General features: G+C 50.0%; 2 protein-coding genes across 3 annotated transcripts; one reads left to right on the top strand and one right to left on the bottom strand.

Moving 5' to 3' along the window:
• Window positions 1-9,094: 9,094 nt before the first annotated feature.
• MAP6 (microtubule associated protein 6) lies at window positions 9,095-37,124 on the bottom strand. 2 transcript variants are annotated; one of them, XM_083170330.1, is made up of 3 exons: window positions 35,749-37,124; window positions 19,524-19,737; window positions 9,095-9,400 (listed from the first exon to the last, which is right to left on the bottom strand). In XM_083170330.1, the coding sequence occupies exons 1-3, from the start codon at window positions 36,510-36,512 to the stop codon at window positions 9,200-9,202; spliced, it is 1,179 nt and encodes a 392-aa protein (XP_083026456.1). In that variant the 5' UTR covers window positions 36,513-37,124; the 3' UTR covers window positions 9,095-9,199. The 2 variants fall into 2 exon arrangements, with proteins under 2 accessions (XP_083026456.1, XP_083026457.1); XM_083170331.1 differs by lacking the exon at window positions 35,749-37,124 and adding an exon at window positions 30,810-31,892.
• A 21,840-nt stretch (window positions 37,125-58,964) lies between these two features.
• MOGAT2 (monoacylglycerol O-acyltransferase 2) lies at window positions 58,965-120,606 on the top strand. The gene is made up of 6 exons (XM_083170332.1): window positions 58,965-59,121; window positions 75,179-75,357; window positions 110,035-110,239; window positions 111,744-111,918; window positions 112,787-112,986; window positions 120,295-120,606. Exons 1-6 carry the CDS (start codon window positions 59,028-59,030, stop codon window positions 120,447-120,449), a joined length of 1,008 nt encoding a protein of 335 aa, XP_083026458.1. The 5' UTR covers window positions 58,965-59,027; the 3' UTR covers window positions 120,450-120,606.
• Window positions 120,607-142,149: the final 21,543 nt, after the last annotated feature.

Raw genomic sequence — 142,149 nt, forward strand, 5'->3', positions numbered from 1 at the left:
AGTGTGCCGAGCGTAGCGAGGCACCGTGCCCGACGCATAGCGAGCGCAGCGAGCGATGCGAGGGGATGCAGTGCACTTTAAACTGTGTCCATGTCGACTGTGTTGACATTCAGGTAAAAAAACAGTGAAAAACCCCATGTCGACCTTGTGAATGTCGACATACACAATGTCGAACTAATGACCTTGTCGAACTAATGACCTTTCGACCTAGAATCATGTCGACCTTTTCCCATGTCGACCTAGAATCATGTCGACCTTTTAGCATGTCGACCTAATGGATTCGACCTAATGACTTTCTACCATAATGCAATAGACCAAATGATCCCAACCCGGCCAAAAGGGGAAACAATGTACAGTAAAATAATCATTTTCTGCCACCCCCTGAATATAATATAAGTGCCTAAGGTAAGTGCTTAGTATGCACCCCTGGTAACTAATTGCACCCCTGGTGCCATTAGTCTAATCTGGACTAAATTAATACATGCTCAAATCTGATTGGCTAATTGCTACTGGTGTTCTGTCTCATTAAAAAAACAATCTACTCTATTTTGGAATTTTCTAAATGACCAAATTGCATCCATTGATTTACCCTAGAAACTGTGTGTTAATAGGGCTCTGGCATGTATACCTGTGTGCAGGTGGCCGGTAACCAATCTCAGTTCTAGACTGTTATACAGAGATTATATCGCATGTATACAGTGTGTTCTGCAGACCTTTCTATGTAATGCATGTAGGGTACTGTGTATACCAGGGGAGGCCCCAGAGGTGAGGTTCAAAATTCAAATAGGGGAGCCACACCCACTGCCAGTTTGTCCGTTTGGATTGCAAACCTCCCAACATGACCCTCTCTAGGAGGGACACAATGCTCTGTTTCTGGACTTTCCTCTGAATGTATGATTGCCATCACCTGTGCCGGACAAAGTAATTGATAAGAAAGGTGTTTTTCAACACAGGTGATGGCAGTTATTCATTCAGAAGGACTTCCAGAAATAGAGCATTATGTCCCTCCTGGAGAGGGTCATGTTGGGAGGTATGGGATTGACAGTTGGGGGCAGTGGGTGTGGCTCTCCGATATAAATTTTGAACTGTGCGTCTGTCCACCCCCACCCCCCCTTCCCCTGGATCCACCACTGCTTTACATGTATATTCCAGCTGTCATTGGGGGTGCCCAAAGTGGAAGATATACATAGCATACCTCCCAACATGACCCTCTCCAGGAGGGACACATTGCTCTGTTTCTGGACTTTCTTCTTAATTTATGGATTACCATCACCTGTGCTTAAACACCTTTCTTATCAATTACCCTGTTTAAAACAGGTGATGGCAATCATAAATTAAGATGGAAGTCCACAAACAGAGCATTCTGTCCCTCCTGGAGAGGGTCATGTTGGGAGGTATGACATAGTCCATATGAGAGTGGTCCTGGCTGATTTACCAGAACACTCAGGGCCCACCCAAGTGGTATCTGCCCAACAGTACTGCAACATACCTATCTGGCAGTAGTTTATATAGGAACATGCAAGATGGATGTTAGTAAACCCTTAATTGTGATTACTGGGCAGTACGGACGGTGTAGTGGTTAGCATTACTGCCTCACAGCACTGAGGTCATGGGTTCCATTCCCACTATAGCCCTAACTGTGTGGAGTTTGTATGTTCTCCCCACACTTGAGTGGGTTTACTCCGGGTACTCCAATTTCCTCCAACAATCCAAAAATATACTGATAGGTTAATTGGCTCCTGACAACATAAACGCTAGGGTGAATGTGGGTGCGAGTACATGTGGTAGGGAATATAGAGTGTAAGCTCCACTGGGGCAGGGACTGATGGTCAAATATACTATGAAATGGTCAGTTTTTGAGAAAAATTCATGAAAAACTCTATTTGGTATTATTTTTGTAAACATTTTGCCTGTCCGCGGTGTGGTTGATTCCTGTTGGTGTTTTAATTGTCAGTATTTTAATTTCCGTTTGTGAGTTTTTCACATTTTCCAAACCAGGTGGTATTTCATACCCCACCATCCACTAGGTCATGGAGGATGAAGCATGGCAAGCGCAGCGTTACACTGATACGGTTTCCATGTCGACTTACGTTGAAATTCGGGATGATAAATGCGAAAAACTCATGTTGACATTTTACTGTCAACCTTCCCATTGTCGACCTAATGCTTGTGTCGACTCTCCGAGCCTGTCGACATTAGCCATATCGACCTATTTCATGTGCCTGTCGACCTTTAGTGATCGACCTTTGTAGTGTCAACCCTGTGACATACCCATATTGTGGGGATTCTGTCAATGATTATTCCGTCCGTCGTCAACTTAACTACATTCCTTCCGAAGAGGTGTGGTATATTAGAGACAATGTCTAGGTCAATCCCAAAAGGTCAATACTGGAAAAAGGTCAACACAGAAAATGTTGACATCAGTTTTTCACATTTTTCTGCGTCAATGTCGCCACCTGAATACGTTGTCCCCCAATTAGTCTACTGCGCCCGTTTCACATGCAAAAAAAAAATCCCCCAAAACCCGTTCATATTTTAGAACTCTTTATTGTATGAATAATTACAGATAAATACTTTTCATAAGCTCGATACTGTACTCTGTGATGTGTGAAACGCGTGGTGTCAGATCTATGCGATGCAAATTATAATGATATAGCTATAATCTAGTTATTAATAAAGCATTTGTACGAATAGTGATTACTTACACTCATAGCACATTAATCTACTCGCTAATAAGGACCCATTAGGAACACTTTTAACTTGTGACAAATAAGAAATAAATAAAATAGATTATTTTATTTGAATGTATAATTCTGTGTTAATTGATCACTGCCGACTTTATACACTGACGTAATCTTGTGTTATAAACACTGACCTGCCTATAAGGAGTTACAGTAATCCACCTATTCTAGTAAATTAATATTCTGATTCTGCCTCGGATTCTTCTTTGAAAGTATTCAGGGAAGAACAGACTCATTAGTTACACACGGTAACCACGGATGCGGAAATGGCGAAACGCATCAATGCGAAATGCATCAGGGGAATATTCTGCACTGAAGGGTGTCAGTCCTGTTTGCACTGCTGTCGGCAGAACTGGAGCTGTGAGTGGGAACATTATACGCTGTATCGGCCAGACCTAGTTAGGTGCAGAGAGATGTGATCTGGGCACAGAGAGTGCAGAGAGGCGTGAGCTGGGCACAGAGAGTGCAGAGAGGCGTGAGCTGGGCACAGAGAGTGCGGAGAGATGTGATCTGGGCACAGAGAGCGCGAAGAGATGTGAGCTGGGTACAGAGAGTGCAGAGAGACGTGAGCTGGGCACAGAGAGTGCGGAGAGATGTGATCTGGGCACAGAGAGTGCAGAGAGGCGTGAGCTGGGTACAGAGAGTGCAGAGAGACGTGAGCTGGGCACAGAGAGTGCGGAGAGATGTGATCTGGGCACAGAGAGTGCAGAGAGGCGTGAGCTGGGCACAGAGGGTGCAGAGAGATGTGATTGGGGCACAGCGGGTGCAGAGAGATGTGAGCTGGGCACAGAGAGTGCAGAGATACTTGAGCTGGGCAGAAGAGAGTGCAGAGATATGTGAACTGGGCACAGAGAGTGCAGAGAGATGTGAGCTGGGCACAGAGGGTGCAAAGAGACATGAGCTGGGTACAGAGAGTGCAGAGAGGCGTGAGCTGGGCACAGAGAGTGCGGAGAGATGTGAGCTGGGCACAGAGAGTGCGGAGAGATGTGAGCTGGGCACAGAGAGTGCAGAGATACTTGAGCTGGGCAGAAGAGAGTGCAGAGATATGTGAACTGGGCACAGAGAGTGCAGAGAGACGTGAGCTGGGCACAGAGAGTGCAAAGAGACATGAGCTGAGCACAGAGGGTGCAGAGAGACGTGAGCTGGGCACAGAGAGTGCAAAGAGACGTGAGCTGAGCACAGAGGGTGCAGAGAGACGTGAGCTGGGCACAGAGAGTGCAGAGAGGCGTGAGCTGGGCACAGAGAGTGCAGAGAGACGTGATCTGGGCACAGAGGGTGCAGAGAGACGTGAGCTGAGCACAGAGGTTGCAGAGAGACGTGAGCTGGGCACAGAGGGTGCAGAGAGACGTGAGCTGGGCACAGAGAGTGCAGAGAGGCGTGAGCTGGGCACAGAGAGTGCAGAGAGGCGTGAGCTGGGCAAAGAGAGTGCAGAGAGACGCGAGCTGGGCACAGAGGGTGTAGAGAGACGTGAGCTGAGCACAGAGGGTGCAGAGAGACGTGAGCTGGGCACAGAGGGTGCAGAGAGACGTGAGCTGGGCACAGAGAGTGCAGAGAGACGTGAGCTGGGCACAGAGAGTGCAGAGAGGCGTGAGCTGGGCACAGAGAGTGCAGAGAGACGTGAGCTGGGCACAGAGAATGCAGAGAGGCGTGAGCTGGGCACAGAGAGTGCAGAGAGATGCGAGCTGGGCACAGAGAGTGCAGAGAGACGTGAGCTGGGCACAAAGGGTGCAGAGAGACGCGAACTGGGCACAGAGAGTGCAGAGAGATGTGAGCTGGGCACAGAGGGTGCAGAGGAACACCAGCAGAGCAGAGAGAGTGCAAAGGGACACCACCAGAGCAAAGAGAGTGCAGTGGGACACCAGCTGAGCAGAGAGAGTGCAGTGGGACACCAGCTGAGCAGAGAGAGTGCAGCGGGACAGCAGCTGAGCAGAGATAGTGCCGAGGGACAGCAGCTGAGCAGAGATAGTGCCGAGGGACAGCAGCTGAGCAGAGAGAGTGCAGAGGGACAGCAGCTGAGCAGAGAGAGTGCAGCGGGACAGCAGCTGAGCAGAGATAGTGCCGAGGGACAGCAGCTGAGCAGAGAGAGTGCAGAGGGACAGCAGCTGAGCAGAGAGAGTGCAGAAGGCACCAGCTAAGCAGAGAGTGCAGAGGGATACCAGCTGAGCAGAGAGAGAGTGCAGAGGGACAGCAGCTGAGCAGAGAGTGTAGAGGAATACCAGTTGAACAGAGAGAGTGCAGAGGAATACCAGTTGATCAGAGAGAGTGCAGATGAACACCAGCTGAGCAGAGAGTGCAGAGGGACAGCAGCAGAGCAGAGAGTGCAGAGGGACAGAAGCTGAGCAGAGAGAGTGCAGAGGGACAGCAGCAGAGCACAGTGCAGAGGGACAGCAGCTAAGCAGAGAGAGTGCAAAGGAACAGCAGCTTAGCAGAAATAGTGTGCAGAAGGACAGAAGCTGAGCAGAGAGAGTGCAGAGGGACAGTAGCAGAGCAGAGTGCAGAGGGACAGCAGCTTAGCAGATAGAGTGCAGATGGACAGAGGCTGAGCAGAGAGAGTGCAGATGAACAGCAGCTGAGCAGAGAGAGCAGAGGGACAGCAGCTGAGCAGAAAGAGTGGAGAGAGACAGGTGCTGTGCAGAGAGAGCAGAGAGAGACAGGTGCAGTACAGAGAGAGAGGTGAAGTGCAGAGAGAGCAGTGCAGAGAGAGCAGAGGGACAGCAGCTGAGCAGAGAGTGCAGAGAGAGTGGAGAGTGACAGGTGCAGTGTAGAGAGAGCGGAGAGAGGCAAGTTTCAGTGCAAAGAGACAGGTGCTGTGCATGGGAAATATAGAGAGAAAGGTAGAGATAAGGGTGGGGTTGGAGCAGCAGAAGGGAGTTCTTGTGCATGTGGAATATGTAGAGACAGGCAGAGAGATAAGGGTGGGGCTGGTAGCAGTTCAAAGAGAGCAGGGAGAGATGCTGTGCATGGGGATTTTAAAGAGACAGAGAGCGTGGAGAGAGACAGGTGCAGTGCAGAGGGAGAGATCCTGTGCATGGGGAATATAGAGAGTCAGGCAGAGATAAGGGTGGGGCTGGAGCAGTGCAACAAGAGCAGAGAGAGATGCTGTTCATGGGGAATTTAGAAAGACAGATGCAGCGCAGAGAGACAGGTGCAGTGTAGAGAGAGCGGAGAGAGAAAGGTGCAGTGCAGAGAGAGCAGAGAGACAGGTTCAGTGCAGAGAAAGACAGGTGCTGTGCATGGGGAATATAGAGAGACAGGCAGAGAGATGAGGGAGGGGCTGGAGCAGTGCAGAGAGACAATAAGATCTGTACAAACAGGAGACAGAATTAGACAGGCTTTATCTTCACACTGTATAATGTGAAGACTGACAGAGACCTTTATCATTGTGTCATAGTCACAGCATTCCTGCACTAGTACAATCGCTGCTGTTTGCTGTGTTTCACATCACTCATTTCATCTGTAAAAACGCTCATCAAAAACTGCATAGAGGTTGTGTAAAGTACAAAATGCAAATACCCCACACAAAATACAATGTCATAACAATTCTGTGTGCAGCATGCATTACACAGGGCTAAGAAAACACTGCCTACCGCTATTCTCTTCTACACAATACAGTATATTCACACACTGTTACATTCCATTTTCATGCAAACAAGCCTGGAAATGCCCCGTCACCCTCTCATCATTACACTGAAAGCAGCTTTTGGCAGCCGGCACATGCGGAACAATAGACAGAACTCCCCGCTGATGTCTGTTCCCAGTACACCCATTGCTATGACAGCCACATACAGTATAATAATTGGCGTAACGGACAGGATTTCCAGGATCTTCCAGTTGGATGATTATTGTATTCCACTGAAATACTGAAAACCAATTATTGTTGTTTCTTTTGTGCTTGCTAAACTTTCCTAAATCCAAGTCCCATATTCCTCTTTCTCTCTCTCTCTCTTGTTATATTTTTTTTTGTTAACAATTTATTTTGTTATACAGCATGGTTAGGCAACCTGTCTCTAGCTTTTGTGGAACTACAAGTCACAGTTGGACACAGTCATGAGGTCCACAGACCTTAGGTCAACAACTGAAATAGGCTAAGGTCAACAGGGTTGGAAGGTCGACAAAAGCATTAGGTCGACAATGGCAAAGTCGAAAGTCAAAAGGTCGACATGAGTTTAAAAAAAAATTGAGCCAGCATGTGCTAAAATAGTGTGCTGAGCGCTGAGAGGCACCATGCCCGAAGCATGGCGAATGCAGACGCACACTTTGAAAAACGCATGTCCACCTTTTGACTGTTAACCTAGTCATTGTCGTCCTAATGCTTAAATCGACCTTCCTATCCTGTTGATCTTAGCCATGTTGACTTATATCCTGTCGACGTTCAGTGGTGGACCCAATGCATGTGGATCTAAATTGGGTCAACCCAATGATCCATACCCATCACAGTACACCTTCACAGCATTTGATATAGTATTTTAAGGAAAAAAGTATTTTGATTTAACCTAAAAAGAGACTAATTAAGACTTGATTTATTTTTATTGTTTTGCAGTTATTTATCAGTAGGCATTACATGTTACAGAGAGAAAGCCATAGAAATGGGAAGGATTTAGAGGTATAACAAGATTTAAAACAAAAATCAATTTTGTTCCCTGTTAAACTTTGCAGACATACAGAATGTGGCCAAAATGAAGTTCTTTAGATTGTGTTGCAAAATGCCACAATGCCGTTGCTGTGCCAGTTTAATTAGCATTTGGACAGCATCAATTACCAATAGCTCCAATATAACAATTGTATATATTCTTATGCTTTATTTTTCATTCTGACTTTGTTCTGTACATTTTTTTCCTATACATCATCCTGGCAGAGCTACTTAGTTCGAACCTCCAATGGAATTCGTAACAGATTTGATCTTTTTGGCCATATGAAATAAGCCAACAATGAGTTGGGTTTCTCGTCTTACATGTCTTTTAAGTATTTTGGCTGGTGTGTGCCACCCTGTGACTTCTATCTAAATCCTTTGCGTTATTTTTTCTGACATTGTGCTGTGCTTTTCAGCAGGTTTTCCGTATCACAACTGAAAGAAATGGCTGATTTTTTGGCCTCACTAGCACAGGGGAATGTCATCGAGAGTCAGGCGGCTCATACCCAAGGGCAATAAACCAAAACATCTCTACCCATAGGATTGATAAATCAACCCTTTAGAAAACATTTCTGGTAATCTGATGTGAACTGTATATTTTATTATTATGTGCCAATATAAAGCATTAGGACAGATGTATTAAGCCTAGTGCAGTGATAAAGTGAAGTGATAAAGTTGTGATAAAGGGGGAAGGTGATAATGCAGCAGTCAATCAGCTCCTACAGATGGAGCGCCTCTCAGCCAGCTCAAGGTATCGCCCAGATCCCCTCAGGCGTTCCATCTGGCGTGTGAGATGTTTGTGCCACACAGCGGTGGGGAGCGGATTCCCTGCCCGTCTCTGCTTCAGGGAGAAGGGCAGGGTTAGTGGGGGCTGCGGTCGGCAACGGGGGAGCCGGCGGAGGGCGGTGGCAGGCTCCAACAGAACGGGGTGTCTCGTGTGTTCTCCCTTCTGTGGAATAGTGAACGGCGGCAGATGGCGATTCTATCGCCAGGAGCAGTTCAAATAAGAGCTGCTCCATTTGTAACTAATTTTTCAAACCAGCATGTAACTTGACCAATAGGATCTGATTGTCTGCTGCGTTATCACCTTCCCCTTTTATCACAACTTTATCACTTCACCAGGCTTAATACATCTGCCCCATTTGTCTCAGTTGGGTTTATGGACATGGGAATTAGACATTTCAGTTTTCGCAATGACCAGATCATTTTCAGTTTAATACACTCAACAACCTCTAATAAATTGCTATATATATATATATATATATATATATATATATATATATATATATATATATATATATATATACAGTATATATATATATAGGCAAAATTCAGGTTCCGGTATTAAATGTACATATTGATATGCTTTAATGGACTTGTGTCAGTTATGTTGACATCACCTATGTTGCCTCCACTGTTATTACCCCTAGCCCCGTTCTCCCATCCCCAAGACTTTAATATGTGAGTTCTTGTACACCCCTGGTCCTACTACATTGACTCTAACTAGCAACTCTCAACCACTAAGTACATGTTACACCAAGTCACCACACACGTTAGTATAGGGACATTACGGGCGGCCAGGCGGGGGGGACAAAGGAGCGATACATTCTGATTCGTAGCACCATGAGCACGTATATATTTGGGTCAATCCCACATAGAAATTTTTGACCGAACACAAATAAAACTTTCAAGACGTTCCGTGTGAGAAAAGTGTGTTGGGGGGGTGGGAGGGTACGGGGGTCGAGAACTCTAAAATACAATCAAAGCATAAGCAAACATATTCTGTGGCCTTGGTCATAAAAATAAGACAATAGTAAGTGCTAATAAATTACTCTTTCGCTTCAGCCAGTTTATTATTGATCTCTTGACTCTTCTCTTTTTCCTCTGGTTTTGTCGTGGAGGTCACCACGGGCTCCTTCTTTTTAGACGCGCGGCTGGGGATGATCAGCTTCTCTTTGGCCTTTTTCACAGGTTTGTGGCTGGGGGTGATCTTTTTTGGTTTGGAAGTCTGAACACTAGCCTTCTCCACCTGGACAGACAGACGTACACACAAACCACAAACACACACAGAGAGGGGGGAAACAGCATTTAGAATAACACAATAAGCAGTTCGGTACATTGTGCTGTACAATACACTGTTCAGTTACTTTCTCTTCCCGCACACACATCTGTCTAGTTCCCAGTTCACACAACGTGTTTTACAGGTCTCAGAACCCTACAACCGCAAGTTGGCCAAGATATCTGACTGTAGCCGTTGTCACCCACGTTCAGACATCTTGGCCACCCCAATCGTTAGACCTCACCCATGTGACTTTAAAAAAATAAAAATTCAAAGGTATCAGATCTGGAAGACAACATTCCTCGTCATGCCCCGGCTATTCCACCTAACGTGCTATGTTCTGCTACAGACAATGCAAACTTCTAATGGAAACTGTTGTTGACCACAGTGGAGGACACACGGAACAGATGCAATGCCACCTGGCAACAAGATGTGTAACTTATGGATAATAAAACATTTTGTATCATTTTTGGAACCCTTCCCCCAGGGCTGGGCAACACCGGCCCTCCAGATGTTGATGAACTACACATTCCAGCATGCCTTGCATCAGTTTCAGCATGGCCACATAGCAAAACTAATGCAAAGCATCCTGGGATGTGTAGTTCATTAACATCTGGAGGGCCGGTGTTGCCCAGCCCTGCCTTAGACTCAATATTACAAGAAAAGAAATGGGCACAAATTCTGTTGCAAGGTGCGTTATTAAAACCAAAGAACACATGGATGCTTTCATCAAAGGATAACAGAATCCTGTTTTGTTGGTCCTTGGCAAAGCTCTGTAGCAGGACAAGGATAATATACACATCTCCCTGATGATAGGACTGCATGGCTGAAACAACAGGAAGAGGCCAGACACCGAAAGCCGTTAATGAACCAAAGTTACAGGAGAACATTCAGATAAATGAAAGTGACATCAAGGTGGAAAGATAGTTTAGGAAAATGGGTATTCAACATGCGTCCCTGCACCTGCTGTGGAACTACACATCCCAGCAAAAATGTGTCCGAGCATTCTGGGATTTGTAGTTCCACAGCAGCTGAAGGGCTGCATTTCAGATGCCCCAATGATAACGAGTAGAGCACAATACATTTATCATATACTGTAGCATCTCAATTACTGATATTTTACCATAAGCGCTACAGTAGGTGTCGCTAGCTGGACCCCTCTTCAAGGCAACACCAAGGAATATAGGTATTATTCAGACCTGGCCACAGGGCAAATTTGTTCTCAAAAAGGGCAAAGCCATGCTGCACTGCAGATGGGGCAGATGTAACAGGTGCAGAGAGAGTTAGGTGTACTCAAACTAAAGTCTAAATAGCAGTGTAAGAATAAAGCCCGTCAAAATTTACAGTGCACAGAAACAAAATAACTCACACAAATGTAACTCTCTCTGCACCTGTTACATCTGCCCCACCTGCAGTGCAGCATGGTTTTGCCCATTTTGAGAACAAATTGCACTGCGATCAGGTCTGAATTAGGCCCATAATGCACATCCGTAGTTCAGAATACGGGGGCAATTCAATTCAGCGTCAAGTGCCACCAGACATTACCTTGATGCACTGTTGCGTACATTACTTTTTCGTGCGTCTACCCTTTTCATGTCAACGTTTTGCTTGTGTCAACCTTATTACATTTCGACCTTTTGGTGTTGACCGATTGTCTATCTAGACCAGGGGTGGCCAAACCGGTCCTCGAGATCTACCAACGGTCCACGTTTTCCAGGTTACCTACCTGGTGCACAGCCAGTGCCGAATTTCCCATTAGGCACGTGAGGCATGTGCCTAGGGGCGGCACATGTTTGGGGGCGGCACTTGGATGCTTCTGTTGGTGCTGTCAGCCTGAAATGTACCAATAGCTGCACAATATCCACTGTACTGTACCATATTCCATCTTGGATAGAGTGTACATGGATAGGGCATGCAGATACTGTCCCTGTAATCTCTCCTACTTAGTAAATATGGATACATAATAACAAATAAAAAATGCTAGTTGGTGGCTTTTTTATTATTCTATTCTAGCAAATGAGGGCTTAAAAATAATCAATAAAAATAATACAATTAGGCAGGGGGCGGCCATTATTGTTGTGCCTACGGGCGCCCTCACCCCTAAATCCGCCCCTGTGCACAGCTGTAGTCATTACTTACTGTCACATTTTAAAACATGCTGCATTTATTCCTACTATAGATCCACAGGTTGCCTGGAAAACATGCACCGTTGGTAGATCTTGAGGACAGGTTTGGCCATCCCTGATCTAGACGCTGCAGACCTTTTTATCCGAACCCAACAGCACACTGGCGCACTATATGGAAATGGAGAGACCGTCATGCGAGCTAGATGGATGAACTATGAGGACTCCGGTTCTGTACGAGTCACGTGGGACTGCAGAGTGCATGCTGGGAAGGGGATGGCGCTGTGTGTGCGTCTCATTATGTAATACTTAGTTATTGATTTGTTTCCTTACAGATTGATTTATGCTGCTCTACAGTACCAAAGCCCTTAATTAATATAACATGAGCCAAGAAGGTGCAACGTGGACAGCGCGGTTGGTGTAGTGGTTAGCATGACTACCTAACTGCGCCGAGGGGCCTGATTCAGCTTATTTTACAAATCAGAAAAAGCATGGAAATGGGCAAAACCATGCTGCACTGCAGGGGGCAGATGTAAAGGGGCATACACACAGGGCGATTTTTGGCTCTCATTAGCAATCTGTATAGATATGCTGGGCGGGCCCCAATATCGCGTCCATAGGAGCAGCTGGGTCACGTGGTGACTGCAAGGGCCGGGCAGAGGAGGAGAAATCCTTCGATAAGTAACCATCGGATGATTTCTCCTCTACGCAGCCTAGTGAGCCGTTCTGAATCAGGCCGAATGTGTAGTAATATCGCTGTGAAACTGGCGCACACCCATCTACCAGAGTACTAACCAGACAGGATACAGCTGTGGAATGTTACACAATACACCGTATACCATGCTACAGTCTATATCTGGGTTGTTGTGTTACGTACATTGTTATCTCAGGATTTTGGTTGATCTGTTTTATCTAACTGGCAAATGTTCAGGTGTGTACTCACTGGCCGATATATCGATGCACCATCGGCCTTGGTGTAAGAGCGATATATCTGTGAATGCCGTCGTTCACAGATATGTTGCGTCTGCTATATATATATATATATATATTATATAATATATCTAAAGGTATATCGGTGCATCGTGCTGTGTCTACAGGTGTCTATAGCCGAGGCGGGAGCCGTCGGTGATTGACAGCGCGGGGGGGGGGCGCATGCCTGCCCATTTGTGATGTCAGTCCTGACGGATTGGGCAGCGTGTGTGGAGAACGCGCTGCCGGATCCGTCTGTAGATATATCGATCAGTGTGTACCCAGCTTTAGTGTTGCATTTAATTATACCACTTTTACACCAAAATCACGGATCCGACCTGGTATTTGTAACACGGTTCCAATCCGAAGCGGATCCGGGATTTGCACCGTTTCCACTGCAGTGCTGACCCAGAATATTCCCGGGCCGGTACCGTTTACACTGCACACGAGTGCAGGGGACAGTGCTGGGATCACAGATCGTCCTGCCAGGACTGCCGATCGCCACACTGGAGGCAAGCCCAGCACCAAGGTAAGCCCCCAGGCTCCGTGCGCCCCCAGCCTCTGTGCGCTGCTGGTATCAGTATAGCATGTAATTGAATAATGTCCTATGGGGCTGATGTATTAAGCCTGGAGAGGAGATAAAATCAAAAGTGATAAAGTACCAGCCAACCAGCTCCTAACTGACAAGTTACAGACTGGGTTTTCGAAAAGACAGTTAGGAGCTGGTTGGTTGGTGTGTAATCACCTTCCATTTTACCTGTTCTCCTTGCTTAGGGATATGGTTGCTAGGTCGACACTATGAAGGTTGGCATGGCTAAGGTTGACCACTAAAGGTTGACAGGGCTTCAGTCGACACGTGAAAAAATGTCGACAGGGTCAGAAGTTCGACGCAAGCATCAGGTCGACAATGGGAAGTTCACCAATCAAAAGGTCATAATGAGTTTTTTCACAATTTTTTTTGTGCCGACGCAGTATTTCATGCCCTGCCATACACTAGGGCGCGGCGGGAGAATATACTAGTGTGCCGAGCGCAGCGACTGTACACGGATACTTCGTTCATGTCGACTTAAGTCAAAATCTGGGGTTTTTATTTTTAAAACTCATGTCGACCTTCCCATTGTTGACCTAATGATTGCGTCAACCTTCCAACAATGTCGACCTTAGCCATGTAACAATGGGGAGATGAGAAGGGGCTGCAGAGACCACCCCCAGACCTAGTCTATCATACTTGCCTACTGCAAAACAACCGAGGAGGGGGAGGGGCTAAATTGTAACTATTTGCCTATTTAGCCCCGCCCCATACCTGTGAAAAGTGGTAATTTAATGAGGAGGCCGGGGAGATGCGGTGGTCCGGTGGAATCCGGGAGAATTGTCCACCTTTCCAGGGGGCTGGGAGTGGCCCCCAATTTCCGGGAGCCTCCAGTCCCGGCCAATCCGGGACGCTAGGCAACCCTGTACAGAAGCATAGCATGAATTAGCAAACCAATATACTGTATGGTGACAATGCTGCATCTATACCCGTCAGTCTATATAGGAAGGATGATCCTATAGCTGGCTCAATGATTCCTCTCTAACTATAGGAGACAATGGCCCTTATTCTGATCGGTGCGGCCGGAGCCGATTATGCGGCCAGGACCGTGCGTGCGAAACCCCGCCTTCCATACGGATCGCCAACTCCGTCCGTACGCGGTAAGAAGCTGGCCGAACGGACCGCACGTGTATTTTTCACGGAATACGCCTCCTCCATCTAAGGGAACCTCCCCCATCATTCGATGGTCGCAGACCATCGAATGCAGGACCGAGTGCTCCACCAGCTCCCGCAACCTCAGACCACACGGACATTTTTCCATGCAAAAGCAGGGATCTGGGCGGGCAGCTGACATCCGGCGATGTCATATGTCCGCCCCCTACACGTGCGTCACGGCCGCATTACCATACGTACGCCCCGCGTTTTCATGGGAACTCCCATGAAACGCGGGGCGTATACATATGGTAATGAGCCCAAATAGCCCTTCACGCCCCTCTCCACCCCCTGTTCGGAGTGTTCACATATCATGCAGAATTTGTCCGTACGCCCCGCTCGCACATGCGCAGAGACGCCTCTGCACATGCGCAGACACAAAACATCGGCGGGCCGAACGCACGCGGATATATCCGCACCGATCAGAATAAGGGCCAATGTCACTGTATACAGAGGGGACAACAGAGACAAGGTCTCCAGCGCCATTATCAGCCGGTAGTGGCTGCAGTGTGACCCCTCCCTGTCCTACCCTGGGAGGATTCCACGTTCTGCCTGTGCCAGAGACAATTACACAGATAATAACAGTGGCGCGGTTACTTCTGCTGACACGTCCCATTTATCCATTTTACATCTAATTACACCTCCCCGTGCCATTTGTGGGAGACTCGTTTTATGTATTCACAGTTGTGTCTTATACATCTCCAGGGAAGCCTTTGCTGCATTAATCATAAGCTCTGACGAGCAGGGCCCCCTCTACACTATAGGGGTGATTCTGCGTTGAACGCAGCTGCCTCTGTTTTCCGGTCGCACGTCTGAAACTTTATAAAAATGCCGCTACAAGGCCCTTCCCTGGGTTATAACCATTGTGCAAGGTCGGAGACGCCCACTTTCAGCTTGCAATGTGCAAGGACGGAGACGCCCACTTTGACATTGACACTGGCATTTTGCGGGAACCAGCCAGTTGAGGACGTGTGAGGCGTTTATTTCTCAAACTAGAGACTCTAATGTGCTTGTCTTCTAGCTCGGTTGTGTGTGATGCTCCAGATACTCAATTAGCTCAAAGGAAGGCCAGTTTTATAGCTTCTCGAATGAGCAAACCCATTTTCAGCTGTGCTAACATAATTGCACAAAGGTTTTCAAGGGCTTTTGTAATCATCCATTAGACTTCTAACGCAATTAACAAACACAATGTACCATTAGAACACTGGAGTGATGGTTGCTGGAAATGGGTCATTTACCATATGAACAATGTATAGAGTGTATTTCTGATTAATTTAATGTTTTTTTATGTTATGCTTTTCTTTAAAAAATAAGGACATTTCTGGTAGTGTACATACTTAATGATGCTGGTTCCTGTCATTGGTACTTTTCTGGTTGTACTAAATGCAGATGTATGACTATTGTAGTCCATTACACCTAACTCTCCAAATCCAGGAGAACTGAAACATAGCAAAAGCAATCAATACAAGTAAAGCTTTTCAGTGGCCGCACATGCTCAGTAGCAGCCCTGTGGCCATCTTGGTACAGGGAATGAAGCTTCCCTGGGGCAGTAGCAACATGGAGTCTGTAAAGTAGCAAACTCCACTTAAGTGAAAATGTCAGTACAGTGAATAATTCTGACATTATTTCCATTACAAGTGTGGCTATTAAATAATGGGGCCCAAGCTGTTTACAGGGCCCATAACTTCCCCTGCACCCACTCAAGTCTGTCAAAACTCACCGCTCGCCACTGGTAACTTGGCAAGCTCCGATCACTGATGCGATTCGCCGGTATTTATGGGGTGGGGCTTGATGACCCAAAATGACTATGCCCCATCAACAGACCTGTGGCTGTGCTCAGAGTCCTGTAATGAGGTAGTGTGCTCTCTCTCTCTCTGTCTCTTGCTTTCGCTCAGCATCTCTCTCCCGCCTATCTACCCCCCCCCCTCCCCCCTCACTCTCTCCATCTCTAATGGAAGTGCCATCATCACCAGACATGACGTGAGCATGGTACATTAAATTGTACATCAATTACACTAATTGACGGTCCATGTCGGCCAATGTTGACATAGCCACAAAAAAAGTGAAAAACCTTTTCACGTGTCAACCATTTCCATGTCGATCTTTTGCTTGTGTCGACCTACTGCCTGTCAACCAAAGGACTTAGGAGGCGATGCAGACCCACTTGGTGCGGGCCAAATTCGCTTTGCCGTCCAATGTTTGTGCATGTGCTAAGCTCCGGAAAAAAAATACCTCTGGGGAGTTTCACACTCACTGGGGCCTTCGCTCCAGGATGGACGGGCAGGAGACGGAGGTAGGGGCCCGTCCATCGTTCCATGGGCGTGCCCACAAAAAAGGTGGGTGCGCCCATATAAATGCTGGGCGTAGCCCTGTGAAAGCGGGAGTGTTGATGCCTGCTTGGGGTGGGTGTCTGAGGTCACATGACGTCAGTGCCCATCCTGTATTCGCCCATCTACGGACAGAATACTAGTCAGTTTAAACTGATTTTTATAAGCGTTGGGGAAACAAAAAAACAATCAAATGATTTTCTTCCGTGTGGCCGCATGCTAGTGAGCAGTCACTGGCCCCAGACCGCCGCACTGGGGGCAAGCCCAGCACCAAAGTAAGCTGCTGGACTGCCCCCAGCCCCCGTCAGTGAGGGGAATGGATGCCGCACACAGGCATCTATTCACCTCCTCCCTGTATCCGCTGCTGTCTGCAGAGTACAGCAGACAGCAGCGGAGGCTGTGTGTCCCCCCACCCAACCTGCGGACGCTGTGGTCTGGAGGTTGGGCTTCCCACATTGATGTAAATGGGAGCCGGGTCGGATGACCCTGCGTACCCGTTTACACTGCCCTCTACCCAGGTCCTGCCTGTGTTCTACCCTGGTCAGGACCTGGGTAGAAGTCCCGTGTAAAGGGACACGGGTTAACCCCTTTTACACCACCGCTGACCCGGGTCCACAAGGGAAGAACCCGGGTTGGTTTTTGCGGCGGTGTAAAAGGGGTTGTAGAGCTGTAATGTGAAAGGGGAGACAATTATTCCACACCCATTTGACCAATGGAAAATATAAAATACAGCGATGGGAAGATGCAGATGGGAAGTGCTGTACATAGAAGGGGAACAAAGTTACAATGTACTTAATGTAATGAAACATAAATTATAGCATCAGTCTCGTTATGTAATAACCACAGTACTGTGTTATGCTGTCAGTGCGATGACCATGATTTCTGTATTACACATTTCATAATGCAAATGTTTCTGCAATGTGACAGATGGGTGCACCAATACCTCGCTCCACCAACTCAAGTTCACAATATGCGACACAAAAGTGGGTGACAGGGAGAGGCAGAGTGTGACAGGGAGAGGCAGAGAGTGATAGAGGGAGGCAGAGCGTGACAGAGAGAGGCATGGGAGGGTGAAAGGGTAAGGCAGAGTTTGACAGGGAGAGGCTGAGGAAGCCAGGGAGAGGCAGAGTGTGACAGGGAGAGGCAGAGGGTGACAGGGAGAGTCAGCGGGAGGCAGAGCATGACATGGAGAGGCATGGGAGGCAGTGGGTGACAGGGGGAGATAGAGCATGACAGGGAGAGGCAGAGGGTGACAGGGAGAGGATGAGGGTGATAGAGGGAAGCAGAAGGTGATAGGGAGAGGCAGAGTGTGACAGGGAGAGTCATGTAAAGCAGAGGGTGACAGGGAGAGGCAGAGGGTGATAAGGAGAGACAGAGCGTGACAGGAGAGGCAGAGTGTGACAGGGAGGGGCAGAGGGTGATAGGGGGAGGCAGAGTGTGACAGGGAGAGGCAGAGGGTGACAGGGAGAGGCATGGGAGGCACATTCTGACAGGGAGAGGCAGAGGGTGACAGGCAGAGTGCGACAGGGAGAGGCAGAGGGTGAAAGGGGGAGGCAGAGTTTGACAGGGAGAGGCAGAGGAGGCAGAGCTTGACAGGGAGAGGAAGAGGGTGACAGGGTGAGGCAGAGTTTGACAGGGAGAGGCAGGGGGAGGCAGAGCATGACAGGGAGAGGCAGAAGGTGACAGGGAGAGGCATGGAAGGCAGAGTGTGACAGGGAGAGGCAAGGTGTGGCAGGGTGAGGCAGAGTTTGACAGGGAGAGGCAAGGGGAGACAGAGTGTGACAGGGAGAGGCAGAGGGTGACAAGGAGAGGCATGGAAGGCAGGGTTTGACAGGGAGAGGCAGAGGGTAAAAAGGAGAGGCATGGAAGGCAGAATGTGACGGAGCGGCAGAGGGTGACAGGAAGGGGCAGGTGGAGGCAGAGTGTGACAGGAAAAAAAAACAATGGGTGACGCATGTCAAATGCATCCAGAACAACCGCAAGTATACTGCATATAGACCACATGTAAAATGCACAAGGGAATGCATTGTGTTTCTATGCTCTTTGAAATGCCATATATACATTATTGATACCAGTTCAACACAGGGGGGTAACAAGCCTCAGGGTGACATATATCAAGCCATGGAGAGATTTCAAAATGGAAAAACTCACAGCCAATCACCTTATAGCTTATCTAGCATAGTCTAAGAAATGACAGTTATGAGCTGATTGCTTTGAGCAACATCTCAACTTAATCTCTCTCCAATGGCCAGATACACTAAGCTTCAAAAGTGATAAAATGGAGAGTGATAAACAACCAACCAATCAGCTCCTGCCTGACATTTTTCAAACACAGTCTGTGACATAGAAGGTAGGAGCTGATTGGCTGGCTGTTTATCACTCTCCATTTTATCACTTTTGATGCTTACTGCATCTGGCCCCAAGTCAATATATCTCACCCTTCGCTTTGCTTAAAAATAAATAAAAAGCCTACGTACCGACCCAGTCATGACACAGAAGGTTTCACCATTGTGATGAGCAACAACTGTATGTACTAACGCACTATTATATAGATAATATACAAAACATACACAGAGCGTTAAACCTTCCACCCTGAGCACATTCTACATACATGTGTGAAATATAAGATACATGAATGTGAAATCACTACTACTCCAACTATGTGGTGAATTCTACTGGCTATCTTATATAAACCCCGCCTACATTTGCACAAGTGGATTTTCCCCAGAAAAACCCCACCTACTTTTGCACAAGTGGATTTTTTCCAGATAAACCCTGCCTACTTTTGCACAGGTGGATTTTTCCCAGGTCTGCCACGCCTACTTTTGCACAAGGGGATTTTTTTCCAGATAAACCCCGCCTACTTTGCACAAGTGGAATTTTCTGGATAAACCCCGCCTACTTTTGCACAAGCGATTATAGACATCTCTCACCTTGGTGGTATCCTTGTGGGGCTCGCTGTAGAGACTCCGTATCCTACGACGCTCTGTCAGTTTGTTGTCGCCGGCGACGGGCTGGTTGCACTCCCCCTTGAACGTGGCATTGTAGCTGGTTTCCTGGACCATCTTCTGATCTGGGGGCTTATACAGGAACTTGGTCCTTAAAGATTTCACAGGTTTCACGTCAGTCCAAGGTTTGAATTCATTTCTGTAAGCAGAGGGCACAAAATGTATCATCAGTTATTATACGTATGTACGTAACACAGAGTCAGTCCTGTATGCACTGGGGGGGGGGCAAGAGAATGGGGGTCTTTTCCTGCACAGAACACAGCAAAGAGGGATATAGCGTTCCGTGAAGTTACAGTATGGGAACAATTACATATATGGCAGAATTATACATATTACCGGTATCAGTAGTACTTTTATACGAGGGACGTTGCACTTTAGCGTTAAAGGTCCTTTAAATCTAACTGGCTTTATATAAAAGTAATTATTCACTGTTTTAAAGTTCCAAAAAAATCCTGCACCCCAGCGGGCACATGGGGTCCCCCTCTCTCTCCCCCATTCTCTCCTTGAGTAATTGCTGTTTAATAATAATGAGAATCGTTATTGTACCAGATAATAAAGCGTCTACACCGGGGATAATACTGCAGTACTCCTGACGGAGAGACTCCCGGGATTAATCCTCTATAATGTGCTAATCCTGACATTTCTCCTGTCTGACATTAGCTCCGCGGGTGGGCATTGAACAGATTACATAGTAATCCCATGAATAATTCCACAATTCTGTTCTCAGTATTATGCTAATGCCCTAGGATTCCCCAGCGACGTTCCTCCCTCCCCTGTGTCACAGTCAGATGCCCATATATATAGGTATAATATATTACTATCGTTACTGGTGATATTTTAGGACATTGATATACCCAGTGTCAGACTGGGGGTTCAGGATTAAAAGGTCTAGATTGGTCAAATCTGTCCTCAAGATCTACCAACAGTTCATGTGTTCAGGCAACCTGTGGATCTGCAGCAGGTTTCAAAATGTGACAGTTAGTAATGACTACACCTGTGCAGCAGCTAGGTGGTCTGGGAAATGTGACGGTTAGTAATGACTGCACCTGTGCACCAGCTAGGTGGTCTGGGAAATGTGACAGTTAGTAATGACTGCACCTGTGCACCAGCTAGGTGGTGTGGGAATTGTGTCAGTTAGTAATGACTGCACCTGTGCACCAGCTAGGTGGTCTGGGAAATGTGACAGTTAGTAATGACTGCATCTGTGTACCAGCAAGGTGGTCTGGGAATTGTGTCAGTTAGTAATGACTGCACCTGTGTACCAGCTAGGTGGTCTGGGAATTGTGTCAGTTAGTAATGACTGCACCTGTGCACCAGCTAGCTGGTCTGGAAAATGTGACAGTTAGTAATGACTGCACCTGTGTACCAGCTAGGTGGTCTGGGAATTGTGTCAGTTAGTAATGACTGCACCTGTGCACCAGCTAGCTGGTCTGGAAAATGTGACAGTTAGTAATGACTGCACCTGTGCACCAGCTAGGTGGTCTGGGAATTGTGTCAGTTAGTAATGACTGCACCTGTGCACCAGCTAGGTGGTCTGGGAATTGTGTCGGTTAGTAATGACTGCACCTGTGCACCAACTAGGTCAGGGGTGTCCAAACTTTTTGCGACGGGGGCCAGATTTGGTGAAGGGTAAATGTGTGGGGGCCGACCATTCAGCCTGACATTCTTTGAATCATTAATCACATCAGAATGGTCCCACACTCTGCCCCCATTCACTGTATGTCCCCCAGCCTGCCCCTCCTTCACTGTATGTTCCCCCCACTCTGCACTCTGTCCCCCAGCCTGCCCCCCTTCTCTTAATGTCCATCAGTGCCTCCATTCATTGTATGTCCCCAAGCCTGACCCTCCTTCACTGTATGACCCCCATTCACTGTATGGCCCCCATTCACTATGTACCCCACTCTGCCCTCATTCACTGTATGTCCCCCAGCCTGCCCCTGCTCCCCATTCTCTGAATGGCCATCACTGCCTCCATTCACTGTATGTCCCCCAGCCTGACCCTCCATCACTGTATGTCCCCCACACTGCCCCCTCCCTTCTCTGTATGTTTGCCAGCCCCTTGTGTGAGCCAGAGGACGGAGAGGCAAAGCAGGCACTGCAAGGACAGGAGATGCTTGGGCTCCCGCTGCCACCCTCCTCCGCTCTGCATGTTACGGGAGCAAGCTTCCCCTTGCTGCCCCCTCCCCAAACACTGCTGTCACTGTGATTGTGGAGTAGGGTGATATATACGATTGCAGCAGCAGGGGTAGGGCGCCAAACACATCTGACTGTGGCGGCCGGCACCTCCTCACTGCAGCAGACAGCAAGGTAAAGGCGTGCTCGCCGGGGCCCCACCTTTAGTGTCCTGTGCTGTGCTTCCCACATCTGATGCTCTGCCCGCTTCCAGCTGGAGGCTGCGGGCCGCTTGAAATGACAGCACGGGCCGCAATTGGCCCCCGGGCCTGACTTTGGACATGCCTGAGCTAGGTGATCTGGGAAATGTGACAGTTAGTAATGACTACACCTGTGCACCAGTTAGGGGATTTAGAAACTTGGACTGTTGGTCGATCTCGGGGACTGGTTTGTTTTGGCCACCCCTGATCTACATAGAAAGACAGTCTATAGGTCGACAGCAAAAGGTCGACACCAAAAATGTGACATGCACAAGGTTGACCGTGGCAAAAAGTTGAAATAAACACATTTAATTTTGAAAAAATGTCCACACAAACTAAAATGTTGACATGGAAAAGGTTGACATATAAAAATGCCGACATGAGTTTATCAGGGTTTTTTTGTGCAAAGGTTGTATACTTAAAATTAAAAAAAATAATGAAAACTGTTGACCATTTGCAAGTCAACCTTTGGCAATGTCGACCTAGTGCATGTCGACAGCAGGGTGGCAGGCAGCAATGGCCTGTTCGCTAGGCGACGAGTGTATGCAGCCTTGTGCACAGGTCTGAATTAGGCCCTTAGGAGCTGATTGGCTGGTACTTCACTCATAAATCTACCCATAGACGTATTTGTGTGCTGTAATATGTGTTTCCTGTTTTATGGTTTTGTGCTGTTGCGGTTCTGTGTATATGGAGGCGAAACGCGTTAGTCCCCTTTTTTTGTCCCCACCTGACAATATCTTTTTTCTATACCCTTTTAGGATAAGAAATAAAAGAAAACATAAAAAATGATGCTACATTATGTAAAACCAGATATCATGCTACAAAGGCAAAATAATGTGCGATATTGGCTTATTTCATTTATGATTTTGGAACATCATAGAGAACAAACATCATTTTCCCGCATCTTTCTTGTACCAAACCCCAAACGGGGCCACCTTGGCGTGAGCAGAGATCATCCGGTGACTTTTAGGCAGTCTGGATATAATGGCATACCAACTACAGCCTGACTCGGCCTTCCAAAGACAAATTAGCGAAACGCGTTGTATGGTGTATATTCCCATCCACAAATCTAACGGGACCTTCGGGCTATGACAATACCCTGCTAAATATATCTTATCTTTTCAGTCACCCCAGTCTTCCCTTAGGCTGCATAGTGGGACGGCCATTGCAGGTAGCTCAGGCTCTGGGAATAGACCGCTACTTTGTTTTCCTCTCATGGTGCGAGCAGTGGCGTCACCCATGGCGCAGTTCCTTGGGAATGGCACCGTCGCTGCCCCGTATCCCCTGCATATGGTCAGCAAGGTGCTGGTATGCTCCGGGCCAGGGCCGCAGACAGGGGGGGTGCTGTGGATACAGCTGTCCTGGGCCCCGGCCTCTGGAAGGGCCCAGGGAAGCTCATTTTGCCCACCGCAACCCTCTGCTGCGCTCGGTCCTCGGGACACAGCAGGTCCCCGAAGCACAGGCTTCTTCCATGCAGGACGCCGGCGGCCAATTAAAATGCTGCAGCGGCTTTTGAGTCAATAAGAGCTTGTGTACTGTTAGCCAATCAGAGCGGCTGCCGGTACACAAGCTATGATTGGCTCACCAGCCGGTGCTGCGTTTTAATTTGAGGCCGGCGTCCTGCATGGAAGAAGCCAGGCTGTGCTTCGTGACCTGCTGAGTCAGGTGGTAAGTGAAGGGAGGGGGGGAGATGTAGGGGGAGAGTGGGGTCCGCACGCACCACTGGACCAGCATTACATACTGCGACATATGTACAAATTAATCTACCTCCCGCACTGACCACGCATCCGCCGTGGGCAACTCCACGGTGCCCAGCGTCCCGGACTGGTAATCAGTCTCGGGCCCCAAAATTCCTGATGGAAGCCCTGCAGCCTGAGGATATCACCGGCAGTGAATAACGTGCCAGTGCTGCCTTGCCCCACCCCTTTTAAGGGTTATTATGACATCATAGGCACAGGGGGCGGTGCAGGCACAGGGCGCACTGCTGCTTTGGTACTATGCACAATTCTATTGCCTAAGTGGAACCTGAATCCTAATTATTTCCCTGTTAATAACGTCACAAGGTCTCTGCTCATAAACCTGGTGGTACAGTGGTAGGAAGGAGCAGGGAAGCCGCAGCTGGTCCATTGTCTGTAATATCCCTTGTAAAGAAATGACTTAACTTTGGTAATAATGACTCACGATGGAGATATTACTGAGTTACTGACATTGTGACCTGAAACTGTCCGGTTCCTTCAAATATCGAGTATGAACCCATTCGGAATGATGAGTTTAATGATCTTTGACATCATGGGATGGAGGATACTATTAAACCTTAATAACCATTGGCCGTGATAGTTTACCTGAGGCCTGAAAGTCTCATCACTGCGCATGGTGGATACAGACAATCTGACACCCAATGTGCAATCATCTCCTGTGTGTTATGTGCATTCACTGTGATGGTGACACACGTATTATCCGTGCCAGGTACTGTTAGTGACGCGCTGCCCATCACTGTTTGGGTCACTGCATTGGGGAAATAATGCTAGGCAATATCGTATTTTGGGCTAATGTAGAGATGGCATTACACAGTATAAGCCTATTCACATCGCCCCAGACTTCTATGCGCACTGCAGTACACGGGCGCTGCTCCTTCAGACTGTGAATCGGGCCCTAACACACTCCTGTCACCTGATTTGTAGATTTTCTGGGGCCTATTTAATATAGGATCCCATAGGCAATGCAATCTAGGCAGGATTTATCACCCAGGATCACATGCAATATGCACATGCACGATCAGCGCTGACCCCCGACTGACCCCGCTAACCGCGCCACCGGCAGGGCGGTCTGTAGCCCAGAGGCTACAATAGGCTGCCGCCATCTCAGAATGGCGGTAGCCCCAGGACCCACTGCTATGCTGACCGATATTGATACATCAGGCAACATCGTATCTCCCATAGTAACCTATGGGGGATGCGGCTGGCAGCGGCGCAGAAGGGATCAGAGATTGCTGCATGCCGAGAAAACATGGCATGTTGAGCTGCAGGGTGTAGGGTTACAGCTGCGGTAATGGGCAGCTATCAAGCCCAGTTTTCTTAAATATTTATTGAGTGCTACCCGCACAGTGGGGGAGGGGGATCTAGGCTCACGCTGCATTAACCATTGCATTGGTTGATAATATCTACTTCAGAACAAGAAAAATACTTATAGTCTTGCAATGCACACGCTCTATATTGAGGACATACACAAGGTTTGCGAGAAAGCTCTGTCCCTAGAAATCCCATCCCCGTATTGGCCGGTGATAGAGTACCAGGCACATTATCACTTCTCCTCCCTTATCACTGCTTCATACATCTACCCCCTGTATGTGCACTGGCTACACTCCACTGTATTCCTGTCCCTAGAGTTACCACCCATCCCAGATTATTCCAGACATTCCAGTAATTAAGACCGGCGTCCGGAGTCTGGAAGGATGGTGTTCCTGGACCATACAATTACCGGACTGTCCGGAGTAATCCCAGTTGGGTGGTGGTAACTCTACCTGCCCCCGATGCCCCCTTTCTCAGTGCCCCCCTCTCCCTCCTCTCCTTTCTGGTGTCCCGTCTCCTCTATGGCTCCTTTTACTAGTTATAATAGAAAAGGATTAACCGAAACGTACCTGCACCAGGATCAGTGATTAGCGGGCTCCTTCTCTGTGACCGTCAGCTTAAGTGCAGTGAAAGTCGCGGCTGGCACCTCAACTGACCACATAACTCTTTCCATAGCCTAACTCAAAACCTAACCACAGCCTAACCCCAACTGTAGCCTCAGCCTAACTCAAACTGCAGCCTAGTCCTTACCCTAACCACAGCCTAACCCCAACTGCAGCCTCAACCTAACTCAAACTGCAGCCTAGTCCTTACCCTAACCACAGCCTCAATGGCATATCTTTAAGAAATGCAGGGTGTACAGTGCATACGGGCCCCTGGTTCCAGCGGGAGATGGGGGCACACCACACACCCACATATAGTTATACTCAGTGCTATTTTTCAGCACGCTCCAGCAGGAACTGAGGCCCTTATTCTAGTTCACTCTTTCTGACAAAATCCTTCTTAGATGGACAAAACCATGTGCACTGCAGGGGGGCAGATGTTACTTGTGCAGAGAGAATTAGATTTGGGTGGGGTTTTACTTCAAAGTGAGATCTATATTGCAGTGTAAAAATAAAGCACCCAGTATTTACCCTGCACAGAAACAAAATGACTCACCCAAATCTAATTCTCTCTGCACATATTAAATCTGCCCCCCTGCAGTGCACATGGTTTTGTCCATCTAAGAAGGATTTTGTCAGAAAATGAACTATGATAAGGCCCTCAGTTCCTGCTGGAGCCTGCTGGAAAATAGCACTGGTTATACTTACCCCTCTCCTGTGTCTGGAGAAGAGGAATCCCTGGGAACGAGGCATGGTCGCCATGTTCCCAGAAACTGCGCTACCAGAGATAGGGGGCCCGCATGGAGTCTGATTCAAACTTATAACGATTTCATTAGTAACTTGTTGATGTCGCGAGGTGACTCATATAAAGGTATCTTTCATGTTGTTGTTTCTCAGCCTAACTATGTAAAGCTGACTGACTACGCTAACTGCGTAACGCTGACTGACTACGCTAACTACGTAACGCTGACTGACTACGCTAACTACGTAACGCTGACTGATTACGCTAACTGCGTAACGCTGACTGACTACGCTAACTGCGTAATGCTGACTGACTACGCTAACTGCGTAACGCTGACTGACTACGCTAACTACGTAACGCTGACTGACTACGCTAACTACGTAACGCTGACTGACTACGCTAACTACGTAACGCTGACTGACTACGCTAACTGCGTAACGCTGACTGACTACGCTAACTGCGTAACCCTGACTGACTACTCTAACTGCGTAACGCTGACTGACTACGCTAACTGCGTAACCCTGACTGACTACTCTAACTGCGTAACGCTGACTGACTACGCTAACTGCGTATCGCTGACTGACTAGGCTAACTGCGTATCGCTGACTGACTACGCTAACTGCGTAACGCTGACTGACTACGCTAACTGCGTAACGCTGACTGACTACGCTAACTGCGTAACGCTGACTGACTACGCTAACTGCGTATCGCTGACTGACTACGCTAACTGCGTAACGCTGACTGACTACGCTAACTGCGTAACGCTGACTGACTACGCTAACTGCGTAACGCTGACTGACTACGCTAACTGCGTAGCGCTGACTGACTACGCTAACTGCGTAACGCTGACTGACTACGCTAACTGCGTAACGCTGACTGACTACGCTAACTGCGTAACGCTGACTGACTACGCTAACTGCGTAACGCTGACTGACTACGCTAACTGCGTAGCGCTGACTGACTACGCTAACTGCGTAACGCTGACTGACTACGCTAACTGCGTAACGCTGACTGACTACGCTAACTACGTAACGCTGACTGACTACGCTAACTGCGTAATCTCTGGTTAGGCGCAAACGTACACACAGTCGCAGACACAAGCTGACTACACGCTGCCTACGCTGGCCGCGGGAACACGACACTGATGCTGACAGGGACACTACGCTGACTATGTAAGTGGCGCTGTGAAACTACACAAGTACCGCTTTAGTAAATGACCCCTTGATGTATGTAGCCCAGGCACGTATACTACTCATATATAACTGGAAGCGTCTGGTATATACAGCCTGGTCAGCATAGTAAGCAAACTACACCCTTTACAGGAATTGTATACAGCTCAGCAGCTGACTGACATGTTGGTCTGGAGAATGCTTTCCTGTCGGCCTTCCCCAATGGACCCCCCCCCCCACAACAAAGCAGACCAAACCCCCCTTATAGCCTGCAGTATTAATATCAGTGATCCTCGCCTCCACACCGCAACTCCAACACCATAATCAGAGTGATGGGAGTGCCGCCAGCTATACACTTTTGTTCTGTACTGCACTGTGCTGTGATGTAATGTGCTATACACTGCTATACTATACAGTGCTGTGCTATACACTTCTGTACTGTGCTGTCCTGTACACTGCTGTCCTGTGCTGTCCTATACATTGCTGTACACTGCTGTACTCTGCTGTACTGTGTTGTCCTATACATTGCTGTACTGTACTCTACTATACAGTGCTGTGCTATACACTTCTGTACTGTGCTGTCCTGTACACTGCTGTCCTATACATTGCTGTACACTGCTGTACTGTGTTGTCCTATACATTGCTGTACTGTACTCTACTATACTGTGTTGTGCTATACACTGCTGTTCTGGGCTGTCCTATACACTGCTGTACTGTACTGTCCTATACACTGCTGTACTGTACTGTCCTATACACTGCTGTACTGTGCTGTCCTGTACACTGTTGTCATGTGCTGTCCTATACATTGCTGTACACTGTTGTGCTGTCCTATACATTGCTGTACTGTACTGTACTGTGCTGTGCTATACACTGTATGTTCTATGCTGTCCTATACACTGCTGTACTGTACTCTACTATACTGTGCTGTGCTATACACTGCTGTTCTGTGCTGTCCTAAACACTGCTGTACTCAGTTATACTGTGCTGTCCTATACACTGCTGTACTGTACTGTCCTATACACTGCTGTACTGTACTGTCCTATACACTGCTGTACTGTGCTGTCCTGTACACTGTTGTCCTGTGCTGTCCTATACATTGCCGTACACTGTTGTGCTGTCCTATACATTGCTGTACTGTACTGTACTGTCCTATACACTGCTGTACTGTACTCTACTGTACTGTGCTGTGCTATACACTGCTGTTCTATGCTGTCCTATACACTGCTGTACTGTACTCTACTGTACTGTGCTGTGCTATACACTGCTGTTCTGTGCTGTCCTATACACTGCTGTACTGTACTCTACTGTACTGTGCTGTGCTATACACTGCTGTTCTGTGCTGTCCTATACGCTGCTGTACTCTGTTATACTGTGCTGTCCTATACACTGCTGTACTGTACTGTCCTATACACTGCTGTACTGTACTCTACTGTACTGTGCTGTGCTATACACTGCTGTTCTGTGCTGTCCTATACACTGCTGTACTGTACTGTGCTGTGCTATACACTGCTGTTCTGTTCTGTCCTATACCCTGCTGTACTCTGTTATACTGTGCTGTCCTATACACTGCTGTACTGTACTGTCCTATGCACTGCTGTACTGTGCTGTACGTCTGCAGCCTCCATTCTGGGGAAGCAGCGTGCCCTCTGATTTTCCTCTCATTTTGTCCCTATAGACCTTTTCTCTTCACTCTCCGCTTTCTTTGTTCTTGAGGCTCCACCTCCCTGTACACCCAGGTCCTGTACGGCAGCTGCTCCCAGTGCCACCATCTTCACTGTGATAGCAGAATAATGTGCGGAGGTATCGCAGCCTCTCTGTGACAGCACACACACACACACACACACACACACACTGATAATCACATGCTGACCCCTGTATAAGACTGTATAGTATGTATAGTACGTGCTGCACCTCAGTAATGTGATGCATGATGTCACCCCACACAGGTATAATTGCAGCTCTGCAGCATGCATGGTTATTATACATGGCAGAGACAAACCCCACCTCTGGGGGGGGTTGGGGGAGGGGGGGGGAAGTGACTTTCATGGAAATACAATTGCAAGATAATTGAGTGGCATTATTAATATATATATATATATATATATATATATATATATATATATATAGATATATATATATATCTATATATATATATAGATATATATATATATATATATATTGCAATCATATAACAGGACAATTAATGACCAGCATTAAAAATAATAGTAATAATTATATATATAAAGAAGATATTCCTCACAGCAGTACCGTATAGTTTCAAAAATCATGGATCAGTAAAAAAATGCAAATGAAATGTGGAATTTGGCAGACAAAAATTATGTTTCCATGACAACCATCACTTAATTTTTTCCTTTTTTTTTATATATCTAAAAGCAAACATCCATTCAATCCGTTTTCTTATTCATTTACATGTTAATAATTAATACCTCAGAGCCTACTGTGCTATAATGGTTCACTATACATTTTTTTTTGTTTTGTTTACCACACCTGCTGGTATGTGGATTAATGTACCTACTACTCCTTCAGAAAAAAAGTACCACATCCCCTAACCCCCCCCCCCCCTGTCCAGCTAAGGGTCTTCCCGACCCCATCCCCAGGGTGGCCTTAGATGCAGAGCCAGGCAGACTTCACTTATATCTATTTTACAAAAAGGTTTAAGCTGACAAACCCCCCCACCCCCCACCTGCTCCGGGATCCAAAAATTACATGATAAAGTGTTAAAGTCTGGCATGCCGGCTGCTGGGGAACTACACATCCCAGCATGCCCTGCTAGTGTTTTAGCTTCCCTAACAGCAAAACTGTGGCAGGGCATGCTGGGATGTGTAGTTCCGCAGCAGCTGCAGTGCCGCATGCGGCCTACCCCAGTCAGAAGAGGTAAATCCGGGGCCTTATATAATAGCCTGCGAGATGCCGGTAGCTGGGCAAAGTCTTGTTTTGCCTTTTAATTTAATGACTTTAAAAGAAATACGAGAGAACTCTGGGGCAAATTTACTAAGATGGGATGTTGCCCTTAGCAGCCAATCAGATTCTATCTATTATCTTCTAGAGGGTGCTTAATTAAAAAAAAAGTAGAATATGGTTGCCATGGGCAACATCATCTCTTCAGTAGAACTCCCATCTTAGTAAATGTACCCCTCTGTCGGCGCTGCTAACACAACCATGTCCACACTCACCTGTTGCCGCCAGTCACCCCCTCTCTATGTATACCCCGAGAAGTGACCCCAGTCACCACCTGACCTGTATGAGGATCCGGCGGCCTTGTCCTCACTTCCTTGGCTTTGCAGGGGGCCTGCTGACTCCTTGGAAGGCTGCTTGGTGGCTAACATCTCCCTATGCTGGATGACTTTGGTCTCCTCCACCACGGACACCAAGATCTCCGGGGTGACATTATAGGCGATGGCAATCCTGCCCTTCAGCAACCGGTGCTCTGCACTCTCCACCGGCTCCCCATCAAATATCCTCTTCTCCACCGGGGGTAAAATAGACCCCATCACATCCTTCTTCATTTTACCCTCAATGGTCGGGGTGTAAACCGGGCCCTGGATGGGTTTTGGAATCCACGGATGGTCCCCTTGGCGTGGGATCGGCCATGACCTGTAGTCCTTCTTGTACTGGGTCTCTCTTTCTAGGGGGGCCTCAGAGGGCAGATATTCGCTTCTAGGCTTGCAGCTCGGTTCCGGGGTGGACTTCCAGGGCTTGTAGTCCTGCCGCATGACTGAGCCCCGGTTGGACTCCAGTCTCTGGGAGAACTCTCTTGATGACCTAGCCTGGCCTCCATAGTAGGGATCCACCAGCGGTGGTTGCGTTTCTATGGCAGCAGACCCAGGGCGTGGCTGCGGCTGCTGGCTCAGATGAGGTCCATCTGTTGCCTCGGAAAATTTGGAATACATCAGAGGGACCGAGATGTCCCCTTTGTCTTGCTTATTCCCAAAGCGAGCGATGCAACACGCTCTAGTCACACAGGGCCAAGCCATCTTCGTCAACCTTGAGGGTCTCCCAACTTGCTTCCCGATGAGTGCTAATTAGATCTACCTCAATCAATAAGAGCGGACAAGGTGATCACCGGTTAGCAAACGGGTAAAAAAGGCAAAGAACAAAAACCCCAAAAACATATGTGTTCCAGTAGAGCCCTTGCAAGTGTAAACTGTATTTTCTTTCCTCCTACTCAGCAGCTCCCATGGCCAATAGAGGGGGGTTTCGGCGTTGTCTCCCGGTATCGAGCCTCCCGTGCCTCTTCCTTTGGATTATAAATTTAAATCTTGCAAATCACTGATAACCGGCCATAGCCATACAACAAACATCTCTCATCGGAAGGACCCCACCCACCTTGCTCTCTGCGTCCCCAGATGCCGAAGAAGGGAAGGGGGAGGAGAATTTAATGCTGGCAAAAGATCTCTACTATGCAGTAGCTAAAATGCCATATCAAAGGAGGGGAGCGGGAGAGAGTAAGGGAGGAGGGGGGGTTCAATCCATTTAACCCTCAGTGGCCAGGTATACAGTATCTATCACAACGAGCCAATCGCAGGCTGGTCGCCGACTGCAATGGAAGATGCTCCTGCGGTACTGTTTTCACATTCCCTAAGATTCTGCTCCCAGATCTCAATGACAGCTGCTTGCATATACTGTACACTATCTGCATCCTGCAATACCCAGTTTGCTGAGCATTTATCATGGCTGTCAGTAATATCAGGGTTGTAAATGTTCCAACATCAAATGAGGTAAAATCAAAGCTGATTCCATTCAATGCCTGGGCAGGAAACGTCATGGCTAGTGCAATGCCCCCAGTAGCCAGATGGGCAGATTTCAGCACTGTAGAGTCTGGACAGTGCCACTGTGATTGTCACCATATTATACATTGCTATACACAGAGAGGACACTGCTGCAGTAACTGGCTCTGGGCTTCAGTCTTAGGATGAGAATCTAAACACCTGTGTTATACGAATTACTATCTCAGCTTATTCCCTATTGAAAGGCCCAGGCAGAGGTGCAAATAAATGGGGAGTATCTTGTCCGAAACGGCGCACGTGGAAAAAAGTGGCATTTATTTCGCTGTACGCGGATTTGTGCGCATGCAGAAAGCATTTGCCTGATTTGCTACTAGACCTAGTCCTCGTCATTAGTGGTCTCTTTCATCTACCGAATACCTGGCGTGAAAGAAACGCCATGAATCAGGAATGTGCGCGCTAATGAGCAACTCTCTACAAAGTTCTGTGAGCGGGCAACTTTGCCAATGCAAGAACGCCCCATCGCCATCCCAGTTGTGCCTCTTTGGCTGTAAGTCCAGTTCCGTTCCAGAGCAGAAGGACTTCCAAAAATATACTTTACCCCTAAATTGTCATGTGACAACTAGTAAGGTTCCCCTAATATTACATGTGGAAACGTAGGCCCTGATTCGGGTTGGCAGATGCAACATGTGCAGAGAGAGTTAGATTTGGGTGGGGCGTGTTCAAACTGATATCTATATTGCAGTTTAAAAATAAAGCAGCCAGTATTTACCCTGCACAGAAACAAAATAACTCATCCAAAATGAATCTAATGCTCTCTGCACATGTTACATCTGCCCCACCAGCAGTGCACCATGGTTTTGCCCATTTTAGAAAAAAAAGGGCTTTGTGATCTGAATTAGGCATTGGAGAGAGATAAAGTGGACAGTGATAAAATACCAGCCTATCAGCCTTGAAGTACCATGTTACAGGCTGGGGGTCTATATACTTCACCTTGTAGAGTGATCAAGTAGAGATATAGAAAAGGACCAACCGGTTAGCTCCTAAATGTCATCTCCCAAACCCAGGGGTCTGCGTACTAAGCATTGGAGAGAGATAAAGTTTGCAAAATGACAGTAAATGGTTGGTTGATACTTTGGGGGAAATTGACTAAGATGTGTATGTGATGTTGCTATAGGCAACCAATCAGATCCTGTCGACTATCTTCTAGAGGGTGCTAAATAAATAAGAAGTTTATTCTGATTGGTTGCCTATAGCAACATCACATGTGAAGTAGAATACACATCTGAGTAAATGTCCCCCTTTATCTCTCGCCAGACTTTACCCATTTACATCTCGCTGTGATTAAACATGGTAACTTCCCTGATGGGCGTGTGGGTGTTATTGCAGATATGAATTTAGAGAATAAGCTCCAACGGGCCAAAGACTGCTCTGAATTAACACATTTAATGGTACTCTTTACCTAGAAGGGCGCCCACGATTTTGTTCGTGGGCATCGTTAGTAAAAAATCGGGGCCATCGCGGGCATTGAATGCACTAAAGAATCGGGTGCGATGCGACTGACGCGATGCCCGCGATTTCCCATAGGGAACAATGTTAAATGTCCCAATTGACCCGATTTTCCTGTTCAATGTCTCAATTGACCCGATTTGTCCATAGGAAACAATGTTAAATGGCCCACAGAGGCCAAATAGGCACCCTGAAGTGTGAAATGGCCCCCACAATTGTTAACGCCACCCCACGATCAACGTCAACCCGAAGCGAGCCCGCGAGGGGCGGCGGTATGCGTCCTACGACCTTTTCATACCCCCACTATCCACGTCGGCGTGGAGTTGAGAATAGAAAGTGTGGCGAGCCCGAAGCGTGGCAAGGGGACGCGGACAGCTGTGAAGCCCGCAAGGGGACGCGGATATCCGCGTCCCCTCGCGGGGCTCGCTGCGCTCGCCACGCTTCGGGCTCGGTGGCTCGCTGCGCTCGCCACACTTTCTATTCTCGACTCCACGCCGACGTGGATAGTGGGGGTATGAAAAGGTCTTAGGACGCGTACCGCCGCCCCTCGCGGGCTCGCTACGCTCGCCACGCTTCGGGTTCACGTTGATCGTGGGGTGGCGTTAACAATTGTGGGGGCCATTTCACACTTCAGGGTGCCTATTTGGCTTCTGTGGGCCATTTAACATTGTTTCCTATGGAAAAATCGGGTCAATTGAGACATTGAACAGGAAAATCGGGTCAATTGGGACATTTAACATTGTTCCCTATGGGAAATCGCGGGCATCACGTCGGTCGCATCGCACACGATTTTTTTGTGCATTCAATGCCCGAGATGGCCGCGATGGGCGCCCTTCTAGGTAAAGAGCACCCATTTAATTAATCTGCTAATAATAATGCATGCAGGGGTGCACTAATATTTTGGCTGTAAGATCCCCTGAATGGGTTAATCATTTACAAACCTACAGTCACACAATCCTGCCAGGCTGATGCTGCTGCTGCTGCTGACTGACAATAGTTGGATCACAGCTCACTGGTGATTGGTCGGTGGGAGTACTGGAACTTTTTGTCAGTTTACACCAGTGTGTGGCCACAAAGCAGTAACGTCACACATTCTACAGCGTTCTAGAGGCACATTTACATATTTATAGAGGAATATTCAGGGCAATGAGCTTATAAGGCAATGCAATGCTCTTGTTTTGAGGATCGCATACTCTGTGCATTATATAGTAGGACATAATAATAATAATAATAATATATTTAGAAACTATAATACAGCTATTATCAAACAAACAATCACAGCCCAGCAAGCAAGTCTGAATAAGGCCCATTGTTACAAGATTGTGCAAACTCTTTTGGTGCTAGCATGGTTTAAATAGAGAAATCCATAGCAACCATGCTGCAATCCATAGCAACCAATCATGTGTTTGCTTGTATTAGTTTAACTTGCACTTGCAAGTTAAGCTGATCTCTGATTGGCCGGTATAGTATATTAGTTCTCTGGGTTGTACTAATTTACTGTTAAGGTCTTGGGGCCAGATGCGCTTAGCTTCAAAAGTGATAAAATTGAGAGTGATAAACAGCCAGCCAATCAGCTTCTACCTGCCATGTCACAGGCTGTGTTTGAAAAATGTCAGGCAAGAGCTGATTGGCCGGCTGTTTATCACTCTCCATTTTATCACTTTTGAAGCTTAGTGCATCTGGCCCTTGGACACAATAAGGTAAAGTCATTAGCACAGCGGGAAAGTTATCATATCTTGGAGAGAGATAAAGAGGAAAGGTATAAAGAACCAACCAATCAGCTTCTAACTGTCATTTTACTGGCTGAGCTAGTAAAATGACATCAGCTGATTGGTTGGTACTTTCTCTCGCTACAAGATTTGGTACATGTTCCCCCACAGCTACACGAAGGATGATATTGGTATAGTTGTGTATGGAGGACACACGATATATGATTGTCTGACCTGTACGAGGAGCCCGTTCCACCATCCTCTTTGATCTGCATATTGAGAATATCTGCTGCGTCTCTCAGCCTCTGCCCATCCATAGACCACCGCGATGATGGAGACCTCTCCCTGGCTTTCTTGCCTATGACATGGTTCGCGGTGGACTCTAAGCCGGCCGCGTGGCAAAAGGAGACGGAACTTTTTACTTTCGGCACCACTAATTCGGTAGAATCTACTTTAGTTGGCTCCTCGGGCCTCTTTTCTGGTAAGGCTACTGGTGTGGTCTTTCTTTTGGCCTCGCTGGAGGCTGTTGGGGCAGTCAGGCCCGGTGAGGGCTTTGGAATCCATGGATGATCCCCTCGGCGAGGAATGGGCCAAGCTTTGTAATCTTTCTGGTACTGCGTCTCCCGCTGAAGCGGAGCCTCGGTTGGCTGGTAATCATTTTTGGGTTTGCAGCTCGCCTCTGGCTTTACGTTCCAAGGCTTGTAATCCTGACGCATGACCGAGCCCGACGGCTCCTTGCCATGGCTGGGCAAGGGCTGTTGGGGCAAGTCTCTGGTAGGCCCGGTGTGGCCTGCGTGATCCACTTGGGCCGGCTGCACCTCGATGGCAACCGAAATCGGATGGGCTTGCGGCTGTTGGAAGTGGGCATGGTGGTGTTGCTGGCTTTCAGTGACCTCGGAGTACTTGGAGAAAACCAGTGGGACAGCAATGTCGCCTTTATCCAGCTGGTTCCAGAACCGGGCTATGCAGCACGCCCTGGTGATACAGGGCCATGCCATGCTGTCCACCCTGGCAGCTGAGTGGAACCCCCCGACAAATGAAGCGAAAGGTGTTGCGATAACAAGGAAGCCTCACTCCTCTCCTCCTCCCACCTCGAACGATATAGTAACAGTATACTCAGGCACCAACTGCAGTCCTGGTGACTTAGTCCCAGCCAATGGAGAATCCACGGTTTCTTCCCCAGCAGAAGGCAGGTTGTCTTCTCCACGTCTGACACAACAACTCCAAGACCTCCGCTTCTTCTAAGTCATGTTGCAGCGAAACCTCTTCTCCTGTTTCCTGGCTGTGGACCCTTCTGGGCAGCAGAAGCCCACTCAGTTACGTATGGAATAAAGAAGGACCCTTATGCGTCCTCTCCTCTGGGCAGACATGGACCAGGTTCCGCAAGTGTCTCTCTATGTCATGATACCCGGGGACAGCAGATGGATCCGTGTGGGTACCCTTCCACACCCACCGCCTGAGTGCATCCGATGTTTTGTTTTGCAGCCTGTCACTATCAGAAGGAAATGTCGGGAAACATCTCTGCAGGAAGTGGCCCCACCTACCCTGCTCCCTGCATCCCCAGATGCTGCTGCTGCTGATGATGAGAAGATGGGGAGGGAAGGAGGACGGTGGTGGTGGTGGGGGCAGTGGAGGAGGAGGAGGAGGAGGGATGCTGGGCACAGAGATGGCTCTTCCGTCAGCACGTTGCGTCTGCCATGAATGGATGGGAAAGCTGGTGTGCTTCTGCTGTCTGTTAACTATTGATTGCCCGTAGGGTCATACAGAGCGCAGATGGGTATAATTACACTGTGCTCATCCTCTCTGAGTAGCGGGTCTTTGGCTGGTTATTCCTGGGTGAATGAATCAGAATTTGCATTATTTATTCTGCAAGACCCCATTGTGCCTGGTGCCAGACACCTCTCATTATACATTCTCTTTGTAAATGCAATGACAGAGGTACACATATAATAATAATAATAATATTAGTAGTTGCTCGTGGCAACATCAGATTTATAACAACTGAATTTGTACTACTTTATTGTATAATGTCAGGTTTTATTTTTTGTATTGCAATAAAAACAATCTAAACTTTATCGTTAAACGTGCGTGCATTATATTCATACGCGGTGCCTGGTTATCATGGCGGTATCAGGCCCGTGGTACAGATACAGTTGTAGCCGCGCTTCGTGTTGCGGCCAAAAAAGAACGTGCAGCGCGGAGTCGCCAGTACGTGACATCGCCGTTAATGCCACGGGAGAACATTAGACGCACTCTCGTAGTGATGGGAATACGACAATCGCCACGTGAGGCACACATGACGATTGGCGCAGCAACGATTTAAGCGTACGTGTACATTTGGTTTGTAAGCATTCAAAAATGGTTAACCGTTAGTGTAGCAGAACTATATAAAATATAAGATTATTTCATATGACTTTTATTGTATCACAGTCCTGCACGTGGCCTGTAATGTGTCTGCACCGGCCCACCAGAAATAGTGTAATTGGAGTGCACCAATATATACTGTCAGGCAGTGGCGGCCCACGTGCAAAAATATAATTTGACCCCCTCCACCGCAACTCAAGTTCACAATATGCCACACGGCAATGGGTGACAGGGAGAGGCAGAGTGTGACAGGGAGAAGCAGAGGAAGTCAGAGTGTTACAGGGAGAGGCAGAGGGTGACAGGGAGAGGCAGAGGGTGACTGGGAGAGGCAGAGGGTGACAGGGAGAGGCAGAGGGTGACCAGGAGAGGCAGAGGGTGACTGGGAGAGGCAGAGGGTGACAAGGAGAGGCAGAGGGTGACAGGGAGAGGCAGAGTGTGACAGGGAGAGGCAGAGGGTGACAGGGAGAGGCAGAGGGTGACATGGAGAGGCAGAGTGTGACAGGGAGAAGCAGAGGAAGTCAGAGTGTTACAGGGAGAGGCAGAGGGTGACAGGGAGAGGCAGAGGGTGACAGTGAGAGGCAGAGGGTTACTGGGAGGGGCAAAGGGTGACAGGGAGAGGCAAAGGGTGAAAAGGAGAGGCAGAGGGTGACTGGGAGAGGCAGAGTGTGACAGGGAGAGTCAGAGTGTGACAGGGAGAGGCAGAGGGTGACTGGGAGAGGCAGAGGGTGACTGGGAGAGGCAGAGGGTGACAGGGAGAGTCAGAGGGTGACTGGGAGAGGCAGAGGCTGACAGAGAGAGGCAGAGTGTGACAAGCAGAGGGTGACATGGAAAGGCAGAGTGTGACAGGGAGAAGCAGAGGAAGTCAGAGTGTTACAGGGAGAGGCAGAGGGTGACATGGAGAGGCAAAGTGTGACAGGGAGAGGCAGAGGGTGACAGGGAGAGACAGAGGATGGCAGGGAGAGGCAGAGGATGGCAGGGAGAGGCAGAGGGTGACAGGGGGAGGCAGAGGGTGATGGGGGACGCAGAGGGTGGCAGAGTGTGACAGGGAGAGGCAGAGTGTGACAAGCAGAGGCAGATGGTGACATGAAGAGGCAGAGTGTGATAGGGAGAGGCAGAGGGTGACAGGGAGAGGCAGAAGGTAACAAGGAGGGGCAGGGGGTGTAAAGTGTGACAGAGAAGAACAGTGTGTGATGGGAAGAGGGATACAGGGGCAGCACTGGGCCCATTAGTCCTCAGGGGCCCCAGTGCACTGCACCTGCTGCACCAATGGTAGTTCCGCCTCTGCTATTGGGATGCCCCATTATACTGATGATGGGCTGGTAGATAGAGAATTAACTAGTAGGGATTGGGTGAAATCTGGACTCTGGAACGCCAGACCAGCTCCCTGCAGCGACCTGTGCCATACTGTGGAGCTCTCTGTGCGCATCCCTGTGTATGACACCCAAGAAATACTGCAGGGAGATGTATAGTTACTGCTGCCCTGCACAGAGAATGTGGGCGCAGCATTGACAGAACAATCCGGACTCTGGAACACTGGACTTTTGCAAATGGCGAACTACCCGTGCCCATCCCTGTGTATATGACAGCTGTCACGCAGCAAACGGTGCAGGGAGATGCACATAGCGAGCTCCACAGCATCTGAGGTAACCGCAAATAGCTAGTCTGCTCCAGAGTCCAGGAGTACAGACCATTCCGGCTCTCATGTAATCCCTGAGCCAGGATTATAGTGATGGACCAGTATATAGAGGATGAACCAGTATGTGGTGGGGTAACCAGTATAAGCACCTTGCACTCAGAAACATCTGAGCACAATAACGTTTGCGGCACCTTCATATATATTTAACCCTTTGAGTACCATTTTGAGTGAATTTGTCAAATAGGTGTGAAAATTGCTAAGTAAACATTTGTATTCAGCATAATGACCTGCAATGTTACCTTATATATAGGAAATAGAATCTTTTATTACACAACATTTTTCATTTGAATTTATATAACAAATGAGAGCGACACTGGGATTTTTAGGGGATATTTTGCACATCTCTCAGAGATGTTGGCATGCAAAGGGTTATGGGAAGATTTACCAAACCTTTTAAAGAGACATTTTGTTTCCCCTAGCAACCAATCATATTCTATCATTTACCTAGTCCAGTCTATAAATGATAGGTAGAAGCTGATTGGTTCTTATCTGTAACTACTCGCATTGCCCTCTGTAGAAGGTATGATACATCTCATCCCATGCAAGTGTGTAATAAGTGCAATATCTTCCAGTAATGCATTGTCTATAGGTGTTACAGCACAGCACTTAGGACAGGTACACTACAGTATGTATTACAGCACAGCACATTGGTACAGTACAGTATATATCGCTGCTTCTCTGTTGCTGTCCAGCCGATGTGGTTCTGAAATACAGTACATGGTGCTTCCATGAAGCATATAGGACATGTCCTTAGGAGGAGGAAGAGGAGGAGGAGAGACACGTTGCACCTCCCTCGGATCTGCCGGGTTCTGGCCATTAATCAGCACATGGGTGACAATTACTTATCACTATTAGCTCATCCTGATTTCATGTTTCTGCAAATTGCATTATATCATTTTCCTATTTAGGACTTAGGACCTTATTCTGGTTCGGTCGGCCAAACGTGCGTACGTTCCGTATCACCGTACGTTTCCTGTACGCGAACGGTGAGCGAAAGTCCACCCACAAAACATCCGCATACGGACGGTCACAAACACCGACAAAGGGGAGTGGCCTACACTTGAGCGTACGCCACCGTACACGGACGGATCTCCTCTTAGACACCGACAACTGGCGTACAACAGAGCGTACGCCACCGTATACGGACGGGTATCGTCCGTTTCCCCACCGACATGTTACGGCTATCTCAGCGTAAAGCCACAAGGCACGGACGGGTCTCGCCTGTTTTCAATGGGAAACTCAGCGTATGTCACCGAACTTGAGAGTGAGGGTACGTCCGTGCACGGTGGCATACCCTTCACATATATGGCCCTGCTAATCTAGCCTTTCAACTATGATTAAGCCAATTAAAAGAATTATTCTAATTGTTCATCAATTATTGTTTTCTATGACCTCAATTGTCTACCTTAATAAACAGCCTAAAAATAATAAATTTTAACCCTCCTTACATGTATATTTATTATGTTCTAATGTGGCATTTTAATCACTATCTATGTGTCCCCACATTGCTGTTACTTAAAAAAAAAATTTATGTTGGTGTTTGTGTGTATGTACTAAATTATGTCCATAATTAGTTTGTACAAAATGTTTAACATGTATACCTACCCTGATATGTGTGATGGGGATGCAGTTACAATCCCGGCGGTCGGGATCCCGGCGTTCAGAATCCCGACGCCGGAATCCCGACCGCCGAAATGCCGACACTTTCTCCCTCCTGGGGTGTCCATGACACCCCTGGAGGGAGAATAAATTAGTGTGCCGAGCGTAGCGAGGCACCAGGCCCGCTGCGTGGCGAGCGCAGCGAGCTCGCAAGGGGGGGGGGGCGATCCACGTCCCCCCCTTGTTGGCATTTCGGCTGTCGGGATTCCGGCGTCGGGATTCTGAACGCCGGGATCCCGACCGCCGGGATTCAATACTGAATCCGTGTGATGTTTTAATCTAACAACATTAAAAAATCATGCCTTAACTAAAATTAAACCAACCTTTACATGTAGAGAAGTGTAGAAAGATAAGCTTCCAATGTGTTTGAGGGCTGTGTGTGGCTTGCAGGTAGTGAAATAATGGTTTTCACTTAATAGGCTGCAGCATTGCTTATTACATTCAGGTGTATGAGTTTTAGTAGTAATCAGCGTTAATTAGCAGACCCAGGCGCACGCTCTCATGCGGTATCTCTAGGGGTGGTCTGGAGGTATCTTTGGCGTCCGAAATGCACGGTGCTTTCGCCGATCGAGCGGTAGTAGCACCGTACATTTTTGGTGCACACCCCCTGTGTACGCCCATGTTTGCGCCCACTTTCCCTTATTATTTTGGCCACTCCCCTCAACACGCCCCTATGCCGCCCACAATGACCGTACTCTTGCGGACAGGTTTTTTTGTACGGAAAGACCCGACCGTGAGCGGTGTGAAGTCGCCGTGCCTGCGCATTACGAAAGGTACGGCCCCACCGCACCAACCAGAATAACCCCCTTAATGCTGTAGAGCAAACAGTAGATAATATGCTGTAATGGTTAGCATTACTATCTCTCAGCACTGAGGTCATGGGTTTGATTCCCACCATGCCCCTTACTGTGTGGAGTTTGTATATTCTCCCCGCGCTTGCGTGGGTATACTGGTTGGTTTCTTCACTCCAAACAAAATGACCCCTTTTGTGTAACTATGTGTGCGTGTGGTACTAAACATAGATTGTAAGCTCCACTGGGTCAGGGACTGATATGCATGGCCATATAGTCTCTGTAAAACGCTGCGGAATAGGTGTGCGCTACAGGTAGATGATGCAAGGGTGATACCTGCCATTATTCAAACACAGCCTGTAACATGGCAGTTAGGGGTACATTTATTAAAGCTCAAAATAAAAATCAGATTCTGTCTATGATGTTCTTGGACACAATAGAGCTGGCATGTCCAAACTGTGGCCCTCCAGCTGTTGTGAAACTACACATCCCAGCATGCCTTGCCATAGTTTTAGTATTCCCTAAAAGCTAAACTGTGGCAGTGCATGCTGGGATGTGTAGTTCAGCAGCAGCTGGAGCGCCGAAGGTTCCCCATCCCTGAAATAGAGAAACAATTGAGACAGAATCTGATTGTTTTTCATGTTTAGAAGATTTAGCAAAAGTAATCCTTAGGATCTGATTGGTTGTAACTTTACCACTCTCCACTTTAGCACTGTCCATGCTTTGATACAGTAACTCTGGCCCCCGCGATAAGGTTGACCCCCGTAAAATCTGAAAGCTGTCTCCGTTCTTCCTCCTGAGGGAGGAGAAATGTCTGACATTACCAATGACATTTATGTATAGAGCACAATGTGTTCCGGTGCATCATATAAGTGGATAAAAGAACAACATTATTGATTGAGGTTTTCCATGTTAATTGTATTTCTGTGCAATTGAGTTATTTCTAGTGCTTGGAGAGAGTAACTTAATTTAGTACTACAGGCCATCTGCTGGTCTCCCGTAGAACGCCAGTGTCAGGGGAGAGATATTGCTGAGTCACTGCAGACAGCTCCTGGTTACTTACCGTTATTTATCAGCAGGCCCCGGAGACACAGAAGGGGTGTGGTCAAGTCCTGCAGGCAATGCCACACCCCTTCCCCCCAAGAGGGGGTGGTTCAGACCTGCTTGTAGAGGGCCGAATCCATTCGCTCCAGAGGAGGCAGGCGGGGGAGGACAACGGGCCGGAGCAGGGGAATGCCCAGCATCTTATGGCTTATGAAAACCGCTGGAGGGCTGACAGCTGCTTGAGGCAGGCGGATGACGTCACATGACATCGGAGACCCTCCCCCTTTACGGCCATCTCCCTCCCGCAATCCCACTGGGACGCCCACGTTTCCATGGGCGACACCTGACTCTGCCTCCCCACGTCCCTGCCCGCTTCGGTCCGTGTGAACGGATTGGCGACTATGCCAGTCGCCGTGTCCGTTCGCCCAGGGACCCTGCGCATGCACATAAATTGCGCAGAAAAAAACCAAAACATCGCTCCCCCCCTTGTGAACTCACAGGGGAGCGCATGAACCAGAATGACCCCCCTAATTGGATTGATCTGCCCCATAGCGTGCGCAGTCAGTTACCAGAGCAGCTCATTGCCTCAGGCGGTCAGCTCGCACTTATAATGCTGTAATATGGAACTACAAATGGAGCGCCGGTCATTCTTGCAGGGGCTGGCGGGCGGATCGCCAACCACCAGTCCCCGCAAGGGGTTCGTGCACGAGTCCCCTTACAACGGAGCTCCACCTGGCCTCTGGTCCCCAACGCGGTCCCCCACCTCCCAGGTCCCTGAAGCGGGGACGGGCAGGGTTTGCATCCTCCACAGCACTGTATTCACCGCCGTCCCCTTCACTCACCATTCCCACCTCACTGGGTCCATCCGTCGAGGTGGGAATGGCGGGTGTGGCCATCAAAATGGCAGGGCTCGTTGCATTTGCGGTGAACCTCGCCGTTTAAGGGGAAATATTCGCCGTCCTTTGAAGGCGAGGAATCTGGCAAAACATTGAATACGGCAAAGGGGTTGGACGGCAAGGATGGCTTTTCCTCACCGAAAATCAGCACTCCTGACCGTACAACACCCCCCCCCCCCCCCCCCCCTCACCACAGCATTGAATACACCTAATTATGTTTCCTCTTAATTAGCTGTCACGCTGTAACTGTTTCTATGTCATGGTGTCAAGAGAAATCACAGAATAAACAGCTCATGTTAGTTCTCCCCAGGGGAACGTGACAGACAGCTACATGAGAAGGGTGTAAAAGGCAACACTGCAGCCCTGGAATCTGGTGCATATGTGTCCTGCACACACCTTAACCCCCTGCGGCTTAATATACTCTATGATGTACAGGACACTCCCCCGTGAGACCGTCGCACCCCGGCGTCTGCTGTGATTCTTGTTGTATCCAGCAGGAACATCAGTATATGGAATAGTGTATACGGGATAATTAGTCACAGCAGAACGGTGTCTATATCCGCGTAGCAGGTCTGACCATTACTGGTTACCTACTAATCTATTGCTCTCATTAGACGAATGCTTCCTGGTAATATATTATATTTGTCCCATTCATTATGCTAATTATAAGGCAGCAGGTGACGTGCACTGGTTGCATCACTAGTGACTATGGTGTGATCTCTCCGCCGTTACATGACAATCTGGAGGTTTCTGTTGCTATGGGAGACCTTTCTCTCTCACACAATAGTGAGCTCTCTAATTAACCCATGATAGAACTTTCTACTGCCACCGCTGTACTGTGACCCTGCAGCCCCCTTCAGTACCCGGTGATAGAGCCATATCCTACCACCGCTGTACTGTGACCCTGCAGCCATCAGTACCCGGTGATAGAGCCATATCCTGCCACCGCTGTACTGTGACCCTGCAGCCATCAGTACCCGGTGATAGAGCCATATCCTGCCACTGCTGTACTGTGACCCTGCAGCCCTCTCCGGTACCCGGTGATAGAGCCATCTCCTGCCATCACTGTACTGTGACCATACAACCCCTACAGTACCCAGTGATAGAGCCATATCCTGCCATAACTGTACTGTGACCATACAACCCCTACAGTACCCGGTGATAGAGCCATATCCTGCCACCGCTGTACTGTCACCCTGCAGCCCTCTCCGGTACCCGGTGATAGAGCCATATCCTGCCACTGCTGTACTGTGACCCTGCAGCCCTCTTCAGTACCCGGTGATAGAGCCATCTCCTGCCACTGCTGTACTGTGACCCTGCAGCCCTCTCCGGTACCCGGTGATAGAGCCATATCCTGCCATCACTGTACTGTGACCCTGCAGCCCCCTTCAGTACCCGGTGATAGAGTTATATCCTGCCACTGCTGTACTGTGACCCTGCAGCCCTCCCCAGTATCCGGTGATAGAGCCATCTCCTGCCATCACTGTACTGTGACCATACAACCCCTCCAGTACCCGGTGATAGAGCCATATCCTGCCATCACTGTATTGTGACCCTGCAGCCATCAGTACCCGTTGATAGAGCCATATCCTGCCACCGCTGTACTGTGACCCTGCAGCCCCCTTCAGTACCCGGTGATAGAGCCATATCCTGCCATCACTGTATTGTGACCCTGCAGCCCTCTCCAGTATCCGGTGATAGAGCCATCTCCTGCCATCACTGTACTGTGACCATACAACCCCTACAGTACCCAGTGATAGAGCCATATCCTGCCATAACTGTACTGTGACCATACAACCCCTACAGTACCCGGTGATAGAGCCATATCCTGCCACCGCTGTACTGTCACCCTGCAGCCCTCTCCGGTACCCGGTGATAGAGCCATATCCTGCCACTGCTGTACTGTGACCCTGCAGCCCCCTTCAGTACCCGGTGATAGAGCCATCTCCTGCCACTGCTGTACTGTGACCCTGCAGCCCTCTCCGGTACCCGGTGATAGAGCCATATCCTGCCATCACTGTACTGTGACCCTGCAGCCCCCTTCAGTACCCGGTGATAGAGTTATATCCTGCCACTGCTGTACTGTGACCCTGCAGCCCCCTCCAGTACCCAGTGATAGAGCCATCTACTGCCACCGCTGTACTGTGACCCTGCAGCCCCCTTCAGTACCCGGTGATAGAGCCATCTCCTGCCATCACTGTATTGTGACCCTGCAGCCATCAGTACCCGGTGATAGAGCCATCTCCTTCCATCGCTGCACTGTGACCCTTCAGCCCCCTCCAGTACCCAGTGATAGAGCCATCTACTGCCATCACTGTACTGTGACCCAACAGCCCCCTCCAGTACCAGGTGATAGATCCACATCCTCCCACCAGTGTATTGTGACCCTGCAGCCCTCTCCAGTACCTGGTGATAGAGCCATCTACTGCCATTGTTGTATTGTGACCCTGCAGCCTTCCAGTTCCAGAAGGGCATTTAAGCACATACTTTATATGGAACTAGCCATGCCCTTTGGGTGGAGCATGACCCACCCCTTAATGGGGCGCTGTGCAAAATTCTACTGCCAACCATAATCTCCCTGAAACTAGTTTTCAAAAGTAGGCAAGTGTGATGAATAAGAGGTTCAGGAACTGAGTTCCTGCTGGTTCCTGCTGAGAAATAGCACTGGGTATGACAATGATGCATAGTTGCCTATCCTCCTGCATTCTGCAGGAGACTCCCTGACATAGCAGCAATCTCCCTCTCTCCCTCATTAGTCTAGCAATCTCCCTCATGTCACCTAGCCCACATTACACTGTTACACCATAGTTACCTCCCCTCCTGCATTCTGCAGGAGACTCCCTGACATAGCAGCAATCTCCCTCTCTCCCTCATTAGTCTAGCAATCCCCCTCATGTCAACTAGGCCCACATTACACTGTTACATTATAGTTACCTCCCCTCCTGCATTCTGCAGGAGACTCCCTGACATAGCAGCAATCTCCCTCTCTCCTTCATTAGTCTAGCAATCTCCCTCATGTCACCTAGGCCCACATTACACTGTTACATTATAGTTACCTCCCCTCCTGCATTCTGCAGGAGACTCCCTGACATAGCAGCAATCTCCCTCTCTCCCTCATTAGTCTACCAATCTCCCTCATGTCACCTAGCCCAGCGGTTCCCAACCTGTGGTACGCGTACCCCTTGGGGTACGCGTCCACACGCTGGGGGGTACGCCGCAGCCCGGCCTGTAATGGCGGCCGCGGCCGCCAGACAGGTCGCTGGAGGGGAGGAGAGTGCATTGCGCATCTCTCCTACCCCTCAGTGTGCTTCCCTGTGACTGGCCGCCCGTCCGCCAATCAATCAGAGCTTGCGGGCCGGCAGCCAATCAGGAGCCGGCCCGCGAACTTTGATTGACAGGCAGCCCAGTCACACTGAAGGGAAGGAGAGATACGCAGTGTACTCTCTTTCCCTGAGAGAAGCACTGCAGCGCGGCAGCTGGACTGTCCTCTCCCCAGCAGCAGCAGCGTCAATGGTAAGTGTGCTGCTGCTGGGAAATACTGTGGGGCATTGCTGGCACTGAGGGGCATTGCTGGCACTGAGGGGCATTGTTGGCACTGTGGGGCATTGCTGGCACTGAGGGGCATTGCTGGCACTGTGGGGCATTGCTGGCACTGTGGGGCATTGCTGGCACTGTGGGGCATACTTGTTACTGGCACTGTGGGGCATTGCTGGCACTGAGGGGCATTGCTGGCACTGAGGGGCATTGCTGGCACTGAGGGGCATTGTTGGCACTGTGGGGCATTGTTGGCACTGTGGGGCATTGCTGGCACTGTGGGGCATTGCTGGCCCTGTGGGGCATTGTTGGCACTGTGGGGCATTGTTGGCACTGAGGGGCATTGCTGGCACTGAGGGGCATTGCTGGCACTGAGGGGCATTGTTGGCACTGTGGGGCATTGCTGGCACTGTGGGGCATTGCTGGCACTGTGGGGCATTGTTGGCACTGTGGGGCATTGTTGGCACTGTGGGGCATTGCTGGCACTGTGGGGCATTGTTGGCACTGTGGGGCATACTTGTTACTGGCACTGTGGGGCATTGCTGGCACTGTGGGGCATTGCTGGCACTGTGGGGCATTGTTGGCACTGTGGGGCATTGCTGGCACTGTGGGGCATTGCTGGCACTGTGGGGCATTGCTGGCACTGTGGGGCATACTTGTTACTGGCACTGTGGGGCATTGTTGGCACTGTGGGGCATTGCTGGCACTGTGGGGCATTGCTGGCACTGTGGGGCATACTTGTTACTGGCACTGTGGGGCATACTTGTTACTGGCACTGTGGGGCATTGCTGGCACTGTGGGGCATTGCTGGCACTGTGGGGCATACTTGTTACTGGCACTGTGGGGCATTGTTGGCACTGTGGGGCATACTTGTTACTGGCACTGTGGGGCATTGCTGGCACTGTGGGGCATACTTGTTGCTGGCACTGTGGGGCATTGCTGGCACTGTGGGGCATTGTTGGCACTGTGGGGCATACTTGTTACTGGCACTGTGGGGCATTGCTGGCGCTGTGGGGCAATGCTGGCACTGTGGGGCATACTTGTTGCTGGCACTGTGGGGCATTACTGGCACTGTGGGGCATTGTTGGCACTGTGGGGCATACTTGTTACTGGCACTGTGGGGCATTGCTGGCACTGTGGGGCAATGCTGGCACTGTGGGGCATACTTGTTGCTGGCACTGTGGGGCATTGCTGGCACTGTGGGGCATACTTGTTGCTGGCACTGTGGGGCATTGCTGGCACTGTGGGGCATTGCTGGCACTGTGGGGCATACTTGTTGCTGGCACTGTGGGGCATTGCTGGCACTGTGGGGCATACTTGTTACTGGCACTGTGGGGCAATCCTGGCACTGTGGGGCATACTTGTTGCTGGCACTATGGGGGTATACTTGTTGCTGGCACTGTAGGGGCATTGTTGGCACTGTGGGCACATACCCAGTACCATGGGGTCATACCTGCCACTGTGGTGGCATTCCCGTTTCTGGCACTGTGCGGGCATACCTGGCACCATTGGAGCATATGTGTATCTGGCACTTTTGGGGGCATATGTGTATCTGGCACTATTGGAAGGCTAACGTGATCCGTTGGAATGTCTGTTGCTTCAGTAATAGAGATTTGACAAGGTTCTGTTCTTTTATATGCTGTCCGCAGAATGGGCTGAGCTTATACTGAGGCCAAGTGGTTGCACTTTTTTTTTTCTCGTCATTGCCAGTATGACTTGCCCCTGTTAAGCCACACCCCTTTTTAGGCCACGCCCCCTGAAAATTTCACGAGGGGGTACTCATAAATGAAAAGCCTAATCAAGGGGTACGGGAGACAAAAAAGGTTGGGAACCACTGACCTAGCCCACATTACACTGTTACATCATAGTTACCTCCCCTCCTGCATTCTGCAGGAGACTCCCTAACATAGCAGCAATCTCCCTCTATCCCTCATTAGTCTAGCAATCTCCCTCATGTCACCTAGCCCACATTATGTAGCTGTTACATTTTTTGGGAAAGATAAATTTACATTGAACCATCAGCACCATTTCCCAGCATTGGTGAGAAAACGCAATGATCCCTATGGTTACATGCATTTCTTGTGCCCATTTGTATGGAACCATGTGCAAAACACAATAGATGAACAATCCCTGACACGTATCAGTGACTGTTCTTTACCAAGTACAGTATCTCTTACTAACTCCTCTGGGGATCATCTACATTTGGGCATAAGTCATTTTACCAGATTTCTCTCAGATGTAGCAGTACACACCCACGCCTCTAGGTGCCACGTTCACAATCTCTCCATATATGGAACTAGACACGCCCTTTGGTGGAGCATGACACCCCCCCCCCTCAATGTGGCGCTGTGCAAAACTCTACTACCAACTATAATCTCCCTGAAACTAGTTTTCTAAAGTAGGCAAGTATTTAATTATGTTCTTATGTCTGAAACGTGGTTCCATATAAAGATGCTTTTTGTTGATACCTGACGAATGAATGATCTAATTCCCATCCCCCAAACTCTTTCCATCTAACGCTCTCTCATTCCCTCTATTCCTGTCTCTCTCACATGCAGCCCCTCCCTCCTGACCACCGCCACCTTGCTCTGTCCCCCCTTCTATCTCTCGCCCTCCGGAGTGAAGGTACATGACATACTGTGACGTGACTGATGTATCTGGAGCAATGTTCATCTGTCTGGCACTTGGTAGCTGTACAGTTTATGTTGCTCCATCTGTCACAGATGGTTCTGCGCATAGAGCATTTGTGTAAGTCCCAGCAGCATGGGAGCAGCAGCCTGTGCATGGGATTTAGGAGTATAATTGTTGGACAGTGTATAGCCCCGTACACACTGGGCGATATGATTACCGATGTCGCTTATTATATCGGCCAGTGTGTATATATCCACCGACGGACAGTGCACGCTTCCGTGGGTCATTAACGACCCCCTCCACCATCTGAGCATGTACAGACAAGGGAGCAGATTGTCGCCCGTTGGCAACGCCAACTATGTATGCACTGGGTCCCCGCAGCCACCGATATTGGCAGCGTCCGCAATCGTGCACTGTGTACAGACCACTACTATATGTTTCTGGCACAATGTAACTGTGGGTCTGATTCGAAGGGTGCACACAAATCCTGTCACAACCGCGAATACGGAACTGTTAAATTATGCAAACATTGCAGCGGGGATAAGGTTGTGAGGCCACGCCCTCTCCAGCGACATGCCACTTTAACCAGCGAGGGCCCAGCATCCATTCACAGGAGACTGCGGCCATAACCAGCATCTCATAGAGCGCACAATGATGAAAACAGGAGGCGTGGCTTGCGATTACGGCATCCCTGCAAAGCCACACCCTTTTGCTAAGGCCACATCCCATTTTTGGGTGGAGTCCCAACTTGGCCAGCTGCAATTTTGCAAGGCATGTGGTGTGGTATCACAGCCCAAACACATTGTCATCACTGACAAGCATTCCTGAGGATGCTGCGCTGCCCCCTGGGGACTCATCTGCCTGCCATGCCGGCTCCTCCTCTGTGATAGGAGCCAAGTGCTGCACAATATTGTCACAGTGCAGTACCCGGCATGTGGTGTGGTATCACAGCCCAAACACGTTGTCATCACTGACGAGCATTCCTGAGGATGCTGCGCTGCCCCCTGGGGACTCATCTGCCTGCCATGCCGGCTCCTCCTCTGTGATAGGAGCCAAGTGCTGCACAATATTGTCACAGTACAGTACCCGGCATGTGGTGTGGTGTGTGACCAGATTAACAATCAGGTATCACAGAGGTTCTAGCCCAGGAATTAAGTTTCACATGAGTCACTCTGATACTATGGGGCAGAGATACTAAGAAAGAGATAAAGTGGAGAGAGATAAGGTAAACCAATCAGCCCATAACTGCCATTGCTTAAAGTACACACCTGTAACATGGAGGAGCTGAAAGGCTGGTACTTTATCTCTCTCTGCAGCTTAGTACCTCTCCTCGATTAGATTATCTATACGGTATACGGTCAATAGGTCGACATGCAAAAGGTTGACATGCATTAGGTCGACCACCGAAGGACGACAGGCCTAAGGTCGACATGGCTTGATATGGCTTTAGGTCGACAGGGTCTTTAGGTCGATGCAAGCATTATGCTGACAATGGGAAGGTCTATGGTCAAAATGTCGACACAGATTTTTCCCAGTTTTTTTCTAACTGACATGTGCCGACAGGCGGTATTTTCTGCCCTACCATCCACTAGGGCGTAGAGGTAGATAATAGTGTGCCGAGTGTAGCGAGCCATGCGAGGGGACCTGGTGCACTTTTTCGGTGTCCATGTTGACTGTCGACATTCGGGACAAAAAAGTGAAAAAAACCTGTGTTGACCTTTTGAACATCCCAATGTCTACCTATTTTATGTGTCCACCTAATGCCTGCCAACCTTCAGTGGTCGACATAATGAACCTCAGCCATCTTTCCGCATGCCTCTGACAGACAGGACACTTCTGGCCGGGATGAATTAATAATGGAATCTCGTACACTTGGGTGAGCGTTCCCCTCAGGACGACTGATGTGGAGCAACGAGGAGCTGGATAAATATAATAGTGTTTGCAGCTTGATAGCTTTTCTTTGTCGACGGATAGACGACGCGACAGAGGGGGGAGACAGTCTTGGTGCTGTGTTACACAGGCGTCTAGTCCTGATGGCTGATGTGATGCGGTGAGTGCCGGGCAGTAAGGAGAAACAGTGCAGGCTGTGCCCACTGTCAGGCAATTTATGCCCGCTAGAGTCAGCAAAAGCTGGGGTGACATTTTTATGTGACCCAATTGTTTTGGTAGAACTGCAATATTGTCTGGTGGACAGGTGAAGACGTTACCCATAGCAAATTCAGGTATCATTCTGAAGAATGTACTAGTTAAATGATTGGTAGCATCTGATTGGCTGATTAGATCCACGCCTCCACTTGTCCTAATCAGAAGATTTATTTTCATAAATGCATTTGTCCTTCTACTGGTGACAATAATTCTCTCTATACGGCAAACTATGATAATTGCCACGTGTCCTGTATACTTACACGGAGTGACGCTGTGTGACGCATGTTTGGGTCAGCATGGTATAGCAGTTACGTGTCCACAGCAGCAACTGCAAATAGGTGGATCTGCGTACAGGACACAGCAGTTATGTGGATATGTGTACAGGACACAGCAGTGACTGCACGTAGGTGGATCTGCATACAGGACACAGCAGTGACTGCACATAGGTGGATCTGCGTACAGGACACAGCAGTGACTGCACGTAGGTGGATCTGCATACAGGACACAGCAGTGACTGCACATAGGTGGATCTGCGTACAGGACACAGCATTGACTGCACATATGTGGATCTGCGTACAGGACACAGCAGTGACTGCACATAGGTGGATCTGCGTACAGGACGCAGCTGTGACTGCACATAGGTGGATCTGCGTACAGGACACAGCAGCGACTGCACATAAGGGGATCTGCGTACAGGACACAGCAGTGACTGCACATATGGGGATCTGCGTACAGGACACAGCAGTGACTGCACATATGTGGATCTCCGTACAGGACACAGCAGCGACTGCACATAAGGGGATCTGCGTACAGGACACAGCAGCGACTGCACATAGGTGGATCTGCATACAGGACACAGTAGTGACTGCACATACGGGGATCTGCGTACAGGACACAGCAGTGACTGCACATAGGTGGATCTGCGTACAGGACACAGCTGTGACTGCACATAGGTGGATCTGCGTACAGGACACAGCAGTGACTGCACATATGGGGATCTGCGTACAGGACACAGCAGTGACTGCACATATGGGGATCTGCTTACAGGACGCAGCAGTGACTGCACATACGGCGATCTGCGTACAGGACACAGCAGTGACTGCACATAGGTGGATCTGCGTACAGGACACAGCAGTGACTGCACATAGGTGGATCTGCGTACAGGACACAGCTGTGACTGCACATAGGTGGATCTGCGTACAGGACACAGCAGCGACTGCACATATGGGGATCTGCGTACAGGACACAGCAGCGACTGCACATAGGTGGATCTGCTTACAGGACGCAGCAGTGACTGCACATAGGTGGATCTGCGTACAGGACGCAGCAGTGACTGCACATATGTGGATCTGCGTACAGGACGCAGCAGAGACTGCACATAGGTGGATCTGCGTACAGGACGCAGCAGTGACTGCACATAGGTGGAGCTGCGTACAGGACGCAGCAGTGACTGCACATAGGTGGATCTGCGTACAGGACACAGCAGTGACTGCACATAGGTGGAACTGCGTACAGGACGCAGCAGTGACTGCACATAGGTGGATCTGCGTACAGGACGCAGCAGTGACTGCACATATGTGGATCTCCGTACAGGACACAGCAGTGACTGCACGTAGGTGGATCTGCGTACAGGAAGCAGCAGCGACTGCACATAGGTTGATCTGCGTACAGGACACAGCAGTGACTGCACATAGGTGGATCTGCGTACAGGACGCAGCAGTGACTGCACATAGGTGGATCTGCGTACAGGACACAGCAGTGACTGCACATAGGTGGATCTGCGTACAGGACACAGCAGCGACTGCACATACGGGGATCTGCGTACAGGACACAGCAGTGACTGCACATACGGGGATCTGCGTAACGGACACAGCAGTGACTGCACATAGGTGGATCTGCGTACAGGACACAGCAGTGACTGCACATACCTGGATCTGTGTACAGGACACAGCAGTGACTGCACATAGGTGGATCTGTGTACAGGACGCAGCAGTGACTGCACATAGGTGGATCTGCGTACAGGACACAGCAGTGACTGCACATATGGGGATCTGCGTACAGGACACAGCAGTGACTGCACATAGGTGGATCTGCGTACAGGACACAGCAGCGACTGCACATAAGGGGATCTGCGTACAGGACACAGTAGTGACTGCACATAAGGGGATCTGCGTACAGGACACAGCAGTGACTGCACATACGGGGATCTGCGTACAGGACACAGCAGTGACTGCACATAGGTGGATCTGCGTACAGGACACAGCAGTGACTGCACATAGGTGGATCTGCGTACAGGACACAGCTGTGACTGCACATAGGTGGATCTGCGTACAGGACACAGCAGCGACTGCACATATGGGGATCTGCGTACAGGACACAGCAGCGACTGCACATAGGTGGATCTGCGTACAGGACGCAGCAGCGACTGCACATACGGGGATCTGCGTACAGGACACAGCAGTGACTGCACATAGGTGGATCTGCGTACAGGACACAGCAGTGACTGCACATAGGTGGATCTGCGTACAGGACACAGCTGTGACTGCACATATGGGGATCTGCGTACAGGACACAGCAGTGACTGCACATATGGGGATCTGCGTACAGGACACAGCAGCGACGGCACATAAGGGGATCTGCATACAGGACACAGCAGTTATGTGGATATGTGTACAGGACACAGCAGTGACTGCACATAAGGGGATCTGCTTACAGGACACAGCTGTGACTGCACATATGGGGATCTGCGTACAGGACACAGCAGTGACTGCACATAGGTGGATCTGCATACAGGACACAGCAGCGACTGCACATATGGGGATCTGCGTACAGGACACAGCAGTGACTGCACATATGGGGATCTGCGTAACGGACACAGCAGTGACTGCACATAGGTGGATCTGCGTACAGGACACAGCAGTGACTGCACATATGGGGATCTGCGTACAGGACACAGCAGCGACGGCACATAAGGGGATCTGCATACAGGACACAGCAGTTATGTGGATATGTGTACAGGACACAGCAGTGACTGCACATACCTGGATCTGTGTACAGGACACAGCAGTGACTGCACATAGGTGGATCTGCGTACAGGACGCAGCAGTGACTGCACATAGGTGGATCTGTGTACAGGACACAGCAGTGACTGCACATAGGTGGATTTGCGTACAGGACGCAGCAGTGACTGCACATAGGTGGATCTGCGTACAGGACACAGCAGTGACTGCACATAGGTGGATCTGCGTACAGGACACAGCAGTGACTGCACATATGGGGATCTGCGTACAGGACACAGCAGTGACTGCACATAGGTGGATCTGCGTACAGGACACAGCAGTGACTGCACATAGGTGGATCTGCGTACAGGACACAGCAGTGACTGCACATATGGGGATCTGCGTACAGGACACAGCAGCGACGGCACATAAGGGGATCTGCGTACAGGACACAGCAGTGACTGCACATATGGGGATCTGCGTACAGGACACAGCAGTGACTGCACATATGGGGATCTGCGTACAGGACACAGCAGTGACTGCACATAGGTGGATCTGCGTACAGGACACAGCAGTGACTGCACATATGTGGATCTGCGTACAGGACACAGCAGTGACTGCACATATGGGGATCTGCGTAGAGGACACAGCAGCGACTGCACATAGGTGGATCTGCGTACAGGACACAGCAGTGACTGCACATAGGTGGATCTGCATACAGGACACAGCAGTGACTGCACATAGGTGGATCTGCGTACAGGACACAGCAGTGACTGCACATATGTGGATCTGCGTACAGGACACAGCATTGACTGCACATACGGCGATCTGCGTACAGGACACAGCAGTGACTGCACATATGGGGACGCAGAGTACAGGACACAGCAGTGACTGCACATAAGTGGAACTGCGTACAGGACACAGCAGTGACTGCACATAAGTGGATCTGCGTACAGGACACAGCAGTGACTGCACATATGTGGATCTGCGTAGAGGACACAGCAGTGACTGCACATATGGGGATCTGCGTACAGGACACAGCAGTGACTGCACATAGGTGGATCTGCGTACAGGACACAGCAGTGACTGCACATATGTGGATCTGCTTACAGGACACAGCAGTGACTGTACGTAGGTGGATCTGTGTACAGGACACAGCAGTGACTGCACGTAGGTGGATCTGCGTACAGGACACAGCAGTGACTGCGCATATGGGGATCTGCATACAGGACACAGCAGTGACTGCCTATAGGTGGATCTGCGTACAGGACACAGCAGTGACTGCACATATGGGGATCTGCGTACAGGACACAGCAGCGACGGCACATAAGGGGATCTGCATACAGGACACAGCAGTGACTGCACATATGGGGATCTGCGTACAGGATACAGCAGTGACTGCACATAGGTGGATCTGCGCACAGGACACAGCAGTGACTGCACATATGTGGATCTGCGTACAGGACACAGCAGTGACTGCACATATGGGGATCTGCGTAGAGGACACAGCAGTGACTGCACATAGGTGGATCTGCGTACAGGACACAGCAGTGACTGCACATATGTGGATCTGCGTACAGGACACAGCATTGACTGCACATACGGCGATCTGCGTACAGGACACAGCAGTGACTGCACATATGGGGACGCAGAGTACAGGACACAGCAGTGACTGCACATAAGTGGAACTGCGTACAGGACACAGCAGTGACTGCGCATATGGGGATCTGCGTACAGGACACAGCAGTGACTGCACATAGCTGAATCTGCGTACAGGACACAGCAGTGACTGCACATAAGTGGATCTGCGTACAGGACACAGCAGTGACTGCACATATGGGGATCTGCGTAGAGGACACAGCAGTGACTGCACATAGGTGGATCTGCGTACAGGACACAGCAGTGACTGCACATATGTGGATCTGCGTACAGGACACAGCATTGACTGCACATACGGCGATCTGCGTAGAGGACACAGCAGTGACTGCACATATGGGGACGCAGAGTACAGGACACAGCAGTGACTGCACATAAGTGGAACTGCGTACAGGACACAGCAGTGACTGCGCATATGGGGATCTGCGTACAGGACACAGCAGTGACTGCACATATGGGGATCTGCGTAGAGGACACAGCAGCGACTGCACATAGGTGGATCTGCGTACAGGACACAGCAGCGACTGCACATAGGTGGATCTGCGTACAGGACACAGCAGTGACTGCACATATGTGGATCTGCGTACAGGACACAGCAGTGACTGCGCATATGGGGATCTGCGTACAGGACACAGCAGTGACTGCACATAAGGGGATCTGCGTACAGGACACAGCAGTGACTGCACATAGGTGGATCTGCGTACAGGACGCAGCAGTGACTGCACATAGGTGGATCTGCGTACAGGACACAGCAGTGACTGCACATAGGTGGATCTGCGTATACAGGACGCAGCAGTGACTGCGCATAGGTGAATCTGCATACAGGACACAGCAGTGACTGCACATAAGTGGATCTGCGTACAGGACACAGCAGTGACTGCGCATATGGGGATCTGAGTACAGGACACAGCTGTGATTGGCTATTGATTATCCTCTGTGGGATATTACACCGTCAGTTATACGGTTCCCAGGAGAGAAAGTGTTTCCGCAATGACCAATCCTGCATTATTGCCCCACGGCATCGCAGAGCTCTTCTTGTGTATAGTTCTGAGTGGAGGATAAATCAATGCAATCTCACCCTGTCAGCACCCGAGCATGCCAGTGTTATCAGTCACGCCCGGGCCTACAGTGTGGGGCACAGCACAGCACCATAGAGAGGACTGGTGCGGTTATAGGGCGATCACTGCTTAATAACCCCAGCATAATGCATATAGCCAGCAGGGTGTCGGGGAAGGTCGCTCCGGGTATGTTCCCGAAAGTCACTGTAACCTTTCTCCAGCCATGCTTGTGTTGACCTTCTTACCCTGTCGATCTTCAGTGGTTGACTAATGTATGTCGACCTTCATTGAGCCATACCCAGAAACCCTTGCAGTTTTGGGTCACAGTACAACATGATCCGATCTGCGTACAGGACACACGATCCGCACAGTACCGGCAGGGGATGGCCGTTGCGTCATCGCCCCCGTTGGTGGTGGGGGGTTTCGGTGGTTGTCAGCTGGCTGAGATTCTTCTGGAGCACCACAAGATTTTCAGGAGCCTCCCGGCGATTCCAGGAGAGTAGGCACCTATGGAGGAATCCAAACTCACAAACGTACAAACTCCACACAGATTCCCTTCATGACCTCTGTCTTTTATATAGTATGTGGTCATTAGGTTGACAGCGTCTAGGTCAACAGTCAACATGGAAAAAGTCAACATGCATTAGGTCGAAATGTCGACACTAGCAAAAATGTCAACAAAGACCCCCAAAACCTGAGAAACTCATGTCGACCTTTTCCACGTCGTTCTTTTCCATGGGTATGGTTCTATGTCAGACCCCTCCATGCGGATCTGGCCGTGGAGGGGTTAAGTGCAGGTCTGTGATACCTTTGTGCTTGGTGCCAGCTCAGGAAAGGACTCATATAAAGTACAAGTGATAGGATCTCAGGTGTGATAAGTGCTCAGCTCTGCAGTGATTACACAGCGCTGGGACTGCAGGACAAGGCTGCCCAGCACTAATATATGTTGCGACACGCTGCCTAATACCTGGGAGACTTTGGACCCCAAGTCCATGCACACACTACTGTGACATTTCCTCCCTGTGAGCTGTGCTTGGGACATGGCAATCCAATTTGCTCCTCTCTCCGTTCCCTTAAAACGGAGGCTGCAGACAGTTGCAGTCATCCAGTGGGTTTACTCATTCCTGGCTCTTGGTAAGAAGCCCTTTCACTTTGTTTGCAGTGTGTGGGAAGGGTTGCGGGGTGGCAGGTGGAAGGGGGGCTGTTCACGTCTGCTGCGGACTCATTTTCTGCATGTTGTGGGTCGCTGGGGTTAGTGGGGCCTGCTTCAGCTTGGCTATCAAAGCAAAAAGCATGCAACTCTGCAAAAGCATGCTGCGCTGAGGGTGGGGCAGATGTAAGGTGCAGAGATATTTACATTCGGGTGGGTTATATTTTTTTCTGTGCAGGGTAAATACTGGCTGCTTTTGCATAAAGCCCATGCGTGATAGACAGTTGTATTTGTTTTGTACACTGCAATTTAGATTTCTGTTTGAGCACACCCCAGCAAAAACTAACTTTCTCTGCACGTTACATCTGCCTCATCTGCAGTGCAGCGTGGGTTTTGCATGCTTTTTTGTTTTGCTAATAAAGTTTTTTCAGGCCCTTAGTTACATAATACAATGGGAGTGGTTTTGTATGAAATTATCCCTGCAAAGGGAGGAGGGGGGGGGGGGGGATTTCTATGATTTCCTCTCATACTGTATATGACAAGGGGCAGTTTTGGAAGGCCAGATGGGGCTTGCAATGCATGGATGCACCAAGGGATACGGTCATTGGGTCATCAGCAAGTTGTTAGACAGTCATTAGGTCGACAGGCTCATTAGGTCGACATGGGGCTTTTCATTGTTTTTTGAGCCGACATGTGCCGACAGGCGGTTTTTCATGCCCTACCATCCTAGAGCGTGGTGGGAGAATAAAATAGTGCCCGAAGCATTGCGAGCGCAGCCAGCCATGTGAGGGGGCATGTGTCCATGTCGACTGTGTCAACATTCGGGTAAAAAAAAACACAGCGAAAAACCCCATGTCGACCTTTTGACTGTCGAACAAACCCATGTCGACCTAAATGCATGTCGACCTAATGGTGTCGACCTAATGACTGTCTAACAACTTGCTGGTGACGAACTGATCCGCACCCCTGCACCAATATCCAGACTGATTAGGTCCAGAATGTCTCATAAGGGGGCAAAGGCCTTCAGAGCCCCTGTTTCTGCAAAGCTAGATGGTCAGTTTATTACCATCATAGGTCCAGTCTGGGTACAAAATGTTTCACCTCCTTCCCTGGAGAGGGATCTTTATAGAGGTAGGGCAGTGGATCTTCAGGCCACACCCCCTCCCTGCAGCAGATCCCATAAAGACAGGAGCCCAGAAGGGATTACTGCCCCCTGTGGTCATTAGGAAAGAGCAACACAAGGACAAAAAGTGAGAAACAGGAGGTGAAGTCACAAGTGCGCCACAGCCCATGGCCGCCCGGGCTAGTGTATTCCCCCAGTCAGGAATGCCGTGCTCTCCTCCCTGCAGGTGCCATGACCCAGGGTATGTAGGCACTGCTGAGGGCACGTCTGTCCCATGTTATCTGCCTAGGCCTGTGGCTGGAGGACCCTAGTACAGGGTTGCCGACCCTCCCGGAATTTCCGGGAGTCTCCCGAAAATCGGGTCCCCCTCCCGGCCCCCCGGAAGGGTGGGCAACCCTCCCGGATTCAGGGGGGAACCCCGCTGAACCCGGATCGCAGCATTAAAATGCCGCAATCCTCGGGTCTCAGAGGAGGGGGCGGAGCTAAAACGGCACAATCGCGTCATTTTAGCCCCGCCCCCTCCACGGAGATCCGTGAATTAGCTGCTTTAACAGCATGGGGGCGTGGCTTAGTGATGTCACTAGCAAGCCCCCGCCCCCTGAGTGGCTGCTGAATCTCTCCTCTCCGGGCTTCTCCCGGAGAGGAGAATCTTAAAGTCGACAACCCTGCCCTAGTAGCCTCTCCTTGACCTCAGGGGCCATCGCTCATCCTAGGCCAGAAACATACCTCCCAACATGACCCATTCCAGGTGGGACAAAATACTCTGTTCCTGGACATACTTGCCAGTGGCAGTTGCAGAGGTAGGACTGCACCACTGTTGCAAATTCAAATAGGGGAGCCACACCTACCAGTGAGTCCAGACTGTGTTGTTTAGGGTGACAGTTGGTGGAGCACCCCTATCTGAATTTTGGACTGTGCTGCAGCCCTGCAACTCTGCAACTGTCACTAGCGTGGAAGTCCAGGAACAGAGCCTCTTGTCCCTTCTGGAATGGGTCATGTTGGGAGGTATGCAGAAATACTCACCATATTGGGGGAAAAGTCAGTGCAGCTGGGAGGATAGAGAATGTGAGCATAACTATCAGAACCCTAGAAACAGGCCCCATGTGTCTGGTATGAGGTGGTGGTTATTACACGATTTCTGTTCCGCCATATTGTCCTTTAAATGTCAAATTGCGCCTTAATACGCTGACCGTTCAGAGAGAGGATATGTTTTTATCTGGAATTCACCTACTCCTAGTTGCAATAAACTGTTACTCAGTGTTCTGTGGGGATGGCCTCAACCATCGATGATTTCCGACTGATGCTTTTGGCATCAATTGCAGAGATCTGATGGTTCTCCATCATCGCTGGCTATAATGTAACTGTAGGGGACATGGAGATCAGATTTACCCTCTGTATACCACGAAGCCCGCCCCCCTTCCCTGATTGGCCACCCAACCTCCACATGAGAGATGTACTGTATCTCTAGTGATGATTTCATGTCATCGATGTTAAGCACTGCTGACACCATCGATGGTGACTCATTGTAGTTCATCACTATTGATCTGTGATCTCATGGTTGGAACTCTGATCTCATTGTACTCTGTTAGGTGCTGCAGAACCCTTGTGGCGCCAAATGAATAAAAATAATTATAATTAAATATCCGTATATAATATTACTTCTATGTGATTCCAGGTCGGCGTTCCTTAGATGCTGAACGTTTGCATAGGGGAATATAATTATGCATTGGTTGCATGAGCCCACCACCGTCGTCTCCCCTCCTCCCAGTGATAACAAGGTGTCTGTCTGGACATGGTGACGAGACGTAACTCATTAATAATGTATCTGATAATTAGGCTGCGACTCACTGAGCACCACTCTCCGTGTTATCCTGCAGCTGAGCCCAGGAGAGGAGATGGGGGGTTAATTAGATACACTGTAGTTATTGGAGGGGGGTCAGGGGAACCCGGGATTGTCTTACTACACTGTCGTCTTTCTGCCATTCCTTCTACGAATGATGTTTTCCTGGTATGTGCAGCTAGGTCGACATGGGTCAAGGTCGACATGACTTAAGGTCGACATGGGCCACGGTCGACATGGGTTTAGGTCGACAGTCATTAGGTCGACATGAGGTTTTCACTGTTTTTTTACCCGAATGTCGACACAGTCGACATGGACACAGATGGAGTTGAACCGCAGCCCCTCGCATCGCTCGAAACGGTCATCTGTCAGATCAGACTTAGGTCGACAGTCATTAGGTCGACACCGGAAGGTCGACTGGCCCCAAGGTCGACAGGGTTAAAGGTCGACTGGTCCCAGGGTCGACAGGGTTAAAGGTCGACATGGGTCAAGGTCGACATGGGTCAAGGTTGACAGGAGGTGGTATGCAGGCAGGGGGTGGTGTGCAGGCAAGGGGTGGTAGGCAGGCAGGGGAGGGTGGTAGGCAGGCAGGGGTTGGTATGCAGGCAGGGGGTGGTATGCAGGCAGGGAGTGGTAAGCAGGCAGGAGGTGGTATGCAGGCTGGGGGTGGTATGCAGGCATGGGGTGGTATGCAGGCAGGAAGTGGTATGCAGGCTGGGGGTGGTATGCAGGCAGGAGGTGGTATGCAGGCAGGGGCTGGTATGCAGGCAGGAGGTGGTATGCAGGCAGGAGGTGGTATGCAGGCTGGGGGTGGTATGCAGGCAGGAGGTGGTATGCAGGCAGGAGGTGGTATGCAGGCAGGGGGTGGTATGCAGGCAGGGGGTGGTATGCAGGCAGGAGGTGGTATGCAGGCTGGGGGTGGTATGCAGGCAGGAGGTGGTTTGCAGGCAGGAGGTGGTATGCAAGCAGGAGGTGGTAGGCAGGCAGGGGGTGGTATGCAGTCAGGGGGTGGTAGGCAGGCAGGAGGTGGTAGGCAGGCAGGCAGGCAGGAGGTGATATGAAGTCAAGGGGTGGTATGCAGGTAGGAGGTGGTAGGCAGGCAGGAAGTGGTATGCAGTCAGGGGGTGGTGTACAGGCAGGGTAGGTAGACAGGAGGTGGTATGCAGGCAGTGGGTGGTATGCAGGCAGGAGGTGGTAGGCAGGAGGTGGCAGGCAGGAGGTGGTATGCAGGCAGGAGGTGGTAGGCAGGCAGGCAGGGGTGGTAGGCAGGCAGGGGGTGGTATGCAGGCAGGAGGTGGTATGCAGGCAGGAGGTGGTAGGCAGGCAAGAGGTGGTAGAGAGGCAGGGGGTGGTAGGCAGGCAGGGGGTGGTATGCAGGCAGGGGGTGGTAGGCAGGCAGGGGGTGGTAGGCAGGCAGGAGGTGGTAGGCAGGCAGGGGGTAGTATGCAGGCAGGAGGTGGTGTGCAGGCAGGAGGTGGTGTGCAGGCAGGGGGTGGTATGCAGGCAGGAGGTGGTATGCAGGCAGGAGGTGGTAGGCAGGCAGGAGGTGGTAGGCAGGCAGGGGGTGGTATGCAGGCAGGAGGTGGTATGCAGGCAGGAGGAGGTATGCAGGCAGGGGGTGGTATGCAGGCAGGGGGTGGTATGCAGGCAGGACGTGGTATGTAGGCAGGAGATGGTGTGCAGGTAGGAGGTGGTGTGCAGGCAGGAGGTGGTATGCAGGCAGGAGGTGGTGTGCAGGCAGGGGGTGGTATGCAGGCAGGCGGTGGTATGCAGGCAGGAGGTGGTATGCAGGCAGGGGGTGGTATGTAGGCAGGAGGTGGTATGCAGGCAGGGGGTGGTATGTAGGCAGGAGATGGTGTGCAGGTAGGAGGTGGTGTGCAGACAGGGGGTGGTGTGCAGACAGGGGGTGGTGTGCAGGCAGGAGGTGGTGTGCAGGCAGGGGGTGGTGTGCAGGCAGGGGGTGGTGTGCAGGCAGGGGGTGGTATGCAGGCAGGAGATGGTGTGCAGGTAGGAGGTGGTGTGCAGGCAGGGGGTGGTGTGCAGGCAGGAGGTGGTGTGCAGGCAGGGGGTGGTGTGCAGGCAGGGGGTGGTATGCAGGCAGGAGGTGGTAGGCAGGCAGGAGATGGTGTGCAGGTAGGAGGTGGTATGCAGGCAGGGGTGGTATGCAGGCAGGGAGTGGTATGCAGGCAGGGGTGGTATGCAGGCTGGGGGTGGTATGCAGGCAGGGGGTGGTAGGCAGGCAGGAGGTGGTAGGCAGGCAGGGGGTGGTATGCAGGCAGGGGGTGGTATGCAGGCAGGGGGTGGTAGGCAGGCAGGAGGTGGTAGGCAGGAAGGAGGTGGTATGCAGGCAGGGGGTGGTATGCAGGCAGGGGGTGGTAGGCAGGCAGTAGGTGGTATGCAGGCAGGAGGTGGTGTGCAGACAGGAGGTGGTAGGCAGGCTGGGGGTGGTATGCAGGCAGGAGGTGGTATGCAGGCAGGAGGTGGTAGGCAGGCAGGAGGTGGTAGGCAGGGGGTGATATGCAGGCAGGAGGTGTTTGTTACCCGGCACATATCCTGCATGAATTGTATATGGTCCTGGAAAATTCAGCACTTTTTACTGATTTTTGTCAACTGTATGTAATAAAGATTATTCTTCTTCAAAACCTATGAGACATTTTTTATGGTTTTGCGCCACAGCTATTCATTCATTCTACTCCATTTGTACTCAGAGGTGGTGTACCTCTTTTATGAATTAGCTGGCTGCATTACTATAATTGGTTGCGCATCTTCCCCACTATCCTCTGTATCATTCAGGGGGTGGTATGCAGGCAGGAGGTGGTATGCAGGCAGGAGGTGGTATGCAGGCAGGAGGTGGTGGTGTGCAGGCAGGATGTGGTATGCAGGCAGGGGTGGTAAGCAGGCAGGAGGTGGTGTGCAGGCAGGAGGTGGTATGCAGGCTGGGGGTGGTATGCAGGCAGGAGGTGGTATGCAGGCAGGGGCTGGTATGCAGGCAGGAGGTGGTATGCAGGCAGGAGGTGGTATGCAGGCTGGGGGTGGTATGCAGGCAGGAGGTGGTATGCAGGCAGGAGGTGGTATGCAGGCAGGGGGTGGTATGCAGGCAGAAGGTGGTATGCAGGCAGGAGGTGGTATGCAGGCTGGGGGTGGTATGCAGGCAGGAGGTGGTTTGCAGGCAGGAGGTGGTATGCAAGCAGGAGGTGGTAGGCAGGCAGGGGGTGGTATGCAGTCAGGGGGTGGTAGGCAGGCAGGAGGTGGTAGGCAGGCAGGCAGGAGGTGATATGAAGTCAAGGGGTGGTATGCAGGTAGGAGGTGGTAGGCAGGCAGGAAGTGGTAGTCAGGGGGTGGTGTACAGGCAGAGTAGGTAGACAGGAGGTGGTATGCAGGCAGTGGGTGGTATGCAGGCAGGAGGTGGTAGGCAGGAGGTGGCAGGCAGGAGGTGGTATGCAGGCAGGAGGTGGTAGGCAGGCAGGGGTGGTAGGCAGGCAGGGGGTAGTATGCAGGCAGGAGGTGGTAGGCAGGCAGGAGGTGGTAGGCAGGCAGGGGGTAGTATGCAGGCAGGAGGTGGTGTGCAGGCAGGAGGTGGTGTGCAGGTAGGGGGTGGTATGCAGGCAGGAGGTGGTATGCAGGCAGGAGGTGGTAGGCAGGCAGGAGGTGGTAGGCAGGCAGGGGGTGGTATGCAGGCAGGAGGTGGTATGCAGGCAGGAGGAGGTATGCAGGCAGGGGGTGGTATGCAGGCAGGGGGTGGTATGCAGGCAGGACGTGGTATGTAGGCAGGAGATGGTGTGCAGGTAGGAGGTGGTGTGCAGGCAGGAGGTGGTATGCAGGCAGGGGGTGGTATGCAGGCAGGAGGTGGTATGCAGGCAGGAGGTGGTATGCAGGCAGGGGGTGGTATGTAGGCAGGAGGTGGTATGCAGGCAGGGGGTGGTATGTCGGCAGGAGATGGTGTGCAGGTAGGAGGTGGTGTGCAGGCAGGGGGTGGTGTGCAGGCAGGAGGTGGTGTGCAGGCAGGGGGTGGTGTGCAGGCAGGGGGTGGTGTGCAGGCAGGGGGTGGTATGCAGGCAGGAGATGGTGTGCAGGTAGGAGGTGGTGTGCAGGCAGGGGATGGTGTGCAGGTAGGAGGTGGTGTGCAGGCAGGGGGTGGTGTGCAGGCAGGAGGTGGTGTGCAGGCAGGAGGTGGTGTGCAGGCAGGGGGTGGTATGCAGGCAGGAGGTGGTAGGCAGGCAGGAGATGGTGTGCAGGTAGGAGGTGGTATGCAGGCAGGGGTGGTATGCAGGCAGGGAGTGGTATGCAGGCAGGGGTGGTATGCAGGCTGGGGGTGGTATGCAGGCAGGGGGTGGTAGGCAGGCAGGAGGTGGTAGGCAGGCAGGAGGTGGTATGCAGGCAGGGGGTGGTATGCAGGCAGGGGGTGGTAGGCAGGCAGGAGGTGGTAGGCAGGAAGGAGGTGGTATGCAGGCAGGGGGTGGTATGCAGGCAGGGGGTTGGTAGGCAGGCAGTAGGTGGTATGCAGGCAGGAGGTGGTGTGCAGACAGGAGGTGGTAGGCAGGCAGGGGGTGGTATGCAGGCAGGAGGTTGTATGCAGGCAGGAGGTGGTAGGCAGGCAGGAGGTGGTAGGCAGGGGGTGATATGCAGGCAGGAGGTGTTTGTTACCCGGCACATATCCTGCATGAATTGTATATGGTCCTGGAAAATTCAGCACTTTTTACTGATTTTTGTCAACTGTATGTAATAAAGATTATTCTTCTTCAAAACCTATGAGACATTTTTTATGGTTTTGCGCCACAGCTATTCATTCATTCTACTCCATTTGTACTCAGAGGTGGTGTACCTCTTTTATGAATTAGCTGGCTGCATTACTATAATTGGTTGCGCATCTTCCCCACTATCCTCTGTATCATTCAGGGGGTGGTATGCAGGCAGGAGGTAGTATGCAGGCAGGAGGTGGTGGTGTGCAGGCAGAATGTGGTATGCAGGCAGGGGTGGTAAGCAGGCAGGAGGTGGTGTGCAGGCAGGAGGTGGTGTGCAGGCAGGAGGTGGTGTGCAGGCAGGGGTGGGGTGCAGGCAGGAGGTGGTGTGCAGGCAGGAGGTGGTATGCAGGCAAGAGATGGTGTGCAGGCAGGAGGTGGTGTGCAGGCAGGAGGTGGTGTGCAGGCAGGGGGTGGTATGCAGGCAGGAGGTGGTGTGCAGGCAGGGGGTGGTGTGCAGGCAGGGGGTGGTGTGCAGACAGGGGGTGGTAGGCAAGCAGGGGGTGGTGTGCAGGCAGGAGGTGGTGTGCAGGTAGGAGGTGGTGTGCAGGGAGGGGTGGTGTGCAGGCACGAGGTGGTGTGCAGGCAGGGGGTGGTGTGCAGGCAGGGGGTGGTATGCAGGCAGGAGGTGATAGGCAGGCAGGAGGTGGTATGCAGGCAGGGGGTGGTAGGCAGGCAGGAGGTGGTATGCAGGCAGGAGGTGGTAGGCAGGCAGGAGGTGGTAGGCAGGCAGGAGGTGGTAGGCAGGAAGGAGGTGGTATGCAGGCTGGGGGTGGTATGCAGGCAGGAGGTGGTGTGCAGGCAGGAGGTGGTAGGCAGGCAGAAGGTGGTAGGCAGGCAGAGGGTGGTATGCAGGCAGGAGGTGGTATGCAGGCAGGAGGTGGTAGGCAGGCAGGAGGTGGTAGGCAGGAGGTGGTATGCAGGCAGGAGGTGGTAGGCAGGCAGGAGGTGGTATGCAGGCAGGGGGTGGTATGCAGGCAGGTGGTGGTATGCAGGCAGGATGTGGTATGCAGGCAGGAGCTGGTATGCAGGCAGGAGGTGGTATGCAGGCAGGAGCTGGTATGCAGGCAGAAGGTGGTATGCAGGCAGGAGGTGGTAGGCAGGCAGGAGGTGGTAGGCAGGAAGGAGGTGGTATGCAGGCAGGGGGTGGTATGCAGGCAGGAGGTGTTTGTTACCCGGCACATATCCTGCATGAATTGTATATGGTCCTGGAAAATTCAGCACTTTTTACTGATTTTTGTCAACTGTATGTAATAAAGATTATTCTTCTCCAAAACCTATGAGACATTTTTTATGGTTTTGCACCACAGCTATTCATTCATTCTACTCCATTTGTACTCAGAGGTGGTGTACCTCTTTTATGAATTAGCTGGCTGCATTACTATAATTGGTTGCGCATCTTCCCCACTATCCTCTGTATCATTCAGGAGGTGGTAGGCAGGCAGGAGATGGTGTGCAGGTAGCAGGGGGTATGCAGGCATGGGATGGTATGCAGGCAGGGAGTGGTATGCAGGCAGGGGGTGGTAGGCAGGCAGGGGGTGGTAGGCAGGCAGGGGGTGGTGTGCAGGCAGGGGGTGGTATGCAGGCAGGAGGTGGTAGGCAGGCAGGAGATGGTGTGCAGGTAGCAGGGGGTATGCAGGCATGGGATGGTATGCAGGCAGGGAGTGGTATGCAGGCAGGGGGTGGTAGGCAGGCAGGGGGTGGTGTGCAGGCAGGGGGTGGTGTGCAGGCAGGGGGTGGTGTGCAGGCAGGGGGTGGTATGTAGGAAGGAGGTGGTATGCAGGCAGGAGGTGGTATGTAGGAAGGAGGTGGTATGCAGGCAGGAGGTGGTATGCAGGCAGGAGGTGGTATGCAGGCAGGGGTAGTATGCAGGCAGGAGGTAGTGTGCAGGTAGGAGGTGGTATGCAGACAGGAGGTGGTATGCAGGCAGGAGGTGGTATACAGGCAGGGGTAGTATGCAGGCAGGGGGTGGTGTGCAGGCAGGAGGTGGTGTGCAGGCAGGAGGTGGTATGCAGGCAGGAGGTGGTATGCAGGCAGGGGGTGGTATGCAGGCAGGAGGTGGTATGCAGGCAGGAGGTGGTGTGCAGGTAGGAGGTGGTGTGCAGGCAGGAGGTGGTATGCAGGCAGGAGGTGGTAGGCAGGCAGGAGGTGGTAGGCAGGCAGGGGGTGGTGTGCAGGCAGGGGGTGGTGTGCAGGCAGGAGGTGGTATGCAGACAGGAGGTGGTATGTAGGAAGGAGGTGGTATGCAGGCAGGAGGTGGTATGCAGGCAGGGGTAGTATGCAGGCAGGAGGTGATATGCAGGCAGGAGGTGGTATGCAGGCAGGAGGTGGTAGGCAGGCAGGGGGTGGTGTGCAGGTAGGAGGTGGTATGCAGGCAGGAGGTGGTATGCAGGCAGGGGGTGGTGTGCAGGCAGGAGGTGGTATGCAGACAGGAGGTGGTATGTAGGAAGGAGGTGGTATGCAGGCAGGAGGTGGTATGCAGGCAGGGGTAGTATGCAGGCAGGAGGTGGTATGCAGGCAGGAGGTGGTATGCAGGCAGGAGGTGGTAGGCAGGCAGGGGGTGGTGTGCAGGTAGGAGGTGGTATGCAGGCAGGAGGTGGTATGCAGGCAGGGGGTGGTGTGCAGGCAGGGGGTGGTGTGCAGGCAGGAGGTGGTGTGCAGGCAGGGGGTGGTGTGCAGGTAGGGGGTGGTAGGCAGGCAGGAGGTGGTATGCAGGCAGGGGGTGGTGTGCAGGTAGGAGGTGGTAGGCAGGCAGGAGGTGGTATGCAGGCAGGGGGTGGTGTGCAGGCAGGGGGTGGTATGCAGGCAGGGGGTGGTATGCAGGCAAGGGGCTGTATGCAGGCAGGAGGTGGTAGGCAGGCAGGGGGTGGTGTGCAGGTAGGAGGTGGTATGCAGGCAGGAGGTGGTAGGCAGGCAGGGGGTGGTGTGCAGGTAGGAGGTGGTATGCAGGCAGGAGGTGGTATGCAGGCAGGGGGTGGTGTGCAGGCAGGGGGTGGTATGCAGGCAGGGGGTGGTGTGCAGGCAGGGGGTGGTATGCAGGCAGGAGGTGGTATGCAGGCAGGGGGTGGTGTGCAGGCAGGGGGTGGTATGCAGGCAGGGGGTGGTGTGCAGGCAGGGGGTGGTGTGCAGGCAGGGGGTGGTATGCAGGCAGGAGGTGGTGTGCAGGCAGGGGGTGGTGTGCAGGTAGGAGGTGGTATGTAGGCAGGAGATGGTGTGCAGGCAGGAGGTGATATGCACAGCGGTGTAGCTAGGTGACATGGTGCCCGGAGCAAGGGTGCAGTATGTGTGTGCCCCCCACCACCTAATTTTTAGCAGGCCTCCCCACTTTCCTATAATCAATTATTACATTATTGCATTACATACATACCCACAAACACAAATAGCATGTACAGTATGCATACACACACACACATAGCATACCTACACACACGAGATAGATAGATACACATACAGCATGCAGTACATACATACATACATACAGCATAAAGTCATACACACAGCATACATACATACATATATACACATACACAGACACACAACATACATAAATACAGCATACATACACATGCAGGATACCTACAAACATAAAAATAGCATGCATACACACAAAACCCACACACAGCATATCATACACACACATACAGCATGCATAAACACACACAGCATATAAACCTACAAACATACATATACTGCAGCACACACTGCCAGTGGCCCCCCACACCCACGAAGCACTAACCAACACCTTTGAGGAGGAGATGAGGAGGACATCAGTCACAGTGGCCGGGAGAGGAGCTGATGCTGCTGCTGCTGCCTGCACAGTGCACATGCTTCCTGTCTGTGTGATGATTGATCCGGTCAGCTGAGCTCTGCTGTGCTGTTTGAGCTCTCTGGCCCTTATTCTGGTTGGTGCGGTCGAGCCGCATATGCGGCTCCGACCGCACCAGACGAATCCCCGCCTACAAGACGGATCGGCACGGCCGTCCGTACACGGACGGCTGCCGATCCGCATGAAAATGGCGGGGCGTACGCCTCCACCATGTTGGGAGCTGCCCCCTGCATTCGATGGTCGTCGACCATCGAAGGCAGGTCCGCACGCCGCGGCAGCTCCCACAAGCTGAGACCACACGGACAATCGTCCGTGTGGTAGCTTGTATGGGGGCTGAAAGCTGACATCCGGCGACGTCAGCTTTCCGCCCCCATGAGTTGCGTCATGGCCTCATTACCATGCATACGCCCCGCGTTTGCATGGGAACGCCCATGAAACGCGGGGCGTACACATAGGGAAATGAGGGCATGATGCCTCTCACGCCCCTATACGCCCCCTTTGCGGCGGACGAAATACGTCTGCGGCGAAGGGGGCTGCACATGCGCAGATTCACCTCTGCGCATGTGCAGATTAAAAACATCGGCGGTACGGCCGCACGCGGGCCGTACCGTCCGAATTAGAATAAGGGCCTCTGTGAGGAGCCTCAGCAGCTGAGCTGCTCTGAGCAGAGTGGCCCCAGAAAGTGCAGAGACGGAGACAAGGCTGTCTTCGTCTCTGCAGCAATTAAATAAAAAAAAACCATTGAAACATTGTTTCCGGCTGTGGCTTCAGCTGATATTGTGAGCCGGGGGCACAGCAGAGAAGACAGAGCAGGTGCCGTTAGCAGTGCATGGCGCCATTTCAACCTCTGGCGCCTGGAGCTTGAGCTCCAGTGGCTCCATGCTAGCTACGCCACTGGGTATGCAGGCAGGAGGTGGTAGGCAGGCAGGAGGTGGTAGGCAGGAAGGAGGTGGTATGCAGGCTGGGGGTGGTATGCAGGAAGGAGGTGGTATGCAGGCTGGGGGTGGTAGGCAGGCAGGAGGTGGTATGCAGGCAGGAGGTGGTGTGCAGGCAGGGGGTGGTATGCAGGCAGGGGGTGGTATGCAGGCAGGAGGTGGTGTGCAGGCAGGAGGTGGTGTGCAGGCAGGGGGTGGTATGCAGGCAGGGGGTGGTATGCAGGCAGGAGGTGGTATGCAGGCAGGAGGTGGTATGCAGGCAGGAGGTGGTGTGCAGGCAGGGGGTGGTATGCAGGCAGGGGGTGGTATGCAGGCAGGAGGTGGTGTGCAGGCAGGAGGTGGTGTGAAGGCAGGAGGTGGTATGCAGGCATGAGGTGATATGCAGACAGGTGGTGGTATGCAGGCAGGTGGTGGTATGCAGGCTGGGGGTGGTATGCAGGCAGGAGGTGGTAGGCAGGCAGGAGGTGGTAGGCAGGCAGGAGGTGGTATGCAGGCAGGGGGTGGTGTGCAGGCAGGAGGTGGTGTGCAGGCAGGGGGTGGTGTGCAGGCAGGAGGTGGTGTGCAGGCAGGAGATGGTTTGCAGGCAGGAGGTGGTATGCAGGCATGAGGTGATATGCAGACAGGTGGTGGTATACAGGCAGGTGGTGGTATGCAGGCTGGGGGTGGTATGCAGGCAGGAGGTGGTGTGCAGGCAGGAGGTGGTATGCAGGCATGAGGTGATATGCAGGCAGGGGTAGTATGCAGGCAGGAGGTGGTATGCAGGCAGGAGGTGGTCTGCAGGCAGGAGGTGGTATGCAGGCATGAGGTGATATGCAGACAGGTGGTGGTATGCAGGCAGGTGGTGGTATGCAGGCTGGGGGTGGTATGCAGGCAGGAGGTGGTGTGCAGGCAGGAGGTGGTAGGCAGGCAGGAGGTGGTAGGCAGGCAGGGGGTGGTATGCAGGCAGGAGGTGGTATGCAGGCAGGAGGTGGTAGGCAGGCAGGAGGTGGTAGGCAGGGGGTGATATGCAGGCAGGACGTGGTATGCAGGCTGGGGGTGGTATGCAGGCAGGAGGTGGTGTGCAGGCAGGAGGTGGTAGGCAGGCAGGAGGTGGTAGGCAGGGGGTGATATGCAGGCAGGAGGTGTTTGTTACCCGGCACATATCCTGCATGAATTGTATATGGTCCTGGAAAATTCAGCACTTTTTACAGATTTTTGTCAACTGTATGTAATAAAGATTATTCTTCTTCAAAACCTATGAGACATTTTTTATGGTTTTGCGCCACAGCTATTCATTCATTCTACTCCATTTGTACTCAGAGGTGGTGTACCTCTTTTATGAATTAGCTGGCTACATTACTATAATTGGTTGCGCATCTTCCCCACTATCCTCTGTATCATTCAGGAGGTGATAGGCAGGCAGGAGATGGTGTGCAGGTAGCAGGGGGTATGCAGGCATGGGATGGTATGCAGGCAGGGAGTGGTATGCAGGCAGGGGGTGGTAGGCAGGCAGGGGGTGGTAGGCAGGCAGGAGGTGGTGTGCAGGCAGGGGGTGGTATGCAGGCAGGAGGTGGTAGGCAGGCAGGAGATGGTGTGCAGGTAGCAGGGGGTATGCAGGCATGGGATGGTATGCAGGCAGGGAGTGGTATGCAGGCAGGGGGTGGTAGGCAGGCAGGGGGTGGTGTGCAGGCAGGGGGTGGTGTGCAGGCAGGGGGTGGTATGTAGGAAGGAGGTGGTATGCAGGCAGGAGGTGGTATGCAGGCAGGAGGTGGTAGGCAGGCAGGGGGTGGTAGGCAGGCAGGAGGTGGTGTGCAGGCAGGGGGTGGTATGCAGGCAGGAGGTGGTATGCAGGCAGGGGGTGGTATGCAGGCAGGAGGTGGTAGGCAGGCAGGAGGTGGTAGGTAGGCAGGCAGGGAGTATGCACCCTCTCCTGCATTTGAATTACTAAGGATTTTATATCCTATGTTGCTGCAAGCAGCTAATCATACACAATCCAACCTGAATCAGGCCCATAAATGGGTGATAACGAGTACAATAATAAAACAATATCAGTTAGGACTCTTTATAAAAACAGAATTATATAATAGTAGTGGGGCACTTTGATGTTGCTAGGCCAGGATTGTGAAATGTAGCCGGCAATAAACAGACACAATGCGGGGGAAATGTATCTATCAGGCGGTCTGCAGAGCGGAATAGAGGGTCAGCGGAGAAGGTGTCTGTATAATAGGATACAAAAAGTCAATGGAGCAGAAGTAGAAAGTGATCATGCAGCAGCGAATGAGCTCCCAACTGTCATTTTACAGCCTGGGTTTAAAAAAAGGACAGGAGCTGAATGACTGGTGCGTCATCATCTTCCAGTTTATCACTTCACGAGGATTAATACATCTGCCCTACTGTATGTGCCCTCTGGTAAGGCCCTCATTGTAACATGACGGTACAAAAAGCTCTGCTCCTGGGCTTCCTTGCCAGTGGCAGTTGCAGAGGTGGCAGCTGCAACGGATTCCAAAATTCAAATAAGGAAACCACACCAACTGCCACCCCAACCACTGCCCACCATCGCTGCCCGTTACTCACGGGTAGTTGGCAGTTGCTTCCCTATTTGAATTTTGGACCGTGCGTCATCGGCTACCCTGATTAATAACCAACCTGCCCGATTCACTAGGATGTGGGCGAGTCACCTACACTTCAGGGGTTGCAGGTGACTACACAAAAAATCAGGAGTCTCCTGTTATATACAGTATATTATGCTTCATTCATGTATTTATTCATTTGCTGTTTCTTATATAGCGCAGCATATTCAGTTGAACTTTACAATTGGAAACAACACTGATAAAACAAACTGGGTAGTAACAAACTGACATAGGAGGGCCCTGCTCGCAAGCTTACAATCTATAGGAATTGGGTGTCAATATGAGTAGAATGCTTTGTGTCATTGTTTACTCATATTCATTCATAATCCAGAATTGTCCAAGAGTTCCAGTTAAATAAAACAGACATAACATTAATTATTGTGAGATTTTTTTATGTTGGGGTTGGAACCACCTGCCTCTCTGCTGTGTAGTGTGGCCACAGCAAGAATGAGCATGGTCAGCAGGCACCCGCACACTCTTTGGTGCCGATTCATAACTGTTTGTACAGGTCCGAATTTGGCCCCATCACCGATGTGCAGTCCCCCGCAGCGAGTGAATTCAGGGAATTTTTAGAGATAGGTGACGTTGCCAATAGCAACCAATTAAATTCTGTCTTTCATTTTCAAGGAAAAGTAAATTTACTCCTACATGTTCCTCAATGTTTGGAGCTAGATGCCGGTGTTTTGCGGATGACTAAAAGCTTCCAGAGCATGATGGGAGGAGTTGATATGAGGGAGGGCGACGAGTAGGTGCTACTAAAGATTAGTTTCCCTTTTGTGTGGTGCGGTGAAGCGGTGCATTATTAGGGCCGTTCCTGGCCGGAAGATGGGCATGTGGCTATTTTTACCCCCAATGGACTTTGTTATGCAGAACTGGTTGGGCCTCATCCTGTACTTGTATTTTGTGCTTCTCAGTTGCACTTTGGTGGAGAATCACAGCCTAATATGGATTCATTGTCTTCTCTTGCAGCGCAGACTTGCATCATTCTATACTTCGTCCTGCTCTTCACCCGGTTTTGGATTATCAGTGTGATATACGGAATATGGTGGTTCATAGACTGGGACACGCCCAGGCAGGGCGGCAGGAGGAGCCTCTATATCCAGAGGAGCGTAGTGTGGAGATACCTCCGGGATTATTTTCCTATAAAAGTAAGTCAATGGCTGTGTTACTTTCCTACGATGATATGTTACTTTACTTATAGGGCTCAGAGGCGGAAGTACCGCCATTGCAGATGGTGCTGTGTCTTAGGGGGCCAGAGATAGGTTTGACACCTTTCCAGGATTTCCTGGATTCTTCCTGAATTGGTGGCAACCCTCCAGGGCATTTTTGCAGTCTCCCGGATTCTGGGATTCTCCCGGAATCCAGGTGACTTTGAAAGCCTCCACAGCCTCCCAACTGAGTGTGCACACTGTCAGAGGCATAGGGAGGGTGGTTCCAGTGGAGTGTGAGCTCCGGGTGCCAGAAAGGCCACAGGGCATGCACAGTGCGTCTCCAGCACCTGTGAGTGACTGCCTGCCCCACAACTCCCTCTTCCTCCAGAAATATTTAAACTGGGCCGCTGGAGAGGAGAGGACGGAGGAGCAATGTGCAGCTAACAGCTTAGGATACTGCAGCAGTGCTTCCTCCCAAACTGAGTCTCAGAGGAGAGATAAGCCGGCTGCTACTGTGTATCAGTCCCTGGGCAGAGCCATCTGTGCTGTCCGCTGAGGAAATGGTGAGGCCAGTGTGGAGGGGGGATTTGTGTGTGTGTGGACAGCCAGTGTTTGGGGCAGATATGCATGTTAGAGAAGTGAGGGGGTGGGGGAGGTTGCTGTGAAGTTGTTGTCACTGGTGTCAGGGTGAATGTATGAGGTTCTCTGTGTAGAAGTTGTCAGTAGGGTAAATGTGTTATTAAATGTAACAATAGGGACTTCAATACATGTCTGTATTAGAGGCCACACCCACTTTTCTGAAGAGGTCGTGACCATTTTTACAAAGCCACGCCCACTTTTCCGGGAGCATACCCGCCACTTTTCCGGGGGAATCTCCAGGAATCGATAATGTCTGAGGTGGCAACTCTAGCCAGAGATGACTGTATTGTTAGAATATTCTACAGAGAAGACCGGGGATAGTTTAATAAATTGGGATATATATCTTATCTTTGTTCTGTTAATAGTAAGCAGAATGAACTGTATAAGGTTTTGCCGGCACTGTAAAAAATGCATGTACAGTACAGTACAAGATGTTAAGTGAGTACTGCACAGAAAGCTTTGTACACAATTAATGTCATGTCCAGGTTAATTAATTGCATTGTGTACACTGCCATCTAGTGGGCTGCTTCCAAACTGCAGAGTCAGTTATGGCCATGTTCATCAGAAAGACATTGCACCCAATCATACAATCTCAATGGATTGTATGATGGATTGTATGCCGATTGTGTGCACACAAGCATACAATTCTGGCCCGTGAGATTTTAAGCACATACAATTTGTCTTTAGATGGCTCATACAACCAGAGTCATGTGACAATCCCTCCCTGACTAGCACAGAAGAGGGGTGGAGCTTCCGGGCGGCCCGTGGCAGTGAAGATGCTGGGAGCCACAGACAGGCGGGCGGCTGAAGAGAGCGGTGGACGTCATTTTGCACAATTCTGTCACTACTCTGAAAACAGTTTTCAGAGGATTGCTGCATGGGTGTGGGTTTACACCAACTAGGTCGACAAGCATTAGGTCGACACCACTAGGTCGACAGACAGCAAGGTGGACATGGGTCAAGGTTGACATGGGTCTAGGTCGACAGGACATTAGGTCGACACAAGCATTAGGTCAAAATGCGCAAGGTCGACAGTCAAAAGGTTGACATGGGGTTTTTCACTGGGTTTTTTTTTACTGAATGTCGACACAGTCGACATGGACACAGTTTGAAGTGCACCGCATCCTCATGTGCTTCTGGCACTATTGTATTCTCCCACCATGCCGTAGTGGATGGTAGGGCATGAAATACCGCCTGTCGGCACATGTCGGCTCAAACAACAGTGAAAAACCCCATGTCCACCTTTTGACTGTCGACCTAGCCCATGTCAACCTAATGCTTGTGTCGACCTAATGATCTGTCGACCTAGACCCATGTCAACCTAGACACATGTCGACCTAAAGCCATGTCGACCTTGCTGCCTGTCGACCTAGTTGGTGTAGATCTAATGACCGTCTCCCTGCTGCATTCGGGGCATCACACAGCAGCTGTGAGCAGATTGATAGTTCCTGGCAACCTGTTAATTAAATAAATAAATGGACTTTTGGTATCATATCCTTTTGATCCTAGTCGGCCAGCCCCCTAGTTAAATTAAGCTTCAATCATACAATCATGCAGCAGATGGATTGTATGACGGATTGTATGACAGATTGTGGATACATTGCATGTCCAGAAACCACCAAGGATGGCCGGGGAGTCGCCTTCAAATTGGACACAATCAACTGAAACATTCTAGGTGCTGTATTCAAATGGTTAATCGCACCTGATCTCCCATTGAAATGGCTGATTTTATGAGGCATATGGTGCCCATTAAGGTTGGGTTTAGGTGCGTACAGTGGCTAAAAACGACTAAACTAATGGGTGGGACGCAAAAAGTCCTATTTGCACACTTATGTGAGACTTTTCATGCATGTCAGCTCACCAGCCCAGAGGGTGCGAACTGAAATGACGGTGCCAGAAGCCATATGCAACCGAACAGAGCTACATTTAATTAGCTCCATTGTGAAAAGCATTTGAATCTAGCCCTATGTGTACATGGGCATTTGCACATAGGATAAGCACCGGGCCTGATTAAAGGTTCCAGGTGCACTAGGCTAATACACAAGTAGCTCCCCTTGTAATGCTGCTATACACACGTGTATGGGCGCTCAGGGACTCCCCAGTCATACTGCCCATGTGCATGTAATGCTGCTATACACACGTGTATGGGCGCTCAGGGACTCGCCAGTCATACTGCCCATGTGCATGTATTGCTGTTATACACACGTGTATGGGCGCTCAGGGACTCGCCAGTCATACTGCCCATGTGCATGTAATGCTGCTAAACACACATGTATGGGCGCTCAGGGACTCACCAGTCATACTGCCCATGTGCATGTAATGCTGCTATACACACGTGTATGGGCGCTCAGGGACTCGCCAGTCATACAGCCCATGTGCATGTAATGCTGCTAAACACACGTGTATGGGTGCTCAGGGACTCGCCAGTCATATTGCCCATGTACATGTAATGCTGTTATGCACACGTGTATGGGCGCTCAGGGACTCACCAGTCATACTGCCCATGTGAATGTACTGCTGTTATACACACGTGTATGGGCGCTCAGGGACCCACCAGTCATACTGCCCATGTGCATGTAATGCTGCTAAACACACGTGTATGGGCGCTCAGGGACTCGCCAGTCATACTGCCCATGTACATGTAATGCTGCTATACACACGTGTATGGGCGCTCAGGGACTCGCCAGTCATACTGCCCATGTGCATGTAATGCTGCTATACACACGTGTATGGGCGCTCAGGGACTCGCCAGTCATACTGCCCATGTGCATGTAATGCTGCTAAACACACGTGTATGGGCGCTCAGGGACTCGCCAGTCATACTGCCCATGTGCATGTATTGCTGTTATACACACGTGTATGGGCGCTCAGGGACTCGCCAGTCATACTGCCCATGTGCATGTAATGCTGCTATACACACGTGTATGGGCGCTCAGGGACTCGCCAGTCATACCGCCCATGTGCATGTAATGCTGTTATACACACGTATATGGGCGCTCAGGGACTCGCCAGTCATACTGCCCATGTACATGTAATGCTGTTATGCACACGTGTATGGGCGCTCAGGGACTCGCCAGTCATACTGCCCATGTACATGTAATGCTGCTATACACACGTATATGGGCGCTCAGGGACTCACCAGTCATACTGCCCATGTGCATGTAATGCTGCTAAACACACGTGTATGGGTGCTCAGGGACTTGCCAGTCATACTGCCCATGTACATGTAATGCTGCTAAACACACGTGTATGGGCGCTCAGGGACTCACCAGTCATACTGCCCATGTGCGTGTAATGCTGCTATACACACGTGTATGGGCGCTCAGGGACTCACCAGTCATACTGCCCATGTGCATGTAATGCTGTTATACACGCGTGTATGGGCGCTCAGGGACTCGCCAGTCATACTGCCCATGTGCATGTAATGCTGTTATGCACACGTGTATGGGTGCTCAGGGACTCACCAGTCATACTGCCCATGTGCATGTAATGCTGCTATACACACGTGTATGGGCGCTCAGGGACTCACCAGTCATACTGCCCATGTGCATGTAATGCTGCTAAACACACGTGTATGGGTGCTCAGGGACTTGCCAGTCATACTGCCCATGTACATGTAATGCTGCTAAACACACGTGAATGGGCGCTCAGGGACTCACCAGTCATACTGCCCATGTGCATGTAATGCTGCTATACACACGTGTATGGGCGCTCAGGGACTCACCAGTCATACTGCCCATGTGCATGTAATGCTGTTATACACGCGTGTATGGGCGCTCAGGGACTCGCCAGTCATACTGCCCATGTGCATGTAATGCTGTTATGCACACGTGTATGGGTGCTCAGGGACTCACCAGTCATACTGCCCATGTGCATGTAATGCTGCTATACACACGTGTATGGGCGCTCAGGGACTCACCAGTCATACTGCCCATGTGCATGTAATGCTGTTATACACGCGTGTATGGGCGCTCAGGGACTCGCCAGTCATACTGCCCATGTGCATGTAATGCTGTTATGCACACATGTTTGGGTGCTCAGGGACTCACCAGTCATACTGCCCATGTGCATATAATGCTGCTAAACACACGTGTATGGGCGCTCAGGGACTCGCCAGTCATACTGCCCATGTGCATGTAATGCTGCTATACACACGTATATGGGCGCTCAGGGACTCCCCAGTCATACCGCCCATGTGCATGTAATGCTGCTATACACACGTGTATGGGCGCTCAGGGACTCACCAGTCATACTGCCCATGTGCATGTAATGCTGCTATACACATGTGTATGGGCGCTCAGGGACTCACCAGTCATACTGCCCATGTGCATGTAATGCTGTTATACACGCGTGTATGGGCGCTCAGGGACTCGCCAGTCATACCGTCCATATGCATGTAATGCTGCTATACACACGTGTATGGGCGTTTAGGGACTCGCCAGTCATACTGCCCATGTGCATGTAATGCTGTTATACACACGTGTATGGGCGCTCAGGGACTCGCCAGTCATACTGCCCATGTGCATGTAATGCTGCAATACACACGTGTATGGGCGCTCAGGGACTCGCCAGTCATACTGCCCATGTGCATGTAATGCTGTTATGCACACGTGTATGGGTGCTCAGGGAATCGCCAGTGATACTGCCCATGTGCATGTAATGCTGCTATACACACGTGTATGGGCGCTCAGGGACTCGCCAGTCATACTGCCCATGTGCATGTAATGCTGCTATACACACGTGTATGGGCGCTCAGGGACTCGCCGGTCATACTGCCCATGTGCATGTAATGCTGCTATACACACGTGTATGGGCGCTCAGGGACTCGCCGGTCATACTGCCCATGTGCATGTAATGCTGCTATACACACGTGTATGGGCGCTCAGGGACTCACCAGTCATACTGCCCATGTGCATGTAATGCTGCTATACACACGTGTATGGGCGCTCAGGGACTCGCCAGTCATACTGCCCATGTGCATGTAATGCTGCTATACACACGTGTATGGGCGCTCAGGGACTCGCCAGTCATACTGCCCATGTGCATGTAATGCTGCTATACACACGTGTATGGGCGCTCAGGGAATCACCAGTCATACTGCCCATGTGCATGTAATGCTGCTATACACACGTGTATGGGCGCTCAGGGACTCCTCAGGCATACTGCCGATGTGCATGTAATGCTGTTATACACACGTGTATGGGCACTCAGGGACTCGCCAGTCATACTGCCCATGTGCATGTAATGCTGCTATACACACGTGTATGGGCGCTCAGGGACTCGCCAGTCATACTGCCCATGTGCATGTAATGCTGCTATACACACGTGTATGGGCGCTCAGGGACTCGCCAGTCATACTGCCCATGTGCATGTAATGCTGCTATACACACGTGTATGGGCGCTCAGGGACTCGCCAGTCATACTGCCCATGTGCATGTAATGCTGCTGTACACACGTGTATGGGTGCTCAGGGACTCGCCAGTCATACTGCCCATGTGCATGTAATGCTGCTGTACACACGTGTATGGGCGCTCAGGGACTCGCCAGGCATACTGCCCATGTGCATGTAATGCTGCTATACACACGTGTATGGGCGCTCAGGGACTCACCAGTCATACTGCCCATGTGCATGTAATGCTGCTATACACACGTGTATGGGCGCTCAGGGACTCGCCAGTCATACTGCCCATGTGCATGTAATGCTGCTATACACACGTGTATGGGCGCTCAGGGACTCGCCAGTCATACTGCCCATGTGCATGTAATGCTGCTATACACACGTGTATGGGCGCTCAGGGACTCGCCAGTCATACTGCCCATGTGCATGTAATGCTGTTATACACACGTGTATGGGCGCTCAGGGACTCGCCAGTCATACTGCCCATGTGCATGTAATGCTGCTATACACACGTGTATGGGCGCTCAGGGACTCGCCAGTCATACTGCCCATGTGCATGTAATGCTGTTATACACACGTGTATGGGTGCTCAGGGACTCGCCAGTCATACTGCCCATGTGTATGTAATGCTGCTATACACACGTGTATGGACGCTCAGGGACTCACCAGTCATACTGCCCATGTGCATGTAACGCAGGTTATACAACCAGCATGTAGGATCTAATGCTTGTGGCGTGTGAAGGAGACTTTGGCTTTAGGCTGCCCACCTGGCACTGTAGCACAATGTACATAAAGTAATGGTTCCATCAGTAAGTTACATTGGCACTGCCATCTGGCAGCCACCTTAAGAACTTTACCGCCTACAGTACATTGGGGCGGATGACAGCTAACAAGCATGCAATAAATTAGGTCTTCATTTTATTCCTCAGCTGTCGCCTGCAAGGTGCCTTCCCCCCCCCCCCCCCCCCCCCCCACACACACACAGGTGGCGGACATAACCTTGTGCGGTCTCCCACAAAACCTTGTTTCCCTATGGCACCACAAGTCCCAGCATGCAGGGCAGTAATGGGCCCGCTGGGACGTGTAGTCAGGGCACTGCTGAACTTTTAAGACATACAGGGCAGCACCCTAGGACTTATATGCAGACAGGGCAGCACACCTGGACTAATAAGACATACAGGGCAGCACCCCAGGACTTATATGCAGACATGGCAGCACCCCTGGACTAATACAACATACAGGGCAGCACCCCAGGACTTATATGCAGACATGGCAGCACCCCTGGACTAATACAACATACAGGGCAGCACCCCAGGACTTACATGCAGACAGGGCAGCACCCCTGGACTTACATGCAGACAGGGCAGCACCCCTGGACTGATACGGCAGAAAGCTCCTGCTACACTCTCCAATGCCGCAGTGATTGCACTAGACAGAGCCCTGGGGGACCCAACAGGATGAAGATGTGAGGTGGAGCCGGAGGCATACACCGAAAAGGATCAGTTTGCGTGGTAAGAAGGGAACTAAGCCAGAACAGTGTTATAGAGAACAATAGTCTGGAGGTTATGCAGTAGGAGAGGGTGATCCATAGTGTCGAATGCAGCAAGAATGACTGAGTAATGTGCTGCTGTATAATACACATATAATAAGTAAGAGTTTTGTACTTATGGAAGCATATACATACCCGCTCTTTGTGGAGCAGTAGATGGGTCCTTTCCTTCTATCTACCTGCATAGTTCCACCAGCAGCCCCAATACACGAGCACATAACCACCATTACCCTAAATAACCTGGACTAATTTCTACATGTTTGATATTCCGCAATATCAAATACTGCCACTAGGTGGCCCTATGGTCCTCTCTGCAAATCTACCAATGTCTTATTGTTGTAGAGTTTATAGGAACTAATAAGAGATTTCCCCAATTATTCATTTTTCCTTTTTGGAACGATTCCGTCTGTTCACTTCCACTCACCTCCATCTGCATTAAATCAGGATGCCCAACAGCCGGTGCCAGCAGTGATTGCATGTTCTGCGTTGGGTACCCGACTAACTCCCTGCAGCTTCATGCACTGGGTGCAGCCCTATTCCTGATGCAAAAGACCAGTCTGACAACAGGCGCAGTTATGCGTTTGCAGAACTTCGAGCGGCTCTCACGTCCATCAATGCGCCCTGACTAAACTTTGCCTTCACATAAGTCCGTGTGACTATTTTTTTCCTTCACTAGCCGTTAGCAAGGTGATTGACAGGAAGTAGGCGCGTGGTGGTGGTAACCGGCTGTTTAATGGGAGTGCTAAGAAAAGTGTGCCAGAAACCTCTAGGAGTGTCAGGGAAAATGTAAGTGTGCCAGAAAACCACTAGGAGTGTCAGGGAAAATGCAGGTGTGCCAGAAAACCACTAGGAGTGTCAGGGAAAATGCAGGTGTGCCAGAAAACCACTAGGAGTGTCAGGGAAAATGCAGGTGTGCCAGTAAACCACTAGGAGTGTCAGAGAAAATGCAGGCATGCCAGAAAACCACTAGGAGTGTCAGGGAAAATGCAGGCGTGCCAGAAAACCACTAGGAGTGTCAAAAAAAACGCAGGTGTGCCAGAAAACCGCTAGGAGTGTCAGGGAAAATGCAGGCGTGCCAGAAAACCTCTAGGAGTGTCAGAAAAAACACAGGTGTGCCAGAAAACCGCTAGGAGTGTCAGAGAAAATGCAGGCATGCCAGAAAACCACTAGGAGTGTCAGAGAAAATGCAGGTGTGCCAGAAAACCACTAGGAGTGTCAGAGAAAATGCAGGTGTGACAGAAAACTGCTAGGAGTGCCAGAAAACCGCTAGGCGTGTCATGGAAAATGCAGGCGTGCTAGAAAACCACTAGGAGTGTCAGGAAAAACGTAGGTGTGCCAGAAAACCACTAGGAGTGTCAGGAAAAATGCAGGTGTGCCAGAAAACCACTAGGAGTGTCAGGAAAAACGCAGGCGTGCCAGAAAACCACTAGTAGTGTCAGAAAAAACGTAGGTGAAAACCACTAGGAGTGTCAGGGAAAATGCAGGTGTGCCAGAAAACCACTAGGAGTGTCAGAAAAAACGCAGGTGTGCCAGAAAACTGCTAGGAGTGTCAGAGAAAATGCAGGCATGCCAGAAAACCACTAGGAGTGTCAGAGAAAATGCAGGTGTGCCAGAAAACTGCTAGGAGTGCCAGAAAACCGCTAGGCGTGTCATGGAAAATGCAGGTGTGCCAGAAAACCACTAGGAGTGTCAGAAAAAACGCAGGTGTGCCAGAAAACTGCTGGGAGTGTCAGAGAAAATGCAGGCATGCCAGAAAACCACTAGGAGTGTCAGGACAAATGCAGGCGTGCCAGAAAACCGGTAGGAGTGTCAGGGAAAACGCAGGTATGCCAGAAAACTACTAGGAGTGTCAGGGAAAATGCAGGTGTGCCAGAAAACCACTACCGTGTTTCCCCGATAATAAGACACTGTCTTATTTTTTTTTTCAGTCCAAAAACACCAAAGGGCTTATTTTTGGGGTAGGGCTTATTTTAGCTCCTCAGTCCTTCTTTTAGCTACATCATGCCCCTCAATCTCCTCATACTTTAAGCACAACTGCTGATTTCCTTTCCTTCTGCATTTTTCAGCCACTCAGCCTTTCCTCCGCCGCCGCTCAGTCACTCCCCTCCCGTCTGTGAACAGACGCCACTCAGTCCTTGAGGTGCGCATTGACGTTACATGCACAATGCATCCCTGGGACCGCTGATGCGAGCAGAGGCTTCAGCGGTACCAGGGCTGCTACCGTAGCAGCAGCATCCATTTCATGCGGGTGGGTGGGGGGGTTTAGATGAGCTGGGAGTTTAGCACAGGGACTGGGCAAAATGGGGATTAAGCTAGGGCTTATTTTCGGGGTAGGGCTTATTTTGGACCGTTGTCCAGAAATAAGGGTAGGGCTTATTATTGGGGTAGGTCTTATTATCAGGGAAACAGGGTAGGAGTGTCAGGAAAAATGCAGGCGTGCCAGAAAACCACTAGGAGTGTCAGGGAAAATGCAGGTGTGCCAGAAAACCACTAGGAGTGTCAGAAAAAACGCAGGTGTGCCAGAAAACCACTAGGAGTGTCAGAGAAAATGCAGGCATGCCAGAAAACCACTAGGAGTGTCAGAGAAAATGCAGGTGTGCCAGAAAACTGCTAGGAGTGCCAGAAAACCACTAGGAGTGTCAGGACAAATGCAGGCGTGCCAGAAAACCGGTAGGAGTGTCAGGGAAAACGCAGGTATGCCAGAAAACCACTAGGAGTGTCAGAGAAAATGCAGGTGTGCCAGAAAACTGCTAGGAGTGCCAGAAAACCACTAGGCGTGTCATGGAAAATGCAGACGTGCTAGAAAACCACTAGGAGTGTCAGGAAAAACGTAGGTGTGCCAGAAAACCACTAGGAGTGTCAGGAAAAATGCAGGTGTGCCAGAAAACCACTAGGAGTGTCAGGAAAAATGCAGGCGTGCCAGAAAACCACTAGTAGTGTCAGAAAAAAACGTAGGTGAAAACCACTAGGAGTGTCAGGGAAAATGCAGGTGTGCCAGAAAACCACTAGGAGTGTCAGAAAAAACGCAGGTGTGCCAGAAAACTGCTAGGAGTGTCAGAGAAAATGCAGGCATGCCAGAAAACCACTAGGAGTGTCAGAGAAAATGCAGGTGTGCCAGAAAACTGCTAGGGGTGCCAGAAAACCGCTAGGCGTGTCATGGAAAATGCAGGTGTGCCAGAAAACCACTAGGAGTGTCAGAAAAAACGCAGGTGTGCCAGAAAACTGCTGGGAGTGTCAGAGAAAATGCAGGCATGCCAGAAAACCACTAGGAGTGTCAGAGAAAATGCAGGTGTGCCAGAAAACTGCTAGGAGTGCCAGAAAACCGCTAGCCGTGTCATGGAAAATGCAGGCGTGCTAGAAAACCACTAGGAGTGTCAGGAAAACGCAGGTATGCCAGAAAACCACTAGGAGTGTCAGGACAAATGCAGGCGTGCCAGAAAACCGGTAGGAGTGTCAGGGAAAACGCAGGTATGCCAGAAAACTACTAGGAGTGTCAGGGAAAATGCAGCTGTGCCAGAAAACCACTAGGAGTGTCAAGGAAAATGCAGGTGTCCCAGAAAACCACTAGGAGTGTCAGGGAAAATGCAGGTGTGCCAGAAAACCACTAGGAGTGTCAGGGAAAATGCAGGTGTGCCAGAAAACCACTAGGAGTGTCAGGAAAAATGCAGGCGTGCCAGAAAACCACTAGGAGTGTCAGGAAAAATGCAGGCGTGCCAGAAAACCACTAGGAGTGTCAGGGAAAATGCAGGTGTGCCAGAAAACCACTAGGAGTGTCAGAAAAAACGCAGGTGTGCCAGAAAACCGCTAGGAGTGTCAGAGAAAATGCAGGCATGCCAGAAAACCACTAGGAGTGTCAGAGAAAATGCAGGTGTGACAGAAAACCACTAGGAGTGTCAGAGAAAATGCAGGCATGCCAGAAAATCACTAGGAGTGTCAGAGAAAATGCAGGTGTGCCAGAAAACTGCTAGGAGTGCCAGAAAACCACTAGGCGTGTCATGGAAAATGCAGGCGTGCTAGAAAACCACTAGGAGTGTCAGGAAAAACGTAGGTGTGCCAGAAAACCACTAGGAGTGTCAGGAAAAATGCAGGTGTGCCAGAAAACCACTAGGAGTGTCAGGAAAAATGCAGGCGTGCCAGAAAACCACTAGTAGTGTCAGAAAAAAACGTAGGTGAAAACCACTAGGAGTGTCAGGGAAAATGCAGGTGTGCCAGAAAACCACTAGGAGTGTCAGAAAAAACGCAGGTGTGCCAGAAAACTGCTAGGAGTGTCAGAGAAAATGCAGGCATGCCAGAAAACCACTAGGAGTGTCAGAGAAAATTCAGGTGTGCCAGAAAACTGCTAGGGGTGCCAGAAAACCGCTAGGCGTGTCATGGAAAATGCAGGTGTGCCAGAAAACCACTAGGAGTGTCAGAAAAAACGCAGGTGTGCCAGAAAACTGCTGGGAGTGTCAGAGAAAATGCAGGCATGCCAGAAAACCACTAGGAGTGTCAGAGAAAATGCAGGTGTGCCAGAAAACTGCTAGGAGTGCCAGAAAACCGCTAGCCGTGTCATGGAAAATGCAGGCGTGCTAGAAAACCACTAGGAGTGTCAGGAAAACGCAGGTATGCCAGAAAACCACTAGGAGTGTCAGGACAAATGCAGGCGTGCCAGAAAACCGGTAGGAGTGTCAGGGAAAACGCAGGTATGCCAGAAAACTACTAGGAGTGTCAGGGAAAATGCAGCTGTGCCAGAAAACCACTAGGAGTGTCAAAGAAAATGCAGGTGTCCCAGAAAACCACTAGGAGTGTCAGGGAAAATGCAGGTGTGCCAGAAAACCACTAGGAGTGTCAGAAAAAACGCAGGTGTGCCAGAAAACTGCTAGGAGTGTCAGAGAAAATGCAGGCATGCCAGAAAACCACTAGGAGTATCAGAGAAAATGCAGGTGTGCCAGAAAATCGGTAGGAGTGTCAGAAAACCGCTAGGCATGTCATGGAAAATGCAGGCGTGCTAGAAAAGCTCTAGGAGTGTCAGGAAAAATGCAGGCATGCCAGAAAACATATAGGAGTGTCAGGGAAAATGCAGGCGTGTCAGAAAACCACTAGGAGTGTCAGGAAAAATGCAGGCGTGCCAGAAAACCACTAGGAGTGTCAGGTAAAAGGCAAGCATGCCAGAAACCAGCTAGGAGTGTCAGGTAAAAGGCAAGCGTGCCTAAACTGCTATGAATTTCAGGAAAACGCAGGCTTGCCAGAAAACCGCTAGGAGTGTCAGTCAAAACTCAAGCATGCCGGAAAACCATTAGGAGAGTTAACGAAAACGCAGGCATGCCAAAAAACCTCTAGGAGTGTCAGGGAAAAGGCAAGCATGCCACAAAACCGCTAGGAGTGTCAGGGAAAAGGCAAGCATGCCTCAAAACCTCTAGGAGTGTCAGGGAAAATGCGGACACGCCAGAAAACCGCTAGGATTGTCAGGGAAAATGCAGGCGTGTCTGAGTGTTTTAGGGGAGGTGTGTGACATCAGCTCCAGGCCAAATATGCCTGATTTCATTGCAGCCGCTGAGTAAGTACCTGGCTAGTTTGCGATGACTGATTCCCAGTGGAAACATCATTTATGGTGAGCATCTAACGAATGATTTTGGTCATTTTCCCTTGGCTGTGAATTCCTCACTACCCGTACACATCTGTTCCCACAGAGTGCACATTCATTTGCAAGGCAAGACCTCACTATAGCGGGGCAGTATCTACCTACACATTCGATCAGCAGCCATCAGGTCCGAATTACCCCATTATACCATATGTTTCTAGAGAATGCGCAGGATCACGGCGACTGTTTCATTAGTGCCTCCAGGAACACGCACTACAAGCCCCTCACGGATGAACAAGGCTGACCCCGCTTTCATATTACTCTAAATCCCCCTAAATCATCTTAGACACCTTAGTAAATCTCAATTCTATTTTTAGTAAGGTCGCTGAGATTGTCATGGAAACCTGTCCCATCTGTGAACCGGGATGCGGTTATTTGGTCTACTGCATTATGGTCGACAGTCATTAGGTCGAATCCATTAGGTCGACATGCTAAAAGGTCGACATGACTCTAGGTCGACATGGGAAAAGGTCGACATGATTCTAGTTCGAAAGGTCATTAGTTCGACAGGTCATTAGTTCGACAAGGTCATTAGTTCGACATTGTCTATGTCGACATTCACAAGGTCGACATGGAGTTTTTCACTGTTTTTTGAGCCAACATGTGCCGACAGGCGGTATTTCATGCCCTACCATCCACTAGGGCGTGGTGGGAGAATAAAATAGTGTGCCGAGCGTAGCGAGGCACCGTGCCCGACGCATCGCGAGCGCAGCGAGCGATGCGAGGGGATGCAGTGCACTTTAAACTGTGTCCATGTCGACTGTGTTGACATTCAGGTAAAAAAACAGTGAAAAACCCCATGTCGACCTTGTGAATGTCGACATAGACAATGTCGAACTAATGACCTTGTCGAACTAATGACCTGTCGAACTAATGACCTTTCGACCTAGAATCATGTCGACCTTTTCCCATGTCGACCTAGAATTATGTCGACCTTTTAGCATGTCGACCTAATGGATTCGACCTAATGACTTTCGACCATAATGCAATAGACCAAATGATCCCAACCCCTGTGAACCATAAGGACTGAAATTAGATTGTTCTATGTAATCCATAAGTCTAATCTAGAAGAGTTAAACCAAACCACTCTGTGTAACATATGTCAGGTACCAGGGAGGGGCACCAGGGAGCCCTACGGCTGCAGGTAAAGATCAAAAATTACAGTCCGAGTTATAGGAAGATTTATTCCACTTATAGGCCCTTATTCTGGTTGAATCGGACGGATGCATATTTCGGGCATGAACAAAGTGTTCTTAGCCCCACCTATTGTACAGATCGCTCACACCGCCCGAATGCGGTAAGACGCCGTCCGAACGGACCGCGATTGGATTTTTCATGTGAGCACCTCCTCCATCTGTGGGAACCTCCCCCATCCTCCTATGGTCGCAGACCATCGAATGCAGGACCGCGTGGTCAGGCAGCACCGAATGCTCCAGACCACTCGGGCATTTCTCCGTGCGAAAGCAGGGATATGGGCTGGCATCCGGCTATGTCATATGTCCGCCCCCCACACGTGCATCACGGCCGCATTACCATACGTACGCCCAGCGTTTTCATGGGAACGCCCATGAAACGCGGGGCATATGCATATGGTAATGAGCCCAAACAGCCCTTCACGCCCCTCTCCACCCCCTGTTCGGAGTGTTCCAACCGATTGTTTTCTGTACGGAATTCACGCCGTATTCGGACGTGCGCGGCATTCGCACATGCGCAGATACGCCTCTGCACATGCGCAAACACCAAACATCAGCCGTCCGACCGTGCACGGACAGAACCGCACCAACCAGAATAAGGCCCAGTTTGGGAACCACTGCCCTAGTACTAAGCCCTGGACAGTGATAAAGTGGAAAAATATAAATGACCATCCAATCATCTTCTACCAGGCTGTGTTTTAAAAATAACAGTTAGGGGACTTCCGGTTCCGGTAGCGGCATGTGAAGCAGCCTGAAAGAGAGCTCCGCTGCCAGACCAGCTCACAAACATATCTCACGGCTACTAAAGCCTCCAGAAACCACCGCCATCGATCCCCCGGCATCCGGTAACACCCAGGCTCGCATGGATAGATCCGCAGCAGAGATGCCCGGCACAAGAAACCGTGCAACGAAAACGAAACCGGCAGCGCCTGCCACATCCAAGATGGCGGCGACCGCAGACCACACGCGGGCATCGAGCACGAAGCTATCCCCAGCACAGCAGCAATCCAAATCTGCCGCCTCCCCAGCACCAGACATCGGGACGGAAGACCCTCTACCTGCCCCCCCCAACCCCGGAAAGCAAGGTACCATTACGCGCAGAAGACCCAGTCACATATGGCGACATGGTCAGCGCCATCAGGGCAGCAATAGCCCCCTTGCTGCAAGAGCAGACTAATAATATCAATAAGCAGCTAGCTCAGCTGCAACAGCGGGTGGGGGAGACAGAGTTTAGAGTGGGGGAATGTTTTCAAGATGTGGCAGAATTGAAACCCACGGTCAAGCAGCATTCAAGGGACTTACTATACTTGTATAACAAAGTCCAAGACTTGGAAAATAGATCTAGGAGGCTGAACCTGAAAATAGTGGGACTCCCAGAATCACTGAAAGGGAATGATCTTTTTCAGTTTATTAAAAACAAGCTCCCTGAATTACTCAATATCCAGGACAAGTGTTCTGACATGGTAATTGAGCGCGCCCACAGGTTGGGACCGCTGCGTCCACAAGAGGGCGCAAGGCCCAGAACGGTCATATTTAAAACACTTAATTTCCTGCATAAGGAATTAATCTGGACAATGTCCCGCAGGCACAGAGACCTCACCTGGGAGGGTCACCGCATACTTATTTTTCAGGACTACACTGCGGAACTTACTAGACAAAGAAAGGAATTTTCGCCAGTGTGCTCACATCTAATTAAATTGGAGCGCAAGTTTGCATTAATGTATCCTGCAAAACTCAGGATCTACGATGGAGCCGACTATAAAGACTTCATGTCAGCTAAAGACGCGGAAAGATACCTGATGGAAGAACACTCCTCAGATCAGCACAGCAATCACATGTCAGATTGTGAATGAGGCACAGACGAAACTCCACGAGTGGTCACTACCTGAATGGGATTATCTGAAGTAAAGACAATCCACCCTTAACCTGGAATCCAGCCTCTTCTACTACACCATCATAAGGCCAGAGGACCTACTGAAGAGACACTCATTTCAAATCGATCCCTGCATGAGGTGGGGACTTTTGGCGAGATAAGGTCGTATAAGTATTACTTTCTAAGAGACATATTCTCAGCTAACTCTATTAAGTGAGCTGGTAGGCGAAGGAGCCTACAAGAAATTCTTGCGAGGTGAGATGGGCCCATCTCACCCTTTCTTCCACGGAAGCACGCAAATATGGCTAGTTATAGATTTAATTTTGTTTTTCTCCCTATACCCATGTCCCCCCACCCCTCCTATCCCATTTCACCCCCCCCTCAGCGGAGAGTGTGTTCACCTAATGACAGCTTTACTGCCGTATATTTTTATTCAAACTGCTTTACTCATTGATAAAAATGTAAAATATATGTTATGGCTCTTAATATAGCGAGCTGGAATGTGGGAGGGATCAACTCCCAATTAAAAGAAAAAGAATGCTCGTTCATTTAAATAAACTACATATTGATCTGGTGTGTATTCAAGAAACACATCTACTGCCCAAGGAAGTACTGAAACTTAATATGTTAAAGTGGAAGCTGCTTGCATCTTCCTCGTATACCTCGAAGGCGAGGGGAGTGGTAATACTGGTTAAAAGTAATATTGACATAGAAGTAACTAAAGTCATATCTGATCCCCAGGGTAGATTTGTGTTGTGCAGTATGAAGTATGAACAGCAGGAATTTGTATGCATGAATGTTTATGCCCCCAACCAATATTCTAACCCTTTCCTCAGGCATTTGATAAAGATTCTGACCCCTCACCTACATGCCCCACTCATTATCTGTGGAGATATGAACCTCGTTTCCTCAAATATATTAGATAGACAGGCCCACTCCACTAATGCGAGAAAACTTCCGAAATTTGGCATACCTAAATTTTGTGAACAACTGCAATTGTTGGATGCATGGAGGGTGCTCCATCCCACTGATCAAAATTTTACATGCCTATCTGCATCCACAGGCAGAATGTCACGAATAGACTACATACTCCTTTCACACTACCTGCTACCCAAAATAGAATACACAGAAATTTCCCCCATAGTAATCTCGGACCATGCAGTAGTACACATGAAAATTCACTTTAACAGGACAAATTACACTATCAAAACATGGAGATGCCCACACACACTGGCCTCATCTGTCCATTTGAGAAATGCAGTCAAATCAGCTTGGGAAAACTACTCTACAAATAATGCAGAGACGGAGAGGGTTGACCCCCTGCTGTTCTGGCAGGCCTCAAAAGCCACGATCAGAGGAGAAATAATCTCTCAGATGGCATATCTAAAGAGAACAGTGAAAAGGGAATTTTTACAAGCCCAAATAAGATTGGGAGATGCCTTCAGGGACTTCAGGGTGACCCCCTCTCCAGCCTCTAGGGCCACTTATTTGAAAGAGAAGGGGACTTATGAAAGTCTGATAGAGAAATCAGAGTCGATTTACACACACACTAAGCGGGCCAGATTTCATAGGTTTGGGAATAAATCTAGCAAACTCCTTTCCTCCCTCCTCCAGGGACAAAGAGCCCCGGCAACAATAAGACCCCTGCGCAAAGCAGACAACACCCTATCGACATCCACTTCCCAAACAGCTAAAGTGCTCTGTGACTACTACACTGAATTATACTCCAAACCCAAATCCAACCAAGAAAATTCGATTAAATTCTGGGACGGCCTTAACACACCCAAACTTACTGAAATAGACTCACAACACCTCACCCAACCCATCACACAACAAGAAGTAGCTTGGGCCCTCTCCAATCTTAAACTAGGAAAGGCACCTGGCCCAGATGGCCTAACTCCAGAATACTATAAATTACTGTTGGCAAAACTTATTCCAACACTCACCAAAGCATTCAATTCCATTCTTTCCTCTAATACTATACCCAGTCACTTCAACGCGGCCACTCTCAGAGTGCTCCCAAAACCAGGCAGAGACCTGTCCCTACCAAGCTCATATAGGCCAATCTCACTATTAAACATAGATTACAAATTACTAATGAAAATAATGGCCGAAAGACTCAAAATAATCCTCCCCAAGCTGATTCATATAGATCAAACGGGCTTTGTTATGGGCCGAAATTCAGTGGTTAACATCAGACGTGTGCTGGCAGCAGTTCAGGCGTCCCAGTGTGCCATGTCGCGGGACCCGAAGGCAATCCTATCCCTGGATGCGGAGAAGGCCTTCGACATGGTACACTGGGACCATCTGCACCATACTTTGAGATGCTTTGCATTCCCAGAAGCCTTTATAGCCTTAATCTCAACGATGTATGAGGGTGCATCTTCCAGGATCGTATGCAATGGCGAGCTGTCAGAACCATTCCCCATCCTGAGGGGGACAAGACAAGGATGCCCTCTCTCCCCATTGCTATTTGCAATAGCCCTTGAACCACTTGCTATATCTCTGAGAGAATCCCCTGAATTCCAAGGAATTAAAATCCGCCAAGTAGATCTCCGTGTATCATTATTCGCGGATGACATGCTTTTATTCTTGTCGCATCCACAGCACGCCATTCCATTGATATTCAAGATGCTTCAGAATTTTGGCAGCTTTTCGGGGTATAAGGTCAATATAGAAAAATCCGAGTTACTACCCCTGACAGGCCCACCCCCCTGCTTTGCACCCACAGACACCTTACACTCAATCAAGATTCAAAAGTCCCACATAAAATACCTCGGCATTCAAATCCCTAGTAAAATAAATGACCTGTACAAAAAAAATTTCCCCCCAACTATAGAAAAAATTATGAGAACTCTTCAGGACTGGACCTCCCTGCCACTCTCCCTCCTGGGTAGAATAGAGGTGGTAAAATCAGTTATTTTTCCCAGACTGATGTACCCCATGCAAATGCTTCCAACTAGAATCCTGCCAGTAGACATTAAAAAGTTGACACAGGCCTGTTCCAAATTTATATGGAATGGAAAAAAACCGAGGATTTCGGCAGAAAAGCTGAAATTGTCTAAATCCAATGGAGGCCTGGGCCTCCCGGATATACTAAACTACTCCTGCTCACTCCTAGCCCGCTTTGCAGTTGGGTGGTTACAGGAAGCAGACCAATTTTCCTTATATGAATTAGACAAAGCCATTCTATACCCATACTCACCCAAAGCCCTACTCCATCTAACAGAAAAGTAAATTCCAACCCAAATCTATAAGAACCCATTGTTCCAAGATATACACAAAGCCTGGCACACTGTTTGCTCCAAAACCGATCTAGACCCAAAAGCGACAGAGTGGATCCCCATATGCGGCAACCCATTATTCCAACCAGGGGTAAATAGCCCTATCTTCAACAGAATAGAAAATAAAGGCCTAAAACTGATATCCCAAGTTTTTGACCCAGGGGGCAAAACCCTCCCATTCTCCCATCTTCAGGAGAAATATGGTCTGCCCAGCAACGCCCTATTCCCGATCATCCAACTACAACATTTTGCCTCGTCACTCCCCATTCAAAACATAATAGCCTCTGCCCACTCTTTACTTCACTCATGGATATCGAGACTACAGAAAGACACCTTTAAAACAAAACTCATATACTCAGAATTACAGAAAAAAGCTTTATTAGAACTCCAGGAAAAAACAATAACCTCATGGAGACATGACATCCCACAAATACAAATAGATGACATATACAAATATTACGAAATATCGATGAAAACTCTCCAGTCGGCTAATATGCAAGAAACACACTACAAATTCATTCATAGAGCATTCTTATCACAGAAACAACGCAGCTACTTTGATCCCGCGGAGACAGGAAGATGCTTGAAATGTGGGTACCACTCGGCATCCTTTATCCACAATTTCTGGACCTGCGGGAACATAAAAAAGTTCTGGTTCAAAATCTTATATTATCTGGATAACACCTTGTCTCTGAAACTTAGCTTACTCCAAGTACCGATACTATTCCTTAATTTTGATGCATGGCACTTAGAGGCAGACAAAAGCCACCTCATACCATTTTTGACGATTTTGTTCACAGTGGCGAAAAAGGTGATCCTAAAGTCCTGGATCAACAACCACAAACCCAACATCTCGGAAGTGGAGGAAATGTTGAATGGTTACATGTCATTCGACAGATACAATTCCATTCACTCCTCACACTCCATCTCATCATCCTTCCTGAGAAAGTGGGAACCATATATCCGGTCTAAACCTTTGGCCACTCAGAGCAAAATCCTAGAAACACTAGACTTACACATGGCTCTAGCCTAACTAGACAATGAACGCCCCACCATCATTCTGGCTAATCAAACATAGAAACTGCAGAGGAATACGCAGCTTCGCTCAACAAGACGCTTGAGCAATAATAAGAGACACCCTAACATGCCAAAGCATAGCAGATAATTCAACCCTGGGTAACGCATTCTCTACACTAGCCCCCCCCCCCCCCCCCCCTCCCCTCACCCCTGTTGATAATTTTATTACAGTTAAAGTTTAGATAGTATTATTGTACCATAAGGCTACACAAGAGTATACGCATGTACCCAAGGGAAGAGATCCGCTTACATATCGGACGAAGAGAACTGTAACTTTATCAGAGGTCAGCTGGCTGACCAATGACACCTGATACTTCACTAACCACAGCGGAGACGGAACTAACCAAATACTCACTGACTTCCCGACGGGACATGTGATTAGAAATGTATGTTAACTCTTATCTGTAATCCAAGTGGTATGTTTTCTTACTACATGTAAATGTGCTGTTATTTTTGTCTGTTATTTATTCTTGAAAATTGAAAAAAAATACTTAAAAAAATAAATAAAAATAACAGTTAGGAGCTGGTTGGTTGCTATTGTAACGGAACACATCCATTCGCCTGCAAATGCGGTCTTTCGCTCTGCGTAGGGGGGTGGGCGTCCAGCGGGCGGCGGTTTCCCGGCTCGTTAAGCAGTGAATGTACGCTGCTTAGCGAGACAATCTGAATAAGGCCCTTTATCTATCTCCACGGCTGAGAGTCCCAGCAAGGTCTGCCATGGGTAACTCAGGAAACCAATGTCCGGCTTATAGGAAATGACTGGCATAGACCCGCACACATCTGAAACGAGGGGAAAGCCCCTTGGATGTTTATTATACGTCCATGTAATGGACAGGTCAGTAAGGAGGGGAAAGGAATCTGCCCTTGACAGAGATAAGGTGTCTGAGATTACTGCAACCATAAAATGTACATAACAAGTAATAATACAGTAGTACAATGTGAGTGTGAGGATTAGCTGGGCAATAACACGGTGATAAGGGCGTCGGCTAATAACACGCGGAAGGTGAATCAGCCACAGCAGCGATGACACTATCAGCAATGGCCAGAATCCCCAAGACGGACAGCTACATTGAGAATCTTTCATGCAGGCAGGAACCACTCAGCGTGGGTGGCTTGAAAACCAACAGGCCGTTATCTACACCACTGGTTCTCAAACTCGGCCCACAAAGTTCACGTTTTCCAGGTCACCCCACAGGTGCGCTCATTACTGACGGACACAAAAAATCCGCAGGTGGAGCTAATTATCTCACTTGGGATTCTGTGAGGAGACCTGGAAAACATGCCCTGTGTGGGTTCCTGAGGACCGACTTTGAGAACCTGTGCTCTGGTGCTCCCTGCTACCAGTAATATGATGCCTGATGTCACAATAGAGGGGGGCATAGGGTGCCAATGCTATGGTGGTAGAGAGCAGCCATGGGCTGCCTGCTAAGGGTGTGACCAGTCCAGGGGAAGCATGGCCAAGGACACTTGAGCTGCATGCAAGAACAGCCTGTATTTACCCTGCACGGAAATAATATAAATGTGATTGCTCTCCTTGCATTTCAGCATGGTTTGTTGAAGAAACAAGGGGGATAATTCAGACCCGATTGCACGCCTGCGAATTCGCACAGCGGACAATTATAAATACACTGCGCATGCGTACGGTTCACAGTACGCACGGGCAATGAAATCCTGCTACTTCTTCTACCCGCACGCTGCTTGCGCAGAGATTCACAGGATGTGACCTCTATGGTCCTGGTAAGAGGGGAGACAGCCACAAAGCGATATTGAACAATAAAAACCCCTAAAGCGCTGATCCCAAGTGATGGTTGTAGATCTAGTATCAGGTTATTAATCTGCTGCAGCCTCTGACCCTGAGGAATTGTGATCTCTTATCTGCGGTATATAGAATCCCTCCTGTGGCAGGTAACCTGGCACCATCAGGGGCGCTGTCACGGCAGAACAGGAGAAATACTGGGCGGAACCGGATGTTGTCTACATTCATTTTAATTCAAGTACATTAGATCAATTACATAATATGAAACATACATGTAAGCAACCGGCATCAGTTTGTATAATCACACATCATGCGGGGAGAAAGCATATCACATAAAGCGTCAGCTGTCCCGCTTACCGGGGGAACCTTAAAAAAAAATTTGGGACGTTTCCACGTCCTTTCCGGGGCTGGCAGTGTCCCGCGGCAGGGGGGGGGGGCAGTTGGGAGTCCCCCTGTCATCTGTGAATAGACCATGGTTGCCTACCCTCCCGGAATTTGCGGGAGTCTCCCGGTTTTTGCCCCATTCTCCCGGTCTCACGGAAATACCCAGGATCCTCCCGGGTATTCAGCCTGCAAGCTAAAAAGTCGGACTGCGCATGCGCAAGTCATGATGCGCTGGGTCCTACTAGCGCGATGTCCTGCCCTATGTGTACCTGAAAGCCACAGCGCAGCGGGGCTCTGTGAGTAACGCTGGATACAGCAGCTACTCATTACACAGTGGCTTGAAGCTTGGAGAGCAGCGGCAGCGGGAGAAATGGCACAAGCAGCGGTGAGCGTATTCTGCTTCTGCTGAAATTACATGTTTTTTTTTGTTGTTGTTGAGATCCGACTCTGGCTCCGCCCCTTTTTTGCATCACAGCGTTTAGCCACGCCCCTACCTCCTGCTGCTGGCTGCCCTCTCCCGGAGAGGGCAGCCCAAAAGTCGGCAACGCTGGAATAGACGCTGTGCGCATGCGTCTACTCCTGCAGCCGGAGGGGCTGGGGGAATAGCCTGCAGCTCACGGAGGCATGCCCCCACATTGGCAGAAATGGGGCGTGGCCTTGCAGTAGCGACACGAGTACAGGCCATGCCCCTTTTGTGCTAGGTCATGCCCCCCCCCCCCCCCCAAATTCGAAATGTGCACCTTACTCACGTGCACTGTCCCCCCTCACTGTCCCCCCACTGTCCCCCCGTGCACTGTCCCCCCACAGGGATGAAATAGTGTTATTGTGGATGCAGATATCCGCATTATTTTGGGCAGGAGTAGTAGCCGGATGGTATATCCAAATTATAAGTATAGTCCTCACAGACCTCCTGCTTTATGAAGAATGGTTTCACTGCAATAATATTGCATAGACCATAGGGCCTGATTCTAGTCCTTTTGGTCACGCCCCCTTGCTGCTAGGCCATGCCCACTAATTGATGTCCCTCCTTACCTACATTTCAAAGTTGGGAAGTATGCCATAATAATGCGGACATCAGGATCCATACAATTCCATTAAGGGACAATAACATTATTTAGTCTTTAAAAGGACTCTGCCATAAATACAAGTTCTATATCCGAGCCTCATTCTCAGATCCAAGCGACAGTTTAATTTCTCTGGACTTTTAAATACACCCCGAAGCCTCATTTAGGCTGACGCTGTATTTGATATGCTTTCTCCCCACATGATGTGTGTTCATGCAAACTGATGCCGGTGGCATACATGTATGTTTTATTTCGAGCGCACTCATGTCAAGTAATTGATTCAATGTATTTTAATTAGTATTTAATTAGAAAACATCCAGTATCATCCAGTATTTCTTCTGCTGTGACAGCACCTCCGAGGGTGGCAGGTTATCTGCCACAGGGATATCTTTCAATGAACTGATTCAAACTTGCAAAGGAGGAGAGGTGCCCCCTTGGGAGCTGGAGCCCGGTGGCAGCTGACTCCATTGCCCCTCAGAGTTCCGCCTCCGGGGCGCCATGTGTGGCATAGAAGCCAGGCGGTGGCACTGCACACAATCAGGAATGCCGCTGTGTATTTGCAATCTGAGAGAAGGATAACATGTTTTCTTCCCTTGTGGGATTTGTAGGCGCGCCGGGGGTGTGTAATAGAGGGTGGCTGTGTTATGGTGGGTCAGTCCGCACAAGTCATAACACAGCTGTAATAATCCCTTGGAATAAATCTGAAGGTAAAACATTAAACCACCCGGAACCTGCTCTGATCCTTCACACTCCACAAAAACATGTTTATTCCGCAGTTTTGCTGGTGAAAATGAGTTCAAGGTTATACATGTAGTAACTACAGAGGCCAATGATTAACTGATTAGAGAACCATCTCAAGTCAATAATAACAGTGACCAGGAGAGCTGAAGGCGTGGGGGCGGGAGGATGGAGATAGCAATCACCAATAGTCCTGCCTCTACCCCGGGGCACTGATACCGCTAGGACACCTAGTGCTGCTGATACATCGCTTACCTGGAATTTATTACTAGACCTTCAGTGTTTTTCTCTCACCGTTCCTAGAAGGATCCAGGACACTGAACATTACCTGTCACATATGTGATAAGGAGATTCAAAATACTGTATATAACATGTTTACCAACTTCCTAGGAGGTGTGGCTTCAACGTGGGTGGGCGGGGCGTGGACACGTGATCGCGTTATATTGTAGCACCGCCCCCTTTTATTCAATGCCCAGATTACTTGGGTCCGATCCAAAAGATATCTGGTATTCCAAAATACAAATAAATCCAATATGTAAAATACTTCTGGTCCCGAGCATTTTGGATATGGGAGTCTCCACCTGCTTCACACTGGTACATCAACGTTATCGGAAAAAATGTACCGGTGCGAAGCAGGGGCGGGTCACTAGTACAGTGTTATAATGTGACAGTAATGGCTCAGTAACAGGGGGATGGCTGTGACAGTACAGAGAAAATTGGGTTCTGCATACCTCCCAACTTCTGTGTTGGGGGGTGGGGCGTATGCAAATGAGGGCGTGGCTTATGCTAATAAGCCGCTACCTCATTTTCATATGAGAATAGACGCTGTGCGCATGCGCACAGCGTCTATTCTATTAGATTGGGGGGTCTCCCAACTGCCACCCCCCGCAGCGGGACAATGCCTGCCGCTGGTGGGACAGGCTGACAGGACCCGAAAATCGTGACTGTCCTGCTGTAATCGTGACAGTTGGGAGGTATGGTTCTGCCTCTCTTGGGTTTCAGTGACAGAATAAGTCACCCCCCTCAGGTATGAGTCACCACAACAGCCATCGCCCCCCTCCCAACTTCAGGGCCTGGTGCCAGCGGTTCTCACCCATGATGCCCATGCTTCCTCTCACTTCCTGCTGACACAGTCAATGCCATCAGCCCATCCACTCCGCCCAGCTCTGTGCTCCTCTGCCCAGGACACTTCCCCTCACCTCACTGGCTCCCAGCTGCTCTCCGCCCGCCGACACCCGAGCGCCCAGCCACCACCGCACCACATGACCTGCGCCGGCCAATCAGCCGCATCGCCCTCTCTCCCGGCTCTATCCCATCAGTAGTGGCGCTTCCCTTCCCGGAGACTGGGGCAGATGTATTAAACCTGGCGCAGAGATAAACTGGAGATAAAGTGGAAGGAGATAACGCACCAGCCAATCAACTCCCAACTGTCATATTTCAAACACAGCTGATTGGCTGGTGCGTTATCTCCTTCCACTTTATCTCCAGTTTATCTCTTCGTCAGGCTTAATACATCTGGCCCAGTGTGAGATGACAGCAGCCAGAGAGGGTGCAACCCACCCGCAACTGTTACCAGATGTGCTGACGTCACCTGGCCGCCCCTCACTGAGTCTTCTCATGTTGTACTAAGCTTTAAATGCGTTAAAACCCCCGTTTTCTGTGGTTTTACCGCATTTCCTAATGTATGAATCGCCGGCCGCCGCATCACCGCATAGCAGGGTATTGCCACCCAAAGGGTGGGGATACTCTATAGAAGCCTATGGCTTCTTTTCGCTGCCTCCGTCGCCCCCCCTCTGGCTTACCTTGCTGCAGTTCCTCCTGGACCCGGATGATAAACCCCTCCTTCCCCTAGCAAGGCAGACGGACATCCTTCCAGCTGCAGGGGGGAGGAGGAGGCACTGGGGACAGCCACGCTGAGCTGTCCCGGCATGAGGGGAGCAGGAGGCGGCAGGGAGGTGGCGGAGACCCCCCGCACACCACATTACAGGTATCGCGGAGGGTCCTCCGTCACCGCACCGCGATGCCAGCCGCATATGTTAGTACATATGAGCTGGCATTGCAGCGGCTGGGCGGCGAGGGGCGGTGATGTATATTAATACATCCTGCCCACACACTTCCCGGCCCTGCCACAGGGATTTTTCTTTGACTTGATTTATTCAAATTGTTATTGCTCAGCTCCCATACGGGATAGGCTGATGGTTACCATACCTAAACCCTCCTTGAATTTATACTATGTAATGTTACACTATTGCCTTATGAATTAAATACATCACTTTCAAATACTGTTTTTTTTCTTGTTTGTTTGTTTTTTACTCTTGTTACTTGATGGAAGCACAATCAATCCAATCTTCATTTAACATAGTAACATAATATTGAGGTTGATAAAAGACATCCATCCATCATGATCAACCTTTGTTACAGGACTCACTAAAGTTTATGGTCTCGCTGTGATACCCCCCTGTGAAATAATTGACTTGTTATAGCCAATTATGGGCTGTACCCCTGGATGGTTTTTTTCTAATAAATGTTTGCCCAACCTTATTTTAAATGTATTTAATGTGTCTGCCCATACTACCTCCTCCGTAAAAAAGACTTTCCTCCTAATGGTACGGAATCTATTTTTATCCAGTCTAAGTGCACGCCCACGTGTCCCAGTCTCCGCCCTCTAACCAAAGAGCGTACCTGATCGTGCCCCCTGATATATTTGTACATGTTAAGCATGTCTCCTCTTAAACGTCTCTAAATTCCTAGTTTGGTTTTATCTTTCGTCATAGTTTTTCTTTTCTTGAAAATTAGTTTGCTCTGAATTTACAATTAGCGTTTGTAGCTGTGAAATCCAACATCCGCCGGTGATAGGAATCTCCGTAGAAAGAGCAGAGGGAGTTATATAAGAACGCGGGGGATCCTGGGGAACGCGGCAAGAATGCAGGACAGACGATAGACCTTTCAATTATGTAATTCTGTGTCTGGGTTCTAAAGGGGTATATACAGGGATTGACATGGCGGGTTGCCGGCATCGGTCGGGAGGGAGGGAGGGATGGCGCGAGGACAGTGCACTGGGGGGAAGGGGAAGGGGGGGCCTGCATTGACCAGCATGGGACTGCTTTCAATCTGTCAGCTCTTGCCGGCCAAGTCTATTTCTGCTTTCGATCCCGATGCCACAGGGCCGCGCAGTTAACACTGTTCAATTCAGTGTCATTTTCGATTCGATCTTGACACTGGATCGTACCGTGTATACACAGCATCAGAGACATCAACCAGACCTAATTCACCCAGGATATCTGTGTCGGCTCCCGGACTCAGCAATGACATCGTTCAGCAATATGGAATATTATGGGATATTATTTATTAAGGTATTTAAATATCGCACACGCATTCCATCGCGCTCTACAGACAACACCTAATGACACCAGAACGATAATGATCGTGAGCAGATCATGAGACAAACATACGATGGTCGCACGATCTGCTGGAGAACACGATCCGATTCCGATCCCATTCCGATCTGTACCCAGATAAAGGAATCGTTTTCAAATCCTGACGGCAGCATGTAGGATCTGCATAACGACCTACAGACCAGCGGGGACGCGCATCGGATCGGAATCGGATCTAAAACATTCCCAATTTACATACAATCGGTCTAGATTGTATCTAAATTGGGGGAATAGAGGCCGAATCTTTCTGGTGTGTACCCAGCATTCGTTAGTCCCACCAGCCCCTTCCCCAGTGGAACTCACACTCTATCACACATACACATTGGGGTCATAATGTTTGGTCAGAAGCCAGTTACTGTACCAATATATATCTGTTGAGTATGGGAGGAAACAGGATCACCCAGAGGCACCCCACGTAATCACTTTGAGAACATACAAACTCCACACAGATGGGGCCTTGGTCAGCTATTGAACTCTTGACCTCAGAACTGGGAAGTAACAATGCTAACCACTGTGCTACCATGTATGGAGATCACATGCAAATACTTTTAATTTAAAAAGATAATGTGCTTGAATATTAACAATACATAACAATACAGCTCATATATAGCCTCCGCCACACCCTGATAGGTGGCCGGCCTGGAGTGTAATAATAACACCCTGTCATTACTAGACTACCCTGTTACACTAATCTATAATAGTACAATGATTATTTAAGAGATCTTTGTAAAATGTCGCATCACAAAAATAAGCTGGGTCGATGCCTGGTTGTGGCCATCGGTGCTATCATCATCGATGGTTACCATTGTTGCCGAAAATACAAACAGTGTGACTATCGAGGGTTATCATTTTCTTTGATTGACTGGACCATGGGCCAATCAGAACCTGGGGGCATGGCTTTACGGGTGCAGAGGGTGGAGCTCTGACCGTGTCAGGAGAAAAAAAAACAAAAACGATTTATTTATGCTGTGACATCGATGAAGGAGGACCATCATTGGCAAAACTATTCTTCATCGGTCTTAATCCATTGATGATTTTGAATCATCAATGGTCGATGGCCTAGTTGTTGCCGGGACAACTTGGGTCTTGGGTGCAATGTGAAAGGGACTTTATAAATTTCCCGGGACCAGCAACCCGGCAATCCAAACAGAGTTAAAAGAAGGGTTGATCCCAGGTCGGACCCGGGTTGATATGCAGTGTGAACGGGCGACCCAGGTCCCGTTCGCACTATGGAGGATGCAGCACTCGGGGACCGCTACAGCTCCAAGCATTGCCTCCTCCCTTGTCAACGCCCCATCTGATGTCAGCGACTCGACTTATTACCAGGTCACTGTAAGGAGCTAAACATTGTAAATGCCGGGTCGCTCCCAGAATGGATCCAAATCCTGAGTGCATCTTAGGGGCCCATTTACTACGGGATCACAAGTTCTTCTGCCCAGGATCGTATTGCAATATGCGATTCTTTCACCTGTATGGATCTCCCTGCAGACGCATGGGCAGGTATTTAATGCTGTGGGCGAGCGGTGACAGCGAGCAGAGCTTCCTGCTCGCTGTCACCACTCACCCTGTCAGTATTCAACGCACCCCCTCATACGCCAATTCCCCCTCGCTCCATTTTTTGAGCGAGGGGGAATTGGCGTATGCGGCTCCAGAAGCAGCGAGACTCCCAGCTGAATACAGCGAGTTTCCTGCATTAGCCGCGGGTCTCGCTGTTTTGGGGAATTTCCACAGAATGTTGAATAGAGCGAGCGGCCGGCGTGGGGGTTAAACAGCGAGGATCGCTGGTTTTCTGCAATCCTCGCTGTTTAACCCCCTACCGGCCGCATTGAATACCTGCCAGTGACTGCGGCCCAAATATTATGTAATAAATGGGCCCATTGGAGGGCGATAAAGTGGAGAGACAAAGTACCAGCCAATTAGCTGCTGTCTTTTATAAAACTTAGGGGTGAGATGTACTAAGCAGACTCCAAGTGATAAAATGGAGAGCGATAAACAACCAGCCAATCACCGCCTACATGTCATTTTTCAAACCCAGCCTGTAACATGACAGGTAGATGCTTATTGGCTGGTGGTTTATCGCTCTCCATTTCATCACTTTTTAAGCTTAGTACATCTGGCCCACAGTCTGTAACATGACAAGTAGATGCTGATTGGCTGGGGGTTTATCACTCTCCAAGGCTTAGCACGGATGGGGTAAAGGTTAGCATTACTGCCTTACAGCGCTGAGGTCATGGGTTCGATTCCCACCATGGCTCTAACTGTGCGGAGTTTGTATACTCTCCCCGTACTTGCGTGGGTTTCCTCCGGGTACTCCGGTTTCCTCCCACAATCCAAAAATATACTGGTAGGTCAATTGGCTTCCAACAAAAATTAACCCTAGAATGTCTGTGTGCGCGTGTACATGTGGTAGGGAATATAGATTGTAAGCTCCACTGGGGAAGGGACTGATGCGACTGTTCATATATTCTCTGTACAGCGCTGCAGAATATGTATGCGCTATATAAGAAACTGTTAATAAATAAATAAATTGACTCCATGATGCAAATAAATTCAGAAAATAAGCATAAACCACATTAGCGCATGATCCGCGCAGTAATTATGTATCGGAGATGTTTGTGTCCACGGTAAAATCTCTGTGACTTGGGTCATCCTTTAATGTGAGCTCTGTAATAAGTATGGACATTACATCAATTAGCTACTAAGAAATCTGTTCTGATGTATAAAAAATGAATTTAATACATTTTATAAGAGTGAGTGATAATAAATACTGGGAGCTTTGTACAAAGACAGCTGATCGCTCGCAGCATCATACAGACAATTACACACTGCAATATGACTAGTGACGGACAATCCCGGCTCCTACTGCACAGCCTGACCGCGGAGCTTATTCCTAGTGATGTAGCCATTAGCTTAGGCATTGGGGATTACTTATAGGGAATGGAAGGCCTGATTCAGAGGTGGGCGCGGTGCCGATGTTTGTGCAAGTGATTATTTGCTGCTACGCTTGTGTGGAAAGTCTAAGCAATGGAAGTGATGGGAGTGCCATGGGTGTGTTGTGGGAGCATGATGGGAGTGCCATGAGTGTGTTATGGGTGTGTTGTGGGAGTGTGATGGGTGTGTTGTGGGAGCGTGATGGGTGTGTTATGGGAGTGCCATGGGTGTGTTGTGGGACCGTGATGGGAGTGCCGTGGGAGCATGATGGGAGTGCCATGGGTGTGTTGTGGGAGCGTGATGGGAGTGCCATGAGTGTGTTATGGGATTGCCATGGGTGTGTTGTGGGAGTGTATGGGAGCATGATGGGAGTGCCATGGGTATGTTGTGGGAGCGTGACGGGAGTGTTGTGGGAGCGTGATGGGTGTGTTGTGGGAGCGTGATGGGAGTGCCATGGGTGTGTTGTGGGAGCGTAATGGGAGTGCCATGGGTGTGTTGTGGGAGTGTATGGGAGTGCCATGGGTGTGTTATGGGAGTGCCATGGGTGTGTTGTGGGAGCGTGATGGGAGTGTGATGGGAGTGCCATGGGAGTGTTATGGGAGTGCCATGGGTGTGTTGTGGGAGCGTGATGGGAGTGTCGTGGGTGTGTTATGGGAGTGCCATGGGTGTGTTGTGGGAGCATGATGGGAGTGCCTGGGTGTGTTGTGGGAGCGTGATGGGAGTGTCGTGGGTGTGTTGTGGGAGTGTGATGGGAGTGCCATGGGTGTGTTGTGGGAGTGTGATGGGAGTGCCATGGGTGTGTTATGGGAGTGCCATGGGTGTGTTGTGGGAGCGTGATGGGAGTGCCATGGGTGTGTTGTGGGAGCGTGATGGGAGTGCCATGGGTGTGTTGTGGGAGCGTGATGGGAGTGCCATGGGTGTGTTATGGGAGTGCCATGGGTGTGTTATGGGAGTGCCATGGGTGTGTTGTGGGAGTGCCATGGGTGTGTTGTGGGAGCGTGATGGGAGTGTCGTGGGTGTGTTGTGGGAGCGTGATGGGAGTGCCATGGGTGTGTTATGGGAGTGCCATGGGTGTGTTGTGGGAGTGTATGGGAGCGTGATGTGAGTGCCATGGGTGTGTTGTGGGAGCGTGATGGGAGTGCCATGGGTGTGTTATGGGAGTGCCATGGGTGTGTTGTGGGAGCGTGATGGGAGTGCCATGGGTGTGTTGTGGGAGCGTGATGGGAGTGCCATGGGTGTGTATGGGAGCGTGATGGGAGTGCCATGGGTGTGTTATGGGAGTGCCATGGGTGTGTTATGGGAGTGCCATGGGTGTGTTGTGGGAGCGTGATGGGAGTGCCATTGCTGTGTTGTGGGAGTGTATGGGAGCTTGATGGGAGTGCCATGGGTGTGTTATGGGAGCGTGATGGGAGTGCCATGGGTGTGTTGTGGGAGCGTGATGGGAGTGCCATGGGTGTGTTATGGGAGGGCCGTGGGAGTGTTGTGGGAGCGTGATGGGAGTGCCATGGGTGTGTTGTGGAAGCATGACGGGAGTGTAATGGGTGTGCCATGGATGTGTTATGGGAGTGTCATGGGTGTGTTATGGAAGCGTGACGGGAGTGTAATTGGTGTGTAATGGGTGTGTTGTGGGAGTGGTATATTTCCCCTTAAAAAGATACAATGGAACTGGAGAGGGTCCAGAGAAGGGCAACCAATCTGATGAAGGGTTAAGAAGTGTTGGGCTACAAGGAACAGTCAGCCAGACTAGGAATGGTTACATTGGAAGGAAGGAGCTTAAGAGGGGACATAATTAATATCTACAAATACACCCGCGGCCAATACAGAGATCTGTCAGGGGCCCTGATTACCATGAGGTCTATGCACAGAACACGTGGACATCCCCTAAGGCTGGAGGAAAGGAGATCTCACACTCAGCGGAGGAAAGGGTTCTTCACAGTAAGATCTGGAATTGTCTGATGAGACTGTGATTATATATAAGAAAGGGTTGGTCCAAGTTTTAGCAGAGAAAGACAGGTCCAGCGGGGTAAATATCTCCTCCTTAGAACAGTTGCACTAAGGATCATGGGTAAAATGGTGCCATTGTGTTAAAGGCTCAGTTTAAGCGATAATCGCTCGGCCTCTTATTTGTCTTTGTGTCCGTTACGTCTTTTATCCTAATGAATCCTGACTGTTTGATTACAGGAACATAATCTGCTCATTTTCCTGTCCGGCTCAGATTAATCCCCTGATGTGTAACCTCCAGGTGCTGGTTACTAAAGGTGCCCATACACTAGTAAGATTTATCTTCAGATCTGGCTGGTTGGAACAAAAACATGGTTATGGATGAGTGACAGTTTGTCAGTTTTCCAGCATTTCCAAGCAAATGGTGAACTGTCATTTGCTCTCATCCATAACCATGTTTTTGTTCCAACCAGACAGATCTGCAGCTAAATCTGCGTGTGTATGGGCACCTTTAGCTTTCTCTGCTGGCGAGACGTCTGCTCAGTCTCCATGTTCAATGGTCATCATGTGTAATGCTGGCGGTACACTAGAACGTCATGTACGCACGCACGATTCTCAGCAGGTTATGCGATCGATTGCGTGCACATCATGGTATATCGGTTCAATCGGTATATTGGTTGCTAAGGGCAACAACTCAGAATCCAGTTTGTATTTATTTAGCACCTTCTAGAAGATAATAGATAGTATCTGATTGGTTACCCGTAGCAACATCCCCTGAGAAATTGAACTCACCTCTTAGTAAATTTCCCCTACCGTGTGTCAAAAATGCACCAAATCGTGAGTCCGGGGCTGCTGTGGAGTTCAAGGGAATCGCGACACAATCAGAATCGGAAGCTGGTCATTGTAGTGTATGACCAGCTTCACTGTAACCCGGCCCAAAGTGTTCGTCGTTACCCCCAATCGCGTATCGTCCTCTCACATGCAGCCGCTTCAGAGAGAATGATTTATTCTAGCCAAGCTCACAAGACCCTCGGGTACAAAGACCCCTGAATTTGTCCGATGTCCCCCTCGGAATGTACGGGCCAGTTCCTAGAAACTCTGCTCTGTTCTGCTTACACAACACCCGCTGTGGTGATAACATTATTGTCCCTGCTTTGTTTTGTATATGTCACTTATTGGGTTATCTGTTTGTTGTGATAACTGGTTTGGGAGCTGGAACACAACTGGATATGAACTTGGGAGACCCGGAGTTCATGGCGAGTCCGCTAAGGACAGAGCGAGTTTAACCGTTAATCATTAGTGTGTGATTGGAAGCAGAAGCGTAGGACACTGGTCACATAGAGCCTAGCGAGCAGGCCTGAATGAGCCCCATAATTAACATTCAGGCCTCTAGAGAGCATACAGAAGAGAGCTTATTCCATATTGCCCATGCGTTACAGGATAGAAGTCATTTACAGCCCAAATAAATCTTTGGTTCTGTTTCATATTTTTCTTTAATAAAAATTGTTCATTGTTCTTCATTAACCCTTTTTCAGGCCAAATTATTTTATTTTTGCAATTCAAACAGTCTGGTTTAAATGTTTAAATTAACTGTCATTTTTATTTTTTTAAATTCAAAAACGGTCTGCATTGAATGTTGAACGATGTTAATGTTCTTACTGTAATGTTCTAGCGCTAGGGCTGTTGAGCCTGAATAGACGTTGGACCTGAAAGGGTTAAACTGAATGTAACAGGACTCCCGGAATCCGTTATACTGTAGTGTAATAACGCTACCGATCTCTGTGTTTTTGCAGTTGGTTAAAACAGCAGAACTGGATCCGCGGGAGAACTATATTCTGGGGTTCCACCCTCACGGGGTCCTTATTGCCGGAGCTTTCACCAACTTCTGTACCGAGGCCACGGGATTTCCGGACCTGTACCCCGGGGTCACGCCGCACCTCCTGATGTTGCCACTATGGTTCCGGGCTCCATTCTTCAGGGACTATATTATGAGCGGCGGTAAGTGCACCTCACCGGGATACGGTTCTAATTTAGGCCGACATGCATTGGGTCGACCGCTGTAGGTCGACAGGGTTGGAAGGTTGACGCAAGCATTAGGTCGACAATGGCTAGGTCGACAGTGAAAAGTCCAATATGATTTTTTTCATGTTTTTTGGTCCGAATGTTGACATAGAGCCGCACTCCGCTATAATTAATAGCAGGATGAATCTCAGGGTGACACAATCACTAGATCAGGCCTGGCCAACCTGTGGCTCCCCAGATGTTGTGAAACTACAAATCCCAGCATGCCTTGCCACAGTTTTAGCATTCCGTTCTAGCAAAACTGTGGCAGTGCATGCTGGGACTTGTAGTTTTACAACAGCACAGGCCTGCACTAGAGCAGCGTCCTGCACTCTCTGTGTTATCGTCATCTCCTGCTACTACGCCGGCTAACCTGTCCGCCATCGCGGTCTTAGTGGATGGATTGGAGGAAGAGGCGCCATTGTTGTGCGTCACCAGAAGTAGTGGCAGTATGTCAGCTCCACCTCGCGCTACACAATGGGACTGTTTGTGTCCTCCCTTCCCCCATATAGTCCCCTTTTCCCCTGAGAACGAAGGGCCCACTGCTGACAACCACCGCTGTGTGGTATATTGTGAACCTGGGTTGGAGTGGAGGAGGGGGGGGCCTAAATTCCACTCACAAGTTCCGCCACTGGACCATGAGCCTATAGCGGGTGATTCTGGTCTGATGGGTCCCCAGAGTATTCGCAACAGGAACCGATGTTTGCACCCTGTGCATGCACAGGGCCGCTGTGCGGACACCTTTGGCAACTTGCCCAGTCGCTGAGGCACTTGCACCAGGGGTCGGGGGATGGAGGCGGGCAGGGGGGCTGTCACATAGGGACGCCCAGCATTTCCTGGGCGTAGCCACAAAAATGGTGAGTGTGCCAAGGAAATTGCTGGGCGTCCCCATGTGAACGCAGACGGGCACCTGGTGGGGCGATGACTTCCCAGGACATCAGCGCCCGCCCCGTCATGCGTCCCAGACACTCGCAAATATAAGTCAGTCTTGGCTAACCTGTATTTGCAAACGGGTGGCACACTCATTTAACAGTCGGCGAGCATCGAATGCCCAGGTACGCTCCCTTTGCAAATGGATGTTTATGCAAAACATCAATTTGCAATGCGCCGGGAATGTAAGCTCATCGGTGGCCATTCGCCAAGCAGGTGGGGTTAGTTGGCTCGCTAAGGGGCGAATTTCTGATGCTTAGCAATCCAAGAAGTTTCAGGCCCATAGTCCGCTGACAAAAGGAACAGAAGGGCGTTTTCCCCATGGCCCAGCCTTGTTTCTACAGACGGAATGGTGTTGATCTTGCTTCGGCAATTAGAGGCAACAAACGTCCAGATATGTTCTGATGGAGAACGCTGTAAACATCATAAGACAACCTTCATTTTATTACGTACAATAAAAAAAAAAACGATTTGCAGAGATCAGTTATTCAGTGGTATTGTGGTCTTGTAGGACTGATCCCGTCGGATAAAGAGAGCGCATCCTACTTGCTGAGGAGAAAAAAGGGTGGAAATGCTGTAGTCATCGCGGTGGGCGGAGCCCCGGAGTCGCTGGACGCTCGACCCGGCGCATTCACCCTGCTGCTGAAAAACAAAAAAGGATTTATCAAACTTGCCATACAACACGGGTAATGTCATTCACTACTTCCGTTGTGTCATTTTACAAAAATAGACTCCGCCCACTTTGGTGTGTAATTATTAGGAAAGATTTCTAGGGTGGAACGCAAAACGGCCAACGAGACTTATTAATGACGTTGCAATGATGTGCAGTAATTTATAGCAAACTACAAAACCAAACTGAACGTCGATTTCTTATTTCTAAGGACCAGATGTATGAAGCTTAAAAAAGTGATAAAGTAGAGAGTGATAAACAGCCAGCCAATCAGCTTCCACCTGTTATTTTTCAAACCCAGCCTGTGACATGGCAGGTAGGAGCTGATTGGCTGGCAGTTTATCACTCTCCATTTTATCACTTTTGAAGCTTGATACATCTGGCCCTTATAGCTAATACCCTTCCACCAATATATATATATATATTTTTTGCATGCAGAATAAATACTGTCTGCTTTTGCATGCAGCCAAAAGTGTAACATATTTTACTCAAGTTAGTCAGTTACCCAAGTAGGACTTGGCATGTGCCCAAAATGTGGGCGTGAACTAGCGGCCATTGGGGGAGATGTTATGCAAATTAGGTTACTCCCGCTAGGCCACAAATCTAACTTTCTCTCTCTCTGCACATGTTACATCTGCCCCACCTGCAGTGCAGCATGGTTTTGTCCATCTGCAAAAATTGCAGCCATGCTAACTGTCCTGAATCAGCCCCTCAGTCCACAAAGCCCCATTACTGCCCAGGTTTTAAGGTTATCCATGCAATGATGGTTTAATCACAGAGGAGCTAAGTAAGCCACCTGTGTTCAAGTATGATCTCCAGTCGGAGGTACTCTCATCTGCTGCCTCTTTGGTCTCACTGTAGTTATTGTCCCTGCTTTTGTGTAGAGCTTCCTTGGTCCCAGTCTTTTCATTTGGAGAAAATGAGGTCTTTGACCAGGTGGACAACCCCAAAGGATCTTTCCTGAGGACGGCCCAGGAGAAGCTGCAGCAGCTCATGGGTGTGGCCCTCCCACTCTTCCATGCTCGGGGGATCTTCCAGTACAGCTTTGGTCTGCTCCCGTACAGAAGGCCCATTTGTACCGTCGGTAAGTTCCCAGGCCAAGCGGTTTGGTTATTTCCTAAATGTTTTCATAGTGTTCTACCAGATCCCAGGCTCCTGGGGAAATGCTCTTCTGTCCCCAGCACCCTGTTGTCACCAGTGGGTGTGGATCACAGCGTCAACATTTGGTCGATAGTGTCTAGGTCGACTCCAAAAGGTCGGCATTTACAAGGATAACATGGGAAAAAGGTCAAAACAAGGTAAAGGTCAACACATAAAAAGGTCGACATGAGTTTTTCACCTGTTTTTGGTGTCAACCAAATGAAGTTGACCTGTTGATTGTCGACCTAGACACTGTTGGCCTATCGTCCGGATCCCGTCACCAGCATGTCGCCCAATATACTTATGTAAGAGTAGGCAAGCAATACTAGCGCCACTTACTGGCCAATAGCGGCATTGCTGCTCCCCCATTCCCCACGGACGCGGAGAGAGGGAAGATCATGATTGGCTTTGGGGCTGATGTACGAAGCAGGGATAAGAGAGGATGTAGACCAGCCCATGGCATCCAATCAGCTTTGAGGAAGAAATTATAAAGTGCATTCTATAAATGATAGATGGCAGTTGATTGGTTGCCATGGGCAACTTCTCCACTGGTTTACTTCACTAATTTCACTGCTTGGTGCATGAACTCCAATGTAAGGTAAAAGTGGTCCCAGGATGCCGACGGAACGCAGACTTTTTTTAAAGTGGCAAAACCAGGGGTAGAGTGGAGGGGGTGGGGCATCACGAGCAGAGCATCGGTGATCACTGGCTGTCAGAACTGTACCCCCACCCCCACCCCCCATTCCCACGGGACACTGCGGCCCACGAGTAAGACAGTGGCACAGCGTCCAATTAGCAAGACTGTCCCGCTGTAATCGGTAAAGTTGTGTAATGTTGTGTGGTATGTGGCCATATAAAGCTGGAGATACTGTATATCTGTCATGCCCTCACTGCCTGTTGTCACTCTTCCCAGGTGACAAGTTCATACAACCAGGGATCTAAGAGTAAAGTAACAAATAATGGGACTGATAATTACACACTGGAGCCAATTAATCAGAGTTCCCAGGATAAACAGTTCATTGATTTCCAAGGATAGATTGTTTGCCTCAGTTTTATAGCTGTAAGACTTTGTTACGCCTGATAAACCTTATCCTTGTGACAGTCCGCACGGAAAGCAGCGTTACGCCATCTCTCCGATACACTGTATTCAATTTGTGCCGCCATTTCCGCCGGTGCAAATAGTGGCACTCGTCTGTTCAATGCTGCCATTACCGAAAGCATTGAAGGCTGTCAGATCCAACTGTCGGAAATGGCCACGGATTGGTGAATTCACAGACGTTTTTCGCCAATCTGTAGCCATTTTCGTCGAACCACAGACTTTCCGACGCTCGACAGTCTGAACTGTCGAGTTACTGTTGAATCAGACAAAATTGCTGTCGGAACTGTCGGAATGTTCAAACAGTTGGAACCCCAGATTGAATACCGCTCTTAAGGTCAGAGATTTGTCTATCTCACTTCCACCACCGGGAAAACCACGGAACCTCATTCTGCACCAACAGTACAGGTGTGAGGCTATCAGGAAGCGACAGCGGAGTTGGCACCACACGGCAAGCAGACTGCTGCCATCTGGAGGCAGGGAAGGGGCGGCAATGCCGTTTAGGGAGGGAGGAGAAGTCAGAGATCTTGGACATTGGCTGATGATTTCCCAGCCCCATGGGCGGCCTGCTCAGCACTGTGGATGCCGGGGGTGTGGCCATGCCTGCCGGGTACCTGGGCCCGCTGGAGTTCTCTATAGCCCTGGAGTTACAGGTACAGCCTTCCACACAGTTATACACGCTGGTAGATGGAGTGGAGGTCAGTGCAGCAAGTATAAGTGGGTACCAGATATTATAAAGCTCAACGGAATATTCTGCGCTATATAAGGAACTGTAAATACATGAACTAAATAATAGCGGTGCAGGATGCTGGAACAGTGGTTATATCGGCAGGTATTGAAGTAGAGGGCTCCGGTCTTCCAATGTGGCACTCATACACAGGGGGAAATTTACTAAAGGAAATTTGTAATAAATAGGTGTATTTGTATCCAGAAATGCACTTATTTTTGACATTTACTATCCCGAAAATATGGCACATCAATACGACTACGAATTGCGGTATTTTCGGGATAGTAAATGTCAAAAATAAGTGCATTTCTGGATACAAATACACCTATTTTTTACAAATTTCCTTTAGTAAAGTTCCCCCATAGTCTCTGGATGGCACTGCGGTTGTGGAGTAGTAGCCTCAGCAGCCATCTTGGTACAGAGAATGAATCCCATCACCACGTATTACAAGAAGAATATATTAGTTTATTTTGAAATTCAATTGACAATGCTTTAATAAGCTGTTTAACAAACCCTTTATGAAATTAAACTGGAGTTATTAAGAGAGGCACTTGCAAATTAATTAATGGACATGATGCTGATTATATGTGCACAAGGCACCCTGGTTACCTGTGCACGAGGCACCCCGGTTACATGGTTACTTGCCCACGAGACATGCAGGTTACATGTGCACGAGACATGCTTGGTACCTGTGCAGGAGGCGTGCTGGCTACCTGTGTACGAGGCACCCCGGTTACATGGTTACTTGCCCACGAGACATGCTGGTTACATGTGCACGAGACATGCTTGGTACCTGTGCAGGAGGCATGCTGGCTACCTGTGTACGAGGCACCCTGGTTACATGGTTACTTGCCCACGAGACATGCTGGTTACATGTGCAGGAGGTGTGCTGGGTACCTGTGCAGGAGGCATGCTGGGTACCTGTGCAGGAGGCGTGCTGGGTACCTGTGCAGGAGACACGCTGGGTACCTGTGCAGGAGACATGCTGGGTACCTGTGCAGGAGACACGCTGGGTACCTGTGCAGGAGACACGCTTGGTACCTGTGCAGGAGGCGTGCTGGGTACCTGTGCAGGAGGCATGCTGGGTACCTGTGCAGGAGGCGTGCTGGGTACCTGTGCAGGAGACATGCTGGGTACCTGTGCAGGAGACACGCTGGGTACCTGTGCAGGAGACACGCTTGGTACCTGTGCAGGAGGCGTGCTGGGTACCTGTGCAGGAGGCGTGCTGGGTACCTGTGCAGGTGGAGTGCTGGTCACCTGTGCACACAGCATCCTGAGTAAGGAAATAGTCCTGAATTACAGGACAGTATCTCAGTGACTGAATGGGTTAGAGACACATAATTAGGGAGTGGAAAGTCTGGAGGTGGAAGATGTTTGTATAACACTAATAATACACTGGTTGTGTTTGTTGGGCTAATGGGATGAGCGTTGGGGTAATGAGCGCAGTGCGGCTGTTATTAGACCCAATCCTATAGCAGGACACAATCCCTCTGCGTATAGCAGCTGACAATGCGCAGGCTGTCCGATGGCACTATGTCTGATAAATAGAGTAATAATTCCACTTGTGACCGGCACTAATGTGCCAGACAAACAGCTCCCCGTACACAATGTACCGGCAGATACTATTACACATGGTGACTGGGCACAGAGGCCTTATTAATAGTATCAGATATGTGCTCTAATGTCCACTTACAGTCAGCGGGGTAAACAATGGGCACCTGGGGCCACGCTCAGATCCGCAGATTAAGATAAGCCATTCCATTTACTGCATCCTTTCCGATTTCTTGGAGAGATTCTGTTTTCGCAGCTGCGCCAATTTTCCTAAACAACTCCAGCCCTCAGGTACCCCCCAACAGGCCAGGTTTTGTGGATTGCTTTAATCAAGCACAGGTGTTTAGCTAGTTATCCCTGAGATCCTGAAAATATGACCTGTGGCCAGGGAAGCGGGGTTAAGCTTAGGGGCCATTTATCTTTTCATCCAAATGTATTACCCTTCAGGTACAGGGAGCCGCCCGTCCCTTCGCTCTGGTTCGCTGGGTACCTTACCGACTGCACTACCCCACCGGCAGTGCGGTATGTAGCCCATAGACTACAATGGGCTACCGCCGTCTCAGAATGGCGGTAGCCCCGGACCCACTGTGATGCTGCCCAATGTTGATACATTGGGCAGCATCGCATCCCCTTTAGAAATCTATGGGGGATGTGTCTGGCGGTGCAGGGGGGATCATAGATTCCTGCTGAGGTCCCTCCGTGATACATGTGGGGGATACTTAAAATATGTGGCTAATTTCCCAATAACACCCGGTTTCAGGGAATTAGCCGCATGGAGCAGCACGGATGGTGTAGTGGTTAGCATTACTGCCTCACAGCACTGAGGTCATGGGTTCTATCCCCACCATGTGTTATATATACGGGGCAGTACAGATGGTGTAGTGGTTAGCATTACTGCCTCACAGCACTGAGGTCATGGGTTCTATCCCCACCATGTGTTATATATACGGGCAGTACGGACGGTGTAATGGTTACATTACTGCCTCGCAGCGCTGAGGTCATGGGTTCTATCCCCACCATGTGTTATATATACGGGGCAGTACGGATGGTGTAATGGTTAGCATTACTGCCTCACAGCACTGAGGTCATGGGTTCTATCCCCACCATGTGTTATATATACGGGGCAGTACGGATGGTGTAATGTTACATTACTGCCTCACAGCACTGAGGTCATGGGTTCTATTCCCACCATGTGTTATATATACGGGGCAGTACGGACGGTGTAATGGTTACATTACTGCCTCACAGCGCTGAGGTCATGAGTTCTATTCCCACCATGTGTTATATATACGGGGCAGTACGGAGGGTGTAATGGTTAGCATTACTGCCTCACAGCGCTGATGTCATGGGTTCTATTCCCACCATGTGTTATATATACAGGGCAGTACGGACGGTGTAATGGTTAGCATTGCTGCCTCACAGCGCTGAGGTCATGGGTTCTATCCCCACCATGTGTTATATATACGGGGTAGTACGGATGGTGTAATGGTTAGCATTACTGCGTCACAGCACTGAGGTCATGGGTATCCCCCACCATGTGTTATATATACGTGGCAGTACGGATTGTGTAATGGTTAGCATTACTGCCTCACAGCGCTGAGGTCATGGGTTCTATTCCCACCATGTGTTATATATACGGGGCAGTATGGATGGTGTAATGGTTAGCATTACTGCCTTACAGCACTGAGGTCATGGGTTCCATTCCCACCATGGAGTTTGTATATTCTCCCCGTACTTGCGTGGGTTTCCTCCGGGTACTCCGGTTTCCTCCCACAATCCAATAATATGATGGTAGGCTAAGAGAAAAAAATGGGGTCACTTGCGCTAATTAAATGTAAGATGAGCAGCTCAATGGTGGTAGAAAAGGAAAAGATTCCTTTTGTTTCCTGTAATAAATTTGAAAAAATAAGCGCTAATGGAAGGAGAAAAAAGAGGAAAAAAAACGGGTTGCAGAAAAGTATAAGGAGAAAGAAACAAAGCGGCACCTGTAAAGAAACGGGATTAGTAGAAAATGTTTACGCTCCTTTGCAGGAGTGAGAGGTGAGTCCGTTCGGGATACCTGTAATCTGTCCCTACCTCTATCCTAGCGCTGACGTGCAGGCTGTAGCGTGGAGGGAGCGAGCGGCAGAGATGTAAAAGCCGCGTCTGAGTAAGCTCCGTTGCTGCAGCTTGTCAGCGCGTCCCGTAGCGTCCCGTCTTCAACTGATGGTATTCTTAGCGGGGTCGGGGCTGGAGAGCGGGGTGATGATGTGTGGTATTCCTCTTCTTGAACGGGCAGCAGGATCAACGCGTTTCATGCGCCAAGCGCACTTTTTCAAGATAAATTCTGCTGGATACTGTTGTCTCTTTTAAAAGGATAGAGGTAGGGACAGATTACAGGTATCCCGAACGGACTCACCTCTCACTCCTGCAAAGGAGCGTAAACATTTTCTACTAATCCCGTTTCTTTACAGGTGCCGCTTTGTTTCTTTCTCCTGATACTTTTCTGCAACCCCTTTTTTTTCCTCTTTTTTCTCCTTCCATTAGCGCTCATTTTTTCAAATGATGGTAGGCTAATTGGCTCCCAACAAAATTAACCCTAGAATGTCTGTGTGTGCGTGTACATGTGGTAGGGAATATAGATTGTAAGCTCCACTGTTCAAATAACGGAATAAATAATAGATACATATTACATGATAAATGGGCCCCTTAGGTACTAGTGGGGGGGATTTAGAGTTAGGCTGCTGGGAGGAAGGGTGAGGCTGTAGGGGGTTAGGTTCAGGCTGTGGAGTGGGGAAGTCAGGCTGTGGGAGGAGGGTTAGGCTGTGGGGTGGGGAGGTTAGGCTGCGGGGAGGAAGGGGTGAGGCTGTGGGGTGGTTAGGCTGCGGGGAGGAAGGGGTGAGGCTGTGGGGTGGTTAGGCTGCGGGGAGGAAGGGGTGAGGCTGTGGGGTGGGGAGGTTAGGCTGTGGGGAGGAAAGGGTGAGGCTGTGGGGTGGGGAGGTTAGGCTGCCGGGAGGAAGGGGTGAGGCTGTGGGGTGGGGAGGTTAGGCTGTGGGGTGGGGAGGTTAGGCTGCCGGGAGGAGGGTTAGGCTGCAGAGTCTGTGTAGGGATTCTTCGTATCAAGATGACACGGTCTGTCTTTTGACCACTGAAATACAGTATTGTATGTTTCCCCCTGTAATTCATATAGACCCCTGTGGGTTTGTGTTCTAAGAAACATTGGGGCAGATGTATTCAGCCTGGTGAAGAGATAACGTGGATGGTGATAACGCACCAAATAATCAGCTGTGTCTGAAAAATAGCAGTTAGGAGTTGACTGGCTGGTGCGTTATTACCTTCCAATTTATCTCCCCTTTATCTCCTCACCAGGTTTAGTACATCTGCCCTAACATGTTACTGTTTCAACACACAATTATTATTCCACAGAACCTATGATTTAGTACTCCCCACTCTCAGGAGTTACCCAGCTCTGCTCCTGACCTCTGGAATACACTCCCAACCTTCATATGTGCACTTAACACCATGCTGGGACCAGTAGTACGCCTGTAAAGAACAATATTTATATTGATAATAATACTCCGTTACCTCCTCAACCAAAGTCCCAACGGTGCGGAGAAGAACTCATCCTAGAGGAACCCATTTTTTGGGAGTCCCCACTTCCTTAGGAATCCCAGCGGTGGTACAGGATATCGTTGCTTAGAGACTAATTATCCAGTAAGGTCCAAAAACCATAATCAAAATAAATGAAATTACTGCTGCTTCTTATAACAGATTTGCTATGTATTGCTGCTAGAGAGGTGACCAGCAATCTCTGTGCTCAGTCATGCTTTATATAGTGACACATGTAATAATAACTCCTTTGTCAGAATACGTGTAAATAAATCCTTTGTTTCCTGCAGTCGGGAAGCCCATCAAGGTTACCGAGAATCCCAACCCGTCCAGCGAGGAGATAGACCAGATGCACCAGATCTACACCGAGAAACTCTGCGAATTGTTCGAGGAGCACAAGGCCCAGTATAACGTCCCGGCGGACAAGCATCTGACATTTATATAACGTCCCGGCAGACAAGCATCTGACATTTATATAACGTCCCGGCGGACAAGCATCTGACATTTATATAACGTCTCCCACAGGCATAAATGACTCCCGTTTACAACGCATCTCACGGCATCCGGATATCCGATGGCGCAATAAACAGTTCTTCAACATATTCAGTATATTTGTTGTTTGTATTTTCTAACCAGACTTGCCCACTCTTCCAGAAGCACCACCCGATATTCAGCATTATGGGGGGGGATTCAGATTTTAATGGACAGGGCCCGTTCCGATGGTGGAGGGGGGGGGGGCTGAACGTTTTTGCGCATGTGCAAACCCTGTTTTCGCGAGCCATTCGCTCTAGAGGGTGCGGGTGGGGGCAGACACCGGGCCGAGCAAGGGACCGCCCAGTGTTTTATGGGCGTCGCCATGAACACGCTGGGTGTGGCGGCTGACGTCACATGACACCAGCCCCCGCCGCCTTTTTTCGTCGAACAGCGGCCTAAATATTTATTTCGGAAGGGGAGAGAAATCAATCGATGGTCACCGACCATCGAATGATTTCTCTCCCCTTTGGCCGATGCGAGGGGATGTGGGCGGTGCGGAGGGGGGGGGGGGCGGTCATTCCTCAAGGTGGCAGGTGGTCCTTACCCTCTCACTTGGCAGCGAAAGAATGCTGCTTAGCGAGCAGCTCTGAATCAGGCCCCATGATTGTGAACGGTAAAGTTGCCACGCGGGGGGGAGGTATGCGCTACAATATTCCGGTGTCCATGTCGACAGGTAGCGACAATGACAATCAAAAAAACCCTGAAAAACTCACGCTGACCTTTTCATGTGTCAACCTTTTGTCAGTGCCGACGCACTGCGTTCTGACCAAGGGCATGTGTTGTTTTTTTTCCTTTTGGTGTCGACTGATTGACTGTCCACCTAAATAACTTAGACCAGGGGTGGCCAATGCCCGGCTCTCGAGCCGCATGTGGCTCTCCCCCTTGCTAAGTGCGGCTCCTGCTGCCCTCCGTCCCTGTCCCCCCGCTGCCGGTTCCCCGGCACGAATCCATCTCCTTGAGGGGAGGAGAGCGTGCATTGCGCATGTCTCCTACCCATTAGTGTGCACCATTGTGACTGGGCCGTCCGCCAATCAGAGCTCGCGTGCCGACAGCCAATCAGGAGCCGGCCCGCGAGCTTTGATTCGTGGATGGACCAGTCACAGGGAAGTGAGGGGGGGAAGGAGACGTGCGCTGTGCTGTGCTCTCCTCCCCTCCGTGACATGCAGGAGTCGGACTGCAGGGGGACGCCGCGGCCAGACTGTCCTCTCCCCGCCCGGCAGCAGCAGCAACAACGGTGAGTGCTGCTGCTGGGAAATTATCATGGGGGGCATAACTAGCACTGTGGGGGGCATATGTGGCATTGTGGTAACATATCTGGCACTGGGCACATAACTAGCACTGTGGGGGCATATGTGTGGCATTGTGGGGACATACCTGGCACTGGGCACATAACTAGCACTGTGGGGGCATATGTGTGGCATTGTGGTAACATATCTGGCACTGGGAGCATGGGCATATATGTGTGGCACTGGGGGCATATCTGGCACCGTGGGGCATATATGTGTGGCACTGGGGGCATATCTGGCACCATGGGGCATATATGTGTAGCACAGGGGGCATACCTAGCACTGTTGGGGGGCATATCTGGCACTGGGGACATAAAGTTTTGTCATGTAGCCACTCCCCCTTGTGTCATATGACTACTCCCCCTGACCACGCCCCTGACCGCACCCCTTTTTTGCCGCGCGCGCATGATGTCGGCTCTTTGGCTTGATTGCCGATATTTTTCGGCTCTTTACCTCGGACCGGTTGGCCACCCCTGACTTAGACCTTTCCATCCGAACCCCTCTGAGGGATATCCCGGCTTGTACAGACGGTATCATCACACTGACTGAGGTACTCATTAATTCCCCTGTACCTAAACGTGGATATCCTGAAAACCTGCACTGCTGGATGCCTTGAGGACTGCATTCAGGAACCACTGCTGTAGGTAGAAAGTCAAGAAAGTCCTCATTTTGCCAGCCGATATAGGGGGTTATTCTCGTTCACTCTTTCTAACAAATTCCTTCTTAGATGGACAAAACCATGTGCACTGCAGGGGGGCAGATGTAACATGTGCAGAGAGAATTAGATTTGGGTGAGTTATTTTGTTTCTGTGCAGGGTAAATACTGACTGCTTTATTTTTACACTGCAATATAGATCTCACTTTGAAGTAAAACCTCTCCCAAATCTAACTCTCTCTGCACATGTTACATCTGCCCCACCTGCAGTGCACATGGTTTTGTCCATCAAAGAAGGAATTTGTCAGAAAGAGTGAACCAAAATAACCCCCATAATGCAAAGTGTGAGTGAGCAGGACCCTGTGTGGGGGTCCAGGGAATGTTTCAGTGTTGAACTGTTTGGGGTCTATAATATGAAGTACAATAAATGAACTGTACACACTGGGAATAATCATTTTGTCCTTTGCAGTGCGGAGATTGTACAACAAAGAGGAACAGTTTTCTCTGCCCAAATATTGCTGGTCTCATGAACTTGACTCCAAGGTTACTCCCCCCCCCCCCCCCCCCCTCCCCACCCCGGTCATTTCATCACCCTCTCTTATGGCATCATTCCACTAACTGTGTGTCCAATCCAAGGAATCATTGGCACAATTCTGCCCCCTCTACATACACAGAACTGGCCAGAAGAACGTCGCCCTTTCCTTGGCTGAGTCAGCAATATGTGTTCTTACATTAATCAGGGAAAATCTGAATAATCCCACAGACCATTACAGCCGGCAGAACCTGGGTCATAAGCAATTCTATGTTGGGTGTAGCGGTGCACACGGGCCCCTCACTCCAAGGGGCCCTACAATGCAGTCAGTACTCCTGAGAAATCGCTTGGAAAATGGCATGGGGGCCATGTTCCCGATGGTTTGCCATCGGGCCCCTCACTCCAAGGGGCCCTACAATGCAGTCAGTACTCCTGAGAAATCGCTTGGAAAATGGCATGGGGGCCATGTTCCCGATGGTTTGCCAATACACAATAAAGATTAGGCAGGTGCCATGTTTCTGGAGACCTGCCCATGCGCAGACCCACAGAGAGAAGCCTGCATATGGGTCCCCTCCTCTCTTACTGCCTCTTGGCCTGATTACTTGTTGTTGGAAATATGAGCCCGATTCACACCTGCTTGCTGTCCTGCGAGCAGGGGCGCAGCCAGGAAAAAATAACAGAGGGGGCCACAATTAATAAAGGGGGGTGATGTTGTGTGAGCAGGTTTCTGGAAAAGGATGTACGGACTAATAAAACATGTTTGTGACCTCAAAAGAGAATGATGTATTCAGTGGCACAAGTAGAAGTTATTTGTTAGTGGTACTATAAGCGCGCCATAGGCGTGGGCGCCAAAAATGGGTGTGGCCACGTGTTGCTCAGAACTATAAGGTCTGCACAGCACTGTGTGCTGAGCGATGTGTCAGGGGCACTACACACACACACACACACACAGTGATTTGAACACATTTTTCTGAGCGATTTAGTGAAATGATGTGAAATCGCTCAGAAAATGCCTGAATATCGCTCTCTGCCTATTACACATTATGCTCCACACCGTAATGCCTATTACACATTATGCCCTACACCGTAATGCCTATTACACATTATGCCCCACACCGTAATGCCCATTATACATTATGCCCCACACCGTAATGCCTATTACACATTATGCCCCACACCGTAATGCCCATTACACATTATGCCCCACACCGTAATGCATATTACACATTATGCCCTACACCGTAATGCCTATTACACATTATGCCCCACACCGTAATGCCTATTACACATTATGCCCCACACGTAATGCCCATTACACATTATGCCCCACACCGTAATGCCTATTACACATTATGCCCCACACCGTAATGCCTATTACACATTATGCCCCACACCGTAATGCCTATTACACATTATGCCCCACACTGTAATGCCCATTACACATTATGCCCCACACCGTAATGCCCACTTCACATGCCCATTACTTATTATACCACATGCTATAATGCAGATTACACATGTCACACACTGCAATGCCTATTGCATATTATGCCACATAAGTGCCGCTTACCTACTGTACGTGCTAGTTGCCAGAAGCTAAGTTCTCGATACCATGAGTTTGGTGCTTGTTGGCACCGGGGGTTTCATGCTTGTTGCCATGGGAGGATTACATGCTGGCTGCCATGGGGTGATTACATGCTTGTTGCTCGGGGGGTGGGAAGGGTTTACATGCTTGCTGCCCAAGAGGGGATTACATGCTTGTGTGGGGGAGAGGGTTTACAGGCTAGTTGCCCTGGGAGCTTCCACCGCTTAAACACAGTAGACGGGGATCACGAGACCCATCGAATGGTAGCTAAGGACCGTGCGCATCCGCAGTCCTCAGATTATTGCCCACGCTGCCCAAACCTGAATCAGGCCCAATGTTTGTGCACTGCACAGGCTGGAGGATGTGGTAGAACTTTTATAAACAACAGCAGACGGCTGACATCCATGACCAGCCCAGTGACAGCGTTCTGCACCAGCCTCTAACACGGCTTGTCTCATTGGTGCTAAGCAGAGCACTACTGTCTCCCACTCTTACACTGGGGGTCATTCAGACCTGACCGCTGCTCTGCTAAATTGCTAAAATACTACAGGGCGTATGCATGCGCAGTCAATCAATAATCGCCATATATGCCACAAGATTGTACCCAACACGTGGCACCATATATAAGTGGCATACAATTGGCGATACATTATACATGCAGCATAGGGGGTGAATGCAAACTGCAATTATGGGAAACCCCGGGATTACTGGGAGACCGCCAACACTCCTTGGGGGTTATTCTGCGAATGGTGACCAGGCCGTCACCCATTGGCAGCATGTGATCGCACGCATTGGCTGCGAATGGATGTTCTGCATAAACATCCATTTGCAGCCCGCCGGGGGGAAACCCACTGACCATCGAATGATGTGAAAAGCACGCGCACATCTAAGGTTGCTCAGAGCGGCAACTATCTGTCCTCCGTGGACGCACGCACCAGGCGGTATGCACATGCCCAGAAATGACCCTGTGTATGCGCCCACCATGTTTTTGTTTTTTTGCATGCACGGAAAATACTTCCTGCTTTTGCATGCAGCCCTCTCCAACTGTAAATCTATTTAAACTATTTAATACCCCCCATAGTGCATAATTGTGGGTCCGATTCAGACAAGCTCATAGCGGGCCGAATTCGAACCGTTCCCCAATATTTGCGGTTTGCGCATGTGCAATCCCCTTGAACACATGGCTTCGGTGAATTTCACCCACATCCTGGCAGTTCGCTCCAGAGGAAGCGGGCGGGGGGCGCGCAGAGGGCTGGAGCAGTGGCGCTGCCTGCTTGGGGACGGGCGGCTGACGTCACATGACATGAGCTCCCATCCTTTATTCGGTGATCAGCGGAAATAAAAGTCAGTCTAGACTTCGGCCGGGTACAAGTACTATTATTGCTCCAGTGTATAAGCGCTGCAATGCCAGATCAATACCAGTAACACCATTTATAATACAACTTTTTCTATTTACCGTATTTTCTCTTTGCCCCACTCCGGGGAACGTGCAGCAAATACATGTATGAGACGGATCCCGTGTGTCCCGCAAGAAGCTGAGATTGTAGCCAGCGATAACACAACCAGCAGAGTCTCTGACCTTACATCTGCCCTTGTACAGTCTGCAGACAGCGGGGGGCGGGGGGGGGGGGGGGTTTCTGCCAAACCGTTACAGTAATGTTGCATCTCGTTGCGTAACGACATATTTGCCACTGATAGTATTTGGTAAGAAGCCAAATCATACAAAACTCGCTGAGTAAGCTCCCCGGGCAAACTTTCACTCAGAGATTACATTGTGCTCTTTTATTTAGTTGTTTAATGTAACAGTGTGGAAATGTATGAGCCCAGACCTGTACCTGTACTTATACTGTATGAAGCGTAACTGTCTGTTCACTACACATTAGCAAAACATAAAGGGGGAAATTTATTAAGAATATGAATGAATACGAGGGCCACTAAAATACAAATATGAGTTGGCTCAGTCAGATCCGTGCAGGCTGCAGTGTAAAAAAAAAAGTGAAAAAATAATTTAAAAAAACAGCGTCCCCCATATGGGGCACGCGTGGAAGGAAACTATACTCACCAGGGTCCTCCGGCGTAGATCACACCCTCTTCTGTCCCTGTAGGCATCCCTGGTACTTGGCAAAACAAAAAAAAACGCTCAATACCGAATCCCAGAATGAACTGAGGAGAGCCGCAGACAATTTGTTTACTTTGTGCAGCTCCTCCCCCTGAATAGCGCTATTGGCTGCCTAGCGGCCTAGCAACTCCTGATTGGCCGCTAGGCTCCGCAAATTAAAAATCACCATTCGAATGATTCCTAGATGTATTCATTTGATGGCATATACATTTGTATTCGGAATACGAATTTACGTATTTTCGGCATAGTAAATGACTAAAATTCGTATAGTCGTATTTGCATAAAATTGGTGTATTAGGCTTATTAACTTTCCCCCTTAAATGTCATGGGATATCTTATCCAGTCTGCTTCAAATCTTTTTAACTTTAAGACGCCGCCCGTGAAATCCCACCTAGCGAATGAATCGGACCGATGTGTGAATAGATGTGAACGGCTGTGATAGGATTCAGAGGCAAATTTATTACGGATGGCATATACTGTACACTGTGATCTAGGTGGAATATTACCGCCCAGGATCATGGTAATATGCGATACTATCATCGGGGTGTATCATCCTGCACAGGGCTCCGAAAGGCGGCTGTCCCTACGACGCGCTCAGCCGGGTGCCGGGGGTCTGCGCCTGCTGACCACACACCCATCTTTGTCCCCCTGTGTGCAGCAGCGGCGGGTCCCTCTGTGTGTGCAGCAGCGGCGGGTCCCTCTGTGTGTGCAGCAGCGGCGGGTCCCTCTGTGTGTGCAGCAGCGGCGGGTCCCTCTGTGTGTCTGGCAGCTGCAGGTCCCTCTGTGTGTGTGGCAGTTTTGGGTCCCCCTGTGTGTGCGGCAGTGGCGGGTCCCCCTGTGCGTGTGTTGCAGTGGCAGATCCCCCTGTGTTAGGCACAGGCAGTGGCGGGTCTCTGTGGTGGCGCCGGGAACACAGGACAGCAACCAGCGGAATAAGTGCATTACGGGCCCTTCCCTCTCTATCACAGTGGTCCGTCCAACTATACCCAGTGTACCCCCTGATGGTGGCCCTGCATAGGCTACAATGGTTTGGGGGCTAGCCGCAAAAATTAGGTATCACCTGAATGTATCAAGAGAGATCTCTACAGGAATCTCTGATCCCTGCTGTGATCCCACCTGCTCCGCTGCCCGCCGCATCCACCATAGGTTACTATGGGGGATACGAGGCTGCCCAATGTATCAACATCAGTGCTAACCACGCATGCCCAGACCCCCTTGGTACCCAGCTGTGCGCATCGCAGGGGCAGGCTCCTTTGGGAGCCCTGTGCATGCGGAGGCATACATTCTTACGATCCCTAATAAATGGGCCCCTTCCAGTTCTCTAATCTCACAAACCGTGTCCCCAAAGGTTGCCGGACGGGGTTCCGACAGTCGGGATCCCGAGAGGCATTTACCCAACATCTGGATCTCGACTGTCAAAACACCGACAGCCGGGTTCCCGACGGCCACCTGCTATTTTCCCTCGTGGGTGTCCACATCCCCCATAGAGGGAGAATAGAATAGGTGGCAAGCGTAGCGAGCCACCGTGCCCGCAGCATGGCGAGCGCAGCGAGCCCGCAAGGGGCTTAGTTGCGCTCACCATGCTGTCTGAGTCCGAACATTTGACGTCGGGCTAATGACTGTCGGGATCCTGACTGTCGGACCCTTGTACCACACCCGTTCCCAATCTCTACACAAACGTCGTATTGTCTTATTTCCAGACGGACAGGTTCTCAAAATGCGTCCAGCATAATATTGTCTTCCTGGCTCAGCCACGGCGTTCCCATCACTGGTAATAAGGAACAGAGTGATATTTATGTCCCAGTAACAAATGTACGGATCTGGGGCAGGATTGTGCGGCTCAGCTACCGGAACACCTGGTGAGACGATATAAAAATAGCTATTACCACGTTTCTTCTGTGACGGAACCTTTGTCACCCTCTCCCGCACACGTGACAATACCAATAACACAATGAAACAAACAAAGACCTCTGTATCATTTCTTACATGGATTTTTTTTGATATAGCAGGATATTAATAGAATCAGCTTTGTGAGCATAAAATAATAATAGCGACAATAATAATAAAAAAGCCTGACGTTTTGTAAAGCGGTCTGAGGTGAAGCCCTATAAATAAAACCAGCTCCGTAGGTTTTATAGTATATATTGTAGCTGAGGTATTACTGCAGCAAGGTGGCCAGTGTATCAGCTGCTGCGAGGAATCATTGGGAATAACAGTGCTTAGTATAGTCGCAGCTATACAGCTAGAATTATTTCCTTTGGCCCACTGCTTTGTGCAGTGGGGAGGGGTGGGGCTTATCTAGAAAAGGGGGTGGGGTTTACCCGCAGGACTGTTTACCTGTCATTTACAGAAACAAAGTGGCTATTTTAGCATATTATACCTGGCAATGGTGATATATGGGGATATAGATTCCCTGAAGGCTTACTAATGAACCACTTATACTTATCACTAGTGTGGTGCCTAGGCCCTAGGGGCAGTTGGCTTGTACCACTGATAGTTTAGGTGTGCGCTAGTGGTGCACCATTGGATTGGCACACCACCATCCGGCAGTAACCCCTAATCTCTCTCACCCCCCATAACTCCCATGCCCCTGCTGCTCCCTGCTGCCACCGAGCACCCCCTGCCACCGCCAAGCATTTCCTATCCCCACCAAGCCACCACCGCTTGTGAAAGTTCGGGTTCATCCGGGAGCACTTGGGTGTTCAGGTGCCCTAACACACAAGCGTCCGAATACTCGAGCACCCCTAAGCCCCCCCCCTGAACTTCACTGAGTGCCCGTGACCAGCCAAAGCCAGCAGCAGCAGCCCCAGGAGAGCAGGGGCTGCTGCAGGCGGTATTTCATGCCCCACCTTCCACTTGGGCGCTGATGGAGAATATAATAGTGTGCCGAGCGCAGCGAGGCACCGAGCCCAATCATGGCGAGCGCAGCAAGCCATGCGAGGGGATGCGGCGCACTTTAACCTGTGTCCATGTCGACTGTGTTCCGCGATAAGATCTGATTGTTTCCTGAACGCTTGCGATTAGCGATCAATAAGTTTCTAAATCAGTACTAACATTTAATAGAAATGTAATTAGTGCAACGGATGAAAAGGGAGCGAGCAATTTCCAATGCCGTCACCAAGGGAAACGTCACTGCAGCAGGAAGAAATGCGTTCTTGATGTGAAATGAGTTCCGTGTAAATGACTGGTAGCGAGCCCCGTGAGGGGACGCGGATCACTGCGCTCGCCACACTATATAAAATCAACTCCATGCGTATTGGATAGTGGGGTTATGAACAGGTAAAAAATTGCATCGGATCGCATCGGATTGGCCGATATTTCGGCCAATATCGCATCCGATATATCGGCCGCCGTGAAACTAAACAAGTACCATTTGAATATAAAAGATTGATCGCTGGCACAAGTGGATGTGATGTCGTCTATCTGCAGGTTACATCAGCAGGAATCTGCTAAGGGGCGGAGGTGACAGAGTTCATCTGTAATGTGCACACAAATGTCCGGTATTCACATGATGACATCTGCGAGCAATAGCGTCCACAAGGAGATCAGCCGTCTGCAGGACTGGCCGCCACGAGGCAGCAAGCTGACCAGGTGTTAGACCTTTCAGAGGGCCAGATGTATCAAGCTCCAAAAAGTGATAAAGTGGCAAACAGCCAGCCAATCAGCTTCTATCTCTCATGTCACAGGCTGGGTTTGAAAAGTTAGGAGCTGATTGGTTGGTTGTTTACCTCAGACAGGAAACTGTCCTCTAAGTTAAATGCTATAAACGATAGTTTGTATCAAACCACTAAGGCGCATCCTCAATACACTTGGGGGGACTGAGATGAGACATTAAGTGACCAGATGGCATTTCCACAGCGGTCCCCCCAAACGCTGCTCGCTTCCCCACTAATTAGCGGTTTGGTAACCCAGAGGTGCATGGATCTCGCTCCATTACCCAGCACATAAGTTCCCCCCCATTAAATGCCATAGTATATAAATGAAGGTCCCGATACTAGTGTTTAAGAATGGTGGTCAGTATCTTTATCGCAGTCCCCTGAGTCACCTATATAATGTGAAGGTTTGTAACTGACAATGGGGCAGATGTATTAAGCCTTAAGGCCCCCATACACTATACGATTTTGGGACGATTTCATCCGATTTCGGCACTTGGGGCCGATAACCGGATGAAATCGCCCCAAAATCGCAGGTGTGTGATATATGATCCGATGCGCGGTCCCGTGCGCATCGGACCGGATCAGGGAGGTCGGACGGTCAGCACATAAGATCATCCGACCTCCCTGTATGCTATGCATATGCCTGCCCACCTGTCAGGCATATGCATGCAGACACCGGGGGGCGGGGGAGCACGGCGGGCAGACACACTGACCTGGCCGGGCATGCTGTGATCACAAATAGCAGCGCTGCCGCTGCGGGACGGGACGCACAGTGGCGGCTATTAGATTTTTAAAATCCCTGTCAAATGACCGGCCGTTCTGTGATTGGCTGAGAGCTCTCTCAGCCAATCACAGAACGGCCGGTCATTTGACAGGTATTTTGAAAATCTTATAGCCGCCACTGTGCGTCCCGTCCCGCAGCGGCAGCGCTGCTATTTCTGATCACAGCTGCCCAGCCAGGTCAGCATCACTCGCCGCCGCCCGCCCCCACTACTGCCGCTGCCCGCCCCCACTACTGCCGCTGCCCGCCCCAACTACTGCCGCTGCCCGCCCCACTGCTCCTCACCGCCCTGCAGCTCCCCATTTGTTTTACATGTGATAAATCGCAAGCGATTTATCACATGTAAAAACTGGCTCATCAAGTGCCAAATTGTATGTGAGCCTCCCGGGGAGCTGCCGGGCGGCTCACAGGAGAATTGGGTCCGACTTGTCCTAAGGACAAGTCGGCCTAATGTATGGGGGCCTTTAACAAGAGATAAATGCTAGGGTGAAAAGGAGAGATAAATGTCCAGCCAATCAGCTCCTTACTGACTTTTCAAGCACAGCCTGTAACATGGCAGTAAGCAGGTGACTGGCTGGGCTTTTATCTCTCTTAGGGACCCATTTATCAACTAATATTTGCGGCGAAATCCCCGAAAACACCCGTTTTCGGGGGTTAACCGCAAATATTAAGTATCACTGAAATGTATCACAGGGGACTGCAGCAGGAATCTCCGATCCCTGCTGCGATCCCCCCTGCAGCGCCGCCGGCCGCATCCCCCATAGGTTTCTATGGGGGATGCGAAGCTGCCCGATGTATTAACATCGGGCAGCCCGGCTTCGCATCCCTGGGCTATCGCCATTCTGGGATGGCGATAGCCCATTGTAGCCTATGGCTACGGGATCGCACTGCCAGAGGGGTCGGCGGTGGTCAGCGCATAACCAGCATTATATGTGTAACCAGCACTACAGGGGGCATTATATGTGTAAGTGGCACTACAGGGGGCATTATATGTGTAAAAGGCACTACAGGGGGCATTATACGTGTAACCGGCACTACAGGGGGCATTATATGTGTAAGTGGCACTACAGGGGGCCTTATATGTGTAAGTGGCACTACAGGTAGCATTATATGTGTAACCAGCACTACAGGGGGCATTATATGTGTAACCGGCACTACAGGGGGCATTATATGTGTAAGTGGCACTACAGGGGGCATTATATGTGTAAAAGGCACTACAAGGGGCATTATATGTGTAAGTGGCACTACAGGGGGCATTATATGTGTAAGTGGCACTACAGGGGGCATTATATGTGTAAAAGGCACTACAAGGGGCATTATATGTGTAGTTGGCACTACAGGGGGCATCTTATAATGCTGCTTCACTGCATCCACACCAGCCCCTAGAATGCAGTTGCATCTTTCACTGTTGCGTGTGTATATGTGCCAAAAATCGACAAAGAATCTATTTTGCGATAATCTGCAGGGCTTAATGAATTAGGCCCATAGGGGATGATTTACATTGATTAGCTAAGTAGCAAAATTTTGCTACTCAGTGAATAAGTAAACACCGTCTGCGGCAGTGCGAACGGGCCGCCCTCCTTTCGGCAAATGTACGGCCGTATTTGCATGGAAACGAATGTGTATGCTCCCACATTCATCCGCATGTGTGCGTATATGGATGAAACATCATTCAATAGATTATTCGCTGGGCACTGGCACACAACAGTGCGGGCGGTGGGGCGGCGGGCCATGGGATGCACTGGGTGTTCTCATGGTAATTTCCTGGGGACGCGGGTGCGGGCAGCGGATGTCAGCTGCCCGCCCTCTTCACACACACACGGTGCTGCACAGAGCTGAGTCACAGCAGAGGTGCCGCACTTGCAAAATCATTTGATGGGGATCGCAGCATGTGTGTGTGTGGGGGGGGAGGGGGGGCGGCCGTACAGGCGGCGTTTGGTGGACTCACAAAGCTGCAAAATTCAGGTCCATTCGTAGCACCGCTACGTTCGCACGGAGACTGATGCTGTCTTACTGCGCCTGCGCATACGCAGGGCGACCACTGAAAGATATGGGAGGTTCCACCTGGCCTGCGAATGGATGTCACTATGTGCGAATCGCCAACCATTCGCAAGGCAGGGTCTGATTGATTCGCAAGGGTGCGAATTCGCATCTGAGCGAATCAACAAGAATAACCCCCATAGTGCTGCCGTTTGGGGATTCCCAGTTGGGGAAAGTCGTTTTTTTTAACTGCTAAATACCCAAATGATCCAAAAACCCTTTCCGGTCAAGGAGTCGATCGATTCTGCTTTTTTTTTTTTTTTTAAACTAAACTTACATAGTGATTAATTAATTAACGGAGAATTACAAATTGTCTTTTATTGTTGTTGTTGGTTCTTCAGTTTCTGATGTCCGGCTGGATGTTAATATGCAGGGCCGGCACCACCACTAGGCAAATCTAGGCATTTGCCTAGGGCGCCGGCCACTGGAGGGCGGAATTTCGCCCCCCCCCCTTGCCGCCCGGGTACCTGTCCTGCGGCGTATATGTGCGTAAAAGCTGGCGGCGGTGGCAGCGGGGGGTCCCTGCAGTCAATAAGAAATAACGAGCGCTATCCGCCGGGCTATGCGGAAGCGCTTCTGTTTTGGAAACACTGTCCGCACGCTGATTGGCTGAGATTCAGCCAATCAGCGTGTGCCGTGCGGCCAGTGTTACCAAAACAGAAGCGCTTCCGCATAGCCCGGCGGATAGCGCTCGTTATTTCTTATTGACTGCAGGGACCCCCCGCTGCCGCCGCCAGCTTTACTGCGCCGCAGGACAGGTACCCGGGCGGCAGACACCGGGGCGCCCTCACCCCGACTTGCCTGGGGCGCTCTGGTGCCTTGCACCGGCCCTGTTAATATGATAATATGGATTTGAGCAAACTCAGCAAAATGTATAGAGGAAAGGGAAAGTTTCTTTTGACCCCCGGCACACAGGAGGCGAGAGGTCAGGGTGTCGCAGACAGTTACACAATCCCCGCTGTGGTGATGCTGGTTGTGTAAGGCTGGTGTAACCTGTGTCTGGGTGAGTCTGCCAGTGGTGCTGAGATTTCAGTCCCTGACTCAGCCGCTTGGCCCAGTTTCATCACTGGCGTATAACAGTGTGCACTGTGGCAGAGAGCAGAGGGTGCATCCCTGACTGTGTAACCCTAGAAATCTGTGCACGTGCCGCTTAGCTGATCCTTAAGCCCCATCACTCAGAAAGGGCTCTCTCAGAGCTATCATTCACAATACCATCTAGTGCAGGGGTGGCCAAACCTGTCCTCAAGATCTATCAACAGTTCATATTTTTCAGGCAACCGGTGGATCTATAGTAGGAATGAATGCAGCAGGTTTATAAATGTGACACTTAGTATTGGCTGCACCTGTGCACCAGCTAGGGGATCTGGAAAATGTAACAGTTAGTAATGGCTGCACCTGTGCACCAGCTGGGTGATCTGGAAAATGTAACAGTTAGTAATGGCTGCACCTGTGCACCAGCTGGGTGATCTGGAAAATGTAACAGTTAGTAATGGCTGCACCTGTGCACCAGCTGGGTGATCTGGAAAATGTAACAGTTAGTAATGGCTGCACCTGTGCACCAGCTGGGTGATCTGGAAAATGTAACAGTTAGTAATGGCTGCACCTGTGCACCAGCTGGATGATCTGGAAAATGTAACAGTTAGTAATGGCACCTGTGCAACAGCTGGGTGATCTGAAAAATGTAACAGTTAGTAATGGCTGCACCTGTGCACCAGCTGGGTGATCTGGAAAATGTAACAGTTAGTAATGGCTGCACCTGTGCACCAGCTGGGTGATCTGGAAAATGTAACAGTTAGTAATGGCTGCACCTGTGCATCAGCTGGGTGATCTGGAAAATGTAACAGTTAGTAATGGCTGCACCTGTGCATCAGCTGGGTGATCTGGAAAATGTAACAGTTAGTAATGGCTGCAGCTGTGCACCAGCTGGGTGATCTGGAAAATGTAACAGTTAGTAATGGCTGCAGCTGTGCACCAGCTGGGTGATCTGGAAAATGTAACAGTTAGTAATGGCTGCACCTGTGCACCAGCTGGGTGATCTGGAAAATGTTACAGTTAGTAATGGCTGCACCTGTGCACCAGCTGGGTGATCTGGAAAATGTGGACCGTTGGTAGACCTCGAGGACCGGTTCGGCCACCCCTGATCTAGTGTGTACACTCAGTAGTGGTAACGACCCCCTCCCATGTCCTGCATGATCAGGCGAGGGAGATCCTCGTTAACGACGTTCGCTCCCCACCGCCAATTTGTGCTGCTAACTTTTCGCAGTTGCACACAATTGTGATGGTAAGTGCACGTGGATTTGTAGGCTAAGATGGCAGAATGTAGGCCGTGTCAAAGTTTTGTAACAGCCAATAGGCTAAGTTGAATATTGTACATTCGTTAGATTCATACCTCCCAACTGTCCCACTTATCGGTTAGCAGTGTCCCGCGGTGGGGGGGCATTTGGAAGTCCCCCTCTGTCATCCGTGAATAGATGCTGTGTGTTTGCTGCTGCTGCTACCGCCAATCTCTGTTTTCACGGCTCCTCTCTCCATCCAGCAAGCTTGAAACAGGTAATTTTACTTTCACTTTCTGTTAAGGAGTAATTTGGTCCGTCGAGTGGCCTCTAGTGGTCACAGGTGGTACTGCACTTCAAAAAGGTGAATAGTCTTTTACATAGGATTACAGTCATTAGGTCTACAGTAACTAGGTCGACAAGCATTATGTCGACATCACTAGGTCGACATGGGTCAAGGTCGACATGGATCTAGGTCGACATGGGTCTAAGTCGACATGACATTAGGTCGACACTAGCGTTAGGTCGACATGGGCTAGGTCGACAGTCAAAAGGTCGACATGGGATTTTTCACTGTTTTTTGAGCCAACATGTGCCGACAGGCGGTATTTCATGCCCTACTATACACTAGGGCGTGGTGGGAGAATAAAATAGTGTGTAGCGAGGCACCGTGCCCGAAGCATTGCAAGCGATGCGAGGGGATGCGTTTCACTTCCAACTGTGTCCATGTCGACTGTGTTGACATTCAGATAAAAAAACAGCGAAAACCCCAATGTCGACCTTTTGACTGTCGACCTAGCCCATGTCGACCTAACGCTAGTGTCGACATAATGTCATGTCAACCTAGACCCATGTCGACCTAGATCCATGTCGACCTTGACCCATGTCGACTTTGCTGCATGTCGACCTAGTGGTGTCGACCCAATGTTTGTCGACCTAACGCTAGTGTCGACATAATGTCATGTCAACCTAGACCCATGTCGACCTAGATCCATGTCGACATTGACCCATGTCGACTTTGCTGCATGTAGACCTAGTGGTGTCGACCCAATGCTTGTCGACTAAATGATCCCAAACCTTCACATATACTGTAGATATACAGTTGTGCTCATAAGTTTACATACCCTAGCAGAATGTGTGATTTCCTGGCCATTTGTCAGAGAATATGGATGATAACTCACAAACTGTTCTTTCACTCCTGGTCAGTGGTTGGGTGACGCCATTAATTGTCAAAAAACTGTGTTTACTCTTTTTAAATCATAATAACAACAGAAACTACCCAAATGACCCTGATCAAAAGTTTACATACCGGGGTCTGTGATGTGTATCAGCCACTATAGAACGGGGTCTGTGATGTGTATCAGCCACTATAGAACGGGGTCTGTGATGTGTATCAGCCACTATAGAACGAGGTCTGTGATGTGTATCAGCCACTATAGAACGGGGTCTGTGATGTGTATCAGCCACTATAGAATGGGGTCTGTGATGTGTATCAGCCACCGGAGAATGGGGTCTGTGATGTGTATCAGCCACCAGAGAATGGGGACTGAGATGTGTATCAGCCACCAGAGAATGGGGTCTGTGATGTGTATCAGCCACTGGAGAATGGGATCTGTGATGTGTATCAGCCACCGGAGAATGGGGTCTGTGATGTGTATCAGCCACCGGAGAATGGGGTCTATGATGTGTATCAGCCACCAGAGAATGTGGTCTGTGATGTGTATCAGCCACTGGAGAATGGGATCTGTGTTGTGTATCAGCCACCGGAGAACTGGGTCTATGATGTGTATCAGCCACTATAGAATGGGGTCTGTGATGTGTATCAGCCACCGGAGAATGGGGTCTGTGATGTGTATCAGCCACTGGAGAATGGGGTCTGTGATGTGTATCGGCCACCGGAGAACTGGGTCTGTGATGTGTATCAGCCACCGGAGAACGGGGTCTGTGATGTGTATCAGCCACCGGAGAATGGGGTCTGTGATGTGTATCAGCCACCGGAGAATGGGGTTTGTGATGTGTATCAGCCACCGGAGAATGTGGTCTGTGATGTGTATCGGCCACCGGAGAACGGGGTCTGTGATGTGTATCAGCCACTATAGAATGGGGACTGAGATGTGTATCAGCCACCGGAGAATGGGGTCTGTGATGTGTATCAGCCACCGGAGAACTGGGTCTGTGATGTGTATCAGCCACTGGAGAATGGGGTCTGTGATGTGTATCGGCCACCGGAGAACTGGGTCTGTGATGTGTATCAGCCACTGGAGAACGGGGTCTGTGATGTGTATCAGCCACCAGAGAATGTGGTCTGTGATGTGTATCGGCCACCGGAGAATGGGAGCTGTGATGTGTATCAGCCACTATAGAATGGGGTCTGTGATGTGTATCAGCCACCGGAGAATGTAGTCTGTGATGTGTATCAGCCACCGGAGAATGGGGTCTGTGATGTGTATCAGCCACCAGAGAATGTGGTCTGTGATGTGTATCGGCCACCGGAGAACGGGGTCTGTGATTTGTATCAGCCACTATAGAATGGGGTCTGTGATGTGTATCAGCCACCGGAGAATGGGGTCTGTGATGTGTATCAGCCACCGGAGAACGGGGTCTGTGATGTGTATCAGCCACTATAGAATGGGGTCTGTGATGTGTATCAGCCACTATAGAATGGGGTCTGTGATGTGTATCAGCCACTATAGAATGGGGTCTGAGATGTGTATCAGCCACCGGAGAATGGGGACTGAGATGTGTATCAGCCACTGGAGAATGGGGTCTGTGATGTGTATCAGCCACCGGAGAATGGGGTCTGTGATGTGTATCAGCCACCAGAGAACTGGGTCTGTGATGTGTATCAGCCACCGGAGAACTGGGTCTGTGATGTGTATCAGCCACCAGAGAATGGGGTCTGTGATGTGTATCAGCCACCGGAGAATGGGGTCTGTGATGTGTATCAGCCACCGGAGAATGTGGTCTGTGATGTGTATCAGCCACTATAGAATGGGGTCTGTGATGTGTATCAGCCACCGGAGAATGTGGTCTGTGATGTGTATCAGCCACTATAGAATGGGGTCTGTGATGTGTGTCAGCCACCAGAGAATGGGGTCTGTGATGTGTATCAGCCACCGGAGAATGGGGTCTGTGATGTGTATCAGCCACCGGAGAATGGGGTCTGTGATGTGTATCAGCCACCGGAGAATGGGGTCTGTGATGTGTATCAACCACCGGAGAATGGGGTCTGTGATGTGTGTCAGCCACCAGAGAATGGGGTCTGTGATGTGTATCAGCCACCGGAGAATGGGGTCTGTGATGTGTATCAGCCACCAAAGAATGGGGTACTGTGATGTGTATCAGCCACAGGAGAATGGGGTCTGTGATGTGTAACAGCCACCGGAGAATGGGGTCTGTGATTTGTATCAGCCACCGGAGAATGGGGTCTGTGATGTGTATCAGCCACCGGAGAACTGGGTCTGTGATGTGTATCAGCCACTGGAGAATGGGGTCTGTGATGTGTATCGGCCACCGGAGAACTGGGTCTGTGATGTGTATCAGCCACTGGAGAACGGGGTCTGTGATGTGTGTCAGCCACCAGAGAATGGGGTCTGTGATGTGTATCAGCCACCGGAGAATGGGGTACTGTGATGTGTATCAGCCACAGGAGAATGGGGTCTGTGATGTGTAACAGCCACCGGAGAATGGGGTCTGTGATGTGTATCAGCCACCGGAGAATGGGGTCTGTGATGTGTATCAGCCACAGGAGAATGCGGTCTGTGATGTGTAACAGCCACTGGAGAATGGGGTCTGTGATGTGTATCAGCCACCAGAGAATGGGGTACTGTGATGTGTATCAGCCACAGGAGAATGGGGTCTGTGATGTGTAACAGCCACCGGAGAATGGGGTCTGTGATTTGTATCAGCCACCGGAGAATGGGGTCTGTGATGTGTATCAGCCACCGGAGAACTGGGTCTGTGATGTGTATCAGCCACTGGAGAATGGGGTCTGTGATGTGTATCGGCCACCGGAGAACTGGGTCTGTGATGTGTATCAGCCACTGGAGAACGGGGTCTGTGATGTGTATCAGCCACCAGAGAATGTGGTCTGTGATGTGTATCGGCCACCGGAGAATGGGAGCTGTGATGTGTATCAGCCACTATAGAATGGGGTCTGTGATGTGTATCAGCCACCGGAGAATGTAGTCTGTGATGTGTATCAGCCACCGGAGAATGGGGTCTGTGATGTGTATCAGCCACCAGAGAATGTGGTCTGTGATGTGTATCGGCCACCGGAGAACGGGGTCTGTGATGTGTATCAGCCACTATAGATTGGGGTCTGTGATGTGTATCAGCCACCGGAGAATGGGGTCTGTGATGTGTATCAGCCACCGGAGAACGGGGTCTGTGATGTGTATCAGCCACTATAGAATGGGGTCTGTGATGTGTATCAGCCACTATAGAATGGGGTCTGTGATGTGTATCAGCCACTATAGAATGGGGTCTGAGATGTGTATCAGCCACCGGAGAATGGGGACTGAGATGTGTATCAGCCACTGGAGAATGGGGTCTGTGATGTGTATCAGCCACCGGAGAATGGGGTCTGTGATGTGTGTCAGCCACCAGAGAATGGGGTCTGTGATGTGTATCAGCCACCGGAGAATGGGGTCTGTGATGTGTATCAGCCACCGGAGAATGGGGTCTGTGATGTGTATCAGCCACTATAGAATGGGGTCTGTGATGTGTGTCAGCCACCAGAGAATGGGGTCTGTGATGTGTATCAGCCACCGGAGAATGGGGTCTGTGATGTGTATCAACCACCGGAGAATGGGGTCTGTGATGTGTGTCAGCCACCAGAGAATGGGGTCTGTGATGTGTGTCAGCCACCGGAGAATGGGGTCTGTGATGTGTATCAGCCACCGGAGAATGGGGTCTGTGATGTGTATCAGCCACCGGAGAATGGGGTACTGTGATGTGTATCAGCCACAGGAGAATGGGGTCTGTGATGTGTAACAGCCACCGGAGAATGGGGTCTGTGATGTGTATCAGCCACCGGAGAATGGGGTCTGTGATGTGTATCAGCCACAGGAGAATGGGGTCTGTGATGTGTAACAGCCACCGGAGAATGGGGTCTGTGATGTGTATCAGCCACCAGAGAATGGGGTACTGTGATGTGTATCAGCCACAGGAGAATGGGGTCTGTGATGTGTAACAGCCACCAGAGAATGGGGTCTGTGATGTGTATCAGCCACTGGAGAATTGGGTCTGTGATGTGTATCAGCCACCGGAGAATGGGGTCTGTGATGTGTATCAGCCACCGGAGAATGGGGTCTGTGATGTGTGTCAGCCACCAGAGAATGGGGTCTGTGATGTGTATCAGCCACCGGAGAATGGGGTCTGTGATGTGTATCAGCCACCGGAGAATGTGGTCTGTGATGTGTATCAGCCACTATAGAATGGGGTCTGTGATGTGTATCAGCCACCAGAGAATGGGGTCTGTGATGTGTATCAGCCACCAGAGAATGGGGTCTGTGATGTGTATCAGCCACCGGAGAATGGGGTCTGTGATGTGTATCAGCCACTATAGAATGGGGTCTGTGATGTGTATCAGCCACTATAGAATGGGGTCTGTGATGTGTATCAGCCACTATAGAATGGGGTCTGTGATGTATATCGGCCACCAGAGAATGGGGTCTGTGATGTGTATCAGCCACTGGAGAACGGGGTCTGTGATGTATATCGGCCACCAGAGAATGGGGTCTGTGATGTGTATCAGCCACTGGAGAACGGGGTCTGTGATGTGTATCGGCCACCAGAGAATGGGGTCTGTGATGTGTATCAGCCACCGTAGAACGGGGTCTGTGATGTGTATCAGCCACTATAGAATTGGGTCTGTGATGTGTATCAGCCACTATAGAATGGGGTCTGTGATGTATATCGGCCACCGGAGAATGAGGTCTGTGATGTGTATCAGCCACTATAGAATGGGGTCTGTGATGTGTATCAGCAACTGGAGAATGGGGTCTGTGATGTGTATCAGCCACTATAGAATGGGGTCTGTGATGTATATCGGCCACCAGAGAATGGGGTCTGTGATGTATATCGGCCACCAGAGAATGGGTTCTGTGATGTGTATCAGCCACCGGAGAATGGGGTCTGTAATGTGTATCAGCCACTATAGAATGGGGTCTGTGATGTATATCGGCCACCAGAGAATGGGGTCTGTGATGTATATCGGCCACCAGAGAATGGGGTCTGTGATGTGTATTGGCCACCAGAGAATGGGGTCTGTGATGTGCAGGGGCGGATCCAGGATAAAATGACAGGGGGGGCACCATGATAAAAGAGGGTTTAGGTGGGGGGAGGGGCGGTGTTAGTGGTGCCAGTGTACATGCTAAGAGAGCGGCAGAGAGAGGGTGGGAATGGGATTAAAAATAGACCCTGGCATTTAAAGTATGCAGGCCCACCATGGCGACAAAAGTGAAGGATGTAGTTGTGCACGAGCCCATTATACTTGCCCCTTACACATGATGCCAAATGAAATAAGCCAAAATTCACATAATGCCACATAGATTGTCTCAAAAATCACATAATGCTACACGGATTGAGCCAAAATTCACATAATGCCACACGGATTGAGCCAAAATTCACATAATGCCAAATGGATTGAGCCAAAATTCACATAATGCCACATGGATTGAG

Source organism: Crinia signifera, chromosome 2, assembly GCF_055691185.1.
Source record: "Crinia signifera chromosome 2, ASM5569118v1, whole genome shotgun sequence".
Taxonomy (NCBI): Eukaryota; Metazoa; Chordata; class Amphibia; order Anura; family Myobatrachidae; genus Crinia; species Crinia signifera.

Bases quoted from the DNA above. Each gene is read 5' to 3' on its own strand.
- MAP6 (XM_083170330.1), bottom strand. From the start codon at position 36,512: ATGGCATGGCCCTGTATCACCAGGGCGTGCTGCATAGCCCGGTTCTGG. The intron at 19,738-35,748 runs GTCAGACAATCA...CTCTGCTTACAG, and splicing joins GGAACGGGCTCCTCGTACAG to AAATGAATTCAAACCTTGGA. The intron at 9,401-19,523 runs GTGAGAGATGTC...CTGTCTGTCCAG, and splicing joins CCCACAAGGATACCACCAAG to GTGGAGAAGGCTAGTGTTCA.
- MOGAT2 (XM_083170332.1), top strand. From the start codon at position 59,028: ATGGCAATCCAATTTGCTCCTCTCTCCGTTCCCTTAAAACGGAGGCTG. The intron at 59,122-75,178 runs GTAAGAAGCCCT...CTTCTCTTGCAG, and splicing joins TTACTCATTCCTGGCTCTTG to CGCAGACTTGCATCATTCTA. The intron at 112,987-120,294 runs GTAAGTTCCCAG...TGTTTCCTGCAG, and splicing joins AAGGCCCATTTGTACCGTCG to TCGGGAAGCCCATCAAGGTT.